Source organism: Paralichthys olivaceus, chromosome 11 (assembly GCF_024713975.1).
Source record: "Paralichthys olivaceus isolate ysfri-2021 chromosome 11, ASM2471397v2, whole genome shotgun sequence".
Classification (NCBI taxonomy): domain Eukaryota; kingdom Metazoa; phylum Chordata; class Actinopteri; order Pleuronectiformes; family Paralichthyidae; genus Paralichthys; species Paralichthys olivaceus.
This window is the reverse complement of record NC_091103.1, coordinates 18330098-18458608: the sequence shown is the minus strand read 5'-3', so window position 1 is coordinate 18458608 and position 128511 is coordinate 18330098. Positions and strand designations below refer to the sequence as shown.

Here is a 128511-nt window from a genome sequence, read left to right as displayed (position 1 = left end):
CTGCATTATTTTATAAGAGCTGCACACATTGTCACGACTTATTTATTCATGTCAATTATAAATACAAGGAATAGCGCATCATTTTTGGAAATGTATTGTTTCATCTAAAGGGACCCTTACGTTTCTTAATATTCAATATCCTTTCTATTACATTACATTATTACTCCCTCAGTCCACATGCCTGCACTTTATGTATATTTGTATTTATCTCTATCCTTTATTCCTCATACTATATTTTCTCTGCAAAATAGTAAATTCTTTTTTACCTTATCTTGTCCTTATGTCAAAGAGAGTTGTGGAAAAGCATTTCACTGAGCGTTGTACTATGTATGGTTGGTGAATGTGATAAATAAAATTGGAATTCGATTAGAATTTGAGTATAAGTGATAAATCCTGCCTCCTCCATGTTAGTGGATGGGAAATGGCTTGAAACTAAAGTCAAAGCTCACATCAAATACATTTTTCTCAAAGATGGTTTCTGCCATTTTGGATAATTGTTTGCCAATAATTAATTGTTTATCAGCAGGAACTTTGGCTTAATTTTTGGATAAAAGGAGGAAATGGAGACATGGTATCATCCATCTTTATTTATTGTCTATATGATCCTGACATACATGAAACACTTGACATCATAAGTGTCCACTGAAGCCTTTTTTTTCTTTCTTTTTTTTACCAAAGATAGTGTGCAACAAACCCATGGGATCTGTGGACAGTTGAGTTTAACATTTTTCAAATCAATACATGAAGTAACACAAATACGTTTCCTTCAATTTGTCTCCATGGTTTTCCACAGTTGGAAGTTTAACTGGCACCTTCCTCTGTGTGTTTAATGGTTTTATGGTTCCCAACTGAGAATTAGCACCACTCGCTGCTTATCTCAATGAACAGAATTGGCATAATGGTGGTGGATGTAAACGCACATTAATTCTTATTTTCTTTTTGGTTCAATTTGTGCTAAATTTGGATGGAAACGCTGCTAATGTCAAACCATTCCTTTTAATTTGTTAATCTAATCCCATTAAACCAAAGAGTAGGTCTCTCTCTACATAATTAGAGACGATACTAGACTCTGATTGACTGACAACATCTGCTCCGGGTAATTGAAATGTTGTGAACCTGCTGAGTTTTCCAGCAGGGACGATGTCTGTCCAAATGAGACAAAGCCTCATGGCTGGAAGGACTTGATTGAATGTTTAATGGCACCATGTCTGCACTGGAGAAAAAGCTGGAGAAAACATGCCATTTGATGAAAGATGAGTTTTATTAGAGGAGGAAAAACTAAATTGTATCCATCAACCGCAAGAGTAAAAAAATATATGTGTCCAAACAGGGACACATGGGGGCAACTGAGGCAAGACTCCACCTGGGTACTCAGGCTCCTCTGAGTTTTTTTTATTATCTTGAAATACAACCACCATCCCCATCTAACACCTCACTCTGCTGTTGAGATGCCTCTATTTTATGCCTGTTTAGCCTTTGTGGCCCACAATAATGTCCACACTTCCACTGGAGCTGAGATTGGAGCCATTGTGGACCCTCATTGTGTCACATCTTTGCTACAGACATCTGGACTCCTCTTCTGTTGCCCAATTTCCAGTCCCATTCAAGAAGGACAAAAGAGGGCAGGCGTCCAACCGTCCAAAAGTCGCCTTCCATCATGTAGGACTCTCACAGCCTGACATGGAGACAATGAAGCGGAGGGTATAGAAGCAACAGCACCTAGGAACCGGTCTGCTCTGTGTTGGAGGAGGGGAGGAATGAGTAAGTGAAACTGAGCTCGTACCCCCCAGGGAGCTATGTGTGTCCACAACTCCCCAAGAGGGAGACTCCGGCTGGGCTCCTGAGGCTCCAGCGGGGCCTCGGATTGTGGAGGAGTGGGAGTGAAACAACAGCTGCTAAATAAATCAGCAGAGAATCAGACAGCGGTTGATAGACAGCAGGACTGCAATGATCTTAAGTGGCGAGGACGCAGGGCGAGTCAAACGCCCTCCACCCTCATCGGCAGCAGCAGCAGCAGAGAGGATGCCGTCAATGAAGATGAAACTGAGGGAGCAAAAATTGTGTTAGTGCTGCTGTGCAGTGAGGTTATTAATAAACAACTGGAATCATCATCATCAGAATTAGAGCATCAAGTTTATTTGTGCTGCACAAAATCCCACGTTTGAGAAATCATTATGACCGTCAATATTAATTCACACTGAGAACATAAGAATCATGCTGCAGACTGTGTGGAGCCGTGTGTGGTGATATGTGAGCAGAGCTGAAGGTTATGTATAAGATATTTTATGCTTGTGTGAGTATCTAGTTTACTTCACTGAAACTATTTGCTGACAATCCAAGTTATAAAACTAACCTTAAATCCCCAGGACTAGTTCCAACATTCAACAATAGATCCAAAGCATCATCAAATAAAGGTGTTGTCATTTAAAAAATACAGCACAGACATAACAGTTTAGCAATGATAAAATAAAATAGACAATAGTGGAATCATTGAAGTTCTGTGTCCCAAAAGTAAAAAATAATGAAAGTAAAACTAAAAGTAAATAAATAGCTACTTAAAATGGAAAACAGGATTTCCAATTACTGAATGTTTATGTCTCTACCTTAAGAAATATGTGTGGTGGTTAAATGCTGCAAAGAGTTTGGTTCAAATAAAATATTTTGATTTAAATCACTACACATATATATACGGTGGTAGGAAGAGCTCAACACAGTGCAAATTACAGCATTTCATATTATATCATCATCGTTACGTATTATAACATTACAAAGCATTGTTGACAAATTGATCAAGTTACTTTCTTAATTTGCACGTGTTTTTTCTACTTGCATGTATTTTCATAATTTGCGCCGAGCTCTCTCTGCCACCTACATATGTAAAAGAAAGAGGAAGTTAAAAAAGAAGTTATGGAAAAGTTATTCCTATAAACTAGAGAACACTTTAGTTCATGCAACTTGCATGTTTTTTCTTCAAGAGGCTAATCTGCATAACATTTTATATTTACTTTAAAATAATGAACTTTGCCAAATTTAAAGTCATCCCTAAACTTTGAAATGAAAATTCCCATTAACCCAAAGGCAAGACCTTGACTCAAACATTGTATTTATATATGGAATGCATATAGACATGAAGACAATGAAGGTAAAGGCAGTTGTAGGAAATGAATTGGAATGAAGATATAAATAAAACCCAGTGAGATGTGAGAAGACCACCGAGCCTCATTTAGCCTCTGTAATAAACCTGTCTAATTTGAACCCTGCAGCAAAGTCAGAGATCAGCATGTCAAATGTGCTGCTTTAAGTTTTCTGGCCCCTCTCGGACGCTCAGGGCGCAGATGTCGTGCGTGTCTCTTTAAAACACTGACTCCTGGAGGCGACCGAGCATTTCCCTGCGGATCGCGGGGACGAGGAGTGTGCAGCTCGGCAGAGGCTCGATCAAACCGACGCTTCAACCTGAGACTGTCCGGAGCCGAGCGGAGGAGAGGGGTCGTTTTATTTAAGAACCGGATGAACATAGTTACACCTTGTTTTTTATCAAGCACTGAGGAAGAAGTGTGTGTGTGTGAGGAACCATGCGGGGATGGAGAAGTGATGCTGCCGAGTTTTGCTGAAGCTTCCTCCGGGGCGGTGCTGCCGCTCATCCCGCTGCTGGCTCGTCTTTTTCTGGGAGTGACATCAAAGTTTCCTCGGGGTGATTTTATTCTCCAGGTTCGGTTCACGTGCTTTCCAGTCAGATCTCAGCTGTGTTGAATGACTGGAGGTTTTAATATCTAATCCGACACTGAGCGGACACTGCAGACTCTCAGAGGAGCTGACACCAGGACACAGAGGAGATGAACTTTGGACATTTACTACTTGTGACTGTGTCATTCATCCACATCGCTTCAGGTAAAGAAAACATATGTATGACAGCAGAAATGTATTTTAAATCTCAATCTCAATCTATTCCTATCTCTCTTTCTGTGTGTCTCTCCCTCCCTCTCTCTCTGTCTCTCTCTCTCTCACACACACACACACACACACTCACAGTCATGTCTCCATGGCTTCATGGAACCTAATCCTAACCCTAAACCTGACCCTTAAACATGTCTTCAATTTAAAATCTAATACCCAACATGAGGACTTGCTTTTTGTCCCCATAAGGACGACAAGTCCCCATAATGTGACTGTGTAAACATATTTAGGTCCCCACAACAGGCATAATACCTGGACAACACAAACACGTACACACACACACACACACACACACACACTCATGGGCAGCCAACCTTGTTGGGGCATTGCATTGACTTCCATTCACCAAGCACAGTCTGATTATTATCATTATTATGACCTTATTTCTAACCATAACCATGACCAATTCATGACTAACACTAACCTTAATTAAACCACAATTCCCATCTTACATGCACACACACACACACACACACACACACACACACACACACACACACACTGCCCAAATGGCGTGACTGTCTCACTGTGTCTCACCTATGTGACTTGTCTTATCATGTGTTCTGTTACTCCAGGAGGACGTGAACGGTGGGTTTAGCTGAATTTCAAACACATTTTCTTGACAGCTGTGGCAACTGAACACATGAAATATATATATTTGTGTGTGTGTAAAAGGAAATGCCACACATGCATACATTTGTAATTTTAATATACCACTGGTGAATGTCAGAAGATGTACCTTTTCTCTGTGGTCTCCTCCCCCTCAGCTCAGAGGTGGTCTCACATGGAGGCCATTAGGCAGTAGAAGAGGTCAAAGGAGAAGCCACTCGAGCAAAAAGTGAAAACATTTTACTCTCACTTTCAGCTCATACATTCTCAGTGACAATGTTATAGTCCTGAAAAGCCACAGGCTCCTCCTAAAATGGGGGTTCACATGTGTGTGTTATTGAAAAATGCTTTCAAAGGCTCATTTTTTGATTACCTTTGAGAAAGGGATTATATATTTTAACCATTGCCTTAATAACAGTTTAAATTTCCAAGCCTTAATCCAAAGCCCACATAAAAGCAGGGCTCAGAAAAAAACAATTCATGAGAGTGCAGATGTGCTTTTTTATTGATGCAAATTCTAACACGAAAAACAGACAATATATTATTCCTCTGATGCACGCGTCATGATATCTGGTGTTTTTCAGTCTGGAATAATAAATTGAACAAAAATCAGTGGATATGAAATTGAATCAAACCAAGAAATGTACTGTGCACTATTCAAGATAAGAATACAGTCATAGTTACATCAGAGTTTGATACGTTTACATTTTATTGATACGAACATTTGAAAACAATATAATAGCTGATATGAGATTATTTACACAAATACACAGACAGGAACATACACCATATGTTTTTATGGTACCCTGAAGGGTCCATGTTTCTGTTTGTAGTATAAATGTTTACGATTATGTTGCAGTGTAATTTACTTAGTGGTTCTATTTATAATTTACCACTGATTGAGAGTTGGTGGTATCAACACGCCACCAGAGGCAGTAAAGAGGAGGACTGTTTGCAAGTAAATGTGTTACCATAAGTCACAAAATATTTCTTTAAAACGTTCTACAAGAAAGGAATGCAACCATTTTGTAAAATACACAATTTGATGTGACTACATTTTTTAGTATAATAGCCGAAATATAAACATATCTAGCAAATACATTATCAACACTCGAGGGGCACTTGTAGAACGGATACCTCCACCAAGGCTAACATCCTATCCATAAAATAAAATAATAATTCTGGATCTGCCTGTATATCTGGATTCATTTCAAAATGGCTTCCTCCTTGAGTCATGCTGCCACCCCAGCACAGAATTTCATGGAAAGCTGATTAGTAGTTTTGAGTCATTTTGCTGACAGACAAGCAATGAAAACATAACCTTGGTTAAATATTTGGCTGCAACTTAGGCTGGAAAGTTGCATACCTTGTATTTTTAGGGGACAATAAGAGTCAACAAAACACATTGAATCTGCGGGCAGGAAAACCAAAACAATGAGCTGAAAGATGTTACAAGGCCTGTTAAAGATGAGCGGTACTGTGTAAACATATTGATTATGTAGCGGCTTTAAAGACTTGTGATCAGATGCACTGAGCAGAATCTTTTGCAGTTCAAAAATAAAGCTCAAATCTCACGTTTGACTCTCCTGCACTGCAATTTCCTGTCAGTCTATTAACTCACACACTGACACCAGTATATCTGCAGTAAACTCATAGCAGCTGACACGTACGTCCAGCAGTTATTGGTCGAGCTCTATTTTACATCTTCAATGATAAACTACAATTTCACTATAAATCCTGATCTTTGTGGCAGCCGTGAAACCTCTCGCCACTCGTTCTGCTTCATTTTTATATAGTGGTGCCACCTCTTCACATTAAATACACTTTTCAACACCCACGGCATCTGCCTACTTCTCTTTATCTTGAGTGAGTATTTCCACTCATTCCCATGTTGATTATACTGCACATTTCCCACAGGATGATTTGCATTTTCATAAAAATGCTTGAGAGAAGAGGATTCAATAGGCTTCATGACCTCTGTGGGAGTTGTGATAAGACAGATGCCCCACTTGTAGATTTTATTCAGTTGTTTATATGTACAATATTTATATGAATAAGAAATGTTAGTGATATAGTGTGATGTGTTTTTTCCTGTTGTTGTGTCTTGCCAATAAGCTCCTGAAATCTGTGGTGGGAGTTTAAGTCTCTATTTTCTCAAACCCCTGTGTGATTGTAGAGGAAAACAACAAGTCACCTTCACACACACACACACACACACAAAGACACACACACACACACACACACACACACACACACACACACATACGCACACTGTTTCTTAATTAATATGCCATCAGTGTAGACGCTAATATTCAATGTCTCACTGAAATTTCAGGTATCTTGAGCTGCATTCATTTTCAGCTGTGGAACTAATTGATGCTAAGAAAACCTTTAGCTAGTAATTCGTGTCCATTCTGTTCTCCTGCTTATTATTTAGTGACAAATATGGCTGAGGGTTGACGTAAGCCTCTCATGATGAAACAACCAGGGATGATGAAGCCACTGCATGAACCTGGTTAGTCGTCTAAATGTTCCATGGGCTTGAGTCATGTCGCAGGATGTTGATGATGTCCCACTTCTGGCACAGTCGCTGATGACATCATTCAAGAGATTAGATGACGGCTGAGGAGAACAGTTGCCAAACAAAGGCTCTAAACGCCCAGACCGCTGCCAGAAGAAGAATCTAACCTGACGTCTCCTGAAATTCTGTTTGCTGTGGCACGTTATCGTCATCCCACAGAGATTACTTTGGAATGTCAGAGGGACTCCCCAAATGTTTTTGGCCTTTTTAAGTATGTAAATGAATTAAAAATCGAAAAAGACGGGAGCAAATCTCTGCAGATGAGCTGCCAGCCTTCTGCTGCTGACTCGAAGTAACGTGAGAGCATGTGAAAGTTAGTCTGAGTTTTCCGCCTGTCAGGTAGATAGCAGTTGTGTTTCACAGGAGGCATCAAGCTGTGAGCCCTGACAGGTCCAGGTTCCTGCATGAGTCTGAGAGGCACAGAGATCTGAAGCAAAACAAGACGTCCCTCTGTGGCATTGTTGTTTTCACACATTAGCGTGACAGCGGTACACTTCTGCCCCTGGGGAAATTGCAGGGCTAATATTTGTAAATACTAATTAATGAACGTGACCACTGTTACATAAGGCAACAGCTACAAGCCAAGAAATGCCCATTATAGCCTGAATCAACAGGGTTTTTCAAGACGTGATCCTGATCATCCCCTCAGCTCTTACCCTGCCCTCTCTGTGTGCTTGATGAGGCAGAAATGTCGGAGATGCCACGAGCAAACATGTGGGTGTGTGTCAGGGTTTGCAATTAGGACCAATGCGATAACTTGTCTATCAGAGCCGTGTGCAGCACTAATGGGCTTTCATTTGACTTTGGTCGCTTGAGTTTCTCTGGATGTTTTATTTTTTTGCTTTGTGAGCAAATGGAGAAATTCTCCCAGATCAGAAGAAACCATGACAAATATCACACTAAATCAACCATGCACACGATCAAATCATAACGAGTTCACTGCTCAAATGCTATTAATACCCCTGGAAAAGAAACTTTGAGTCAGTCCCACGCACTGATCACAGACTTTATTGATGGTGTTTCGGGATGAAGTTCTTATAGACAGCCAGTCACAAAGGCACAGGCTACACTTCTACGTTTGCATACAAATTACTGCTATAATCAATATTTTATAACAGAGATGCACCAAACAATATGAAAAAATGGAAGGAGATTTTGAAATGCAATCCCTGAACTGGGACACCGCTGTAGCGTCTCTGGCAGTACACTACGCGTTCAGCACGACACAGCTAACACACGCATGAAGAGGCTAGCTGGTGAACATAGTGGAGCATTTAGCAGCTTGAGAGTCGTATGCAGTGTTTCCCTTGGAAGATGGTGGAGACCAAAAACAGAGCTAAAAGAAAAGGAATTCTGGACTTACATTCATCAGGTGGACACATAAATGATGATCATACTTGCTCCTTAACTGGTGGATGTGCATATTATCAACTTAAAAACATTATGTTAGTGTTGTTTTTAAAGCTATTTTATGCCGCCCCTGAATATTTAAAGGATTAGTTATTGCAGATTTAAAGGGAAGTCAATTTTTACAATGTAAAAATAAGCATAATACCGAGCTTGTTCGATTCAGAACAGAGGTAGAAAAAGACACTAAGAGTATCTAAAGACAGAGAACAATTCAAATATGTACAATAATTCAAGATCACTTAAAAAAACTACAAGAAGACAAATGATAATAGCATTTGCACAAAGACTAATGAGGCAGGCTGCTGAGGCTCCATCAAAATTGGAAGGGACGGGATGAGAGAGTGAAAGCAATTAAATAAACAATTGAACACTTCTGACTTATAGAGGGAAAATAATAAAATATATGCCTCTATTCGAAGGGTCAACATGTATCAAATGAGTCAAGCTTTTAAACCAAATCTACTATACTTTCTGAAAAGCACAGCTGCCTCCCACCCTTTCACTCAGATGAGCCTTGAGAGGAAACTACAGAGCGATAACCTTGCATGAAGTGAGCATAACCATTCACAAAGTCGTCTCTAGATTGAATCATGCTGAAGGTCTGTGTGGTTGGTAGAAGTTCAGACATGTTTTAAATGGTTTGATTGATTCGTCTTCTCTGAAACGTCCTCAGCGCTAAGACGATGGGGGTTTAACAGGGATTGGTTTTGTGCTGTAACATTCAATATAACAAGGTAAATAAATACATGCGTTGAACTGAACAGTTTCTTCCTGTTTTAACACGTCTATGAAAGCTGTGAATTAGTAAATTATCCGTCAGTAGTTAGTGAAGCATCTCTTTCAATGACTGCTTTCAGACATGCACTGAACTCCAGACATTTTCCACAGGGGCTGTGTGTGAAAATGCATATGTCAGTTGCTCCTTAAATCCTCCAGAACCTTTCTTGCCAGCCCCTGAAAAAAATGTCTCGAAAAAATCCAGAGATTACAGTGAGAGAGGGGGCGTGTCGATGTTTTGACATGCAAGACATGAAACTGGAAGGAAACAAATATCTCAGGATGAAAAGAACACGACTTATGTTTCTGTAAACTCTCCTACACGAGGAGTCCTGGTCTACTTGTTCAAGCCTTGTAAATGTGAAACTCATTTCACACCAGAATGCCCCAGATTAATATTTTTCACACTCAACATGTCCACATGCACTCTGATATCTCTGAGGAGCCACCATGGACTCTAATAGGTTGCATTTATGATCCGACTAAAAAAACTGACCTTCACTGAGGCCTATGATGTTTACTTTTCCACTTCGCTAACGTTGAGAGTTTCGTTTTTTGCTGAAAGGTGCTTTCAGCCACTGCACAACAATCTTCCTGTCATGAAGCAAACATTACTGTGAAAATATTCCTTCTTACAAAGATAACGTGTCACTGTCCTGCTCAAGGTGATGTAGGAGCTTTTTTTTCTTTACTGATTGCACACTTGTCACAGGAGCAGATTGTTGCTTGTCACTTCGACCACCTGAAGCTGTTTGCTATTCCTTCTTTTTTCTCCCAAGAATATTTTCCCTGCAATGCATCAGCCCGGCACCGCATTGATTCTGCTGCATGATAGCTGTGGCTGTAATGAGCGCCCAATCAATCTCATTAATAATCCCCAGGGATAAAAAAAAAAATGCTTCTGTTACACTTTTAATCCTTCGCTGTGCCTGCATTGGAATCATTAGATATATTTTCACTCTTAGTATTTCCCAAGGGGTTGAATCAATCCACAAGTGTTTGTTTGTTGTATGGTGACGATTACGCTATTCAAACCAACTCAAAGCAATCGTGACAACACAATACATGATGACACACACAAGGACAGCTGGACAAGGACAGCTGGAAAGAAAATGTTATAAAACACACTCAAATTTATATAATATGTGGACTGACTCCTTGTTAATCATTCATTGGGCTGTTAATGGTTTTAACTGTTGATGGTTTTACTGGGTGAGAGGTAACCACTGATTTGTTGGTATCAAAAGGACTTTGGAGACTATAAAAAGGAGCTAATCAGTAGAATCAATGACTGTAAGAGACAAATAACTGTTTTCAACAACACAGGTAGTTAAAATGCAACTATTTGAGTGTATCATTGATTTTACAATAATTCGTGAAGAAAGAAATCTTACCACAGATCTACAAATGGTTGCATACCTCATTAGTAAGTCAAATTAAGTTATCAACGTAAGTGAAATATAAAAACAAAAATCATTCACTTTTAATCACACACAATTATAGATAGCTTTAGTCCATTCATTTTTATTTTTGCATATTGACAATTTGATCAGAGCTGCATAAAAGAGTATATCTTGATCAATTCTCCAAAGTATATCATTTCTTTGACATGTATCATCCGCCAACCATCAGAATTATGTTTTCATTTCAGTCAATTTTCAATGATTTCATCCTGATATTTTTCCTACAAGATGGTTGATAACAAAAACTGAGTGAGAGTAAAATAAAGCTTTACTGTAGAGTGATTCAAAGAACAGTTATTTTTCTTTGTTATATGATCCTTGTGTTGACCTGTCATAATGTCACCTGGCTTCCTCTTTTCCTCTCATCATAATCACTACTGCCATTTGAGGGCGATGTCACTTGAATTTTAACATTTGGGTAATTCGTTTTTAATCATTCATTGTTTCTTGGGCCTCATCACCTAGAAGTCAGGATATTTTGGCATCTGCAGAATCAATTTAGTTTTTTCGTGTATGTCTCTGAATTCTCCCATCACTGAACCACTGCAGTTCTGCTTTTAAGAGCTCGACTCTTTCTCTGTATTTGTTGTTGGGATAAAACTCTAGCTATGGCTGAAGCGGAAGGGAGCTCAGTGTGTGATGTAACTGTATTACATGGCTTGGGACTTTAAACTGCCAGAGGATCCTTTGCGTGCTTAAAAACCACAGTTCACCATCAGGACATGGACGTCTGCAGAGATACTTCTTCAAAATTAAAACGATTCAGATGAGTCAATATGTGCTCTCCACAGATGCCATACAGCTCTGATGAGATATAATCCAAAGGAAAAAGGAAAGCACATTATAATATCTGAGAGGATCAGCTTATGGGCACATAGCATGAAATGTTTTACCCTATACTTGTTCTTCTTCCTGTAAACAAAGTATATTTTTACATCAACTGGAAGTGCTACGATAAATTTTGACCGCCCGATTAGTATTCATCCAGATCCTGCATTAGCGTTTAGTGAGCTGTCCTGGTTCGTGACCCCGGGGTGTTAGCTGAGAGCGCTCGCATCGCTCTTTGGATGTTTACCTCAGGTCTGAGTCGTGATGGCAACTCCGGGCCTGGGGGGATCAAATCAGTTCATGAAAAGACATAAATCTGCTTACGGGGTAAAAGTGAGGGCTTACCCTGATGCCTCAGATTTAAGTATAATGTAACAGCAAGCGTGTGCAACCACATGTGTGTCATTGGGTTACTCCTGACTGCTCCTCTCCACTCATAATGGAGGACGTTCAAGCAGTCAAGATTATGTACTGAAAATAATGCCTCAGACAGAGCCGCATAGCAATCAGTGGCACAGTGACCATTTCATTTCCCTGTCTTTCTTTCTTTCTTTCTTTTTTTACTGTGAGGGAGAGACCATCTGTTCTTCCGAACCAAACTAAAAGCAGCAGCATTTTGAATTATTCATTTTTCCAACTGTAACACATTGTTAGAGACATTTGGTCTTGCTCTAAAAGCTTACCTTGGTTCTTGAAGCAGTGTGCCTTTCCCTCACAGCCAAGAGAAAATGGATCCCCAGAGAGAGGGATATGGGAGTTATCTATGTCTTGCTGCCTTATTCTCACATCCTAGGTCCCTCTCCCCTTTATATGCACAGGTCTGCCTGGTTTATTCCCACTTTTCCTCCGACTTTATCATCTCAGCCTCTGCAACACTCCTGATTGACACAGAGATTGGCCATTATCATATCACATGGGTGAATTCATCCTCGGTACATGTGGCGTCTATTTGAAAAAACTGTAGGCACACTTCAATAGAAAGAAAAGGAAACCACTGCTGTTTGAAGAATTATTGGAATATGTAGTCCCTAAATTCACAGTAACCTTAATAATAATAATAACTTTATTTATATAGCACTACCACGAAATACAGGGTAATGTATTGATATTGTAACGATTCACCGCTATCATCCAAAGGACAGTCCATGTCTTTGTCCTTCATCTCCACAGAAAGATATTCATGCCCTTTAAACGGTGTCATTGCTTTCTGCAAAAAAGAGATTCCATGTTTTCTATAATGGTGGGTGCTCAGCCTTGTAGGTGACATCTGTCCTCATCTCCACGTTACAGGGTCCCGGGCACGGTTTGAGGACAGCGCGCCTCGCATAGTGGAGGACCCCTCGGATTTGATTGTATCCAAGGGGGAGCCCGCCACCCTCAACTGCAAGGCAGAGGGCCGACCCACTCCCAGCATCGAGTGGTACAAAGATGGCGAGCGTGTGGAGACTGACAAAGATGACCCGCGATCCCACCGCATGCTTCTGCCCAGTGGCTCCCTCTTCTTCCTGCGCATCGTACACGGACGACGGAGCAAACCAGATGAGGGCGTCTACACCTGTGTGGCCCGCAACCACCTGGGAGATGTCATCAGTCGTAATGCTTCTCTGGAAGTTGCCAGTAAGGCTCTGTTTTATTTATTATTGTCCTTAAAGTGTGTGTGTGTTCCTTTGCACTCCATGTTGTATGTGTGTGTGTGTGCAGTATAAACATGCCGCACAGTTTGTCACAGATCTTGCTGCAGTCGCCTGGCAGCTTAATGGAGGTCCACTGGACAGTTGGCTGTGCTTGAAAATGATGACATGAAACAACTGCGCTGCAGGAGGCAACCCCAAAGGAGATGGAGATAAATTCAGTATCAAGTGCTGTTTGTTCCTAATTTTAGGTTTTTGTGGCAGGAAATATATTTTCTCCATAGTTGGTTGTTTTCTTGCTTTTAGCTCTTTAATTGCAGCTTTAGAAGAGTCAACGCTGTGACCATAAACAACATTTGTAGGTAAAAACAATGTGATAAAATAACATATTCTTTCTGTAAGAGTCATGTGAAATAGGGCACTACTGTGGCTTTGCTGTTTTACCTTTGTTCTCTCCCTAATTTTACATAAGGGCAAAAAGATCCCCAAATAGTTATACTAATAATAATACTAATGTAATTTGGCTATCAATGTAACATGGCTTTAAATCTCTCTTTAGAGGTTGCAAAGCAAAATGATTCTCAGAAATGAAACTGCTTAAGTCTTCTAGTTAAATTAAGGGTCATTCTACGTGTCTATTCTCGTATTGTGTCCATTATAAGTATTGGTAATGAAAACATGCAACGTTGGGTTTCTCACAGATTTTTTTAGTCATAGTCCTCATTAAAATGTATCTGACCAGTAATATTCGGTGTTTAGCACCACAACATGCCTGACTTTTGGCTTTTATAAAAAATAATTAGATTAATGTTAATTCAGTTGTAAGTTGTTTCTGTTTTGGGGGTGTGGCTTTGAGGGAAGGGCAGATGGAAGAGGGTGGGATGTCGTGGTTGCATGTTTTTAGTGTAGTCTGCTCTTGCTAGCTTTGCCAGGATTATCAACCCTAGCTTTAATACATAGATTTTTTAATTTGGGAAATTGACTTGTATTGAAATAGACTGTTATTGGATCAGTTTATGATGTTATGATATTCTGGTGTGACATGAAGGAATCAGGATCAGGAGAGATAAAGTTTGTTACATCTCTAAATTCCTTCACCACTTCTTATGCAGTGATTTAAAAAAAACTGACTTTGACAAGGTGCAACGGTAACAGTGCGTTATTACAACTTTCCAAAACACTTCAAATTGAAAAGAAAAATTAACATGTCTTTGAAATCTCTGCAGCACAACTGATCGACTGTGACACAAAGAGACTACTTTCTTTTGGTCAGACTCAATGACAAGTGCTTGAGATGATTTCTATTTAACTCAAGTGCTTTAAAAGGTGTAGGAGGGTTGCGTTTCTTCAGCCTCATCACTGTCTTTAATGTTGTTGCTGTTTCAAAAATGTGATTTGAAACAATGGAGAAATATATGAAAAATGCGTTTATGTCTTTAAGTACATTTGAACGATATAGTGATTCAAAGAGCATGCTATAATTCAATTACACAGTCTTAGTAAATTATATTAGGCCGGCAGCTGTCAATTATTTAATTTTGTTTTCTATAAAATGGTGAAAAATTAAAAAAAATAAAATTCACTTGTGGTAAATAACAACAGCAAATCATCTTTGTGAAATTTTGGCTTTTTCTCTCATAAATATTTGCTTGAATGGTGATACAGAAAACTAGATGGCCACATAATAGACCACATACATGTGTCAAGGCCCAACAGTCCCATTCAAGTCACAGTTTCAAGACCCATGAATTATTTCTGACAATGTTATGGGCTAAAAAATTCCTGGATCTGCCAATTTATCCAGTCCAGTTCTGCCATTTTAGGTTTTTCTTATTGCTAGTTATTTGATGGGGCCAAATGTCATGATTGACACCAGAGAGTCTGTGATTGGCTCCATCCCCTGGCTGCTACTGCCAAGACTCCAAACCCACAAGATTGCACTGTTCATCTCCAGGATACTTCAGCTTAATGTTTGGATAGTGGGAGGAATCACCCATCATCCATCTTCATCACCAAGTTTCAAGGAAATCATTTAACAATTTTTCGTAATCCTGCCAATAGACACACAGCAATGAAAATTTAACCTTGGTGAAGGTAAATATTGTTGTTTTTACTCCTTTATCTAACATCATCAGTTACTAGTAACTAAACAGACATAGCGTTACTGAGACCTCCACTATGACAGCCAGGTAATCATCACATCAACTGAGAGTCACTGCTTAGCTAAGCTGCGTTTTCTTTGAACAGACATGTGGCGGAGGAATACAGCAGGGGAACGTGAGCGTCCTCAAATCTTGGCGCGTGCACTGAAGGAAGGAGCCGTGTCTATTATTTTTCCTTCTCAGTCTAGGACACGTGCCATTGTCTTCCTCCTCTCTTAATTGTGCCAGTGTGTTTCGGCCCTGGGCTGAACTGCAGCTCTCTTTGACATGGGGAAATGGATTAGTCTGTGGGTTGATTAGGGGAAGGAGCATAACAGATTACCAAGGTCGAACCGTCCTCGTTAAAAAAAAAACACAAAACAGTAATTTGAGCTGGGTCTTATCTGCCACCATACTGAGGCTTCCTCGCTGACAGTGAGTGTAAGTGCTCACGGCTGGCTGACCTCATCTGCAGCTCGTGTTCAAAAATAGGGATGGTCTCCTCAGATATAGCGCTTACTGGGAACCATACGCAGCTGCAGCTCATGCAAATACACCGAGCTGGCAGAAGATACGATGCATCTGAAGTCACATTGCCACTTTTGCATTGTTGATAATCAAATTTAGCTTTTTTGGGGGGGTGCAGATTACAGTGAAGTCATATCTGCAAAGGGATGATTCACCTGCAGGCGCAGAGTGACTAACAGTATTAGTAAGTGGCTGTTTTGTTCTAATCTCACTGCCTCTGGCTAGTGAGGGCATATGCTGAAACAGTATGGTGGTGGTCTCAGACTCCCCCTCCCACTCTGTGTGAGGTTGTGCTGACTGTGGGGTAAATTGTGACCCAATTAGCTCTGGCAGGGAGGTGGGGGGGGGGGGGTGTGCCGTGTTAATGAGGGGGCCAGTTTTAAGCTGGTGGTCTGTGTGCATGTGTGTGTGTGAGGGACAACAGGTGGGGGGAGGAAGAGCTTTTAACTCCCACTGTGGAGTAATTAATACCAATGCATCTGTTGGATTGTTAATGCAGCTCTGTGTTATGGTGCAGACACTAACCTGGTTTTAAGCACATTAATTACACATTAATTGTCAGTGAATGATGCATAATGTATTGTGTTGTGCTGCATGACTAAAGCTTCTGTCTTCAGTGATCTGAACAGGCTGGCACCGCTCACTCTATCTATGCTAAACTGGAATTGCAGCTGCGGAGAACAGAGATACACATCTAACCTATGTTGGTTCCATGCCTCACATTGCTCTGCACAGTCGAGAGTCATATCAGAGCTGAAACAGGCTGAGTGAATGTCATGAATGTTTTCTTCGGTGATGAGTAATGTGAATTTGAGTTGACATGCAAGAAAAGGATATGTGTATGTTCTGGAAACATTAGTGATTTGCACATTAACATTAGAGATGCACAGCATAATATAAAGCCATTGTCTGACGCGACAATTGTGTCAAGATATTTGCTTGAGTTTAGCTTTAACATACGAGGAATGCAGAAGGAGATTATCGGATGTGTTCGCAACAATAGGAAAATGCCCAGAACATTCAGGTGCGGGGAGACAATGCAGAGAGTTCTGCTGCGGAAAGAACAGTGTTATTGTTTACAGCATACAGACACCAGCTTTGGCTCTTATCTGCCAAACACCTAAGTTGACGTCTTTGTCGGCGTCATCGATGTCTTTGGCATCTCTTTGTCCTCCTGAGATATTTGTATTCTTTTTTTTTTTTCAGTTTTGCATCCTTCCCGTGTTGGAAACATCATCAACGTGCCCACTCACTTTCCTCCTGTAATCTCACGTGGGTTCTCTTAAATATTTTTCACACATTTTACTGGGGGGGGGGTTCAAGAACGTGTCTGGAGAAACTGACTCAGACATTTGTGTTGTCTGGCTTGGGGCACAATTTTCTGTCTCAACCTGACTGAGCTAGGGAGAAAATTTGCTGAACCAGACTTGAACCCGACAGACGGTCTGTTCAAACCTATGGTTCAAACCCAACCTGAGCCTTAAGGTTCCCAGATTGCAGACAAAATGATAACCCGGGCTACGTGTCATGGGTTGGGTATCCAGAAGATTGATTATTGCAATGATTCAATTGTAAAAACAGTACATTAACTGTAACAGTAATGTTTTTAGTTAATACCTAACCAAACATTGTTGAATGTTTAAAAGCATTTTTTTGTGTATCTGCAGTTGCTCCCCTCTGCAGTTACTCATAGTCAGGAGCTCGGCAGCCAGCAACAGTTATTATTCTGTCTTTTCGCTCCTTTTTTTTCAATTTTAAGCTGCCAGTGATCAGCTGACCTGCCTGGCTATTGAAAAACCAGAATAATGAGACACTGGAAATATAATGAAATTCATTCCTAGCTCCTTCCAAACACAGATTTTTTTTGGCTTGAAAAGGAAACAAAAGACGGGGGAAAACAGTGGTAGTGTCTATTTCAAAATCGTGAATGTCTGCCCATCTCAGCGAGGAGACAGTCACATGGTGGCAGGATTAGAATAAAGTAGGACAAATAAAAAATAAAACTTGCTTAAAAGGCTTTAGAGCCAGATGTTCCTCTTACTCCTGATGAGGGATTATGAAGGAATCAAAGTTCTGGCTGCAGCTTGTTTCTTGGCTGCGATTGCGCTATACAACAGAGAATCGGCAGATATACATATCATCCCTTATAAGTACAGTTTATTCGTGTAGCTTAGAATATCTGCTGCTGGATGCATTAAAGTTGTCAGCCTGAATTTCACTCTGCAGTTCACCAGAGCTATGGTTTATATGAGCCCTGTCAGACGTACTAATAAACCAGAATGTGTTGTGCATGTCTTTGTGTAATTGAAACATCATTACATTTATGTAAAATGGAGGGATTCATGGGCGAGAGCTTCTGAAACAGACCGTTTTCCCCATTGTCCCTTCTCATCCTCCATCAACATAATCAGACAATGGATTAATGCTGGCTTCTCTGTTGGCAAAGCCTCCATTAGCCATGACAGGGCAGTATCATGGCAATGGGATTAGACCACCTCTAACGGGTTTAGTGCTCTCTGAAATAAAAGAACAATGGGAGTCAGGCACAGGGTCGTCTCAGGCTCTTAAAAAAACATGCACTGACGCCGTCCTTTCACCTCTGATCTGTCTGTCCCACAATCACTGTCAACACATGTTTAGTACTAAAACTTTTCCTTTTTCCCGTCCGTCACTCGCCCACCATGTGTCACTAAACTTTCTGGATTTGTAAATGGTCTGCAAACTGTTTAGTAGTTGAGTGTATACACTGTGCCAAGGAAAACACATTCAAATGAATCTTCCTAAATGGATTCTACATGTGAATAAACAGAATCTGTAGGCGAGGGTCAAGATTTTGGGGATTTCTAGTTTGACTAATCAGGTTTGAGCAGGCTTTGATTTCCTGCAGGTAAACAGTCTCATTGACCGAACTATCAATGATCAGCTTTTTGATTTACCTTCATCCATATGCAGATAACTGTTTATAGAGATAAGCCCAAATGTTTTCTGGACCTTAAACACCTACAAAAAGTATCGCTGTTTGTGTTTTGTGTGGAGTGATGCTCAACTTGTGTAATAAAAGAAACTACTTACACTGTAAATAGTTTACCGTGAACAATAAAAGCAGTCTTTGCTCCTAATTTCTGCTGTCTTCACCAGAAGCCAAATTACTGGCCGTTGCCCCCAGAAGCTAATTTGTCATTTATAGCCAATGGGCTACTAGGTTGTATATAAACTCACTGGATCCAGATTTTTGGATCTACACCAAATTTCAGTCTAAACATTCCAGATTTTTTTCATCATTTCTCTCGATTTGTTAAAGACAGTAACTGTTCCCTTATCCAGATCCGCACCAAAATGTAATTGGTTCTTCTGTGACCTGTACGCAGCCTTCCACTAAGTCTTGTAACAATCCGGTTAGTTGTATAGGTGCAATCCTGCTAACTAACAGATGTGGTTACACATCTGGTTGTCAATTACACAGACAAACAAACAGAAGAAAATATAAGCTCCATAGGTGGAGATGAATAATTGACAATAAGCGCTCCATCAGCAATATTCAAGAATCAGCCCTGCATGTGCCATACAAAGCCTGAATGCAGTACATACCATTTTTTGGTGATTAATCTTCATCCTGCCTCTGTTCATTTTTTACAAAAACATTAACAGATGGCCTCTCTGCTGCTTCTCATTGCTAAACTCTGTATCATAGAGATAAATGTCACTTAAAACTCAAGTGATGAATATTCTCAAAGAGATTAAATCTCCTAATCTGTATATCCCTGAAATATTAAAGTTATGAAAATGAATGTGCTCTCTCGGAATAGTGCCCAGAGAAGTAATGATGAAACCGCTGAAATCATTTAGCCCTGCTTTGCCACTATTTAAGCTCACATGAAGAAGTGCCTTGGGGAGTCTGAGGATTTGTCTCTTGCAGAGCCACAGTCCAACCTCAGCTGCCCCGTGGTCACCGTGCTCGCCGCCTGAGACCACTGTGGATGGATGAAAGCGAGAGCACAGGGCCTGGTTTAGGAGATTATTAAGATCTAGTCATGTAATGTCCGAGGAGCGAAGTTACAGACACTAGCCTCTCAGGAGCAGGTGGGGGTGGGGAATGTTGGTGGTTGTCCCTAATTCTGTGGCACGATCGTCATCAAATGCTTTAAAGTTGGCACAAGGAGAGATCACATTAACTTGAATTCAGCTTCAAAGAAAATTTTGGAGCTGGCGTTTGAGGGTAGTGATGTGTTTCAACCCTTATATGTCCCACTTTCCACGTCTGTGCCGGGGGACTATGGGTATAAAGAGCTAAAGGTTTGTGTGTGTGTGTGTGTGTGTGTGTGTGTGTGTGTGCATGTGTCTATGTGTGTTTGTATCTGCAGTGTCTGGGATCAGCTCTCTGCCCCTAACTTCTTCACTTCATGACAGTAAAACAAAGGTCTCTGTGTGGCCGTCCAACCTGGCCTTACAGACCGAGGTCTAAAAATAATGCCGTGCTTTCAATTAGCCCTTCAACTCTGCGAAACATTTGAAACATCAGCCAAGTGAACAGGGTCAGGGTTATTTGGTGGACAGACCTTTGGGAGCAGTGTGAGTGCCTTTACTGGTTTTAGCTCTGCCATGTTTTTGCTATAGCTCCTGCACACGCTCAGTCATTTTGTGAAGATACTCAGGGTGTTTTACTTTCCTGTGAGAGATGTCCGAGCTTCGTCCAAACCTCTGCCCTGCCCCTGCAATCGGACTTAATCACCTGCTCCGAGATGTATTCCAGTGTTTGAATGTAGATAACTGACATATTACTGTGGGGTAATGAGAAATTTAATAATGTCAAAGAGGTTAGAAGTTCTGAATGAGTCTTCATTCTGCAGAGATCTCTCACGTCTCCTCAGTGTAAATGTCACAGCGTTAAACGAAAGGAAAAGACAGTTTTCTCCCACGTGGTAAAAAGTGACTTTCACTTAATTTCAATAAAGTTCAGAGTTAAGACGGCAGGTAGCGTGTGACTGAGGAAGTCATACCACGGAGCGAGTTAAAGAAGAGGGCGAATGTACAGGTTGACTAATGTCCAATTCAGACCTGAGGGAAAACTGTCTGCCACCTCACTAAGTTTTAGAATATTCATTGCCCGTTTACCCAAGACAATTATGGCAGTCAAATTAGAAAGAGGAATGATTCCCTGTCTTTGAATAGCTGCGATAAAGTCACTTCAAAAGACATTTCATTCAAGCCCAGTGGCTGTGAATATTGATGTTGTACTGAAGACCAGGGCTGCCATGTTGACACAGTCTGCCTGTCAAACGAATGGGTGGATAATTAATGTGACAGTTATGTACTCAGATTAATTAGAGCTAAGTGCATATGGAGCTCAACGGCAAAAGTAAAAATCCAATTGATTTTCTGGATAGAGATTTTGATCAGCCATAATGTTGTAACCATCCAAGGTAGATTTACCAGGAAACAATATTATGTTCTGCAGTTGAAGCCACAGTCATGTGCTACGATTGGCTACCATCGGATCATTCAGTGTTGAGTGAGTACATTTAATTATGTAATGAGAGTAAATTTCATGACTTGTTCAGACTTGTCTGAAAGCAGCTTGCGCTAGTTAGCTGTGAATGCTAATGTCTGCACCTTGTATGGGAGTTTTTTCAGATAAATGCACATGTGAGTATTTCCATGAATTTTTTTTTTTTGGAAATAGGCAACACTACTCTTTGGACGTGACAGACCTGCCACAGATTTGTGTTTTAGTAATCGTTTAATTGATGATTGAGAGGGATGGATGTTTGCGATGGATTTTAGTTTAACAGACATCTCATCTTTGTTTCTGTTAAAGATTGATAAAATATTCATGAAAGTGTAAAAGTAGATTGCATTGATTGATTATGCTGCCATGTTTCACTTTGGTTGAGAAATAAAGAGCCTGCAGGCTGTAGCTACAGGATGTGGTCCAACATGACAACTGAAGTGGCCTGTGTGTGTGTGAGAGTGTGAGGCTGTCAGCATCTGACGATGAGTTTCTATTGTACACAAGGTCTCCCGAGAAGCCTCCGGTTCACAGTTCACTCTGAGACTTTGTCAATCACAGCAAAAAAGATTAGAAGATATCAAAGGCCGCCGTGTCAAACTCTTCATCCTGTCGTCATCCAAGGGGCTGATGGGAGAGCAAACCCCAGGGTTGATGTGAAGACAGGCTTTGGTCGTTCTATGTTGATTTCTTATTGTAAGTCAGAGCTGTGCTGATTTCCTTTTTCGTTTGGAAACCGAGAAACAATCCTTTTATTAACACGGGGGCCATTTTTTCTCCCTCCCATATGAGCTAAATTATGAATGCGCTGTTATTTGTTCACTCCATGTTGGACTGAGAGATGTGTATTATTCATCTGCTCTGATTGGAGAGACAGCAGAGTAGGACACAGGCCCAGGAAAACATTAAATCAAGAGCACAGTCTAACAAGGACGTTGCCAGGGATTTGAGCACTCATGCACATGCAAACACAACAATCGACGTTCCCTCAATAAGCTTGTTTTCAACTTTCAGCCAGAAGATGCTTCACTCAAGAAAACACATCTGAATGTTTTCATGACAAATCGTTGTTTCTTTTGATTATAGTGGTTGCACGTCTGTGCTGCTGCTGCTGCTGCTGCTCGTAGGTCCTGTGTGTCTGATTTCCACTCTTTGTTTTAAAGACATCAGACAGACGGGGCTTCTGAAGCTAATTAGATTTCTTTGTGTTTTCATCCTAGTCCTGAGAGATGATTTCCGGCAGGCGCCGAGTGATGTGGTGGTGGCTGCTGGCGAGCCTGCGGTGTTAGAGTGTGTGCCTCCACGTGGTCATCCCGAACCCACCGTGTCCTGGAAACGCAACAACGCCCGAGTCAGCGCCAAGGATGATCGCATCGCTGTGAGTTAAACAAAAACACTGGTCAAGGACTCTCCGGGTTCCATTTCAAAATACTAAGCAAATACAAAGCTATTAAACCGAAAGGGCTCTCAGTAGAATGCATATTCCCGCCAAGGCCCAACAGCCCCCCTATGAAACCACATTTAAATTCACTCCATCCAGATTTTTATTTGGATCTGCACCAATGAAATCAACTAAAATGTTGAAAAATGCCTCTCAGATGTTAAAGCAAGAGAAAATAATTCCTTCATCTGCCCACTGATCTGGATCCCTACCAAAATGTTATGGGTGCTTCCCTGATCCACACTTCAACCCACCACAAAGTTTGATGGTAATCTGTCCAGAAACCCTACACATGCACAGACAGGGGTGAAAACATAACCTCCTTGGCCAAGGTAATGATGCTGGACCCTCAAGTTGCCTCAGATTTACAACCTCATGTCGTTTCATTTAGTATAATCCTATGATGACCCACAGTATATTTGAACAGGTTAGATTTTGGGTCAATCTGTAAATCATTTTTGTAGCCATTGCAGCTTTTAGTCAGTGTAAGAATCATTTAGGGATGGAAAATTATTTTTTATAACTGTAAAAGTAGAATTAATGCAGCAGGTCTGGTTATATTTGTTATTCTTCAGAAATACATTGAAAAGACGAAAGCCTACAATGAACTGAAATCCTGAGTAGATATTGTCTGTGTGTAGCCAAAGCCTGACTTAGCTTATTTTTCTGTGCCGCAGACCTCCATTAAAAATACATTAGTGAGCTGCACTGTTAAAATGGGTGACATGTTCCTTTTTTAACCAACCACAGTGGTTTATTTTGAGCTGATCCCACATATCTAGGCTACGGTCCTACTGCTGTAAATACTCTATACCACTGATATACTATACTATAGCAGGAATCCACAGCTGGAAATAGTCTCATTTAAGTTGCCTGTTTCTCTGGTGCACAGCTGTTTTTGAAAATTATTTAGCCTGTTAAAAAATAAAATATCAGTTGCCAATTTTGTTTTTTATTGATTTTATATTTCTCTCAGTGAGCTCTTCAGACACGACAGAAAAGCTCTGTGAGACAGACTAAAGCACGCGTTGTTTTTCTTCTTTTCTTATCTTTTAATTGGGGAATCAGGAGTGTGAGAGGTTGGGTGTCCATACTTTATTGTTCTGTATTTCATTATGTGGGCCTACATGGCTAAACACTAACTAAAATTAATTGATTTAAAAAAAAATGGACAACAGTTAGTAATCTAAGTCATCAATAAAGAGAATATCCCTCCAGGATGTCTTTATAAAATAACAGCTTCTCTGCTGGAAAAAGGCAGAGATTCAGATTTACCTATCTTTCAACAGCACGTAATTAAATGTGGACTCCGGTATGTATTTCTATGGAATGGAAAATTGTTCTCTCCTCTCATGTGTAAAATCGAGACTCTAATGGTTTTTTCACAGGCATCTTTTGAAATGTAGGTTTTATCATTTTAGAATGAGCAGAAAATTATAATTTTCAAGTAAATTACAAGTACACTGATTTTACTTTAAATGTATGTTAAGTAGTTGCGTTCCAGCACTCTACAAAAGCAAACCACAATGACTCATATGGTGCTTTGAAGATGAAGGATTAATGATTCATAACAGTGCTAGGGGATCCAAATGTGGATATTTTTCTCCTGAAAGGGAACAGGATGATAACATTGAGTCGTATCTGGCATCTTCATCTGAAGTCTAATCTCTCGTGCTGTCACTTTGCTGTTTTTCAGATGCGCGGCGGCAAACTGATGATATCTCACACCAGGAAGAGCGATGCCGGCATGTACGTTTGTGTGGGCACGAATATGGTCGGAGAGAGGGACAGCGATCCTGCCGAGCTGGTGGTGTACGGTGAGTACCTGCTGGTCGTGAAGTAAATGTTTTGTGGAGTGTCTTTAAATGAGCATCACCTGGACAAACTTTCTCTCCTGCTGCAGAGAGGCCCGTGTTGGTACGGAGGCCGGTGAACCAGGTGGTGATGGAGGAAGAGACGGTGGACTTTCTGTGCGAGGTCCACGGAGATCCCCCTCCCACCGTGCGATGGCGCAGAGAGGAAGGAGAGCTGCCCCGCGGGAGGTGAGAGTGTTGGACAAGACAAACAGAGAGTAGGACTGATGATGCACAAACATCATCTCATGAGGCTGCATAATAAAATACTGTTTTACCAGAGACGAGTTGTGGGTTGGATATTCAAACATGTGACCCAGAAAACATATGTTCATTAATTCATGTTCTGCTAATATAGATTCATAAATGGAAGAGACTAAAGAGGATTCATTAGTCGGCACAATCCTCCTGTGACCACCTTCATCCTAATTTTCATCTAAATGCAATATAATGTATATTTAGCTCAGCCTATTAAATAATCACATTTTTGTTCTCCAACATTATACAACTATAAAACTTTACACTGTAAACTCACACAGAACACATCACTAAACATTACAGAGAAGAATTTATATCAGAAATGTGGTTTACATTTGAAGCAGTGGACAGAAGTTGATAGTAAATAGAAGTTCTCATACAATTTGTATATGCACATTTATTGACTTAATAATTATTTAATGAAGATGCTGAAAAGTCTTAAATTGAGTTTGCTGATAGCTGACGTAAACTGATTTTAATATTTTTATAAAGTTTACCAAGGGTCAAAAGTGCTTGTGTACTTACATATCAGAAAACACAATGTAGAAATGTAGTTACTTGGTCCACTTTATTAGCAGCCAACTGTCAATTGTGACATTTTTTTGCAATTTTCTTGTCTTGTTATCTTTTATTTCTTTTGTCTTGTTTTCTTCTGTAGTTTTTGAAAGAAAAAATAATTTGTACCATATACTATGTTCTGTTGTTGTACTTGGTCAGTCCAATATGAATTTTTTAACAGTAGTCTTTCCTAAATCCAGGGAGAAAGCCCCCAATAGACTAAAGTAATCACACTTTCTTTTCTAATTTCAACTGTTTTGAGTAACAGTGGCAATATCAGGCAGCGAGGACGCAGTGTTCCACTCGTTTCAAGATAATGTCACCTGATTGAAAAAAAAAAAATCCTTGCAACAGGCTGATGGACGCGGAGAGAAATGATATTATCTTGAAACACTGGCAGATTTTCCTGACTTTGTGTAGATTAGTGTGGCCATTTATTTTCTGCTATGCTTCTCTGTTAGATCTTTCATTATCTCCATTTTTCTCATTCCCCAGGTTTGAAATCCGCAACGGCAACAGCCTCCGTTTGATCCGCGTGAAGGAGCAGGACGAGGGGACCTACACCTGCACTTCTGAAAACAGCGTGGGCAAGACAGAAGCGTCGGCCATGCTGCAGGTCCACGGTAGGAAACAAATCATGCATATTGTATACAAGCGTGCACACACACATGGCAACAACGTCGCTCAAAAGGCCGGTGTTATTCCAGCGCTCTGTGTTTTTATATCAGTGCGCCTTTGTGAGTCTCTGTCCTGCGATGCTGCCAGGAGCTTATACTAACCCGTATGGATTATGCCATTTGACAGATGTTTGGTAGATGTGTGCTTTAACTCACTGCCAGAGAGCAGTCCCTGTATTAATAAGACATGACTCTCTCTCTCTCTGTCTGTCTCTTTATCTCCCTCCTCTCTCCACCTCGCTCTCTCCCTTTTTTCATTTTCACTACACAACGTGTGTGTGTGTCTTGGTTTAAATTGTCTCTGATGACTTCATCCACTAATGCTTTTATCAGTGCAAATGAAATCCAAACTGTGTCGTTATTCATTCACTCAGTTTCTCCTTCTTCCTCTTTTTCTCTTTTCCTTGCTATTGCCGGTTTTGTTTTGTAGCTCAACGTTTCATCCATCTCATTAATTTTCCATCTCTCTCCATCATGTTTCAAACCCTATCATCATTCCAGTTGGCCGGTTCCGTAAGTTCACTCTCCATCTAATTCTTTGTTGTTTTAATTTCATTTTTTTTCTTCTTCTTGTATGATATTCATAATGATTTTGAAACAACTACTACACAATAATGTAAATAAGTTCCTCCATTACTGTATATTAGTGTGTCTACATGCCTTTTGCTGCAGTCAGGCATCAAGTAAGCCTCAGACATTGTGACTTAATGCACACCGGATTAAAGACTCCTATCAAACACACATGACACATCTGTCGTGTCTGTAATGAGTGTGTGAGGATGGTGTGACAACATGTAAATCCCTCTCTTGTGTGCAGCTGCAGTTGTTTAAAGTGACTTTTAATCACAACTCAGTCTTCACTTCTGGATGAGGAGGTGATTCGACCCCAGGTTACATCAGTGACCATTTAAACATTAAACTAGTGTTGTATGGTTAAACTGGTATTTCTATTAGTACCACTGTAAACCACTCTGACGGATATATACACGAGATATTACATGTTGAACACTCATATGTGTTATTGTTAAAGGAGCACTCCATCGATTCAGTATTGCTCTCATTTCCCATCATGCAACTCCATACAGTTTTGTTTACACACACAACTTTCTTCCCTGCATCTCACAGCTCCAGAGCTACAGAAGACATAATGTTTAGAGGCAGATTGCTATAATTTATAGCTGTACTATCATTTATGTTTAAAATTGGTGGAGTGCCCCTTTAACTAACAGTACAACTACTCGTAATAGTAGTAGTAGTAGTAGTAGTAGTTGCTGCTGCATGTCTTGTATTAACTGTACTGTAATAATACCATTACAGTTTGTATTTTCTTTAAATTGGACTTTTATTCAAACAGGAACTTAGACTATTCAAGTTTGAATTTATTGTGTCTTTGCCAAATCAGGTGTTGACAGCAGTAAGTTACAGTTCCACCATTATGAGCAACATACGGTGACATTCTCTTCCTGCTCCTCAAATCAATCCTCGTAGGAGGAGAAAACTCATTTATTACCAAAGGTGACTTAAATTACTCGTCAGGAAGTTTTATGCTCAGAGTGAACTCAAGCAAATTAGTAATTGGCAATGCAGGAGCTGAACTAATCTAACCCACCGACAGAAAAGAGAGTGAAGAGAAAATGAGCATGGCAGGAGAAGTTAAGATAATCTTTTTGATATATTTCATATATAAATGAATTGTGCCTTTAGGATTCTGAAGTTTTATTAAGCTACTAGTGTTGTTAGAAACTAATTTGCCTTAATTCAGAAAATTAAAGAAGAGTAATCTGTTATCATGAAAAATGGTAATACAGTTAGCTGTGTAATGTTCTAAAATCTCAGTGAACTTGTAACTACAGTGAGTTAAGAAGAGAGGATGAAATATGCAGAGAATTCAGATGTGCACATTTCTTAATTGTGTCATAAAACCACTTAAACCACCACAGATTGATGGGATTCGTCACTGACTGACTCCTTTTTGGGGGTTCACTAAAGCTGCACATATACGGGGGCCCAGTTTTCATTCCTGCGCTGTTAAATATAGAACAAGTGATAACATCTACAATAACAGTGACTAAGACAAAGACTCGGACAAAGAGACTGCAGCTCCCTTCACATAAGAGTGTTGAACAATATGATCTGATAATAATCTGATTGAAAACAGCAGATAACCAGTAGCTCAGACACAAAGTCCACAGAGAATAATAATCCCTCTCACTTCAGACATATTTTTTATCATTTTGTCTCCAGTTGGGAGATAAATGTTTAAAAATGTAGCTGGCTATGTTGATATTAAATGATCACCTGTCAATACAGAAAACATCACATAATCTAAAATATAATACAAATGACAAAAGCACAATTAAAGTATCCAATAGGAGCTAAGTGCAAGACACAGTCTCAGCATAGTGCTAGAACATAAGTGTATGAGAATTACACATCACACGGCACAAACAGATTTGTTTAAAGAAATTGCAGCGATATGAAGTAAACAAAATACACAAAAACATCATCAGAACACTCTGATGTTGATGAAAGTGTGAGACATCTTCAGTGTTTGGGAACACGCAGTGAGAGCATTAAGATTGGACACAGATGACTCAGTTCTCTTGTGCATCGAGCCAAATATGTGTTTGCATGCTCGTGTGTGTGTGGTGTGAGTATGAATCCCGGCTGGGGTAGGTCCTCATCTGACGGGAAGCATGAGCTAATTATTGAGACGGGAGGTAGAAGGCAGTGGTCAATGTAAATCTGCCGATGATGAGACCTGACCTGAACTGGAAAGTGCCGGCTCTGCTCAGACCTTTTCCCGAAATAACAGAGTAAATGTCATTAGACCTTCTGCTGCCATGATTTGTTTTTGCAGAGGATACAGAGATGATTCTCCCTCATTAAAGATGAAAGGTGCGATGAGAGGGTAGTGATGGATCAAAACGCTCCGAAGGTTAAAGAGACGGCCCTTCAATCTCACTTGTTAGGAGCTGATGAATGCTTTATCTATTCAGTGCAAGGTCAAAACCAGTGGTGGACAGTAACTAAGGAAGGTTTTGTAATTTAAGATATAATATGTAAGAATTCTTCATTAAAATGTCTTAAAAGCACGAGACCCTATACTATATTTTGTTGACGTGTGTACTTACATTATCCAAAATATTTCCAACATGTTCAAAATGTTCTTGCAGAGCAATCTGCAATTTTATTCAAGGTAAACAGCCTTTTTATTTTGGTTGTCTTCTAATTCATCATATTGTCATTACCTTTGGCGTTGCTCATCTCTACTATAACTCCCAGCGTATGACGAAGGAAAAACACACTGCTAGCCAATTGGCTATATCAATACTGTTTGTATTTGTGACTCGTAATGGATCACCATTATTCATTGCCATTTGCTGCGTAACATGAATAAAACTTTTATCAAATATCCGTGAACATAATTTGCACCTGAGTTGCTTTTTTTTTTCCTCTATAAACATCTCTCATGGTTTAATGTAAGTTACTATTCAAGGCCTGAGAAAAGATAATATTTGATCTGTGAAAGTTATCATCTCAAGACCCCTTGAAGTTTACCTTGTGGTCTTTTGGAGAGACCCCTCCAAAACATCCCCTATTTTGGGAACCACTTGGCCATTACTAACACTAGTGCATCAATAATCTATGAGCAGTCTATGTGGCCTATATTTTTTACAGAGTCCTTTTACTATCAGAGTCCCTGATACTTTAAGGACATTTTGCTCATTGTACTTGAGTAGGACGTTAAATGCAGGACCTCTATAATAATATATAATAATGGAGTATTTTTCTGTTGTTGTACTGGTAATTTTACTTAAGTAAAGGAAATTCCTTCTTAAACCTAAAGGAGTTGATTACACATTCGACAGAGTTTTCATTCTTTGACTGGGTGGTGAGTAGTGACACTTCTTATCCTCTTCCAGTTCCACCTCAGATTGCCGCGAAGCCCCGAGACCAGATTACCACCCAGGGGATGAGCGTCACCTTTCAATGTGGCACCACAGGAAACCCTCCACCTGCCATCTTCTGGCAGAAAGAGGGCAGCCAGGTAAGCGACTGTTGCGGAGAACAATACATTCTCTAATGGTTGAATACTGCAGCAGCAGAGACTTCCAGCACAATACACTTGTCTTCAGGAATCACAGCCAGAGTCCATATAAATAAATGTGCTCCTAACAAGTCGTAAATGTTTTTTTATCTGAGCTTATAGGGATTTTTTAAAAATCGTAATAATGTATTTTTATCATATCAATAAGCAGAGTCTTCACAGCTTTATTTTAAAGGTGAGAATGATTCACGGCAACATTAGCAGTTTTCTCTGATTTAATCATACTGTTTTTTCGGATGCTGGGTTCGTGTGGCCCACACTCTTCAACACACATTTTTTTTACCAGTGAAACGAGACATGAACAAAAGAGTGCATCACATTTGCATTTGGCTCAAAGATTTGAGTAGATACAAAGTGTTGGAAGGCATTGCGATAATGCGTTGGCGAGAAATGTTTCTCCTGCTTGCGCCTGGAGTGTAAGAGAATGGCAGAAGTAGAGAGGAGGGAGGGAGGGAGGGGTGGCAGGAAGTACACCAGGTGTAGAAACTGCGTCTTTAGGGCAAATCCGCAGACAAATGCCGTCCTCTTCCATATTGTACCCAACTATAAATACTCTGTTGCGCAACAGCAGCTGGGATCACTGAGTCGGAGGAGCAGCTTCAGATGTTTTTAGGAGCTTGTCGACGAGAAAACAGGAAGTTCAACTGCAGATTTTGTGAATAAGCTTCGGTCTGCAGGATGGTGGAGGAGTTCCTTGGCTGTTTGCGGAGCTTTTTGCTGTATTTGTCGGATTATGTGCAGCCCTATAACCTTGGTCCCTCCACCGACGTCTAAGCCTCTTAGAGGAATGAAATGGATGGCTGAATGGATTGATGTGCATCCCTTCCCCCAAGTTCACATCCATCTCGCTTACAGAAAAACAGAATGGGAAAGCTTTGTGAGAGTGGGCATCATCCTAAAAAGACCAAAACAACCCGTCCCTCCCAGTTTTGACCTGAGTTGTTGCTATAAGAGCAGTGTTGGTCTGTCAGTCTACTCAGGTCCACACTGAAACCTCTCAACAACCACTGAGTGAATTGGCACATTTTGGGATAAACAGTAATAGTTCCCAGTTGATGATGATGGTGGGAAGGTTGATATTTTCAGGTTTTGAGTGAAATGTCTTGACAACTGCTGGATGGGTCATGAAACTTGGTTCACATTCACGTTTCAGTTTATAGTTTTTCTACCTTGATAACAGGCAAATTAGTCAAAACCAACTTTGATGAATGATTAAAGGTCAATCAAGTAAAAACATATGTTGCTTTCATCTTCTGCAATTTTATAGACTTATTATTGAATAAAAGATATACTTATTAATTATTAATTTTAGAATGAAATACTCCTATTATTTTAGAGATATTTTATGGACTAAATTGTTTAACTGAATAATTTAAGATAATTACCAGATTAATTGTGATCAAAACAAATATTGCAACAGGTACGTTGGTTGTTGATGTCATATGATATGTTGTGTTTGTGCGTTTAGATGTTGTTGTTCCCTGGTCAGCCGCCGTCACAGTCTGGTCGTTACTCTGTGTCCATGAGCGGAGAGCTGACCATCACTGACGTCCACCCCGAGGACTCTGGTTTCTACATCTGCCAGGCCATCAGTGTCGCAGGAAGTGTGCTGACCAAGGCCCTGCTGGAGGTGGAAGGAGGTGAGTCTACACAGTCATGTTTCAACCTGGGGAAGAATTAGTCTTTATTCTGTTCTATCAACTAATGAGGGGAAAACATGATTTTCTTAGTAGGTGTTCAGCAATAAGGCTCATGAAGTCTAAAAAAAGAACGCAATTAGAGACCCCATTTAGGATGAACAAGGATTTTTTGCAGCAGCAGCGTGTAAGCGTGTGATTTGAGCTTTTTGGTTTTGCTTTTCATGCAACCTACTTTATTCTGCCTACTGAACATCTAAATATTTTCACCTTTTGCACTCTCCACCATTCAAAACATATTTTTCTTCAATTTTCTTTGCCAGTCAGAAGAGAGATGACGCGCCTCACATATGCTTTCACTCCCCTCTAACCTCCAGGCCCTTCAGGTCGTGTACCACCGATCATTCGCCAAGGTCCGGCCAATCAGACCGTATCTCGGGGTGCGACAGCGCAGCTGCACTGCCGTGTAATCGGAGGACCTTCAGTCAAGATTTCATGGGAGAAAGATGGAGAGAGACTTCAGGGAAATAAACCAAGACTGACCTTGATGGAGAATGGCACTTTGCAAATCGCAGACATAAAGGTGTGTGTGTGTGTGTGTGTGTGTGTGTGTGGGTGTGTGTTCCTCTTATTGAAAGAGGAATATAAAGAAGATGCTTTCAAAAGTGTTTGCTTTGAAAAACAGATTGTGTGACTGATAGAGAAAAACAGTAGAGAACAGTGTAAACAATTACTCTGACCTCCTATTACTTTCTCCACAGCCCACATGGCAACATATTTTTTTCACATTTCCATTATATATTCAGTTTTGGTTTCAAAGACCGATCTTTCCAAGGCAGTGCACGTCTCTCCAGCAGAATTATGTGCTCATATGCTGTGTAATTGTAATGTTAATGAAGGTGCTTGTTTGTAAATGCTAATGTGTTCTGCTTTGATGGAAGAGCAGTCAGCAGCCCCTTTGTGCTGTAACCCCACCTGGAGGTCAACGAGTGCAAGCAGGGTGGCGTAAAAGTTGCATTGTTTTTCCGTTAATTGACGGGTGATAGATGATAATTAGTTTGTAGGAATTTAATCCAATAACCTTCCTGGACTTTGCTCCTCTCTCGTCCTCTTTCTCAGCAGTGGTTCACAGAAAACTTGGAAGCATTAGGATTTGGTCCAGTGCACCACTGAGGCAAGGGAAATCTGCCATGCCAATGTGCTCAATGGAACAGAAGACATGCATTAGTGTGGCATCAAGGGGATGACAAGGGGTGGGGGGGGGGCAGGGAAATGGAGATGACGAGTGAGGGACTAAAAATATTTACCCTGCTGACGCCCCTAAACCGCCATCAATATTTGAGCAGTCGTTGGAGTCATTTAAGGAAATTCACCTGTCCACGCGCGCTGCGCTGCTGTCTGTCAGCCAGAGGTCAACACTGCGGCGGATGATCTCATATGGTCTGATGATAGCTCTAGCAAACTGGCTCTTATCCAGGACAAGGCTGTGCACCACGAGTGTCAGTGAAGCATGCAGGCGTATACGCTTCATATTATAAGCAGGAGTGTGTGGTGCAGTTTCCTTTGGTTTGTTGAAGGGAAGCTTTTAGAGCTGCAGGGGCTGATATGATAAATTCTTTTATTTTAAGAATGATGGTAAAAAAAAAAAATTTGCTTAAAGCTGCTATACTGAATATTTTTGTATCAAGAATGGAAAAAATCACTGTGTATGTAAAGGTTGTCGGTCACAAGGTCAAACTCACAGAGAGTTATCACCTGACTCTCACCACTATTAAGCGTTTCTATAATATAGAGTAATTCATCCCAAGACGTCTTTGGGAAATATGTATTTACCCAGCAATTGTAGGGAAATTACAGTGATTCATTTGTTTATTAATATACTTGTGCAACAGGTCAGCTGTGTATGCAAAATGTGAAATTTGTCTTCAGGCACACAAACACGTCAACATAGGGAAATTAAATTTTCAGCAATAAATGGGAATAAATTAATTAATTTTGGCTTTGAATTTAGCTCTTTTCCCCCATTAATTTGAGCAAAAAGACAAATAGTGCATCTTCAGTACTTCCTGCATTTAGATATCATTTGAACATGTATTCTAAAAGTTTATTTAATATTCTTCCACATTTATCTCGTGATTATAGCTTTCAGATCATTTCTGAGGTGTAATAGACTACTTCAGAATTGTGTTTAGAGACACTACTTAGACTCGGCCACACAAATCGATAGTCAGTAAAAATTCTTGACCTTAAAATTCTTTTCAGTCATCTACACAAAACATCCCTGAATAATGTAAACTCCCAAATGTTGTCTGCAGGACACAGACTCCGGGTCGTACATGTGCGTAGTATCCAGCGTCACGGGGGAGACGAGCTGGAGTGGGATGTTGACTATCAGAGGTACGGAAACTAAAACGCTCCAAACTCTGTCTCTCTCTTACATTTCACACTCTAAGATCACATTCTGTAACCATCACAAAACAAAATCCATTCCCAGGTTCACGCTGGTCCATTGTTGAATTCTAACAGTTCTGTTTTCCTGTCTGTGGAGCAGAAGATGGATTTTCTTCAGTATCCAGAGTTTCTGAGTTCATCCAGCTTCCAGGACCTCCACAGAAGCCTGTCGTGACAGAGGTGACCAAAAACACTGTCACCCTCACCTGGCAGTCCAACCCTCATGAAGGCGGGGCCGCTGTCACCTCCTACGTGATCGAAGCTTTCAGGTATGACAGACATACACACAGTGGGCCATTTGTTACATTTTAGAGGGATGGTCTCACCTGCATGAGGTGCAGGAAACCTAGGGAACTTTAATCTTCATCATCGTCATGACTTCATTTAAACTGGGAGAATTCTTTGTTGGTTCTAAAGGGCTCTCATCTGTGCTTCATTGTCCTGCATGCACAGTAATGTTTTCCGCTGTGTGCATTTGTAAAATAACTAAACACGGACAGATTTCACCATACTTGAGAATATTACTTGGGAGTGTAGCTCCAGATGGTTAACTTTTGGAGCTGATCAGTCTGGGTCAGGGCTGTGGGGATGACACCCATGAAGTAGAGAAAAGTACAAGTGCTGGTTGCGTGAACATGCACAGTGAAAGAGAGTTTATGCTGAATCATACCTGCCTGCTGAAGACAGTAAAATCATGTTTTTTTTAATTCTTCTCACACTGCTGCTGATGGTCAATGTGACTGTGACAGATGGTCAGTGTGTTTGTGACGGAGAGAGCGAGGGAGAGAGTGCCGTCCTTCTGTTCTTTTCAATGCCGTTTACTTTCAACTCTTATAAATAAACTGCAGATCCCTCAATTTATTTATCAGCATTCACTAGAGAACCCTCACACAAATTCTTCATCTGCACACACAGCACTCTCTCTCATAGGGAAAGGGGCGTGGCCCCTCATCTTCCTACAAATTGCTAACAACATACACATCAATATCATGAATCTACTTTTTTGGTATTTCTAAAAAATGAAAATCAGCACAGACAGCCTCTACTTAACTCTCCACCCTCTCACTGTCTGTGTCCACACTCTGTTTCCATTTGTTAGTATTCAGGCTCTTCCCTGATAATGAAGTCTTCTTCATTTAGAGTCATTAGTTTGGAAATGACTCATCTGCGCCTGAGGGAGAAACAGCTCTGTTAAATGATGTCCTGAAGTGAAACAGCAACACCCGCTGCATCAGTATTTAGCTGTGGCATCCCGAGGAGAGCCACAGCAGCTCTAACAACCAACCAGAGGCCTCAGTGAGACTGACAGCGAGGGAAAGAGAAGACAATTACTGCAGTGGTCAGCTCTGTCCTGTCCTGGGGCAATGGAAGGAGGGGAGCAATCCAGTTGGAGAGTTCACTAATTACAGAAGCAGGAGAGAGGGTACAGAGCAAGTGTAGAGACACATATACACAAAAGTTCTGGCTCTGTGTGGAGAGAAAGCTCAGAGCTGGAGGCTTACACGCACAGCCGATGACTAAGATCCACTCGCAGTTGCACGCTCCACCACCAACAAATTGCTTGCAAATATCTGTTTTCAGGCATCAGCATCAACAAAGACAGAAAGTTCAAACCGATATTTGCCCTGTTATAGTATCCTCTCTTGTATACGGTACATAATAATACTTATGTCTGTTTTGATTTAAAATAAATCAATTTAATGCTAAAGGAATCACTGTGGCTTCCACTCCGAACCCATTTGAAGCTTTTAAAAAAGCAGGATGAATCTATTTAAATGGCAAAAGTGTTTCTCTGAAGAACATTTGGGGAGGGAGTTTGTGAGGGAGAAAACATTGATGATAGAAAAATGCTGTAATTACCTCGCCATTTTCTCCTCCACGGAGTTTAGGAAAATGTTTAATCGTGCTCTCGGTGTTTGATGGCCCTCGCTCCTGCTCGGCATCAGGCTGTTGTATCCTCGCTGGACTCGTTCGGAAGCAGTCGTTTGCAGTAAAAAGAAGGAATAAAATTTGTCATTGTTTATGTCCACAAACTAGGACGGGCCAGCCGTTTTAAGATGCACAACGAACAAGCAGCATATATTTATTCATTCGTTTAATCGTGACTGCTAAGAGACAGTGTTTGTTTCGTAATCTTGAATGTTGTTTGATATTTTTTGTTCAATCTCTTGCTGAAAATTAGATGAGAAAATCTATATCTGCTGTTAGATTTGAAGATGCACTCAGGAGATGCAGGGTAGAGACAGAGGGAAATGACAAATTAAATGTTTTACTCTTAAGATTTGAATCAAACAAGTTATAATGTGAGTTAGTGAAGTTGAAGGCAGATTAGGATGCAGAGCTAGGCTAGCTGTTTCTCATTGCTTTCTGTCTATGCTTAGCTAACCAGTAGCTGGCTAGTGTCTCATTTAGGATATAGAAATTACATCTGTTATCTCTGGCTCCACAAAACAAGACAATAGCATAGCTCAGTCAAGCAAAATCAAAGTAGGGCTGGGCGATATGACTTCAAATCAATGAGGTGTCTCCTCATCCCTATTGTGCTTCACACAAACTGGCAATCGCATGCATTTGGTTATTAATCAGTGATATCGGATATCAAATCCAGATCGCATGCATGCAAAATGTTAGACTTGTATTCAATCCGTTAAAATATGCGCAACAAACACAAAGTAAACTTCAGTAATGTTCAGATCCAAATAACTTCTAATTAGTGTTTATTGTTAACTTGGAAAGTGAGTGCAGATCAGCGGGGGAAGTGAGGAGGGAGGACATGCAGGGTGACACAGCTAACACAGCTGTTATTCCTTACTCGTGATTCAAGCACGGTGAAATGTCACCTTGTGCTGTGGGAAATTATGATGGGCATTTTCTCCCATTTCTTACAGACAACAATTAACTGAGAAAATAAACCTCAGTGCAGAAAGTTTCAGGGTAATTACACAAATGCTGTTGATGTGTGCTTATGACACATGCCTCGTATATCCTTTCAAACAATCGCTTTGTTTTTAGACTCTAATCCTCTCTCTCAACGCCAAGGACTTTTTCACAGATGTGTCCCAGGTTTTTCCAACATTCTTTTCATTTCTGTCGTCTGTAAAGTTCCGACATTGCTTGTTCCACTTTCATCCATCTGTGTTATCAGTTTATCAGCAGTGGGCAAAGAGTTGTGATCAAACCCATTACCTTGTTATCTCTAAGTTACACAATAATGAAGCTGTCAAGATAACAGGAGTGGGGAATGAATGTTCACACAGAGGGCAGCACATTTGACTATTGAGACAGCACTTATAGCCTGCCTGCCAACTGTAGGTCTGATGTACTTTCCAAGACAAGAAACACCATCTGGATAAATATCTTAACCTTCAAGTGTGACACCACCCTCATCATGATGAAATGAATGTATTAAAATCAAAAGGAAAGACTGATATCAATGGCACCAGTAAAGCACGTAGCTATGCCAAGCCCACGCAGATCCCTAATGAGACCACATTTAAATTCACAAGATTTGATTTGGATACGGACCAAATTGAACACATTCACCCCCTAAATATGGCGTCGATTTTTCCCTGGGAAATTTGTGAAACATCGATGACGTTATCTCTGTTGAAACTAAATATATTTGGCTTCTTTCTTGGCCCATGTCCCATACGTTCATCAATTTCCATGGAAATCCGTCCAGTAGTTTTTGCATTTAACCAACCAACAAATAAAGATACAAATGAACAGGAGTGAAAACATAACCTCCTTGGTGGAAGTAGTGAAATATTTTCATGTGTCCTTGGGTAAAATATCACTTTTTCCCTCTGCAGCCAATCAGTGGGCAGCACCTGGCAAACGGTAGCGGACCATGTGAGGCAGGAGAGGCACACAGTGGTCGGACTCTTCCCCAACACGGTTTATCTCTTCATTGTCCGAGCTGTCAACTCGTTTGGCCTAAGTGACCCCAGCCCGATATCTGAGCCTGTCAGGACACAAGGTGAGTTACAGAGTTTTTGGACAATATGAATCAGACCGTGCAGTCTTTTTAAAAAGGGAAATTAAACTTACTGCTTTCCCTGTGTAGTCTTAAAATGTATTGCTTTCTCGGAGTGATACTCCTCTACGCTGACCACCTCACCAGAATGCTTTCTTTCTTTTCTTTTACCTGAAAAGTTTAAATTCAGCTGTATTGTTTGCCTTGACTGCAGAGTGGATTTCTTTGTTGTTTCAGATGGGAGTCCCACAGAGCAGGGCGTGGACCACAGACAGGTGCAGAGAGATTTAGGAGAGGTGTCTGTCTACCTGCAGAAGCCTGTGGTTCTCTCTCCTTCCAGCACCAGGATTTCTTGGACTGTAAGTTGAATACTTGGCTGATGGAAAGTCTACTTTTCAAAGTTGGCCCGCAGTGTGTGGAGGGTACACTAATCTCCAAACATTAACGTCAATAAACTCCTCCAAACATGACTTGACACAAACAGATTAACTTGAGGTGCAAAGTACGGTGGGATTACTGACGTGAATGTGAAATGTGTATGTTCTTTGTTTCTTGCCAACATTTATCAGGTCGCCCGTCAGTCTCGGTATGTTCAGGGTTACCGAATATTTTACCGCACTATCGGCAACTCCTGGTTGGTCCAGGATGTGGAGGCCACCTCTGACAACAGCGCCATCTTAGTAGATCTACAGAGCAGCTCTGAGTATGAGGTCAAGATACGACCTTACTTCAATGAGCTACAGGGACATGACAGCCTCATGGTTCTGCTGCGTACACCCGAGGAGGGTAAGAAATATTTATTAGCTACTTTACAGATAGCTTACAAAAATAATCCTTTGGGAATTAAGAACTCGACCTAACATTTCATCATCTTTAAGATGTCAACAAAAATACATTTCCATAGACCACAAGGGAAAACATATAGGATTCACTATTCACTATTAACAAACACATTTTGCAAATTCTACTACTGCTAATCTTTTAACAAACTAAATTACATACATAAAAACTTTTAATTTAAGAGAAATATTAACAAACTATTTCTTTGGAGCATTTTTATCATTGCGACGGAATTAAAGCCTTTAAAATCACAATGAACTTCTTTCATTTTCCTTAAATTAAGTACCAAATCCCATAATTTATCCTGGAAATACATTTGGAAATTATGAACCTGTATAGAATCATCATAACACTTCATATCTAGTAATAATGCAAATAACTTCTTCTTCCTTCTCTGTCTGCAGTTTTAAGTGCTCCTCCACCGGGTGTATCAGTGGTGCAGCTCACTAACAGCTCCAGTATCAGTGTATCCTGGGAGCCTCCACCTCATAATATTCAGAGTGGTATCATTCGGGAGTACAAGGTGAGATTATAGCTATCGGCATGACTACACCCGAGACTACACCTGGCTGTCTGCTTTCTTATCTGGTGTTTATTTCTTCCTTTAAAACCAGTCATGCAGCTGGAAAAATTAAATGGAACAAATTGCCCTTTTAATCCACAATCTTTGTATTTTGGCACAGTCATTACCCAGCGCTGTTCAAATAAGTTGTTTTCATACTTGATGAACAATGTTTTTTTATTAACATTCTATAATTACTCATTAGCTCTCATCGGCTGCCAGTACATGTGCTGCCGCCACTAAAAGTAACTGAATGTTGTCATCAGAGTTTCAGCTGAACACTGACTGTCCCTGTCATCTGTGAAAAAAACACTCCGCTCTGATTATCTGTCTCTTAGCAAAAGCACAACACTGATTACTAATCATCAGGCTGCTATGCTCAGGAAGAAAACACACTGAAATGGAACATGCAGCTCTATTGTTTTGATTTATTCTTCCCATCTGTGTCTGCATGTTTAAGGTTACAACAAAACAGCACAAGTCTGATCACGAAAAATCCAGATCCTCTTGTACGTGGTGGCTTGTCAGCCGAAGGCGAGGATCACACTTAATCCACTTAAACATTCAATTTGCTGAGAAGTGCACACAGTATTTTGTGCAAGCATTCAGAGGCTTACATGTGAAAAGTTGAAGTATTACACGTATTACCGGATAAATGCAGCTCACTGTTTTTGATCAAATAAAAAACTTCACAAAAGATTAATTCCAAAAGTTTACTCACTGTAAATTGTACCACTGCTGAAAAGAAACTAATTTACTCAGGAATGGACTAAAATACTGAGATATTATACCATTTTCTTCTTCTCCCATACGCTGTATTTTAAAATGAAATGTTCAACTTTTTACATGCACCCTTATATTCACAACTAAAGTAGCTTTGTTGATACAAAATTCCAAAACAGAAGATTTATCCATTTTATTAAATTTGACAGATTCATTTTTTTGACTGACTCATCAAATATACAGATAAGTTAAATTTAACTCCACCTTGAATATATCTTATATATATATATATATATATATATATATATATATATATATATATCTGTTGCACTGCATGATCTACTCCATAATTGATGGCACTAAACAGATCTTTTAATATATTTATCAAGTAAACAAATAAATGAGCTGATTATTTCCAAGTTTAAATACATGACTTTCAGCTCTGTAAACAAATTATGAGCAATATTTTTGACATCATATGAATATTAATTACCAAGGATGTTTTGATGTGTGTAAAATGTTACAAATTAATTCACAGTATACTTTAGAAATCTGAATGTTTGTTCCTGTGCTGAGTTAAATCCAACATGCATGAACATTCATGGGAGAAACACAGAAGCTGTGATGCCTAAAGGCACGAAACTGTATATATGCAACATCAGGATTTTAAATCTGGCTTTAAGCTGTCATTGCATTGACATCCCTTTCTCCTTCATCTCTGTTGTTTGCTGCAGACGTGTTCTACCAGATGAAGCTTCAATGCCAAAGAATTGAAAAGCACCCAGTCTATAAGAACAGACCACATCTGATCAGAGGGTGTGCAGGATACATGAACGTCTTTATGGGTTTACCTCTCATTAAACCCTTTATATCTGGTCTCAATTAGGTCTGGTGTCTGGGCAGTGGAGTGGATGAGGAGAACCAGATCAACCGAACTGTGGATGGAGCTGTTCTGTCCATCCTGCTGACGGGGCTGCTGCCTGGCGTCCGCTACTCTGTCACGGTGGCTGCTGTCACCAGCCTGGGTGTGGGCGCTCAAAGCCCGCCTGTCAGCCTGCTTCTCAGTGAGTCACTGAAACTGTTGCAGCTACTACACAGATGTGATCTCACGGATAGAACCTGCTTGTGAATGTCGATTGCGTGAATGCGTTTACAACCGAGGTGTCGTCAGCATAATATTGTGAGTGTGGGGATGTGTTAACCGAGGATTCAGATTGATAACAAATAGCATTTGAAGGCAGGATGATCAGATCATATTTTTACATTTTGGGAAATACGCTTTTTTTACATGGAGAGCTTAATATCACTCCCATGTCTAGCTAAATCTAGCCACCAATTAGCTTAGCTTAGCATTAAGTCTGGAGACAAGGGGGGGCAGTTAGCCTGGCTCTGTCTAAAGGAAACAAAATAAAGCCCCTCTAATGCTCTTAAGCTATTATTTGTTGTCCGCACAGAAACCAAAATGTAAAACTATAATTTGTGGTTTTAAGGGGGGTTATCCACTGGTTTGTGGTGACAAGACTCCCAGCCGAGAAAAAGTATGTCTCCTTGTTCAGACAGAGCACTAAGGCAGAGCTCCAGGTAAAAGACAAAGGCATTTTCATTATATAAATAAAACATAGCTGTATAAAGGTACATAAAGTTGCTTTTCTACTTTCAAATACTCCCTGCAATTCTTATCTCATCTCATGGCATAGATGGCATAGAAACACTTGGTACCATTTGGCTGCAATCACTTGTCAATCTTTCTTCCAGCTGTCCCACTGGACAAGACTTCAACGTCTGTGAAGAAAGATGGTAGTCTCACCATATCAGAGCAGATCACAAGCGTAGTGCGCCAGCCGGCCTTCATCGCAGGACTGGGCGTGGCTGCGTGGTTGGCGCTGACGGGCTTCAGTGGTTGGCTGTACTGTCGCCACCGCAGGAGGAAGCAGCTGGGACACTACACCACATCCTTCGCATACACACCAGCAGGTGAGTGGGGGAAAAAGCTTTGACTTTGAATGGAAAGTTTTTCCAAAGTTGAATTTCTGAAATGTGACTTTTTAGATCTGTCGTATCAGGACTGCTCCTTTAAGAATGTTCTGTAAAAGAAAGTATTAAAGATTGAAATGATATGACCTTCAGAGACCTTCCTTCTTAAAAGAGAGAAGTTTGTCTTCAGCTGTTGTAGAGTGAGCCATCAGAATTTATTTTCAACTAGTGACAGGGACAAACATCCTCATAGACCACTGGGGATTTCTGCAGCAGTGAATGTATTATAATTTTAGTATTTTGCAAAGCAGTGGCTGCACTTTCATCACTTATTGGGTTAATTAAAATGAATTTATCCCCACAGGGCAGTTTTCATGGCAGGAAGGAAGGAAAACACTGATATCGCACTGAAGCATATGTAACCAGTAGCAACTGTATACAGTTTAATCTAAAATATGTTCTCTGGCACATAAACACATCACCTGTTTTCTGTCTTTAAGAGATGAATTATTCATGGTCAGAAATACTAAATGTGCCTTAAGAAACACATGCGAAATTAGATTTTCCCATGAATATTTCATATATTTGATGCCATACCATTGACTGTATTATTTCAAATTGTAGTATGGATTCTATTATCACCATAATATAAATGTTATTGATCTGTAGAAACAATAGTAGAAGCACAGAAACAACACATTTAATCATCTGCATTTTTATGTATTGCAGGCACATTGTGTAATATTGATTAGAATCTGCACTCTTCTGTGGGATAACCTGTTAATTTGGAAAGGAGCGTTATTCGATACAAGATGTATTTATCAGAGAATCCTGATAAAACAGCGTTGAGAAGAACTTTTTATTATTTCCTGCTGTAAGACATGATTTATGACTAAATTATATTTACTTCTTCCAGTTGGCTTTGCTCACAGTGAAGGATCCGGAATCATAAACGGAGGGTAAACCGAAGATTATGATTTGATAGAGACAAAATTTACGACTGTGTGTTAAATGTAAAAAATAAATATACATACATCTCATTTCTCATTCCAGGCCTGGCTTGCTGGGATCAAACATGGGTAACTACCCCTGGCTGGCCGACTCTTGGCCGACTCCGAACCTCACTCACAACAGCAAAGACTCTGTGAACTGCTGCTCTGGCAAACTGGACTCAGATAGATATTATAACAGTAAGAACTCCCCAGACTGTATTTTTTGGGTGTAGGAGCAGATTTAAGAACACTTAATAGATGATCATAACTAATGTAACACAGTCCTTTGTTGTTCAGCAGTTGGTATCACAAACTACCCGACCCAGTCAGAGAAACTCAGCACAGCGTCCAACGACAGTCCCATCTACAGCACCATCAACACAGCTGCTGAGGATGACCTGCTGGCCTATTATGACACCTACTCCAGCACATCCTACATCCAGGGTCCAGACCCATACAGCAGCAACCCGGTGCTGTCAAACAGTGGACTCGTGGGTCTGGGGCAGGACCTGGACCAGTGGACCATCCAGTCTGGACAGTCTGGGTCTGAATATGCTAAGCTCCAGTACACCAAGAAAAGCAACGGTGAGTGTTTTCTCCCTCTATGATATGTTTCAATTTCATAATACAGGGAAGATGCTTATGAAAATCACAGACTAAATAGAGATGGATGACATGTCAGCTTCCCAGTGTAGTAGTGAATCCCTATCGTGCATCGCCTGCAATACACAGTATGTCGAGGTTTAGACTAAAAATAAAGTACAGCAGGAGCAGCCTGTCTTTTTACGATAGCGTCTGGTAGACCCTGAAGAAATAGTGTCGCTCAGAGGTTGTGTTACAATCTTTTTTCTTATTAGGTCAACAATGGTTCCCTTGGCAAGCGACCACGTCTCACTCCTGTTAAGAAACCACTGCAGAGAGAACTTACATGCAGCACCTTTAAATTGAGCTTATTCATCATTTAAAATCCAGTGGTTTCAAGCTCAAGGTGGAGACACTAAAGACAAAGTGAGGACACTTGTACACAGACCCACTCTTCTTTGTCTTTGTAGACAAACTGGCAAAGCAGAAGTCGACTGGATCCTCATCCAAGCCAGCTCCTCTCACCTGGGTGGATGTTTTGTCGCTTCCTCACCCTCCCAACAAAGACATGGGTCGCAGAAAGACAGACAAAGGAGACGGGCAACACAGGTGAGGTTCCATGTGAAGTGCTTTTTGTTCTGGCTATATTCACTCAGTCATTATTAGCACCAAGGCTTCTGACTTCACCTACATGACAAAGAGAGTTAAGGAAGATGGATATCAAACCTGCCCTGTAACTCTGCCACAGCTGTCAAACAAAACTCGAGTGAAGTTTGGAGTCTGGTGAGTTTTCGAATTAACAACATTGTGTCTTGAGGCATTGAGGCGACTGTGCTCGGGGGCTATGGAGGGGAGCATCTACTCTAACTGGTTATGACAGATTAGATTGTGTTCATAACTGGGTGGGTTGGAGGGGCTGTTCTGACCGTGCCGTGTCTTTTGTAATGACATTAGCCATGATCTGACAGTCTGAATTAGTACTTTCCAGTTTTAATGACATGTCCATCATTAAATTAGACCTGACACCACTGAAGTGACAGGCAGAGATGGTTCTCTTCCTCTGTAACTCTGCAGTGGTTCTCTTTTTCATAGGTTATTTATTCTATTAAATAATATGGATGGCAGAGGGATTCATCTGTCCACCATGAAATGCTTTATTTTGTTCTGATGTTTAAATTCTCTTGAGAATTCATTAGTGACTGTGATCTTCTGACCTTTTCTTTAACATTCGTTGGTTAATTGGATGAATATCCATGGCATTTTCTTCTCATGCACATTCACATTCCCCTCAAACTCCTCAAACAAAACCATCATCAGGTCAGAAAGTTAATTTGCCCGATACGTTGTGATGTGATGTGATCAAGCTGTACTGTGTTAATCGCACATTAGCGATAGCATGTCCTGTGTGTGATCGTGTTAGCAGGTTGATGTTAGCAGTTAGAGATGTAAGCTGAAAGCACAGTGCTGTAATACAGCCTCACAGAGCTGTTCCCATGGCTTAAGACTCATATTATTCAAGATTTGAAATGTCTCTGGTGTAATAATTTAAACCCAGTTGGGGTATTGCAAATGTTATAGGTTGCAGTAAGTTTACTTGCTCAGCGTTTCCCTCAGAGACATGGCTCATGCCGCTGTCATTCATTGTCAATCCTTTAGCTCTGAGGAGGAGGACGAAGACTGGTGTCCTCCGTTGCCTGCCAGAACCTACCTGATGGACGCTTCCAGGGAGGAAATCTCCAGCCTGCCTTCAAAAACAGACGATCTGTCTTACGCAGCGACATTGATGGCCTTTCCTCAGCGAGACACACACAAGCCCAGCAACAGTCCGCGACTGCACAGCTTCGACCTCTTGACCCGCCAACACTTGGGTTCCCAGGTGTCCCAGTCCAACCCAGATCTATTTACCAACAAGGCCCGGGACGTCAGCGAGTTGTACCACACCAACCAATGGGCAGACAATTTCAAAGGAGAGAGCAACAGCAAAAGTAATTTTGAAAACAATTTTAAGCCTCACATCTTTGGAAATGACTTCCCATGACAACCACGTAGTGTCATGTTTAATTTAGTTTATGATGTTACCTAACAGAAAGTATTTGTACAGGAAAATCATGTCGCATTTCTTTTAAAGTGCAGCTCAGTGTTCCTCCTTTCCCCGAGGATGACATCAGTGTGCTTTCTTGTCAGGACCATCTCCTGCTGCAGCTGCCGAGTCGTGTCCTGGAGCCCAGACGCACAGATCCAGGAGTAAGAAGAAAACGCCCAAGGAAGGACAACTCAAGCGAGAGCTACACAGCCACACAGGTTTGACACAGTGTTTGTAACTCATCTAACTTGTTTTAAGGGTAAAGAAAAAAATAGTATGATAAGACAGCAGCTCAGTGCAGTAGTCCACCATTTTGGTAATGTCTAAAATATCACAGTAACTATTAGACTATGTTCACTTTGTACTGAGGTCTCCCCTTGCGATAATAGACTGGATATAGATGGACAACATGACAGCTCTCTAAAAGTGAAGCCAAAGTGTCTCAATTGCCCCCTTGTTGCCGCCTGCTGCCACCCTTTATGTTAGTGGATGGGACATGGACTAAACTTAAAAGTCAAAGTATTTGAAATAAAATTTTGTCAAAGACGGTTCCTGGTGCTACAAAAACGTTCACCCAATTGCTAGTGTGCAGACTCTGGCTCCAGATGCACAAGATGGCAGTATTTGTATGCTGGATATTTTGGCTTTATTTCTGGAGTGGAAAGGCATCTTCCATTGCGGTCCATTGTTTCTAGTGCTAATGTAAAGCCAATCTAACCAGCTGCTTGCTGTAGCTTCATAATCAATGTGCTGGCTGGAGACTGGTATTGATCTTCTCATCTAACTCACAGCAATATAGCGAATAAGCATGAAAACTATTATTTTAAAGTGATGTTTTTCTCTCAGTGAATTGTTAATCATCAATAATCAATCATATGCAGAACTCCCCCCTCCCCCGGCCCTGCCCCCTACAGATGACTCGCTGCAGCTCTTGGCGGAGGTTTTGAGCCGCGGACGAACGGACACGGAAAGAAAAGGGGCCAGCGACTCACCTACTCTTCAGAGGAGGGGAGAACAATTCTCACCGCAAAGAAGAGGACCGACAAATTGTTCATCGCAGGGTAAGTACAACATGCGAGTCTCTGTCACATCATTCAATAACTATCCACAGCCTAAAACAGAAAAAAGAGCAATTCCTCACAATTCACCAGCTTGATCTAAAAAAGACATGTATTAATATTATTGTGGTGCTTCACATTAATCCCCTTGAGCTTAGAAAGAACCAACTGCCATCAGTGTGCGACTCAAATGATCTCACAGTGGCTCTGCTTTTAGTAGCAGGGGGTCTATTTCCAGTCTGCTTTATCACTTAGGATTTAACCTATATAAATACAGCTGTAACTTCAAATGATTTGTTTGTCATCTGCAGATGAAAATGTAATCCCATATGGACAGTCCAGCTTCCTGCCCAAGGTCCAGATGTCAGGCGGTGAAGTGTTCCCTCGACCCTCCGCTGCCACCTTTAGGGGAGATGAGGTATGTCTAGACAAGACATACCGTAGGACCTGACGCACAGTTTTTTGCGTCAGAAATAGTTAAATAATAAACTGAGGGCAGTTTCCATGAGACAGTGAATGACAGAACTCGTGCTTTTGGACAAAAACTTTTTGAGGTAATATTTGTCACTGCTGGTATATTTTTGAGAAAATAACCACTAAAATTTGTGTGTAGCGACAACCAGTCCGCCCTTAAATGACGAAACCAACGTGGAAACCATAATGCAATAGATTTTTTTTCATGTATTCATTTAGGAGAGGTTTCAATTTCCTCATTGCTCCAAATATATGTGATGCTCATCTCTTCTGCAGAGCATAAAATTAATTAACGCATCAATGGGTAAAGCTCTTGGCAGTCATAGCAACAAACCACCTCCATGTTTCTGTGGGTAGCCTGTGTTTTAAATGACGCTGTTGTTATTGTTTGCATCAAGTCACATGACTGATCATCTCATTTTTTTTCTTTCCAGAACCTCATGTGAACAGAAGTGGGCCTTGTTTTCCTGTCTTTGATTTCCTGTCTTTGCAAACCTTCAATCTGTTGCCATGGTATCTAACAAAAAACTGAGGACAAAAGGGAAAGCGTCAAGGCTCTCCATCTGCCTTTTCACCAACTATTTTTTATTATTTTTTATCATTTGAATGATTTGATTGTTATTTTTTGTGATTCACTTCAACCCTTCTCCTTGTATATAGACATATTTGCAATTTTTAAAAGATGTGATGAGATATATTACTAAAATAAATCTGGGGGGGAAAGTATTGTATTTTTAGGCAATGAGAAGTAACTGTAACTTTGACATTATTGTACAGCTGATTATTGAATGTATCTTCTGTTTACTCCTTACCATTAAAACCATGATGGTGTGTGTGTTCGATTAAAGACTGGAAAAGAAGCAGAGGATTCGGTAATAACTCATCATGTTGGTGTGGGTGTGTTTGAGTGTGCGTGTCAGTGCATGTGCGTAGTGTTTGTGTGTGCTACTGTTTTTAATCTGTCATCTCTGTGTGACTGTGCTGTGGTTTTCCTGTAGATCACCAGTGTGTTATCAAGCTTTTTAAACTGACCAATAAAACATTTGTTACAAAATCGCTTCAGTTCATGTGTGAATATGACAGGACAGGTAAAGCCTTCTCAGACATGGAAGTGTCCGAACTGAAATATCCCAAAAATGATTAGTTGACAAACCATTTAATACAGATGTTTAATATCTTAATCAGTTATAAATGATATTCTAATGACTTTTCATCTACTGCCAACAAGAGTTTAAGAGGTGAAGATTTTATGTACAACTCTCATATACATATACTCTCCATAATACATATTTTGGCACATTATTTTCTAAATTGTTTGGATTATAGGCCATAGTATTAGGGTCATATTGGATTTCAAGAATAATGTTACAAGAATAAATTTGTAATTGAGATGCAAGTCACAATATTATAAGAATAAGATCATACTAATTTAGGATGTTTATGAGGAAAAAATAAATAATTCTTTTAGACTCAAACTTGACGAAAAAAAAGGAAAGCGATGAGAACTTGTGCTCACTGAAGTTCCAATCCTACTGTGTCCAAAATCTTGAATCAATCTCATAACATATTTTCTCATATAGGAAAACTATACAAAAGTATAGCTTAACAAGATGGTCCTTATTTCCCACTGAAATGCTGGCAGCAGGTTGATCTTCTCATATTGCCCCTCCTATATGATACAAAACCTAAAATGATGAATCATATCCTTGTTAAATTTTGACCTAATTCTCAAAATCAATTGTGATCCTAATACTGTATTGTAGAATTAAAGGAAATCCTCAGATGATAAAGTAACATCAGCAGAATTATCGAAGTTCTTTTAGCAAAACAGTAAATTATCTTAGAAAATAGGGCTCAATGTTTTCTGCAGCAATGTTGGGTTTAACAAACAGATTATAAAGAACATATCTCTGTTCATTTCCAAAATGAAACCAAGCAATAAAACACGAAATACATGAATCAAGGTGAAATAGGCTAAAATAAAATAAAAGTCACTGACACCTTTATGCCCAATGCCTCAGCTGTACTGAGTGCTAAATAGCAAACGTTAACATTCTAATATATACCAAAATGAGTCTACCCTTTGGTATCAGGAATACTTAATTTGTAAAATGTAAATGACATTTTAAAATAATAAGTTGTTTGTCTCAGAATTTACCAAAAAATACCTTGAAATAATGTTTGCACAAATTCGTGGTGAAAGCAACGAAGTGAGGAACAGCTGCGGCATGAAAGTGTGTGTAAGTGTGTTGCATAATTCACACGAGGAGAAGACTACGAGTAAGAGAAACAGGAGAGCATGAGATCAGATTTTTCTATCAGCATCCCTGAGGTCTACATGTACTTAGACATCATTTCATTGTAGCAGTAAGCAAACTTCTCTGATACAAGCTACTGAACATGATGAAGACGTTCTTAATGACTGCACCTTCACCTCCTCTGCCTCGTCTGTGCAGATGCGTTATTTAGAAGAATTGCCAGTGTTTGGTCTGTGCTGTTGTCGGCAAATACCCACTGGGTCTCTCCTGGCTCAGAGGATAATGTTAATCTGAGGTAATTGGGATGTTTTCTTCAACATTAGGCCTATAGGGTGGATTAGAGGGTCTCACAAGGCTCAGTTCAACAAGCCACAGTCTGTTATTGAGGCCACTTCAATTGATGCTGCCAAACTTTAAATCTGTTCTCCTCTTTCTCACTGTTGTCACCCCCCCCCCCCAGAAAAAAAAACCTGGTACACAGGGGCCTCTATTGGGGAAGTTAACAAAAACACTTAAAGGTCCAGTGTGTAAGATTTATTTGAAAGGGATCTATGGCAGAAAGTGAATATGAAATAATCCTAGTGATGTGAATACATTTCCCAAATGTCACCCACTAAATCTATCGAAAAGAACCACAGAGAAATAGAACCGAAACCAAAAGATAGTGGGAGTCACAGAGAACAAACTGGGCACGTGACAAATTCTTAGGATAAGCAAAACCAACAACACAAACTCAGAGAGACAATTGAAGGTTGTCGACCCTCTGACGGCAAACAACTGACTGAACAAGGAAACCAGACCTCCTTATGAACCCTCCCAGCTGATCGCCACCAGCTGAGCGAGCTCCCTGGTGCATCTCATTGCTCCTGATGAGCTGGGGAACATGAGAGCTGGGTTCTGATCTCCAGATGATCTCCAACACTGTCAGCTGACTGTCAGTGATTCTGCCACCCTCTTCTTCCACAATCACCTGCCATCTCCTTATCCACTGTCCTGGATATTGATTTACATCCTCAACAACAATCTCAATCTCTACATCGACCACCAGCAGTGTCCAGCCCTCAGGGGGTCCCTGTAAATTGTGTTAATTTCTCAATTGAAGTCTCTCCTGATTGAAATGTAATCCCTGGATCATACTTTTTTGTTGTTGTCATATATTACTTCATAAGCACATGTTTAAAACGTGTAAACATTCTTAGCTTTGGATAAGATTTCCTCTGATATTATTTTTCAATTACCTTTTAACAATAAAAAGGTCAATGTACACCTTTAAAAAATATTGTGTACAGGTGCTTAGGAGAAAAAGCACGTGCAGGTGAGAGAGGGGGATTTCTGAAAACTGTCCTTTACTTCAAAAAAACTTTATTAAGTGTACAATGTTTCGGGTTTTACCTGATGAGGGTGCATGGGTTCGGTTCCAACCCGGCCCTTAGCTGCACGTCTTTCCCACTCTGTCTCCCAATTCACACTTACTATCCTGTCAATAAAGGCCAATATGCCTGCACAAATAGACATCTTATTCATTATCAATATGCACAATTTGGAGAACTTCACTGTAACATCCCTTCTCAGTGTTTTGAAAACTAGAGATTTCAAATCAAGGACCTCAAGTGTCTTATCGTAATCATTTCATCCTACACACAGAAAAACTCTCCCCACTCAGCAGATAAATGTGAAGACTGTCTTCTGATATCAAACTCTGTACGTCCTCCTTCAGCACAGTGAGACTCAAACATCCAAGTCCAGTAACAATAAGCAAAACACAGATCTGAGTGGAGGGAGGCCTTGAAATCTGCATCACATGATGAAGAACATAAAATATGAAATTGTCTAGAACAATGAGTAGGTTCACATCAGGGGGTACAGCTTCTTGTGCAGAGGCAAAGGGATACATGGAAGGATGGCTGAGCAGCTAAACACATTTTTAAAAAGATGAAATTATGGAAGAGAATTTGTTTTATGGGTAAATTACAATTTATTTCCAAACTTTCCTGGAAAGAACCATATCATTGTGGGCAAATTACAAGCAAAATAGAGAGAGAGCTCAGTTGAAGCGCTTTCAGTTATTCCTAGAGAAATGTTTTAGACCCTTATTGAGAGGATTATAGCAGGAGAGCATAAAATGCAAAATAGGAAATATGAATAAATAAATAAAGAATAGATAAGAAATGAATTAGGTGTAGGAGTCGATGGGATAAAGAAGTCAGGAGATTTCTCATTTTGTACACCTCTCCATGTGCGTTTATTTACAAACCTTTCCGACTACACAGAACTTCCAGGAGTCAGCAAAACATTCGCTTTTATCCCCTCCCAGTGCCCTTGTAACCATGGTGAATATTAACTGGGACAAATTCATCTAAAAGGCAACAATAAACAACTAAACATCATTTAGGCTTCATGTGTGGATAGTATAAGAGGAAGTGGAAATGCGTCTATCTTTATTTAAAGATGGACAACGCAGTTTTTTTCACATGTCTTGTTATTCTAGAAGTTCCAGTCTTTGCTCCCTGTGGTTTCCTGGGTTGGTTCCTCTTGTGTTTTTGGAGTTTTGGATGTTTTATTGAGTCTCCCTGCCACCTGAACCACAGACCTGCTCTTTTTTAAAAATTAAATTCACTGTCTTCTCTACCTGACTTACAGTTGGTCTGTTTTCTTGGTTCTGCCAAAACCTCACAACATGACAGCAGTTCCCACAACGGAGGCCTCTCCCTCTGTTTCTGGCACAGCTTTAAAGCTGGTCAGTTTGACCTCACTGAGCGACAGGAGAGACCGGAGAGGAACAAAGAGTAGGGACACATAAAGCTGTTACACCTGATATAAAACACCATATAAACAACACAGGGGAAAAAGGAGAGAGACAATAAGACAATGAAATATTATAAAAAAATCTTTAAATCTTTGATAAAAAATACTACGTTCTGTATAAAGGATGGCTAATGGAATTATATTTGGGCTAACTATCACATAAATGACTGAGCAGATAAATCAAATTAATATAAAAGGAGTAACAAACCTTTTAATATGAGGGAAAATCCAATCCCAAAAATGTCTCTATTTGTTTCAAGACTAAATAAAAGGCACCACCTAGTGGTCAGAACGAGCGTGATCACTGTGATGCTCCGTGACCACAAGAACTCAACTGTGTGAAAATCAGTGTAAATCAGCAGGAGATGATGATAGTTATGATGGAAGAGTGGAGTTACTTCACAAAGGACACTTAGGCTGTTTGATGTATCTTCAAATAACTACATTCACACACATCAGTCATTTATTTCAACGTGATGTATAATTACAAGCTGCTGTGAGCCTTTTGCTCCCAGACTCAGTCCCAATGCAAACTATTTCAAATACATGTATTCTTAAATCTACTGAAATAAACAGAGAATACACATTTAAGAAACATAGGCTTCTAATACCATTATGTCTGCACCTGCTAATGAACCGGGTTGGGGGAAAAAATGGCCAATGGCTGCGTCTAATTGCTGCAGAAAACATTGACAGTGACATTGAGTCAACACGTACAACACCAGGACCATGAACCCGAAACATGTTGTTATGTAAAATCAACACAACACAACATGGAGAACATATTAAAAGTCTCTTATGAACTCTGGTGTAAAACTGCAGGGCATCTGAATTTATAATTTTACACACACATTCAGTCTGATTCTATAAAGACATGCTTTCAACATATATCAACCCTCCCCTGATCTCAGAGTTTACAGGTACTTCAGCCCTGTACAGTTCGAGGTGAACTGCAGAAAGTTGGTTCAGATGTTACGACAAAGATAAATGTCTTTTATTAAATTGTGCAAACAGAGAGTTCCAGCCCAGAATCCTCCGCTCTGCCAAGTTCCCCATCTGCATCATGTCCTGTGAATTTCTGCTGCGTTCAAGTTCACTTTTACATGTGTTATATTCTATAATTTAAATAATTCCTCTAGCTTTGCCAGTAAAATGAAGAGGACTTGAAATTATGAGATGCAACATGTGTCTTTCAAATAGTTATCATAAGGATCGAAAAACATAAACTTTGCAGATTCTTCATCATTTGTGCCACAGGCCTGTAGAAAAATGAATGTTGGATTTATTTAATGCAGATCAGCATCATTTGAATGACAGAAATATGTAAAGACTGGATCAGAGAACTGTGTTTAATATCAGATATGAGCCGATGTTGAAAAAACAATGTTTCTTCACTATCAGCATAACACACAGAGGGATTAACATGAAACACACAATCTTAAACACAATTCAAAATGACATATTTAACATTTAAAATAATCTCTAACAACCCTGTGGGCGAGTCCATTTCAGGCTGTGAGTTTGCTGTGTGTGGTTGTGCAGCATTTTGAATTAAAAGCCCTGTGTCATCAGTATTACCGAGATGTGCACAGCGCTTTAACGGTTTTGTATTTTCAGCAAATTCCCGAAAACACAAAACTCATCCCCTGTGATTGGTCGTGGCTCCACGCGGCCCATTGTCCCATCAACCCGTTTGTTCACTCGGATTCCTACGCACAAACAAAACTTTCCTGCCACCCCGGGCAATATTGGGCTCCTCTGTGCTTTGACAACCCGAGATATTGGAATCTCTGACGTTTTCTGAAGCAAAAAAAAAGATAAAGGTATGTAATCAACACAAAAACCCTAATGTGAAATGTCATAAGTATATCTGTGCATTCTTATGTATTTTAAACTAGAAAATGTAACTCTTCTCTGTTTGGTAGTTTCACTTTTGTCCCATTGTTTTCTACTAAAACAGCTTTAAAGTAAGGATGGAAAAGAACATTTTTTCCATAATATATTCCAGACATTTTTTTACCACTGGATCTAGTTGGAAAAATATTCCTAAATAATATTCCTATCATCTTTAACACATTCTTCAACCTCATACGAGTTGTATATTTAGAAAATTGATTTGTGTAATTGAACTTTATAAATACCGGCTGGTTTAAAAATAAATGTTTGAATGCCAACATGCATTTTTAGGACCCACCTGTCGACTGGCTGCTAATGAGAAATGTTTCTATAATCAGACCCTCCAGCAGGACATTTGTGGCCTCCTGCTGAACGATGTTTTATTCATATCCAGCACTGTGCTGTGAAACAGGAAGTACCTGCTGTATGTGCTTCAGGAGATAGATGAGGCAGCAGGGTCTTGACCCAGACTGTTTTCTCTCTCTTTGTGTCAGTCAGTGTTTTTTTTATTTTTTTTTGTCAGGATGTACAGCTTCATGGGAGGTGGGTTGTTCTGCGCCGGAGTTGGGAACATACTCCTCATCGTCTCCACAGCAACCGACTACTGGATGCAGTACCGTCACTCCAGCAATTACATGCACCAGGGCCTGTGGCGGTACTGTGTGCCGGGGAAATGCATGACACACACAGACAGCATTGGTAAGGCTCGTTTGTGTCTCTGCATGGGAACCGGCAGGCACATCCTCATTTATATTTATCAGCCCAATGACAATCAGTCTGTGACCTCGACACCAGCCCTGATCAGCTGGAGTTCCTCCCTCTGGGGATTTTTTTGTGGGGGTTCATATGTGCAAAGAAGTTGTAAATTTATGTCACTGTCAAGAAAATGTCACCCTGAAATCTTACGAAACCCCAGAAGCTGCTCTTTTTGTAGAAAGGCCGCATTAAAATTAACAATTTTTACTCAAAAACTGACTCCATCTGGGACTTTAAAGCCACAGCAAGTTTATCTATATAGCTGTATATAATCCTATATATGCATACAATTCAAATTGCTTTACATTTTATATAAAAGGCAACACTTAAAAAAATGTTTTAATAAGAAAAAAAAACATTTGAAAAGAAATTAACATGATTTAAAAAGAGAATTAAAAAAGTACCATAGGAAATTCAAAATAATTTGATTTAATAAAAAGCTGTGGCAAATAATATTGATTTAAATGAATTACTGACCTATTTCGACCAATCCTGAGTCAGTCTGAGCTGTCAATCATGTCATTTCATTCAGTTTTTATAGCATTAAATAACTTATTCAAATCAACCTTATGAGAAAAAAATGAGCACTTGAACATTAATCAGTGTGATTTGTATATTTATTAATTGGTGTACATTACAAGCAGTAATGTCACAGTTCAGCACAGCAGTTCTCTGGTAGCTTATTCTTATAGTCTATATACTTTATTCATATTATTCAAGTTTAATTCTCAGTCACCTTTGTTAAATGCAACAAAGAGGCACAAACCCACAGCCAAACACTAGATGGCAAACTATTGCTGCCTGCCACACAGGGACAAACAGGAAGACCTGTGAGAACAGGACATGAAGTGAATGTATGACAGAAAAAAAAAATCTAATATTCTGAACCCTCAAATGAGTCTTGGGCCTCTTGGGTGTCACGCTCTACTTGTCTCCTCTCCCTGCAGCGTACTGGGACGCCACCCGGGCTTTCATGATTCTCTCCCTACTGGCTTGTTTCATTGGCATCGTGATCGGAGTCATGGCCTTCATCCACTACTCCTCCTTTGACGGGTTTGACAAGACATTTGCAGCCGGCATCCTCTTCTTCATATCCTGTAAATCACTCCCCTGATGTTTCCCCTGCTTAGAAAATAATCACTTACAATCAATATTAAATTGTGGCCTCTATATGGCTCTCCAACATCTGATCAAACTTCATTGATTTGATTGAATTGTTGCAGGCTTCTTTGTGTTGCTGGCCATGGCAGTCTACACTGGAGTGACGGTGAACTACTATGGTAAACGCTATGGCAGCTGGCGGTTCTCCTGGTCCTATATAATGGGCTGGGTGGCAGTGGTGCTCACATTCTTCTCAGGTATTGTCATCGTTCCACGTCAACAACTGCAGACAAGAGGAAATCGCACTTCTGAAATTTTACTGGTCGTGTTCTGCTGTTGCGCTATTTTTCTTAATGATGTCATTACTTCATTGCAGGTATCTTCTACATGTGTGCCTACAGGATGCATGAATGCCCAAGAAACTCTAACTCACGCTGACCTGCCAAAGTCACACACACACACGGCTAAAAGGAACCAATATCCCAATGAACTTTGCAACCACTTCCTGTTGAACTAAATATTCATGATAAAGCAAAATAAATACGATCATTGCTTTTGTTGTCTACTTTGTTTCTCTGCATTAATGCAACCTAATATAAATAAATGATAGTATCATAATATCTGCAGCCCAAGTGCATTTGTCAGCTATAGCTTAGAGTGTTATGGTAAACAGAAAAGCATATTGACAGTGATTACAAACTATGCCTAATTTTTAAGCCTAGTGCATCTTAAAGAACATGTGCTTATATATATATATATCTATAAAATTCAGATGGCTACATTTTCAGACCTCATGGAAACCCTGTGAAACTACAAAACCAGAATAACAAGTCAGAACAAACTGCTGTGAGGTTATAAAGGGAAAATTGACAAATTCAATATCGCAATATCAATATCAAGCATTTCAGCCTAATAACCACCTCTTAAAATAACACTGTAGTGATGTGAACATAAAGTGATTTAACTAAACGCAAACCACAAGAGAAGTGCTGCCCTGAGCCTGGAAATAAAATCAGATCAAAGGGATCTCACCACAGTTAATGTTCCTGAGAATTAACACTTTATGTGACGGTTGAGGAAAGCAGGAGGACCCAAGTGCAGGAGCCAGGTCAAAAGAAAGTGTCCTTTGATTTCAGCAAAGGTTCTTAGAGTAAACAGGGTTCAAAAAACATGGCAGACAGTGAACCGGGAAAGAGACGGACAGAAAAAGAGAAGCACAGAGACTTTTATACACAAGGAGGCAGGATGATTGAACAGGTGAAACACATTAGAAACAGGTGCAGATGATCACAAGGGTGAGAAAATGGGACAGAGGCTGCAAACAAAGCTGGGGACACTAAAGGAGCGTCCTTTCAAAAATAAAACGGGAGGAAGTGGAGAACTCTGGGGACAACAACTGAACACAAACCCAAACACGAGGAAACACAGGCACAAGTCAATGAACCAAAGACTCCATAAAACAGAACCAAAATGGTCTTTCAGTCTTGAAAAGTTACAAAGCTAAAAACAGTAGCAGTCTGAGAGGGTAGTATTTGTACTACTAAAACTTTGTTTTGAATATAAATTCAATTAAGTAAGACAAAACTACTTAATGGGAGGGCCTATAATTTACACTGTAAATTAAGGATTAGAGAACTTTTGCAGTTGGCAATAGTGGAATAGTGGCAGATTAAACAGCAACTATAAGTGCCAGGTTAAAACCCAGTGAGTAATTTTAGAAGCATCAAGTACACCGATATGTAGGTTAATACCTCTAAAATACACAATATGTCAAGCACCACCAAATCTTAATGTGGGAATAGATACTGAGATCAGGGTGTTTTACTGAAATAACAATTGGGTCACAGATCATCAAGTTTTGTAACAAACAATGGGATTGATTTACCATTTACAGCAGCGTACACACAGGAGTGGTGTCCTGGTGTGACATTAAAAAGAGTGGGATCCTCCTATGATACCGTCACAACATGTTATGATACAGCTCAGGTGTTGCATTTGTCTGAGAGTGTGACTCAGTGTTCACTGTGGTCTAATTACAGTCAGTAGGTGTTGAAAAGGAAGCTATTGTAAAGTTTAACAAAAACAAAGCAACAGCTTCCAGTTTATTTTGATCATGTAAAGTTGCAACAGAGGAAAAGGAAGGAGACAATAGGATCTACAAAGTATTATAACATGTATGCATGAACATACTAATATATAACAAAACAAAAGCATAGAAGTATAAATATAGAAAGTGGGCAGCAAAAGCATGGTGTACATAATAGAAAACAAAAAACCCAAAATAGTTTTTTCACATTACACATTAGTTTTGAGCTTGTCTGCAAATAGATGCAAACGATAAAATGAAATGTATTATGTAGTGACAGCGCTTAGCATCATCCTTTTAAATAAATGATTAAGACTTACAAAATGCTTTATTGTCAACTTTTGGATTCTTGCGTTCTAAAATGTCTGCACAGGCAAAGCAGAAATCAAATGTTAACTGTTTATTCAGCCTGTTAGTTTACAATGGGAATAAAAACGTGACAGAAAATGTCCGACTTCTTAAAAACACTGGTTGTGACCATGTGTTATGTAATTTAGCCTTTTAACGAACTTTGTTTTTCCCTCTAATATTCCCTTGAGTCAATTTAGTGGATGCATCACTGAACTGTATAGTGTCAGATCCCTATACACAAGACACTTTATTTGTCCCTGGGACTTACGTGACCACCATTCTTGTTTCTTTGTGAACATCCATATGCTCACTGAGTGTGTGAAGCCTGTTATTCCTCACATTTCTGTGAAGGAGTCACATTCATGGACACATGAGGGGGACATGTAAGACAGGTCTGGCATTGTTACCAAGTCTGAGACGCCTGTCAAACTGAACATTACAAAGACAGATGGACACATAACGATCACTCTTTTCTTAATGATGGTGAATAACCAACATAAAGGAAAGCATGAGTCCAAATTTGATTCTTACTATGAGAAAATGTCATCGGGTGTGTGGTGTTTTATGTGTTTTCAAGTATTTTAGCTCCGTTGACAAACTTCCAGTCCAGTTTCAGACCAGATTTTGGATGTGGAGGTTGATCACTAGCCTTAAGGAATCCATCCATCCATCCATGCATCCATCCGTCAAAGCACAAGGACTGGAAACGAAGTGGATACAGATATCCAAACTCTTCATTTAACCTTAAAAGCTCACTAATTAATGGTTGGTAATTAAAGAAGCTAAAGTAATTTGGTTTATTGCAGAATTAACCAAGATATTTTACTTAAGGAAAAAACTATGACACAGTTTCTGAGTGACCAGACATACATTTTGGCGTTTCTGTTCTAAAATGTGTTGTTACTTAATCTGGAGACACTGATACTGATATATCTGTGATAAACCAGGACCGAAAATCTGTGCGTCACAGCAAAGCTCACAATACAGGCCACTGGTTTACTTGGCAACGCTTTCTTTCTGAGGTATGACAGGGACACCCATTCACGTCATATTATGCATCTAATGAAAATATTGAATCCTTTGTTCATCAGCCAGTTTTATCGGCCGAATAAGACCATGAGGTAGAAATTGAGATTCAGTTCATTCGTAAACTTCATCTCTGCCAAAATCATACATTTTTTACATTCAGCTGAGTCATCAGGATCCTCAGTAAACACCAATTTTATCCACTCCTTTAATGCAGGGGATTTGTGGTTCCTGACCTAGATGTGTTAGCACTTCCCCAGGGGGACCATATTTATTGCTTCTGGGTCCAAGTTTTGAAAAAAATGTGTTGTCAGTAACATTGATGGCATTGCTTGCAGACAAATGGTTATATAGTGAAGAAAGGAGAGATTAAAACTGGCATTTGACATCGGATACGTCAAAAGTAATCCAACAGGAACCTTTTTCAGTTTGTATCCTCTGTGTATTGTGGTGATGTTCTTCAGGGACCGGAGTCACTCTGGAGTTTCTTTCGTGTCAAAATGCTTCACAAAAGCCTTTGGATTTCTCTCAGATCTAGGTGTGTCTTTTATTTGCAGACTGTACTGAAAGGTTCTATTTGGAGTTTTCAGCCTGAGGCCAAAACAAAAACTGATCCATTACGAACCTCGCACTGAGGAAGAATAATGAGACTTTTATCACATCTAAAGATCTCAAAAGAACACACCACAACAGATCGCTGATCCTGTCCTTTCATAGGACAATGAAATATTGGTCTTTAATCATTGTTGTTTTGTACACATTTTCTATGCGATAGTCTCCTTGTCCATACCCAGGATGGCAATCAAGTGTTTTTCCATTGAATAACATTATTCTCAGCCATTAACATTGCATCAGCCCACAAATAAACTCATATCTAATGCCTGATCAAATGGGAGATGTCCACTAATGCAACTCCACTATTTAAATGTACACATTTAAATTGTCAGGTTGTGACACTTTAAAAAATGTTTGTGTCATTGCTAGCAGTGGATATATTCTACTCCTAAATATGTTAAATTATGCACTGAAACAACTTTTCTAGAATTTTGTGTTTTTCTTCATTTTTTCTCCCATTTATCACCTCACAGCCCCTGGGATCTTTTTTCTCACCCCTTGGCTGGGAACCACCGAACACAAATACCAAACTGTAGGTAGTAAAAAGCAGCCCCAGCTCACCCAGTGACAATAGTAAAATCCTACTTACACGTTGATTCACCAAAGCAATAATGTCATGTGATATAACATATTACTTTTGATACTTTAAATATATCCTGCTGGCAGTACTTGTTTTACTCAGGTCAAATATCACTTTGCATATATGCAAATAGATAAATGTGTGAGGGTACACTTACACCCTGTTACATATGAAACAGCAGGAAACAAAGTGCTTTTTGAAAAAGACTTCTGAAAAAAGCAGTTCTATCAATACAAGGTGAGGTGGAGCCACTTGACGTGTTGAACCGCGTAAAGTTTATTCTACATGAATTGTTATAAAAATGGACTTGAAATATTAAGATGGTGAAGGCTCAGCTTGTGTTACATGTTATGCTATTGTCTGAGATGCTCCCTTCCACGCCCCTTTGGGGCGAGGGTGTTGGGTGGCGATGGGGGGCCAACAGTATAAATGGAGGGATCTGAGGTCCAACACAGAAGAGCACACAATGAAGACCTACATGTGAGTCCCTAAAATTACTTGGTAAATTATTTTTCACTGCAGTTAAATTCATTTGCTGATTTTTCTTGATAATAGGTGATATAGATTATTGTGTCTTTTTTCAAACAGTGGAGACTAATTTCCTGTCATTTTAATGTAAGTCACATTACATCAAAAGACATTAAATATAATGTGAGGGTCTTTATCTTATTGAAAATTATTTCTAACTTTCTTCTTCACAAATAGAGAATGTTTTAATTCCTGTGCAAATCTGTGCCACTGAATTTAAGGATCAGTTATTCCATGTTATGCATTTTATTTGTAAATAACGAGGTTAAAATCCAGACACTGCCAAGACTGAAGCTGTAGCATGTCTTTTGCTTTTTCTCGAGTGCGTTTGTTGTGTGTTTAAAAATAAGGTTGAAGTTTGTTATGTCTGTTTAGTTTTCTATTAAGGACTTTCCCTTGAAAAGAGACAGTGAATGTGTCACGGCTCATTGTTTTGCTGTTTTTGCACAGGTCCACACTTGGAACAATGAGGCTGGTGTTTCTTCTGAGCTTGCTTGGTCTAATTCTGAGGACAGAGGCTCAGCTACCTAATGCTTGTATCCTCAGTAATACCAACAGGCCTCCAGGTTTGTGGCATTTGCAATAACACCTTCTTCTCTGTTATTTTCACACCTGTGCAATCTGCTTTATACCTCCCTTTTCTTTATCCCTCATAGAAAACTCGGACATAACTGTAGTGTGTGGCACCGAGTACATGGACCTGAGCATCTACATCTGTCCAGTTTACCAAGCATTTTACAACGAGTCTCTGATGGTCCTCAACAATGAGTTTGACAAACCTGAGTGCTTTGGGACTGCAAACTGGACCGCTGTCCCGCCGATCTTAAACTTCAAAATCCCCTTGAACGAAAGTGCCATCTCCGCCTGCAATAGTATCTTTAAGGTATTATTTACAATAGCTTTACTTATTATTTTCAAAGTGATTGTCAATTCAACATCTATCTATCTATTATATTGATGTGCAACTAGTGTGCATCAAAGTTTTCTGTCAACTTAATGAAAGATGTTATCATCTGCATATATTATAGAAACTTTTTGGTAATTCTGTTAGATTTACTGGGAGACTTGGGCTATGAAGATTATCCAGTAGATAATGAGATTATAATAATGCACAATCTGTAACGCAACAAGGTAAAAATCTGCTTTTGGTATTAAAATCAACCTTCAATTCTTAAATATAAATTTTTTGGGGGGAGAAATCAGTTTAAATGCCAAAACCCCCACCCTATCTTGCAATGATAAATTCCTGGATCCATCCCCTGATCTGGAGCCGCACCAAAATGAAATGGGTTCCTCCTTGGCCCGTACTGCATCCTTCCACCAAGGTGGAAATGTTTTCAGTAATTTTTGCATAATCTTACTTACTAACAGAAGTGTAAACATCTTGGCAAGACAGAAAACGGATTTGAACTGTTTTCACTAAAATATATGATGGTTTTTCATCAGGTGACCAATGAGGTTGGAACTGGACAGTTTGCTGACTTCTCAAATGTCCAGTTCATCAACATTTCAGGCGAGATTAATTCTCTAGACCTGTCCGTCAGCACGATCACCTACAGGCCGCAGATCACATACATGTTCTCCTGTCGTTACCCAATGCAGTATGTCCTGAACAACACTGAAGTGGCTGTGTGAGTATACTTCATGGTACCAAAGGCTACACCTGCACTGCATGTGAAGGAGGATTGAACTACATCCAAGTTTCTAATGCAGTTCATGACTTCTGCTTCTTTCAACACAGATCAGGAGTCAATCTGGCCATGAGAGAGAACAATGGCAGCTTCATCAGCACTCTGAATATATGGCTCTACAAAGTAAGACCTCCTTTGGCTTTTAGAAGGACAGACACCTTTTTAAAAAAACATTTCATCATATATATCATATGTATTTTGTTTGTTCTTTTCTGTGGAACAGACTGAGCAGCACCTGGAAGTTCTAGATATCCCACAAACAGGACTCAACCTGAAGACCAAGATCTACGTTGCAGTTACAGCCACCAATTTAACAGACAGGTATTTAGGTTTGTTGGCAGCTTGCAGTAAACCACACGTTATATTAATAAGAAAGAAACACCTTGAATCCACCTGTCTGTCCTTGAAGGTTCAACGTGCTGCTGGACAGATGCTATGCAACAACAAGCCCCTACCCCTCTGTAGATACCTATTATGATCTTTTTGTAGGGTGAGTCTCCTGTATTCAAGCACAGTTTATAATACCTTCCACTTACCTTTAAACTTCCCTGTGTAACACGACTCGCCTTTCTTTCACTCAAGGTGCACACGTGACGCACAAACTAAGGTGGAGCGCAACGGGGTGGATCAGAAGGCGTACTTCTCCTTTGAGGCTTTCAGATTTGTGGAGCACAAAAAACAGACTGTTTCCACTTTCTACCTGCACTGCATCACCAGACTCTGTGAGGTGTCCTCGTGCAGCTCCTTCCTGCCTGTGAGCGAACTTGTCTTTTCCCCCCAGAGCTCGGTTAAGATATCACAAATCAAATTGCACTGAGCCTCATACTGTCTTTGTTTCCAACAGAACTGCAATGGCACAAACAGGAGAAAGAGAGAGGCCCAGGAAGTGTCTGACGCCGCCACGGTCACCTCGCCTGCCATACTTGTGGGCCAACAGAGCAGTGGTATGTCTTTGGAGCAAATCACAACAAACATCCTTTACTATCAGTCTATCAAGTCTTTGATTTTATGAAGTCAGAATTAATTTAAAATATGCAAACTGATTGATCGATTCATTCAACTGAATTTATTTTTTAAAGCGTATGAAAATGAATGGTAAGTAATGGGGGTCAATCGCGGCTAATGTAAAATTTTAACAGATAAAATGAACCCAGGCTATAATCATGATCTTTATTTGGAATACAATATCTTTATACTTTTATACCAGTAGTTTGAGATTTTGGGAAATGTACTCTTCATTTTATTGCTCTGAGCCATGTTCAATACATCTCTAATATCTGTACAATAACTACACAGCGAGAGTGACCAGGTGATTATCTTAGCATAAAGTCTAGAAATCAGAAACCACCACAATAAAATTTGTCACATTTGCGATGATTTAAAAAGCTGTTGTTTACTCATGAGGTTTTTTTAACCTTTTGACAGAACTAGGCTAGCTGTATCCCTCTGTTTCCAGTCTTTATGCCAAGCTAAGCTAACCAGCTACGGGTTGTAGCTTTCATGAAACTAATAGATATTGAACTCAAGTTTTGATCCTTTGAGTTAATGTTTATAACAAATACAAGTTGAACCCTGTAAATTACTGATGATAGTTTGGATCAACTTTTCAGAGGAGGTTCGTCCAGCATCCTACTCTTCTCACAGTAAGAACATTTACTCAACTCTTTCACTGCAACTTTCATTAATCGCATCAAGCATGCAACTGACTGTTGAATTCTTCACTCGTGATGCTTTTTGCATTCTTTTTCTGCAGCCTCTTTAAATTGATGAACCTGTTGCACCACACAAGCCCAAACCATCACTTCACAGATGCTGTTGTGCTGCATGTTCTGATTCACATGCAGAACCTTTCTTTCTCAAACATTCGGCCTTTCCATCACTTGATAGAGGTTTATCTCATCTCTGCAAACTTCAACCTTACTCACTGATCACGAGTGGTTTGCATCTTGCGTCATAGTCTCTGTATTTTTGGTCTGTCTTCTTCAAACGGTGGATTGTGGTACCTGTTCAATGACTGATCTCGTTTTCTTCTTTCCATCGTAAAGCTTCAGAGTACAACAAAAACAAAGCAACTGGCGTTGCTGTGCCAATAGTTTTCATGGGGACTGTGCTGTGTTTCTCGCTGTTTGTGAGTTTCTTTCTGAATTCGCTGTGATGGCCTGGGTGACTCTGTCTCTGATGGACTACTTTCTTGGTACATGCTCATACTGTAACTAGCAACATTTACTACTGTGCTCCGGAAGCATATTAATGTTTGATATCTTAATGCTTTCCTTGCACCCTCCTCCAGCAGATTTGGCGTCTGAGAACTACAGCAGCCCTGTGGTGGCTGTGATCGTCTGCATCGTTATCCTAACCATCTTCCTCGTCGCCATAGCCGTCTACGTCATGTTGCACAACAGAAGAAAACCACTTATCCAGTAACATCCTCTGACTTATCTCCTAGCACTTCATCATCTGCAAGTAAAACAAGTCACAGAGACAATAGCCTCATGTTACACAACATATGACAATGTAGCTTTACCATTTTACACATATAGCAGCATCTTAACACGGGGGTCAGCAGTTAGAGGCATGCAACTTTATAATCGTTAAGAATTACATTGTTTATTAATGGTGGATGTGAGGACACACAATCTGTATTACAATAATTAAACATTAGTTTTAATCCTGTTTTCATGTGGAGGTATTTAATATATGACAGCATCTAATGTGCTCAGCTATATATAGTTTACTTATAAAATGTTTTCAATTGAGAAGGAAGACAGTTCTCACACTATGGCAGGCTGAAGTTAACAGTTTGGAATGTAAGTGAATGATCAGTCAATTTGGATAATTCCAGTTTGTAAAGTAGCTTGTGAGATATGTCACCAACTAACCTGACCAACTATTTCACTAACTGACCACGACTGACTGACATTAACACAGCTCGGCTGAAATGTTATTATATCTTAACAATGTTTGGGCTGTCATGAAATTAGTCTAAATTACAGACTATAAATCAGCAACTCTTTGTATCTCTCTCTTCTTCATTTACAGTCATGTCAACATTATCACTATTTAATAAAGGCATACAATGCCCCTGACAAAGCCTTATTTTTTTTTTCTAATTAAAAAGTGTTATCATGCTGACACACTAAACTAATACTGTTAACATGGCGACATACATGCCAAACATCCGAATATCAGAATGTTGGCATTAGCATTCAGTTTGAACATCACTGTATCTGAGTATGATCTCACAGAGGCGTGTTCACATTATTACAGAAAAACTGCTTTTATCTGCATGTGGTGTGCACGGATGTTGGCCATGCACACCCAGCAGGGGAACTCCAAAACTTAAAATGTGTTAAGCTTTGAATAAACTCTGTGGACAACTGAAGGATGGAAAAAACGATGATAAACTTAAGTTTCTGAATTAAAGAGGTGTTAGTAAAGTATTAGCCTGCAGAGTATCAGAAACATACTCATCTAATCGTGGGGAGCTTCAGCATTGTAGCTAAGGTGTCACCATTTAGCGGAGCATTGGACAGGGCATCATCAAAGTCAGGTTTCAAAATTATAAAGTAGGATTCACCAGTCTCTGTGTACAACTGTGTGTCAGTCCATCCAAATAAATGTTGATATGATTGATGATCTCAAAATATTTGAACTCATCAGAATTTGCAGATCGGTAAAAAAGACTTTGTGAAAGTCGTCCTGTATTGAATTTCTTTAATGGTTCATATATTTAAGTGCAATAATTCTTCATGTGTCAGATATGCTGTCAATTTCTAATTACATTTAGAACAATACTGTCAAAATTTGTGTAAGAAACAAGAACATAAAGACAGGAGAGATAAACTATATACTCTGAGGGTTGGTTTCTTAAAGGTCCAGTGCAACAGAAATACATGACCCAGTGTTTTAGTATTAATTAACAAAGGATATATGAAAATGAAGTTACTTAAAGGAGATCTATAGCTTAATAGACCAATGTTACGCAACTAGGATTACTACAAAAATAAGAAATATTAGAGAAAATAAATAATAGGTTCTGAAATGTAGAAACTGAAAGACTGATTTGATTTAAATGTATGAAAACTAAAGTGAAATGAGGTGAATATAATATATTCATTAATGTTGACTTTTGAGTGTCATCCCTTGAGACATTGCCATCACATTTCTTAACTTACTTTATATTTTTACCTTACAAAAAGCAATCAAAGTCTTAGTATTGGCATTAAAGATATTTATTTTTTGTAATTTGTCACCTTTGTTAGACATAAGTCAGTTTTTAAATGTTTTAATGGGTTATTATTGCAGCATGAACAATATGTTTTTTTAATTACATCACCCTCCAGGTTGTTTTTATGAACAGTGACGTTCATGCTCTAAAACATTTAAAAAGGTCATAACATGTACCATTTGGTGTTTTCCTGGAACAACTGAACTATGAACAAAGATAAGAAAGTATCTGGAACCATTTTGTCAGGTAGCACCACAGGTGACAGTATAACCACGTGGTTGATTCCCAAATTTTCACTCTTGTCATTATTTCATCAGCTTTTTCTGGCTGCATTTAAATCAGTGCACTGCATCTATATAGCAATTCATTTACTGTTTTGTTTATCTTTGTCAGATAAAGATTGTCTTTGTGCTGGAGCTTATTTGAAAGTCGCTTTTGCAGAGTTCACCATTCGTAGCGGGAGTATATCCTCCACCCATTCATCAGGGGACGCCATCATGCGCTCCCACAGGGCCACCTCATAGGGGGTTGAGTCCATCCAATCCACCGCTGCTCCATAACTTTTCCCTACAGAGACAAATTAAAAACACGTATGTTTATTGATAATGTGTTTATATTACATGGGCTTTCATATTGATTTTGGGCCTTAATTACTCTCATATTCTTTACTTAGTTGATGTTTATAACCATGTAATGCTTGAGAACTGGATGGACCTTTCCCACCGATACCTGATCCGACTCCGAGCCTCATCCCCCCCAGCAGGTTGCTTGCCAGCCTGTCTCTGTCCCAAACTGTTAGCTCCACACAGGCATCTGATAGGTCAGTCTCACTGATGCCATCGTACACCATGGTGTGGTTAAACACCGGATCCACGGTCCTCCGAAGCACCCGCGTCTTCTGCCGACTCTTCCTGCTCGTGTCCGGCAGCATGAAGCTTGAGATGATGGGGAAAAGGAAGCACGATGATTGACACAGCAGGAATCTAGAATTCCTATTCATACTTGTGAAGAATATGAGCTTACCACTTAACGTATGGGTCAATGGTCGCCCTGATCAGAGGCAGGTTCTTGCATTCTTTCACCCAAATGTGAACCTCTCCCGTGTTGGGACCGTCTTTAGTTACGCCTTGAAAGAAGAAATGACACCAGATGTTTATGAACTTGCAATCGTTCTGTCCTGAGAAGCTAAAACTATTTTTGCCTGATTAAGACTATCATCTGTTAATAAAAATGGATGACGTGTCTCCACTTCCTCCCACTGTCCAGGAATGAAGCCAAAATATATCAGATAGGAACACTGCCATCTTGCATATGTGGAGCCAGAGTCTGCACAGTAGTGATCAGGGATAGAGACATGGTATCGAGGTCCCATACACATGCTCGACCAATTGCGAGTCAGTTTCAGCTGTCGATCATGACCATTTCAGCCCATTTCTACAGCATCAAATAATGAATTCAAACCACATTTACAAACATCAGTGTGGTAATAACAACCTTAAAAGACAGAAACCATGTCTAAAATAAATTTTTGACTTATTAGTTTGATCAATGTCCCATCTGCTAACATGGGGGAGGTTGGGCTCGGGTCCCCCACTGCAGCCAGCCATCAGGTGGCGATCAAGATGTTTTGGCTTCACTTTTGGGGAACTGTCCTGTCGTCCATCTTTATATACAGTTCATGATTAAGATCTGATATATTCTGACTTTTTTACAGAATAAATAGTTATTATATAATATATCACAGACATATGTGATTCATGGGAAACCCCAGTCATAAATCAGTGACAATATTCTGGTCATTTAATATCATTCAATAAGAAAGAGACATAATGATATAGTTCACAGAACATCTGGCTGCACCTGTCCCTCACACTGCATGCATTATAACAACACAACCAAATCAATTTACCTATCACAATAATTATCACACAACAAATGACTTTTTTAAATTGTAGAGAAATGTTATTTTCAGACATGAACTTTGACTTTTACATATGAAGAAGAATGTGACATTTCTATTATTTGGGTTATTTTCACTGAATTTTCCAGACATTTTTATGAGGGGTGCTGACAGAAAAAACACAGAAGAGCGTCTGGTGCAACTGATTCTGACATTTGGGTTTGCACATACAGCCCCTCCGGATAATTTAACGAGAATGTCTGGAGGTCAGTGCACCTCTGAAAGTTGCATGAGACTGTGTACCTTCACTGTGGGTGATCTGTGGCAGGAACCGTATGGCTAGTCTCATCTCTCCTTTCCCATTCGGTGCTAAAGTGGGTGTAGTCTGCAACGTTAAATAAATAGCACTTTCAAAATTCCTCATTAGTCCTCTGTCCACAGGATATAAAACAAATAGAGTGCATGTGATACAGTAGAGACAGCTCAACAGACTGAGCAGAGAAACCACATCCGAAGATAAACTGCTGTTATTTGATCAGAAAACAAATACAGTGGAACACGGGACCTGTGAGGGTTTTTTCTTACCCTGGCTTTCAGGACTAAATCGGTCATCTGGGTGTGGTCAAAGTCCCACTTGGAGAGGTCCACCTCGACCTCGCCGAGGAAGCTGTTCCTGCCAAACGTGTCGTGATGCCAAACAGAGAGAATGAGTGTCTGAGTCCTGAGGTACTCCATGCGAACACGATACTGAGAGGACAGAGAAGAGGGAGAAGCTTTTTGTTTGCTGACTGTCGTCCATGCCAAGTATTCAAAATGACAGCGTGAGAAATTCTCAGCGTGTCTTTAATACAAGAGGCATCGAATCTGCTTTGATTCTTACTCTGAGGATCTCGTTGAATGTCGGATTTAATGTCTTCTTTTTCACAGATGTTTTCCTCTTTCCCAGATTTGATTTGTCAGGTACCAGATAGCTTTTGACGTATCTTAAAAAAAGAAAAAACAAACAGACAAAAAGTCAGGCTACATAACTCAAATACACCAGAGATATACAGTACAATAAAGAGTTAGAAGCCAAAATGCCACAAACTGGTTAACTAAAATTAATTACTTCTAACATCCTATTAAACAGGCTTTATATTTTTCCTGACAAAATTTCAGTTATATAGGAGATATCACCATCTAAATTTAAGAGTTAAGCCCATTTCTCTTTTGTAGTTAATCATCAAGTACATCATTATATAAACAAATAATGCAGTAATGATTGTGAGGTGTGGCTTGGTTATGATACAACTTCATTAAAGTATAATATGTATTGTATTGGATTGTAGCAGAGGCTCCTTTATTGATTTATCCCCCCCAAACATATTTCCCTGTGACTTCATCTTCATACACCACTTCGGTGAGTATTTCTCTGAGAAAATAGATACCAAGCTTTTTATGTGGTGTATAAAGGCAAAATCAAAAGATGTCCAAAATAGACCAGAGTTAAAATAAGACTACAATGGCACTCAGTAGAATTCATACTTCCACCAAGGCCCAACAGTCCCCTTTTGAAACCACATTTAAATTCACTGGATTTGGATTTAAGGATCTGCACCAAATTGCACATACAAATCATTGACATTGTTGAAAAACACCCTATTTCACAATGTTACAAGAAAATGCTACATGCAACAAAATGTAATGGGTTCTTTCCTGACCCATACTCCATCCTTCCACCAAGTTTTGTGATAATCCATCCTGTACATTTTGCATAATCTAACAGACAAAAAAAACAAATGATGTCTGTGGTGCAGTTATGAGTGTGCAGCTTTCCCGCCTGTGTTTGACTTCAGGTCGTCAGTTTAAAGAGAATGGACGCTACGTAAAATGTGAAAAACGTTTATCGGAGAAATTGCTCTCGATGAATTAGAGGTACATTACTCACGGATCTGAGCGCCCCCTCTTTGGGTCGACTGCAGCCAGGTCTTGGCACTTGGCCACGAAGATGTGAAACTCTCTGAGCCTCTGAACGTAGTTGATGGAAAACTGGATATTTCCCTGAACCTCCACATTTCCGAAGTCTGCGTTGTACATGGTCATAACGCTGCCACTCAGCTGGAGCAAACACAATCAAGCAATCGTGAATTTTACTATCAATGATAACTGGAATCAGTGCAGAAATATCTAATCCGCTTGGAGAGAGACAGTCTTCACAGAGAGTTCTACTACTGATGTAGAAGGTTCCTGGTAGGCCTCAGGTTTTTTTTTATCGATCATATAGTCGATTATTGTTCTATTAACTGACTGTGCTTTGTGTTTGTATGTGTGTTTTCTATGTGCTAGCTGTAAATTTGTTGTAACATCAACCTAAAACACAAGACAAGATTTGTTTTAGCTATAGACTGTATATAAAGATGGAGGACATGACAACCCCTAAAAAGTGAAGCCAAAGCATATACTTGCCCCCTGGTGGCTGGCTGCAGTGTCGATCATAAATCTGTTTCCCCAAAATTAGTGGATGGGACCCTATATAATATATATATATATATTTTTTTTTATTTTAGGTAGTTTTCTTCACACCAAAGTTTTTCCAAGTGTTTATGTTTCTGCTTAGATTGTTTTTAAATAGTTATGATGATGCTGTAAAGACGAGTTGAAACGTAATGACTGACAACTGAGACTGGTCGAGCACCTGTATGGGCGGGACCTTAATTCAGTGGCTCCACTCCTTGATTGCTACTGTGCAAACTCTAGTTCCAAATGTCGTAACCATCACAAGATGGTACATTTTTGTACAATGGGAGGAAGTGGAGACGTTGTCCATCTTTATTTACAGTCTATGGTTTTAACTGAGGTGTTTTCAAACAGTATTTTTCTGGTTTTAAGAGAGAGAAGAACAAACTGGCTGCTTTTACAAATGTACATCTTGGTTTCCTCCTGGACTGTTCTGATTAGAACTAGTGCCTATACAATAACATAAAAACGCATGTGTTCTGTTATCTGAAATGGAAAATTAGTAGCAGGTTGATGTCAGTCACAGTGTACGATGAAAAGACAACAAGCAGAGCAGGTTCAGAGAGGGGTGCCTTAATGTGAAGCTTGCTGATGGGTTAGTGAAGCATGCTGCCTCGCGTAAACATACAGAAGACATAGACGTCATGCCGGAGGAGCCAGAGAGGTTAGTCATCGAACTGCCCATCATTAGTCTTCCTCGTTGGTTGCTGTCTTCACAGGTGGAGTCAGCATCCCTGTCAGTGTCCTGCAACACACACAGCAGGCACAGAAAGCTGCGTGCATGGGGAGGCAGAGCGGACTTTGACTTCCAGGACAGAAAGGTGAACAGGTGGTTTTACCTCCTTCTGTAAGAACGAAGGAACCGATTTGCTCATCTTCTTCAGGTGGTCTGGATCTGCATTTAAGGATGAGGATGGTGACGGGATGGTTGAAACTGAAGAGAGAGAAAGATACAGTATCTTGACTAGACTGCCACAGGCAAATATATCCTTCATGAAATCATTTAGGGTAATTTTCACCATCACTGATGTGTCTGAGGTCAGCAGTTGAATCTTGCCCTGTGAGAAACACAGAAATCTATGTCACTCGGGAATCATCAATTTGGGAAATGATTGATTTGGAAGACAAGCTTACGTGGAGATATACATGACGTCATGTCCTCTATACTTTTAGCCAGATTCTTAGGCCGTGCCTCTGCTCGCCTCAATGCTTTTCTTACAGGGTTTTGGGTTTCATTGCCATTTTCACCTGCAGGAAGAAACAGGTTGGATTCACTGGGTTTTTGCTAAAATTAGCAAATGTAAAAACCAATGATAGACAGTGTTTGAGGGCAAGATTATGTTTTTTACTGATGTATCTACGTTTTCCAACATGAAATGAGTAGCGGCTGGTCCATGGAACATTGGGGGCACTAGACCCCCTCTGACCTGGATCAAAAGAATCTTTGCTCTCAGACTCTCATTATAATTTGTAAATTTACATCTGCTCAAATTTAATACAAGCAGTAGGAGGCTGTTCATTACCCACCACCACCCAACAGGTGGCAGCAGAGGGATGCATCCGATGAATTGAAACATGGTAGCAGAGCATGCAGCAGGGTTGTGATCATGGGCGTGATGATAGCCTGTATATAAAGATGGATGACATGACTCCCCAAAAGTGAAGCCAAAGAATCTCCAATGCCCCCGGGTAGCTGGCTGGAGTATAGGTAATTAACCCCGCCTCCTCTATGTTGGTGAATGGGACATAACCTGAACTAAAAAGTGATACAGTAAGTACATAAGTCGATACTTCTGCAGCTGGATAGATAAATCATATATAGATATATAATCATGCTGCAGTGAGTCATGAAGACGTCAGTTCAACGTTTGGACCTGATCAGCCAGATATCTCACAGGTACATTTTGTATTGTGATGTTGGCTCCCCTGTAGAAAAATGCACCACCCACAACTGCGTAAAATAAATACTCAGTAATATACCTGAACTACTTTAAAATTAAGCTGCTGAGAAACTGCTGAACTTGTAGTTTGGTGAAATGTTTCTTTTTTCTATGCGGTGTAGAAAAGTCAGTGCCCAGCCCACAAACCAAACACAGGCAGTTGACTGCAGGCACACACACTGTTTACAGAAATCTACTGCTGCCAACAGAGATAAATGAACACGGACGTGATATGAAGGATACAGCTAGATACAATCCAATATGATACAAATATTTCCATAACTATGCATTGAGAGGATTATGTTAATAAAAAAAATCCCTTAATGTTCTTTGACATTTACTCCTGATTTGCTTTTATTTAATTTTAGGGTAACTTGTAATCGAATTCATTATCGGTCTTCATTCAATTGACTTAAAAAAACAAAGTTCATCTGAAGGTTTCTCTTACAAAAACATTTTTTAATGTCTTGTATTTAAGGTCAAGAATTAACTTTATGATAAACACATTGAGCAGAGGTACTTCCCTACTTTGTGACTGAACTGATGATATTCAGATAAAAGCTGGTTAATGTAGCATGTTGACTTACATGTTGACTTGGAAGTTGCAAAAATTATTATTATTCATTTTACACTGTAAAAACAGAAGTTGGTGCTCACGGTTTGAACTGTTCCTCGAGGTTGACCAGGTGTCTGACGTGCTGCTCATAGACGACTCTGGGCCAGTATCTGAGCTGCTGTAGTTTGCCCACAGGGGGCGCTGACTTGTCTGGCTGCCCTTCCTGCTGTAACGCTCCTCTGAACTCACCGGGGTGCTTGCTCTCACTGGACTGCTCAGGTCAAAGTCATACCCGGATTTTCCCTCTGAGCCCTCGCTCTTCACGGCCGGGGCGAGTGAGGTGTGGACGCTGGTCTTGTCCGTCATGCCCAGGTAATGCCGGTAATCTCTGGGAACAAACGCCCGTGCACGTGGAGTCATAGTGTCGATTCCCTCTGAAAATCTCCTCGGCATGGCCCCTTTTTCAGCGTTCTGCCTTTGCTTCCTGCTGTGGGAGTGGACAGGGCTTACATCCATTTTCATCTGGACGTGATCTTTTTCATCAGGAACACTCAGCGTGAACATGCTTGTAGTGCGACGCAAAGGATTTCCTCGACTGCTGGATTTGCCAAAAGTGTCTTTCCTCTTCGGAGACCGAGGCTCTTTTCCTGAGCTGCTTTGTGGTTTTGTGGATTTTTCCTCTCGACCAGAGTCTTTGGCGCCTCTTTTGGACTCAATTGTCGCATAATTGGACAGGTTGTTTTTGCTGTCGATCAAAGCTCTTGCCCCTGACCCCATCTGTCTATCATGTGGTGACTTGGATCGGCTCTGCGGAGATGACCTCATGGCAGCCGGCCTTGTTTTGTCGATAGCTGAAGACAAACGGTAAATCTCAGCATCACCGCTCTTAAACTCCTGAGGTGGAAACTGGGCACCTACTGGCTCTTTCCTTTTGGGGCTTTTGGGTTTGTCGAACAAAACTGATCCTTTCGTGTCTGACTTGGAATCATCCCAGAAATCGCGCAGATTGTGGAACTGTGTTCGACTCGCGCTGAGGCTTGGGGACAACTTTTCTATCCGTTGATTCTGATCTCTATTGGAATCTTCGTCCTCGCTGCCTGAATTACTTCCAACTAACCTCAGATCATACTCCGACTTTGTAAATCTTTTATTTAGTTGATTTGCACCACGAGTGAGTTTACCTTCCCCAAGAGATTTAGACGTGCCGGTGTAGAAAATGGGCTTGTTCCTCTCCTGCTCCCAGAAAGATTTGAGCTGCTTGATCCTCTCTGCTGTACTTTCCTGATGTGCTGAACCTTGTCTGTGTGAATGAGGAATGCTAGCTTTGTCTTTATTGGACACATCTTCTATTCTTTTAGGAGACATGCTCGATTGCATGCTCTTATTGTCACTTTCCCTCCTTTTCACTTCTTCACTCGAGCCTCTGTGAAGTTGTGCTTTCGAGGTGACGTGCACATCATTGCCACCTTGCTTGTAGTCTGGTTTCAACAGCTCTTCCTGCAGAGGGGTCTCTCTTGATTGGAAAAAACTGTCGGGCTGTGAATTTAGTTTGAATGAAGAGATGCTCTCAGACTCTAGACTAGGCTGCAGACTCAGTCGAGTTAAAATCTCAGTGTCTGAGCCTCCTCTGTCAGCTGCTTGGGGGCTGGATAGTAACTTAAAATAATCTGAGTTACATGTTGGGTCATTATTATTCTTTTGAGATAAAGTATGGTCCTGCTGTTTATTATTCAAGAGAACATTGTCTGTGACATCTTTCTGTTCTCTCTCGTCCCCACGCTTCGAGGCATAAATCCCCCTCCCGTTGTATATCCCAGGAGCAGATGGCGTGTCGGACACCATGTGGGGTTTGTTCACGTTCTCCTCCTCTTTCTCCTCTGAGAGATAAATAAGTTCTTGTCCTTTGTCGCTGGGCGTGATTGAATTCCTGATAAGTATTTTTGGGCCCATGTTGCTTTTCTCCCAGAATGACTTCAGATGAGAGATTTTTAGTGGTTGGCTTTCATCGTCATTATGTTTCACTTCCTGTGACCGCATTCTTTCCCTGGTGTCCCTCTCTACCTCCTCTTGTGTTTCACTCAACTCCTTCTTGCCTGCTCGGTCTGGGGCTCTAAACACTTTGGCCTCATTAATCTGCCTTTGTAGGTGACCTCTCTTTGTTTCAAAAGCCTCCTTCTTTTTCTCTTTTGTATCTTCACTTCTTAATTTGTTTTTTTCTATATGTTTGTCTGAGCTCTTTGTGGCCTCTGTGCCCTCGTCTGTACTCAGCAAATCGCTGCTGTCGACGCTGCGGCTGAACCATTCCAGCACCTTTGCAATGGAGTCCTCATCGCTGGTGGGACTGGTTGCCTGAGTGGATAACCTGAACGTGTGTGTCTGATCGGATTTCTTTTGTGTTTGCTGATCAGATTTATCGATAAAGTTAAGATCATAAGATATAGGAGGCTCTGGATCTGAAAGAAAGGTGTGGAAAGAAAATTGAGTGTCTGATTATAATCAGAAAGCTATTACCGTCAGTCGTACACAATCATTTTGATGACTCATTTTATCAAAAAAACACAAGTAGCTGCTCAATGACAAACTGGCACACAAACTTAACTTGGCTGTATACACGCAATGAACATTTCCCTTGCAGCTCTGGATCTACTTGATGCAGTGAATACAGCAGTAACCTAATAAAATATGTATAATTGCTCCTATAGAATTTGAGCTAATTACCTTATGAGCACCTCAATACATTACTACTCTTTGGTAAAAGATTTTGAAGCTGGTGCCACAGTGTCATGGTTGCTCTTGTTTCCATCAGCCATCTTCTCTGTTCCAATACACAGGATTTACAAACTCAATTTTGTGTTTTATAATATTTTAGCACTTTTGGAGAACAAAACACTGTCAATCCCACTAAGGTATCTGTGCAAAATATGACAATACACACAAAAATAGGTATTTCACTTTGCATCCCAACAAAATCTTGGAGTGATTTTTCTTAGGGTGACTCTACTCCAGATAATTAAAGGCATAATGAAACAAAAATGCACTGTACAAAATATACATCTTTTTTCATTTCTATATCATTTTTTTCTTTCTTCCTTACAAAAGTAAATAAAATTGTGTCTTTTACTAAACTTACCCAAAACACTTCGGGTCAAACTCAGCTCCTCCAGCCTCGTTCCCTCGCTGCTGTTGATTTCTCTGTCCGAGCCCTGAGTGCGGCTGGTGTGCAGGACGACAGTATTTCCAAGTTCTCTACGGGTCAGATGGTCTCCGTCATCGCTCCTCTGTCGGGTTTCTCTCTCAGGAACAACATCACCTCTGATGAATGTGGCCAGTCTGAAATCATACAGGCACTTTTAATGAGTTTTGATTCAAGATTTGGGTAAAAGTTGTAAAAGGTGAAGAATTTATCCACGGACCTGTCTCTGGTTATTGAGGGTGGGCGTTTCTCTCTCTCTAGGCTGGAATTCGAGGAAACCTGACTCAGCGGCTGCTGGGAAGATTCATCTGCAGAGCTGGATGGCTGAGACACCTGGTTAAACACTGGAACTGCACTTATCTGAGGCATTTCCTCTTGGCTCTTCAGATACGACTGGTTCGAGCTCCCACTGGAGCCACGTTGGAGGCTTAGTCTTGGAGCAGGAACTATCCCAGAAGTCCCTCCCTGAGCATCTATGCCAGGGCCATTGCTCTCTGACTGGCCGCAGGAACGTCTCGAGAGAAACGTCCTCTTCTTTGGCACCGGTTTGAAACCTGCAGAGGAGCTCTCTGATATGATGGAGCCCCCTGAAGTCGGACTGGCCTCGTCCCCAGGGCGACTCTTCCGAGTAGATAAGAGCTCTGAGGGAAACACAGTAGAACGATAACAGAGGCATTGTGGCATAATAGATTCATTTTTAATATATTACAAATACCGCAGCCTCACAAATGTGTTCATCTTCATTATAAAATTCAATTCAAACCTGTCTCAGATAAGTCCTGGTCCCGACTGCTCGACATGTCATTATTATTTTCAGGTGGCTGAATAACGATAAGAGACGTACAGTTGAAAGGGTTGTGCCTTGGCTGGAAGGAAAATTTATACAATTATTGTTTTACATTACAATGGCTGAAATAACTGACTGTATCATAGAAAGGAAAAATGAACTGAGAAAATCTGCTTTGCAACACAAACACCTACCGTTCTCGGGGAGTGGACGGCCGAATTTAGATTCTCCTTTTCAGCATCACTGGAGGAAAAAAATGAAAAGTACATTTAAAAGAAAAACAGACTCTAGTGATCATCAGATGAGGTCACACAGATAAAGATCATTCTAATGGTATGTGTCTGCTGCTCTGATGTACACGCGTGTGCATGACTGAAGCCTGCTCGTCTGTAAATAACTGCATCAATCCAATCAACTCAAAGGGTAAGAGAGAAAACTAAAGTCACGATACCTTGTGTTTAGTGGCTGAACAACATGATTAAAAAGATGTGGTTACATTAAAAAATGCATTAATAAAACTGAGGAATGTCATGGTAAAATATTGCGTTATCAGACTGTAAACACAGTTTATGCAACGACATTCTTGGGTCTTTTGTGTGTTTAGGATTTACAGCCCGCCACACAAAGTACAGAAGCTCGGCCAAACCAAATATTGACCATACTGTTGAAGAATGGTATTAACTGTGTTTCAGCTATGGCACCAAGTTACTTAACACATATACATACATTTTTTGTTGTTTGCCATGTTTTAGTTTCAGTAGAGAGAACACCCTCCTCTGGGGAAATGAAGTTACTCTTGAAGTAGAATTACAGATAAACTACAATTGTATGCCTCCTCTAACCAGTACAGTTTCAGTCTACAAACATGTGTTGACTCATATCAGGTCACAATGACCTTGAACCTTGACCTTGACCTCTAACCACCAAATTCTAATCAGTTCATCCTACTATTGTACCTAATTTGAACACATTGCCTTTTTCCTTATTCCACATTCCCTCACAACAATGTGACAGATGGCCTCAATATAACATTATATATATATATATATATTAGAAAAATATTCAATTCAATCAAAAATATAATAACATCCTGATAGTTTTGTTCCAGAAATAACCTTAACACTGACATCAGTAGTCACTTCTCATTCAGAGTAATTAAAGTGAGAGCTCTGTTGAATGAAACTGTTTTCCCTTCATATGTCAGTGTGTATCCTGCACACACAACTGTAGATGCAGCTGCTGGGCTATAAAACAGACATATTCCCAGAGAGCACCACCTATGTTTACACAGGCTGAGTCACAAGACACTGCACACAAACACACAGTGGAAGACAGAGGAAGAGAGCGAGGGAGCCGCTCCTGTATCTTAAACTGAATTATTCAACGTGGTGTGAGTTGGTGCTTTGTAGTGGAAGTTTTAAGGTCGACAGACAGGAAATGGATAAAGTCTTGCTTGCGACTGTGGGATTATTGCTCGATCAAAGAACAACCTGTGATTCAAGTGTTCAATAACGCTGCTTTCTGAAGTCTGGACATTTTCCTGAAAATGTTCCAGAAGGGTTGTATATGAGAACGAACGAACGCTCTGGTAAACTTGGAAAGATGATGAGATTCAAGAGCTTTTGACGTCACAGGTCGATGTCAGTGTCAATGTGGGTTTTTTTGCAGCAGAATCTTCACATCATGTTGAATTTTTGTTTTTACATCTGACCCGGACAATCTCCTGCTATGCTCTGTTTCATGTCTGAAAAATTTTGTTTAGAGATTCAAAAGCGTAAAACCTGCATTTAAGAGTTCAGGTAACCGTAGTTAGATATTTGTCAGTCCAATGTGTCAGTCCAATGGAAGAAAATGTGACTCACCACCTGATGAAGTCTCCAACCTGGCATTTGTGTAAACAAAGCCTGCACTGTGGCTTAACATGAACATGCAAATAGGAAAATGAGGACAGCGAATCTATGAATGTACGAGACAAAGAGCATTGTGTACTTTATGGCCTGTGGCTGCAGCGCCTCCAAATGCCTGATGGGTTTAGGTGGAGCGACGACTGAACCTCGAATGCTGGGTGTTTTGGATTTTTCCGATCTGACAGACCCGTCTGCAACAGAAAGAACACAGGAATATGAAATGTTATTTTCACCTGTTGTCCAGTACTGGGTTGTTTTTATGATCCCACTGTTGAAAACATTCTGCTGTTAAAGGGTAAAATGTTTTGCCCTGGATGAAACCAGCATTCAAGTGGGTTGTTTTTCTCATATTTGTTTATTCTCTGCTGTAACATTCGCTAAGGCCACTGTCTGGGTATCAGTTTAATCTCAGAGAATTTCCGATTTAAGCTTAGTTTTTCTCACCAGGCAATATTTTATCCATCTGAGCACAAAGCCAACATCTGTGGGATCAAGAAAATATTACCTGCTGCAGGAGAACAGGCAGAAAACAAAGTTTGTTACTGAGCCGCCAGCGCTGGGGTCACAGAGGATCTAGATTATTTCCTTGATGAGAAAATAAACACACCTCTCTTCTGTTTCATGGAGGCCAGGATGATCTCTGAGCCATGGATCTTGTCCATATGTCTGCGGCTCTTGGCCTCGTAGAACCACTCTCCGGTCAGGTACTTCATCTTCCCGTCTGACTGCGACCCACTGGTCAGTATTTTCTCCAGCTTCCTGTTGGGAAAACACAAAGGAAACATGTACAGATATTTAAATGAAAAGGTTTTTTTATAGAGTCATTTATGGAAAGTTGTAAAAGAACACAAACGTTCATTGTTCCTCTGTCCCTGCAGACACAAGGACATGCTCTATTGTCAGGGAACAACTACAAGATAACGCTTTAAACTGCACTGAATGGAGAACCTGACACCGCTTTAAATCAGACTGAGTGGCACTAATATCCAAATATCAGGTGAAATAGAAATCCAGGGTTGAACAAAGAGGAGACAAGCACACAAGGTTTTGAAGTTCACACCACAAGGACAGAGTGGTGTCTCCTCAACTGGAGATACTTTAGGTTTGAAAGTAGAATTAACGCTTCATGGTTGTGTGCTTCAGTCAACATAAGCTTTTTTTCCAGACTCATATGAGGCCACAGTGACTTTTGACCTTTGAGCTCTGAAATATGATCAGTTCATTTTTGACTGCTTAAAATTGGAAGAATTCCCTAAAAGGTAGATCATGTTCAAGAGGCCAAGAATCATCAGGCCAGTGTGACCTTGACCTTTTATAATCAGTTAATCTGTGAGTCCTACTGAACATTTCTGCCAAATTTGAAAGGATTCTCTTGAGGCGTTCTCACAATAACACATTCACAGCTGGGAATGGGTTTTAAGAAATTCTCGTGTTCACAAGACAAGTCAGGTCCCCGTGACCTTGACCTTTGATCTCCTAATTCTAACTACTTCATCAGTGAGTCCAAATGAATATTTGTACTAAATTTTAATGAAATTCCCTCGAGGTCTTTTAGATTTCGTGTTCAAGAGAATGAGACATACAGGTGGACGATTCCCCTACGGCAGATTTGAGATACCATCTTTAAGAGCCCAAAAACATCATTTGTGAGGCCACTGTGACCTTCAACTTTCACCTTTGACCATAAAAATCGTATCAGTTCATCCATAAGTCAAGTAAAGTTTTTTTTTTTTTTTTTTACAATATTTGAAGAACATCCTTCAGGAATCAATGGAACAGATGGACACGCCAACACACTGTTAGATTATTGTTGTTGTTGTTGTCTTGATTCTCTGTTTTTCTCTTAAGCTTGTTGAAGAAACGTACAATGTTCATTACTGCATTTAAAAACTATGCAGTATATTTGTCTCCAGCTCCGCCACTTTATCAGCCTCATGAAACACTTGCACATGATCCATCTAAAGGAAGGAATTTGGAAAACATTTCCATCAAGTTGAAATTGAATCAAAGAGGGAAAAAAAACCATGTGCCTTGAGATGATCACTGCGGCTCATCTTCCCTCTCGACGTTGCTTCACAATGGTCATGTGAAAAAAGGGCAGCACATTATTACAGGCTGCTGGATTTAATCCTTTTACAGTAGAGCGCCCGGAACACAGCGAGCATTCAGCCTCCTGCTGATGAAAAATCTGGTCTGCCAATTCTATTATAGTCACAATAAAAAGCACATTGTTTCAGGACATACATGAGTCTTGAAATTGAACATCTTCAGAGAGGGTTTTGTTTTGTTTTGCTTTTTCGTTCGTTTAAATGCTTCGTGAAGGGTAATGAGGACGTGAAGCTTGTGGGAGAGAAGCTAGAAAAGATCTGTTGTTTGTCTTTGCGTGCACTGAACATACAGCGTGAGGAATGTCTGACTCCTCCCGAAGTTCAACAAAAAGCTCAGGAGCAGCTTCATTTTAACTGTAATCTGCAATTCTGTGTTTTTCATTGTCAACATTGTCTCTGACATTAAGATTTTTAATGTAAACTTAAAGCAAGGTTGTATTTTCGCTTTTTCAGTTAGCAGGATTGTGTAAAAACTACAGGATGGATTTCCACAAAACTTGGTGGATGGATGCTGCGCATGGCCGACGCCCCGCAGCCAGCACACATACCATGTGGTATATTGGCACTTTGGTGGTCCACACATCTTTGCCAGATCTGGACCACAAGTAAGCCATAGCAATAATCAGCCAGAGGTGCCAAAGGTGGCCCGAATTAGTTTCATGCTATTTGGGCTAAGATTTGCTATTTCACAAGTGGGCAACTTTACGCTTACATTCATTTTGTCCAGGCCAAAAAAGGCCATTTGTCCCAGATTATTGCCTGAAGTGGCCCATGTCCGTTTGCTATCTGGGTATAGGTCAGAACCCATTATATATTGGTGCACATCCACATCTTTAACATCGAGTTTTCCCACTTTTTCCTTGATTTCTCAGAGAATAATTCATGTTATCTCAATGAAAAAAACAGGCCTGGTATTTATGAGTGTTTGCAATTTAGATTCAAAAGATAAAAATCTGGATGTAGTGAAGGTAAGTGTGGTTTCATCAGAGGCCGTATGTCCTCTCTGTGTGTCTTTCTCTCCTCTCAGGTGAGGTGTCACACCATCACGCCTCTCAGCCTTTCTATTCCTGTCACAGCAGCATGATCCTCCTCTCAGTGTGTGGACTTCAACTTGGCTTAAATCTAATTGCACATCTCCCACTGAGGCTTCCCAGCCATTGGACACAAACTGTGTGTCCTGCAAAGCTGTTATTCCATTATTCCATTAGGGCCGAACAAGCGTAATTTTCAGCTGCATGTTTACGCTCCAACAAAGGCCTCCTCTCACAAGACGAGCAATGGAAAGACCTCAGAGCTCTTATTGAATCACTAAAATGACATTAACTGAATAACATAACATTAGCTTAAAAGTTGGCACATAACATTTCAGCTCATGCAAAGTACCGATTGATGAGGGTTTTCAGAATGTGATTGTGAACAGAGGGAGACACATATTTCTCCACCTGATTCTTTCCTCCTCGGCCTTCTTCAGCTCTGTGTCCCGCCTCAGCACCGTCATTATCTTCCCCTGCTCCTCCTCCGTTAGGTGGCTCAGGTCGATCATGGCCCCGCCTCCTGCTTCGCTCACCGGCCGGCTGTGGAAACACTCAGCAGCAGGAAACATCCACCGGATGTTTCTGTGACTACTGTCAAACGAAAACATCAGGCGACAAATTCACTAAACAACAAGAAACAAACAAAATAGATAAATGTGCATTGTGTATAACACAGGTGTGGTTTAGATACACGTATTCCTCTGTCAGGTATGGACTGGAGACCAGTCCCTCAATGGTTCCTCTTAACGTATGTTTTATTTTATCGTTTTCTTTTGCAATTACTTTTAAATGATGTTATACAAAAGGATGATTTTGTATTTGACCATTTGGTGTCTTTGATTTTAAATGAGATTTATGGAGTGTATGTTTTTGTTTGTTGTCTTTGACCTTTCTTTGTGAAGCACTATGTAATGGCTGTATTGAAAGGTGCTACACAAATACATTTACTTGAAAGATGGTGTCTCCAGTGGGACATATGTTTGTCATACCATGTTAAAATATCATTATCATATTTTATCTTTAAAAACTACACATTTTGCTCACAAGTTCCCAATTTTTACATCTCTTCTCTCTATAAAAGGACAGAGAGAAGTTAACTGGACTTCTTGAAAAACTCATGAAGAACTCACTCCTTTAAAAACATGCAGAGCATCTGAAAATAAACTGTTGATTAGTGGGTGGTTTCCTAAAATATGTGACCAACAAACACAACATGCAAATCTAACACAGCCACTGAACAACTGCCTCTATACAACATGCTTCTGATTATGGACAATGAACGCAGCAGCAGCCATCAGCTCCATTTAGACCAGAAACTCGTAAAAGCAGCTCCAATCTTTCCATTAATGGTTGTGAAGTGATAAGTGGATTATACAGTCATATCTGTGTCTGTGTGAGAGTGGATTCACTCACTAAATTGACCTAAACAAAACCTTTAAGCTACAAATTGAATACATCCATTCTGAGTTGACTTGTACTTCTACTGAATAATATTTCAGAGGAAGATGTATCTGATTAGTTTTAAAACCCAACATGACCATCAGCAGAGTTCAAGGTCCAACAGTCCACTTAGGAAACCATGTTTAAATTCACTAGATCCAGCTTTTTTACTTGGATCTGGTCTAAATCGCACCCTGCCTATATCTCACAATGTTAAAGAGAATGAAAGACACAATCCTGGACCCACACCAGAATTGAATGAGTCCTTCTCTGACCCACAACACATCCTCCCATCAAGTTACGTAATCCGTCCAGAAGCTTTTGCGTAAGTCTGCTAATGAACAAACCAACAAACAAATGCCAGTGAAATATAACCTCCCTAGTAGCAGTAATAAATATAATATCATTACTGGTAACAGTGCAGATATGGAAAAAAAAACATAAAAAGGTGTCACATGATTTCACTGAAATGACTAAATCTTATAAAAATATTATTCGACATTTCACATATTAGAAATTAACAGTTCCTTGTTTGTGTCCTGTGTCCAGGATCCAGTTGTCAATTATAAATATGAAAATGTGTCTTGTTTGCTCCATTTGCATGTTTATTCAGGAAACTGGTTATACTGACAACAGATGTGAGAGTAAAAGAACTCTGCCTGACAGAGGGCTGCACGGACCAACTGTCTGACTGAGCATTCATTATTATCAACATCAATATTGTTATTATTCAACCTACAGCACTTTGCTTTTAACAATACAATGAACACGTGTGAGGTCCCTGTGCAGCTGCAGATTCTGAAGTGAATAAAAGTGAGGACTGAAAATGTTCCCTAGACTCCGAGTTGTTTTTCTCTGTTCAGCAAACAATTAAAACAGATTCATTTGAATTTGGCTTTAGAGGAATCACACTGAACTGGTTCATGTTTCCAACTTAAATGATAAGAAGTTAGAAAATCCAACAGATTGTCAAAAATGCAGGTGAGTGAGTGATATATGGTAGAACACATTTCATATTAACAAATATTTTAACTTTGTTAGAAAACTCTGAAATAAAAACTCACTGGTTTTTACTCCTGACAATAATTCATCTGCAGCCTCAGAGAAAACTTTGTCTTCAGGTTTTGTTGACATTTTTCTTATTGCAGTGATAAATAAAGATTAAATAAAGGGTTTGTTTTTACCTTCTCTACAGATCCGCTGCTGCTGCTGCTGCTGGAGACTCCAGACAGGAGAGGAGGAAGGGGAGGAGGAGGAGGAGGAAGAGGAGGGCGGGCCTCAGGGAGGAACCAACATGTGCATCAAACACACGTCGCCAAAATGTACATTGTACATGTCCATTGTCTGTGATGTAATAACAGAAAGCATCCAGCAGGTGTCCTTAGTTTGCACATGTTCAGACGAGTGTTTGAACAAAGGGTGTGAACCTCAGGTTACTGTTTACAACCACCAGGGGCTGATCATGAGAAAATAGACCCTGGGGCAAAAAAAGGTTAATGCCCCCCTAACGAACATAACCTTGGTCTCCAAAATTGCAGGCATGGTTTTAAGTATCAGTCTGTGACGCCCAAGCAGTTTATTAACAAAAGCAATTAGAGATTATATTGCATCTTGCCTTTTCTGCAGGGAAGAACATTTTACTACGATGGATTCATGAACCAAGAACCTTTGAGGGCTGGTGGAAAGTGCTTCTAGACTTGGTGCCATGAGAGTACCTTACATATACAGTGAATATGAAAACAGAGCAATTCTACACAATCTGGGAACCCTATTAACTATAACTATGAAGGTCCTCAGGTCTCTGCCATCATGTTGCAGGGGTATTCTTGAATTATTTACTTATTTGTTCTTTTTTCTGCCCTCTTTATCTGGGTTTCCCAGATTATCATTCCGACTCTGTATGTATGAATCTGAGCCACTGTTTAGTGTGCTTGTTTAATTTTTGTTCCTTTTTATGTATTCTTTAAAGTATCCAGCTTTAATTTGTTATAAATGTAAAATAAAATGTATATTGTAAAAAAAAAAAAAATCCAATCTGTGATTAGTTTTTTAATTTGAATGTAAGTATTTTGTGGCCGTTAAAGGAACCAACCGAGGAAGGTTGTTTGGATTAAATTGTAACTGTAATTCATAAAGCGCCTTTCAAGAGACCCAAGGATGTTTTCCATGTGTCAGTATGTGATATAATACAGCAACACGTAAAGTTTTATATCAAATGACATAAGATCTGTAGACGTGATCCATCTTGACATTTCGCAGCCTAGATTATTCCATGTATTGTTTGAATATTCAAATAACTTGTTTAATTTGTATATAATCAAAAATTCTATTGAACCATGTTCTATTTGACGAGGTTCACTGTTCAAGATCCATTAGCGAGAGCTGAGACACACCTGCACTTGATACAATGGCGAAATAACTTGTGTTGACATGAGCTTAATCAAGTATCAGCAAAACCTTCATGAGCTTCAATACCTTTTAACTCACAATTTAACTACACGTCGTGACTTTCACCTCGATGAAGAACAAAAAATACAACAGTTTGTGGAAGCTGCTCTTTATTTGTAAAAGAAAGAAAAGACTTCAGTCATTGTCTGCTACACGTTCTAATTACATAAAGAAAATATCTGCGGAGACAAACGCAGAGAATATCCTGAATCAAACTTAGGTAGAGTCAAATTTGATTGAATTGCTTTCATATTTCATACATCTTTCACTTTAGCACTCAAAGAACAGTCAGGTTTTTTTTTTATATACATAGAGCGCCGATCAACAGCGCTCCTCCACTCCACAACCGCACCTCTGGATCTTTTTTTATACAATTAATTTACATCAAATCCGTGACTCCCTTTTCCCCGTTAGCGTGGCGACTAGCTATCCAGCAAGCAGACACACTCTGTCCATCGTACCCTGCCCTCTCCCCATCTCCTGCTGAGGAACTGTAGTGTGGAAAGATGTGTGCAACATGAAGACAACTCGTTCACATTCAGAGTAAAGGCAGCCTTGAATACGGTCAGTGAGTCAACGGCATGCCAAGCTTAAAGCAAATGGAGCCCACCACCCAGTGCGACGCTTCAGATTCATGGATGAAGTGTTTCAGGAAACTGATCCATTGCAAAAAACCCTAGGCACAGAACCGACTATATCACATTTACTGACTCATACTCTAACCCCTGCACTTTAAGTACAATGGAAATTGTGAAATCTTTCATCTAGTAAATAAAAAAAAAAAAACTTAAACACAAAACTCAGAATATTTAGTGCTCTATGATTCTGCTTAATAGGTGTAATTTATATAATAGTTATTTTTTAACTCTACCTCTCCATGATGGTCAGAGATCCTTGTTTAATGCTGAAGCACTCCCACAGGTGTTCAATGTACTCTAGATTTTACATTATCATCATTATTTTCCCCAATCTTAAACCAATAATCATAAATAAATACAAACAACACACAAGGAATGTCTACTGTAAACACGGTAAAAAAGACAAGAACTGAACAGGTGTAAACGTCATTAGCATCACTACTTAGTGACAGTTAAATAACTGTAGGGAATGGATGACTGATGATCGGATCAAGAAAGGGAAGGAGCGCTCTCCTTTCACTTCCACCGCCTCCCCCGCTGAACATCGAGCCTTTACATCCAACCACAGTGTTTCCAAATACATAACATCAAAGTTTCTCAGCACCCATTCACTATCTTTACAGATTACACTGTAAAATTGATAAAGAATCCTCTTAAGGGGGGTTAGACAGCAGCATCACTCGACGTCTCGGACATGTTAAAGATTAATGGGTGTGAGCTATCGCCAAACGTCATTTGGACATGGTTACCATGGTTTCTGACAAGTCGTTGCACCATTATGTTCTTGACATGTCTGTATTTGGGTGTGTGTGAATTTTTCTTTGAAGAGTTAGACTGCAACGAGGACAAAGCTTTGCTGCTAATTGCTTCATCTTCCGAGAGACACTTTTCTTCAAAATTACATGAACTGCATCTGCAAAGAGCAACAGACAAATGTTAGCAAAAATGTACATTAAATAATATATTAAAATACATCAGTTGACCGTGCACGCAACTCCTCCTCTGAACAACTTTGTACATTTTAACTTTTGGTTGATTCAGCATCTGATGTCCATAATTACGCTTAAAAAAATCTGAAATGTTTTTTTCTTGTAGAAACAAATTAGCTGAGAATCATGATGTTTTAAATTTTTCTTCTGTCTCAAATTATTTTACTTATAGCTGTAAGAACATGCAGTGATGCACAAACAGAAACCTGGTCTATGCTGGGCTCTGGCAACAAGATTTTTTAAAACTGTTTTGCGTCACAAATTTAAGGATAATCTTCACAGATATTCTTCACTATAATCTTAAACACACCCAGACTACAAGATTAGGAAATAGTGGCACACACTGAATCACACACTACAGGACATTTATAGGATTTTTGGTCCAGAGCCAGCAATGCACCACCTTGCACCTCTCACGTGACCTCATGAGGAAGCAGATGTAAACAAATGGAGAGTGTCGTGGAGTGACAGATGTTAATAAACAAAAGCAGAAGGTTTATTAAGTCTGGATGAGAAAATAGTCTGTCAGCTGTTAGCTTAGAAAGTACCAACGTAATCATCCCGATTTTGGATGTTTGGATGGGCCCGACAATTCTGAGAGCAGTTTGGTTCTTTACAAAGTTTGGCTCTGTAAAACCTCACACTAATCAGATAATCTGGAGCGAACAATGGTACCGACCAAGGTTCGAGAACAGATTTCTCCTCTGAGTCTCTGGGACAGAATCAGGGTTAAATCCACCCAAAACTCCTGTAGTCTGAGCCCAGCTTTACTGTATCACTGTTACTAAAGCTACTACAGCTCTCACCTCAGCAGGTAAAATGAGGTCAGAAATTAAATATTACTTTTGTCTACAGTTGTTTTCCCATTAGAAAATTAGTATGAATATCAATGGCAAATCTGCTGCCAACACCCTTCTAAAAACAGTAACTTTGTAACAGAGCTTTGTGAACGGCCAATTTAGTTAAACTAAACAATGGCCACAAGCTGTAGACGTGGTTAAGTAACATGTGATGACAGTGGAAGAACATGATGAAGATGATAAATCTGTCAAAACGAACATCCAAGCATCACAGGCCAAGATTACGCATAATAGATAATACACACAGCATCTAATCATAACACTAAGACATCAGCATGTGAACAACAAAGGGGCAGTAGCACTGGGCATGCAATGCATGCTGGTGCATCCGCAAGCAACGAGCATGCTGTACCTAAAGAGATGCTCTACAAGAAATCCTTGAGAGAGAGGTGTGCAAACGGGTCCTGTCCAGGGGCTCGGAGAGGACTCTGGCTGGAAGGACTAGAGGCTGCGGAGGGCTATTTCAGGAAGAAATACAGGAAGTAGGAGGACCACAGGAGAAGTCAGAGAGTTAGTACAGAGACTGTAGGGGGATGAGTTTAGTTTGGAAAAGCTGTGATGTATGAAAGATACGGGTTAATAAAAAGTAGTTAGGGGAAAAACAGGGACTCAGAGAACGAGGAAGATGATTCACAGTTTTGTTCCTTTCAGCTCCAGAGAGTGAAGGGTCCATAGTTCAAACTGTAATCATCTGCAGCAGTATTCACACTGACTAACTATGGTACACGTCACAGCACGATGGATACACCTACAGTATTTACTCAACCTGATAATTGCGCAAATAGATACTGACTTCACTGGGCATTGGCTCTGTGCAGTAGTCAGTCTGTCGTGCACCCACCTGGGCACTGGACACAGAGCCAAAGGGGTTGGGTGGCCTCATCACAGGCTGGCTGTACATCATGGTGGGTGGATTCATCATGCCCATAGAGCCCATTTGTGGAGGCTGCAGTTACACAGAGATCAGAGTAGAGTTCAGTTATTAAATGTGTAGGTTCAAAAACACTTGACCAAGTAAAATTCAGGTTAATGTAATAATTTAAGTATATTTCAAAATGCCGAGGTCTGAAAAGAAAATTCAGGTTCATTTCTACTTGTTACTTTTAATAATTTAAGTATATTTCAAATAAATTATTACTTAAGTCTTACTCATGTTTATTTAGTAAATTTTGTCAATTTTTTGGGAATACTTCCTCCACCAGTTTTTCAGGACATCTCATTCATGTTGACATTGTATGACGACATGATAAACTTGATCTACTGATGAGGCTCATGTGTTCATGTTTGATCACAAGCTCCAGAACTGCTGCTGAATGAACTATGAGGTCTCTAAAAATAAAGCAGCATATGTAATTATAGGACATGAAATCATGGATGGAGCAACAAGACAACAGTGCTAAATGAAAATCAATGGAAAACTTCTTATTTAAAAATCAGAAATAAAAACATTTTACAGCAGTGTGCTTAAGATGAAAACGATTTAGAACTCTCCAGTGTTCATTGAATTTACAAAACTTAAGAGTATCCATAATTGAAAAAGTGCATTTAAATAACTATCTTATTCATAAGAGGCAGGTCAGAACGTAAAGCCCGGCTGCATATGTTAAATATCAAGAGGTCCCAAGGCAACAATTTGCGGTTTGCCACCTACAGACCTGAAACCCCAGATACATGGAATTTGAGCACAATATAAACTTAAGATGAAAGATCATTTTGACATTGAAAATATTGTTTGGGAAAACAATCCCATTATGCTTTCAACTGTATTGCAAGGTCTTCATCAGTGAAATGATTCAAAATAATAACTTCTCCATAACAACTGCACAGACAGTCAGTCCCCTGATGAGGACAGGAAAAAAGAACTTAGACCTTGAGTTTGGATTGTTCTGCCAAAACTCAAGCGATTCACAGTAAACGTGGGCTTTTAGGGCTCATGTGGGGTCCAGAGCCCCTGAGCGGCTGCCACACATGACCTGTGTCAACATCAAGTGTTAAATAAAATCGGTTCCTTTTTGTTACATCTCAATAGAAGAGGAGTGAACAGAAGCCAAGATGCTACTAAATCTACACATACTGTACTTCTGCTGAAATACTGACCATGCCATATCCCATCATGCCTGTGGGTGTGGTGGCAGGGAAGGCCATGATTGACTGTGGCTAAGAAGAGACGCAAATAGACAAGTTAGAATCAATAACACAAATGAACACAAATTAGTAACACCAAATGCGTGCAAAACAGCAAGAAATGACAACAAGAAACAAGTACAGCTCTACAGTGAAAGATCTGTGTGCATCACCATGGAGACGGGGTTCCAGGTCGTGGACGGTGCCGCCTTTGGCTGCCAGTTGGTGCCGCCGGTCATCCTCTTCTCCCCTGGCTGGCTCCAGTGAATGTCACTGCAGATTAACACAGATGATGTTAGCACCAGCGTGTGAGTGGCCTGAAACACGGAGATGCTGCTTCTGTTTCTGAACACTGAGCGTCGATCCACCACTTACTTCTTCATCGTGCCGTTTCCAATGCCGAGGTCTGAAAAGAAAATTCAAACAAGAGTTGTTGAATGTCGGTTTTTTTCCCGTTAATGAACTCATGTTAATTAGTGCAGCTTAAAGCAAAGCAGCAAACTCACTGCCGACAAGGTTAGCCAGGGAGGAGTCAAGGTCATCTGACACCAGCTTCTCTGGCTGCTGACAGCATGGCTGGTTGGAACCGGCGAGGGTTGGTTTCAGGATGCCCCCGGTAATATCTGACCAGACAATTACAGCTACGATGATTCATCGACTGACAGAAAATTAATTGTGGAATGTTTTCATAACGGAGCAATAGTGTTGGTCATTTTTTCAAACATGACGAATGTTTGCTGATTCTTGGATTTGCAGCTTTTATTTTTCCTACTACAGGATAGTAAACCAAGTATATTTGGCCTTTCGATGGAAAAGAAAAAAAATTTAGCTTCATCAATGTACATGATCAGCTGTCTTAACAATAAAATGTGTATTAGTGCTCAGTAAAAAACTCTGCCAAGAAGATTATGTTCTTTTTCCAATCAAAACTTACTGGTTTTGGTCTAATTTTGCTTACAAACCAACCAACAAACATATGTACAGAGGTGACTTAACGTCCTTGGCAGAGGTATAAAAAACAGAAACCTTTGGTGCAGGTATTCCATGTTTACTTATTTTATAAATCCTCACCATCAGAATTGATACTGTTGCTGCCTGAGGCTTTGGCTCCAAAAACGGACTCAAAGTCCACTTGGAGTCCCCCTGTTGGCTGTTGCGGAGGCGCCTGTGGCGTTGAATATTCTTCATAAGAGAAGAGGGAAAAGGACAGATGCAGTTCAAGAATCACAAAATGTGAAATTACTGGAAACCACTGCGAAGACGTTAGGTTTCTGCAGATGTTAGGTTCCTGCACTGTAAGTACAGAGTCCATATAGCAAGCACTGGATGCTTCTGCCGAATACCACAAGCGTCTCTCCACAGGAGTATTAATCTGCAGCTGAATGTGCTTCAGTACCTCTGAATAGACCTGCTACAGTAGAGGGCTCAGAGGGGAAGGGAGCCTGGTGTGGGAGGTGCTGGGCAATGGGCACTGGACCACAGAAGGAGTCTGACACACCACAGGAAGCAGGAAGACAATGAAGAGAAAGAGAGGAAGACAGAGAGCAAAGGGAGAAGGTATTTCAAGGCCACGCCAGAGAGACAGGTTGGAAATGACAGGTAGGAAGAAGTCAGCGGAAATATTACACTTTTGTAGCTGTTGAATAGTAAGTGTTTAACAGAGTTTAAGAGTTGTCAAAGGATAAAGTAGTGCTTATAGTTATCCTGAGGCAGGGATTGAAGGAATACTTCAGGAACATTTGGAAACACAACATTTTGGGAAATACGGTTATTCGCTTACTGTCCAAAAAAGAATATTGATACCACTGTCCTGTCAGTGCAATAAACATGAGGCTAGGTGAAGTGGAAATAATGTGAAAACAGTCCTGTGTTAACTGCACTGGTGAAGGAATGAGATCCGTTAGATCCATAAATTTGAAGGCTTGTCGTCAGAAACACAGTAACTCTGCATTGAGGTAAACAGCCATTTGTGGACTTGGAAGCAATTAATTGGCCAGTGCACTTTGCTGTCAGACAGGATAGCGTCACATTGAGGTCTGGCAATGGTTGAGCCACGAACAACATTTTTTTGGACGAGACTGCCTAAGGAAACAAAAATACACCTGCCAGCACTTCTAAATGACCCAAAACAATCTCAGAAGGGGCTTTTCCTCCAAGAGGTTTGATGAACGCTCCCTGGGGAGAAAGTTCCTCTAACTGACATTTGCTTTTCTTCAGAGGATGAGGTCAAGGGGAAATTAGATTAATTATTTAATGGTTGCCTTGACTTTGTTGCTGTACAAAGCATCTCAATCACCACCTCGGGTCTGGCTGCAATAAAGTTCATAAACCTCTCCTTCTCCATGTTAGTGGATGGGAAAGGACTACAAAGTCAAAATACATATAACATATTTTTCCTCAAAGATGTTTACAATTCAATTGGTTTTAATTAGTTATCTGGTGCTATAAAATCGGGGTAAAATGTCATGATGAACAGCTGAGACTAAAAGTCAAGAGGACCTCGCTACTGCTACTGACTCCCACAATCACAACTGCACGAACTCTGGCTACAAATGTTTGCAGTAATTATATATGTACTCTGATCCTGGCTAAGATATATTGCTGTCCTGTGCATAACCCACTGTTCTACTGCAGCATGTTATTTTTACAGTTCTTCAAACAAATAAGCTATAATTACCAAGCTTTAGAGGTGCAGGTAGGAAAATATTTATTTTACCTTTGGACAGAGCCAGACAAACCATTTCCCCATGTTTCCAGTTTTTATGCTATTATCATATTTAAAAAACATAAGAGTGGTATCAATAAATCAAAGCATACAGTATTTCCCAAAAATGTCAAACTCTTCCATTAATCTTAGTTTATTTCAACATTTCTATCATCAAAAACAATGGCCCTGGGGTTGTTTTCACTGGACCCTATGTTTGCCAGGGTTCGGGAAACATAGGCTGCGATGGTGAGCCATCATAGTACCTGAGACGGAGGGTTCTATCCGCACTGTGCGTTTGTAATTGGTTGAAACAGTTGAGTTTGTGTCAGTAAAGGGATTGTAACGATCTGGAGAATCAAACATAGTGTTGGTAAAAGAAAAACAGGTTTCACGTTAAAAGTTCTATTTGTCTTTACAATACAACACCAAACTATTCATTAAAAGAGAGGATGAAGAATGGCTGTAAAGCAACATGGGCTTATAGTCACTACAGTGGAGGAGAGGAGATAAAGTTTGGTTTATGAGCAAAGACAGATAATCACATTCAAACTACTGCAGCACAGTAACATGCAAACTAAACATGAGCATACGCAACTACAGAGAAATGAAGTAGAGCAACGAGACATTAGGAGGAGAAACAAAAATGAGTCGTTACCACCAAACATTTCATGACCAGATGTCATAGAGGAAAAGCTAACACCGTCTGAAGACACGACAGGTAAGTGAGTGGCATCGACAACGAGTTTTGAGAGGAAAGGGTTGAGGTTTGGCATGGAATCATCTCCAGCTTCAGCAGAGGTGAAAGGATCTAGGCAGGTGGAGTCAAGAGAAAAAGAAAAGAAGAAGACAGAAGAGTGGAAAGGAACAGGTGGGTGTCAGAGTCAGACAACAACAAGAGTAGGAGAGCATGCAGAGCTGCCAGAAAACACATAAGCTGCTCACCTGCCCATGCTGTGGCCACTGGAAGCCCTGTTGAACCGGACTGCATGGACGGCTGGAAGGTCGACTGCAGGTCAAACAGGTCACTCTCCATCTTCACGGCACTGGGAGCAGAAAGAATGTGAAATGGTTCTATAATTTTAAAAATACTCCTGTTTGTGCAAAGGCTTTAAAAGAGGTAACCGTTTAGAGTTATGGTAAAAAAAACGCAAAGGTGCTAAATGTTTTTGTTATCAGTAGCCATGTCGTTTTTAAATCACACTTTTGCAGGAACTCATTAGAAAATGTACTCTTTTTCAATTTCTTTCTTCTATCTACATAAACAGAGCGTCAGAGGAGTTTGTGTGTTTAAAGTACAGTTGATCAAAGTTGTGTGAGGATTCAACAACTAACCCATTAAGCCTGTAAAATATCAGGAAATAGTGAGAAATGTCTGTCATGATTTCCCTGAGCTCAAGCTGAAATCCTTAAAATGCTTGTTCTGAATGATCGTCAGTCCAAAACCCAGTTCAGTATCATGCTAGACAAACAAACAATCTGTTCTCACATTTGAGAAGGTCCAACAAGTTATTTAAGTTATTTCATATTAATTTTAAAGCGACTAACTGATTAATCAACTAGGTCCTACCAACATAGAGAAAACAGTGAGGAAAAACATGATTCTTCTAATCTTAAAGCTGATGAAATGGAAATAGATCAAAAGAAGTAGGGAGAGATAAACTCCCAAATCCTCTTTCCTGCCTTTTAAAATTATACAGAGGATATTTTGTAGAACTAAGAGGTACCCATTTGAGCAGCTGGGTGTAGAGAAGAGGTCGATGGCTGGTGCTGTGCTGATTGTGCCCCCAGTGGTGGAGATAGGCGACGTATCAGTGGTGGCAAAGGACGGCCTCTTGGAGAGCTCTTTCAGCCTTTGTTCCTATGTAAGAGATTCAATATTAAATATACATGCCACAAGATTCTTTATTCTATATAAACGTTTAAATGTTTTTCTTTCTTAAATAGCACGCTAACCTTCAGTGCTTTGAGTCGAGCCTGTTCCTCTTCGAGAGCTGCCTGCTTCTCCCGCTCATCCACTTTAGTGAACGACATCCCCGTGCTGGCCAGCGATGACACTGCATTTGACAGAGTGCTGGCCCTGCAGGGCAAAAACAAATTCACACTCAATGCAGCACAGGCAAAGCTTTTACTGAACTCATAACACTTATCGCCCAGCAATATAGATGGAAACAAAAGACAGACCCTGAGACTCAGGGAAGAAGATGAAAGGGATTCAGAAATAGTGATTAACGAACCTGCTGGCTGCAGTGGAGTCTTTGACTTTTTTGCCCTCTAAAGAGGCCAAGTGCTGCTCCAGAGCTTCAAGGAGACTACTTGGAGCCTGTCGTGACAGAAAACAAAATCAGCGAGTTCCTGAGACTCAGAAAACGTAGTCTGCATGAACATCAAGACCAAAATGGACAGTGGTGGGCAACCAAGATAGAGCAGAAAACACTGCTGCCAAAATCCCTGATGTCAATTCATGTCTTTCCCCCTTTACTATTGCTCTTGGTGAAGGTGAACTATCAGCTTTGTGCTTTAGTTTCCCACCACTGATCAATGACTGCATTCCAGCCGAGAAGCTACTTTGGATGAGAGCGACATCTGTGTGGGATGATGTACTGCACCACATCACGTTCAACAACCTGTCTGTTGTTGAATTGGTCATGTCTAAGCACAACAGGGCAGCCATTTCACAGTAGATGAGCTACACTGGATCTTACACATAGACTGAGTATAAAAGTGGATGCCATGACGCATGCCAAAACATCTGGATCACCCCTGGTGGCTCCTCCCCCTCCCCAAAACTGGTTTAGGTAATTCTCATCATGGCTCAAACCTGGTATTAACACCTGCAAATCCGTCCTGGGCCACATATGAAGGACTTGCTACAGCTTCACAATGAATTCAACATATTTTAAAGTTTCTCAGAGTCCAGACATCACTGATCATCAGATCAATGTTTTTTTTTTTTTTTTTGGTTTAAAAGTCTTTCTTCAAAGCACAGCTGCACAAGATTCATTCATTTAGGCCCTCCTGACTCCACTCGCTCTCCTTCTTTCACCAACACATAGATTGTCATCGGACATATCTGTAAACTCGGGGTTAAACCAACATTATCTGGTCTTCATGAACACAAGTGAAGTACATGATTATTTGCATATAGAGCGAGGAAGTGTGATCAAATCACAGGGGACGCATTAAGCATTTTAATACCAGGTCTGAAGAGGACCTCTGGCTCCAAACAAACTCAAAAGATGTCAGCACCCATGTTTGAGATATTTTGGCTTCATTTTTGTACAAAGGGAGGAAGTAGGCCCATCTTTATAAACAGTCTACTTTTTCACACCTCGATAAAATGACCATGACAATATGAACAGGATTTTACCACAGCAAGTGTTTTTTCCTTCAACTGTTTTTTCACCACGATGTTAGGAGACAGATTCAGAGCAGAGGCATGCAAAAAGACAACACTGAGGCAAGTCACGGATATAGAAGAAGAGTGAAATGATAGTACTTACACAAACTGTGAACTAAAGTGGAAAGATAAAGGAAAAATACAGAATATAAAGGTGGTGACAGTTAGAGGGGGGGATGCATTTTAGCTGCAGCTCTCTGGGGTTAAACACTAATATAAAATTGGTCCCTACAGACCAGCACAATAATATGTGCATCTTATTTTTAAGCAGTAAACATCTAACTGTCACTGTGCAGATTTATTGCAAAACACTAAATGTGGACTTTACACCTTTATTTACTGTAGAAAGAAGGAGGAGAAGAAGAAGGTAAGGCTCAGAAGAAAAGGAGGAGAGGCAGAAGAAGAAGAAACAGCAGAAGACGACCACCTCCTCTGGCAAACATGCACTCGAGAAGGAAATCATGCAACATGTCTAGATTTAAAAAACATATCTGTGCTGGATGTAATATAAACTAGCTGGACAAAGACAACGCAGATGAAAAGAAGAGGAGTTATAACTGGAAGTAAGAAAAAGAGAGAAAGGAAATACTTCCTATTGAGAGCAAAATTCCTGTGTCTGCAGATGTCTTTGCTTACCTGTGAAAGGTCTGGAATGTCACCTCGATCAATGCCCACTTGCTGTTAGAAAGAAAAACAAAGAAAGTTACATTTTAACTCTGCTGCTTTCAGGCAGACAAATATCTCATTCACAACAGCATCTGTAAAACTAGAATTATTGCACAGCAGTTGTACTCCTCTGCCAATCAGTGCAGTTTCAGTCTATACTTGTATGAAGTCACAGTTAATCTTTGAGAACTTGAAATATATTCACAAGAATATGAGGCCACCCTGACCTTAACCTTTAACCACTGAAATCTACTCTGTTCATCTTTAAGTTCATATAAACATTTGTACCAAATTTGAAGAAATTCCTTTAAAGCACTTGTGAGATATGTTCAAAAGAATGGAACAGATGGACGGACAACCCCAAAACATAATAATTAAAACTAAGGTAGAGAAACATAAAACTAGAAATATTCAGTGGAAATTACCTCTGCTACTTTGAGGAACTCTGATATCCGGGTCATTCGGGTGAGAAACTTCTTGTAAATGTCCAAACCTTCTTTACACTGAGTCTTCTTCATGTCAAAGTATTTCTCTGTTTTGGGACAAACAAAGATTTTATTAAAATTCAAATGGATAGAGAAACATATTGGAACAAAATTAACCAAAGGAGACAAAGAGAGTTAAAACACAGTGATCACTGAAGGTCTTACCAAGCAGGTTGATAATGCCTTCATTATAAGCAGCAAAGAGCCTGATGGAGTCTTTGAAGAGGAGCATGAAGGCTGCATTGATGACTCCATTAGTCAGCTCGTTGGCGTTAACCTGAGGGAAAGCAATCAGTCTAGATATTTATCTAAATGCTGACAGATAATGAGGTTGTTTGCAGCAGCCTCAGTAAAATCCACACTCGTGCTGAAGAGATACAGAGGCTTCCCCTTAAACTCACATTGAAATCAAGGAGGGCGTCCATCTGGTTCTGAATTATGGGGATTGTCTTGAGCAGCTTCTCTGTATTCATGGTCCTCATTACACCATCCACTCTGTGTGGACACATGGAGATTTTAGAGAAGAGAGAGGCAAACAGTGCGGCTCTTAATGACTGATAAACAGACTCACACTAATGTAGCACTGCAACTAAACACGTTTATTACAGAATAATCTAACACTTTTTTCTACACTATTTTCTCAATCGACTGGTTTGTTTTTAAAATGGGAAAAATATGCTTTTTCCCACGTCTCGTTTTGTGTGACCCATCATCCAAAAACAAAGATTACACTTACTCACAAATTTACATTAGATAAGTTAAAAGCAGGTCACACCCTGTACAGGTCACCAGCAAATTGTTCGATAAATTGCAGAATCTATAAACTTTTGTGTTCTTACCCGCGTTTTACTTTCGTGAAGTCAAAGGCAACCTGTCTGTATGAAACAGCTTTCTCGTTCAGGTATCGACTATACCTCCTGATAAACGTGGACATGTCATAGCCTAGGAAGAAAAATGCAGATGGGGCTTTAATGATTTGAAAGAATAATCTCTTTTGAAAATGGTAAAATGAGAAATAACAACAGACAGAATCAAATTGTTACCTTGTAACCCACTTTTGTCCAAAAAATTACTGAGGTTGAAAAGTGTATTCCTTGAAGCCAAGTATTGGACGAAACGCTGCATGTGGGAGAAATGTGTTACTTAAAATAGGACCAAAGAATTAATTATTAATATTTTAAAGTCACATACTCCGCTGTTACATTATTCAACTTTCTTGTCATTTCTGATTGTTTGTAATACGTCTAGCTGCTTTGTTAATGGTGTGTCAGTGTCTGAAGCGTCACCTCGTTGCCATAGACCATGAGGTGGTGTGTGGTGATAAGTGACTTGAATACGACCACCCAGCTGGTGTTGGTGGTCCGCTCAAACAGCGAGTCGGCCAGTTGTGGAATGTTCACGTTCATCTCGTTGGTGCAGTGGATCAAGTCTGAAACAAAAAAGACCAATTCACAAGATCATGTGGTTGAAATCATATCAAGAAAATCAATAAAGACAGTAGATTAATGATAATCAAAGTAAAATTGTGCTGCCAGGATCAAATATATAATGGACATTGGTGTGTTTTATGATATCTGATGATATTTATGTCACATATTTGTCTGTATGCTTTGTGTTGGACTGTGCTGGAATCTGATTAACGGACAGTGCTTGCTGATATGTCTGATGAATCTACTATTCCCAAACATTTAAAATTTTCCAAGAATACTTTTCATCCTTAGACATGGATAATGTGACATACTGTGAATCACTCATGAAGGCTTCATGTTGAGCTTGTTATTCACCGACTGCTTCTCATTACTGTGTTCAAGTTGATGTTTTTCAAAGCAATGTTCCATCAAAACAGCACTGGAGATGCTGAATGGAAAAACATTTTCAACTACTTTTAAAAATGTATTCCCCAAATGATCCTTGTACCTCCAAGAAAAGCTGGGAACCTTCAGTGTAATGCAACACATGATAAAATCAGTTAAGTGGAAAACTACTTATACACAACTGCACTAATTTGGAGCTGAAACAATCGTTCTGTGACTGTTCTGATAACATTGTAATTGCTTAAGTTATTTACCAAGCACAGAGGCCAAAAACTAAAATATTCTGTAATTATTTAAAGAAACAGACATTTAGTCATTTGCCAGTTTTGACTCCCTAAAATATTAGACTGTATACATAGAAACAATTTTCTATAAGTGAAGCCAAAACATCAGCCCCTAACGACCCTGCCATTCACCGCAACGATCAGACAGACGGGGTGATTGGGCCTCCCTTTCTGTCCTATATTTGACTTTTCAAGAGGTGGGGGGGCTTTAAGTAGGACAGGATAACCTTCCAGAGCAGCAGCAGCACGAGTGGCTGAACTTCCCAGAGAAGATGAAGATGGAGAGGACAAAAGAAGGGGGAGGAGGAATTCATGTAACAGCCACAATGGACATGAGACATAGTGTTGACGTTGAACTGAGAGTTAACACCAGAGCATTATAACTCTTGTGTGTGTATATGACCCATGTGTGCACTTCTGTTTAAAAACTATTTCCTCAAGTGACTTAATGCAGGAAATCATTATATATATTTCTCAGTTAAGAATTAGCTCTGAAAATGTTATTCTTTTCTTTCCTAAGGTTGTTTTTCACTGTGATTAATTACAATATACAAAAATCAATGTAGAGACAACAGTGTAACATGCTGTAGTACGATCATATTGTCATTCACGTTTCTGCTTGACCAATACATTACAGTATTTTCTATGTTTGTTTTCTATGAGTTTGTTTTACTTCCCCGTAACTCTATGTAGATTTTTTGTAACTGTGTTTGTTTTAGTCTCAATTGTTTGAGAGACACTTAAGCTAACAGCTTTGCCCATTTTGAAGTATTTTAAGGCCAAATTCTTGGGTGACTGTAGAACTCAAACAGACAAGACATTGGTTTCTTCTGTTAAATGTAATAAAAAGGTTTTGTAGAAAAATGTACATACATATTACATCAAGAAAAATCTTTGCAGCTCTGATTCTTTTTATGAAATTGAGCCACCTACTCGTCTCCTCTGGCTTCCCAGAATCGTCATCTCTCTTATAAAATACAGCAAGATTTTACCACGGAATAATATAAAAATACCCACTTCTGTTATGTCAGAATGGGACATGGAGAAAACACTTAAAGATTCCATTTAAACTTAGAAAGCAAACTTGCTGCTGTGTTTGCCTCCTCCTGCCTGTCACTCCAACCAGGAAGCCTCCCTGATGCTGCAACATGAAACATGAGGACGCAGTGTGTGTCACTCTCTATGAGCTGGGAGGCCGAGACACTTCATTCTCGTGGATGAGCCAACGGGGGTGTCACTCTGCCGTGGTGGCTTTCACTCATCTCACCTCAGGGGAGTCACCGGAGTAGCACTACAACAGGTGTGAAGCCTGCAACTTCAACATCGCTGCAAGCAGCCACAAAAATCAGTGTCCGTTACAATCCATCTCAGAGATCATTAAAATGAGCCTGAGGGCAGAGTAAACACCTTTTTTCCTGGAACTGTTACTCAAGTCGTCTGAAGATGCAGAACCTTCATAAAACTCGCTTTCATTACTGCCATCATGCATTTCCAAGTACGGATCGATATGAAGAAAACCTACCACTGCATCTCTAAGTAGAGCCAGACACTGACTTTCTCTGAGTATGAGTGCATCAGATGAGGATTTAAGCACTCATGCTTACGTCAGGGTGTGGATGTAGCTGTTTCATTCCCTCATACCCATAATCCTCCTTCTTTGTGGCCCTCACAGTGTTCTCTGAAGCATCATGACCCCTCCAGGAGCAACAGCAGCAGGTATCACATTACTATCCCCACAGTGAGGTGCAGGGAACTGGGCTGAGACAGACACTTGCCCCGGCTGCAGGTGCACCATCAAGATGGGAACTGGATTGAAAGCATCCCAGTGAATGTTGCTGGATCAGGGCCTAGTGGTGTAAATACCCTGTTACTCATACTTATAAAGGGTTTTCATTGCATGTGTATGATGATTTTCTAACATGTATGTAGTCGAGATGGAAGTCAGAGGGTGACTATGAGGGAAAAGAAAGACAAGAGGGGGGACAAAACCAGATAGCTAGACAAGCTAGTTTTGCACCAACTGAGGACAAAACGCTAAAAAATAATAACTATAACCATGAATTGAGAATGTATGGTGTGTAAAACCTTCTTTAGTATGTGTAGCTGTGCCAACAAGGCCTGTCCTCGATGTTAAAAACAATATAATCTCCCAGACATGAGCAGCCACTAGCATGTAGCCTGTCCCGAGGCTTTGCGGCCTGGTAGCCGCCACCATCGCCATATATCAGCCTGTTGTGTGTTTCAATGAAGGAGAAGGAGGAACCTGCCGTGATTTCACCTCCAGCAACCACCGTGTGCTCGTGTGGAGGATACTCACAGTCCAAATGCTTCTTTTTCGGCCCCATTATCTCGTGTGTGGTGGCCTTGCAGACCGTTTTCGAAACGGCGGATCCCGTTACACTGTGCTGGGCTGCGGTGATCCGGTCCGTAATGCTCTGCCCCGACATCTTCTCTCGTCTCTCGCTCGGTGCCAACAAGACTTTTTAAAATAAAAATGTAAAGCTAGGCCCCCCCCCGCTTTATCTTTAAATGTGACCCTCAGAAAGAAAACGGAAAACGGGAGAAACCTCCACCTCCTCCACCTCCACCTCCGCAGCAGCAGCAGCAGCAGCAGTAGCCTGGCCGGACCACCACCTTCTCCCCCCCGTTAGGATCAGAACTAGCCTGCGTGTCTGTCAGCGGAGGAATAAAAGAACCGAAAACTAACAACAGTCACAGAAAAAGTGAAGGTTTCTTTCTTGCGCCGCTGGTTCCGATGTGGTTCATTCAGATTTCGGGGCTGCAGCGGCCGCTCGGTCCACTCGCTGACTCATCCGACCCGGCCCCGCGTCTCGCTCTCATCCCGATGTGGCAACACCGGATCCCTGCGTCTCCCCTCCCCGCCCGCCGTCCTCCGCCGCTCCGCCAGTCGCCGCCAGCCGCTGCCGCCGCTGCACCTCCTCCGCCTCCAGCCGCCGCTAAAGCGCTATGGAAGATCGAAAGCGCCACCGAGCAGGGGAAATGGCGGGTCTGTGTTTTATTCTACACACCACAAACCCAGCAGACCCCGAGGCAGACGCTTCCTGTAGCCGCTGTAGTGTAGGTGCACACGGGCTGACCGCAGCTGGAGGGATTCTAACATGCACCAATGGATCCGCTGCAGGATGAAGCCTGAGGACACAGAGACAGACAAGAGGACAAGTCTCTGTGTCACACTGTGACACAACCAGAGGTGGTTCAGGTACACACATTCTTTACTCCAGTAGAGGTACAGATACTTGTGTTAAAAACTACTCAAGTCAAAGTACAAGTACTGATTCCAAGTCTTCAATCAAGTAAAAGTACATGTTGTGAAATGTACCCAAAGTATACAAGTAAAAAGTTTTCTTCTGTATCTGTGCAAAGCAAACCCACACTCAGGTCACATTCATGTAGTTCAATGACTGTTTAACTTAATGGTCCACTGTGTGAGAAAGAGATCCATTGACAGACATTGCACATAAAATAATTCTAGTGATGTTTTCACTAGTGTGTTTCATCTAAATTGTATGAATTGTAGTTTTCTTTACCCTAGAATGGGTCCTTTCTATTTAAATACTTTATATTTACACCTGGAGCTGGTCCTCTCTACACAGGCCACCATGTTTTTCACAGTCCTACAAACTGGACAAACTTTTAGTATTATTTCATTATTATGAGCATTATTATGTAACTAGTTATGTTGGTCACTGAGTGAGTCAGAACTAAAATGAATCATGTCAAATAGTGTTTAATCTTTACAAAGTCATCTTTTTTAAATGTGAATCTTAATTTGTGTGTGACTGTTACTTATAGTTTAAATTTAAGAAGTAGAAAGTATAAAATACTTGTGGATTACTACATTAAATGTGTAATTAAAACTTAAAATGGAAAGATTGATACAAATGAAATTACAATACAAATGAAAATGAAAGTTTAGCTGAGTTTGTAATTGCTGAAGTTTACAGACCTAAAAAGCAATATAATGTAATGCATTGTTTTTTCCAATAGACAATATGAATATTAAATATAAACAAAAACAAAATTTAAATATTTAATCAAACTTATATACTTATACTTATATATATAAAACATAACATTTATGTACCGGAAACAAATCTCAGTCATGGACACAGACCACAGGGGGGCAGCACAGTGCCACGATTATCTCCAAACCTGAAGTCGACCACTACCCTCGACTCAGGAGAATATACCATCAGACCTCATTATGATAATCTGTGTTTTAAAGAAGCTGTATTTAAGTTTGTATTTACTTCTCTGAACATCTAAGAATCAGAAGTGGAATCTGAACAATGATCCCCGATTGTTCCCTCACAGTTTTTACCAACATAGGCTGTTATCTCACTGCTGATTCACACCAAACCATTTTTTCCCCCTCAGTTTCTTATTTGTCCCAATCTGTTGTTTTCAATCAGTGACACTCCAGGTGTGATTCTTGAGGCTTTTAGCAAAAAAGAAAAAAGTTTGGATTCTTCAGTCCAGTAATAGGACTGAAAATAACTGTGAGTCCCTCTGAGTCACATCCTTGACAAGGTCATGCGATGGGAACATAGTGCTCCTCACATGCAGTTCTCTTAATGCAGGGTTGGGTTTCATACATAAACAATATGCAGGCCTGTTGTTTTCTCTTCCCACCTGGGAATTTTCACAGGTTTTAAAACCCAACAGTAGGCACAGGCACAGGTCTCTGCAAATATATAACACAAAAAAACACAACTAGTTATTTTATTTTCAATTTCAGAATAAATCACCTTGAGATATCTTTATAACCTGCATCACTTGTGCATTATAATGAGATTCTCATATAATCCACTTTCTTTATTTTAAGGTATATGTTTATCCTTTTTAGTCTTTATCAACATTAACATTATATGTGGCAAAAAAAATGAACATAATTACTACATCATCCGATAATTTTTTTCCCCACGTACATTATCAATTTGCTCCTCTTCTGTCATATATAAAAAGAGGTTTCTTACTTTTGACAAATTCACTCAGTGAGGATCAGATCGCAGCAGGGGCCTTTGATGAGAGCTTCACTTTCCCGCCTGTGTTAAAACTGGAGCGTCAGATTACAGCCGCACTCTCACGGGTTTTGTGATGCAGCCCAGATTGCGTGATTGAGTTGTGTGTTTGTTGAGTCCGGATGCTTCAAGTCAATCAGATAGAGTCGGCTGTATCAGGTCAGATCTGAGTGCGGCGGTTGGTCCTGTGCTGTTATAAGTCTCTGAGCACAACGACCAGTGGAAAACCTTTACAAAGCTCCGGAGAGATGAACAAAGGGTTACTCATGGTGTGATGGGTGAAGAATAACGACAATTTTTGTGCAACATAAAAAACCTTAAAGTGCATTTTCTATTATTCTAATGCCATATCACCATAAAATAAGGATTATTATAAAGAAAATCATCAACAGTGTGCTTGTGAGATTTCCAGTCTTATCTTAAATAAAGTCACGTGACTGAAAAACAAGCACATGAGTAAAGCACAAGTTTAAATAGGTCATTTGCCGGGTGGGATTTGTAAAATAAGAAGGATGGTAATGGGTTGAGCATATGTATTAATTTCATGTGTATACGGCCATCTGATCCTGTTTGTGCTGAACGGTAGTTGTCTGCCTGTGAGAGCTTCATATTTGATTTCAGCTCTACCTCATCGGCGGGGGCAGGTGAGTGGTGAGTGGATAGCAAACACCTGCAGCCGGGGCCAGCCGGGGCCAGCGGGTGCCTCCATGTCCCCGAGCCAGGATCTGAGACTGACACGTGAGGCCAACAGTCAGGATGAGTGTGAACGGTGTGAAGCACAGGAGATGAGTTAGAGGAGGGCAACTGTGTGATGGGTGGGAGGGGAACAACAATCCAGCATATAATGTTCCTATGTGCTCATACACAGATGAGTCTGGATGTTTAAAATGTGTTGGATGGTTTTTCTGAAAGACAGAATCCAGCTAAAAACATATGTTGATATTATTGGTATAAATGTGTTTAATAAAGTTTTAAGTTAAGCTCCAAATTTCACCACTGTAATGATGATGATCACAAACTATTCTGTTCCTTCAAGTGTTTTTTCAGATGATTCTCTTCATTGCCACAAACTAGATCTGCACATTTGATGAAGGCAACAATACAGAGATGACAATAAAGCCTTGTCATTACATCACATGAGATAATGACTTATGTTTTATATGGGAGTATGTATTCATTTTATTTGCCAAAAAGTTATTTTCAAACAATGAAATGTACGATATATTTTCACTCATGCCTTGGGTCAGTTAACACGGAGTTACTTTTAATCCATATTAGAGCTCTGAGGGACAAACCTGTATTAAAAATCCAAAAACAGAAATCTTGAAAAAATGTTGCCAACAATCGCAGACATGAAGCACGATGTTAGAAATGATCATGTCAGCTTATGGCCTCGGTCTTATTGAAGCGCTCTATTGTCATGAGAGTTATTTAAATTTACATTAATTTGTTGTAAAGTTGGGTTTTATAAAATTGCTCAAAATGAAATCAGGTAATTAACACTGAGAAAACATCGGGCGAGGAAGTATAAATCCATCACAAGAGTAATGTTGAAACCAATAACGATTTTCACTATCAATACATCTGACAGTTATTTTCTTTAATTATGTATAAATGCTATTAATTCTTTCCAGAGGTCCAAGTTGACATTGCTTCTGTCCTGTTGAATAAAAAACTTTAAAGTATTTGCATTTGAGAGGCTGAAAAGAAAACAATGTTAATTGTGTAAAAAGAACCTCCAACTGAAGGTGACAGTTAAACTGAGATGCACAGGGCCGGACTGACCATCTAGGTGGCCCCTGTGCCGCCTCCCCAACAACTCACACACTATTGATTCCGAATCTACACCAAAGTACACTGTATGAAAACAGTCGAGCAATGAAGTATTTTAAACCTTGCAAACAACTTCTGAGCCTCAATAACTATTGACCATAGGTATTCTGTATTTCTGTTAAAGGAAGGACTACAAGAGAAAGATGAAATCATTCCCAAAAAACAGAAACACAGACTTTTATTGATCGAAACCACCAGAAAAATTAGAAATTGGATTAGTTCACAGTTATTTCTTCAGGGTGTGTTGCTCATAATCATCTCATTATTTTCTAACAGCAGGTTTTACTAGAAAAACCCGCCGTGCCTTCAACGATCATTTGTATTAACATTATCAAATTCCATGAAAACATCAACAACAAACAGCGAATTGATTTTACAGTGAAGCTGAAGCCTGATCACTGTTGGAGTGATTCTCTGTTGACACGCGGATCAATCAGCCGCATGTCGTTGCACTGAATGATATGTTCCCTCATTGTGATGAAATGACAATTCCATATACAGAAAATATTGTTGCTTTAATGAATCAGAGGAAATAGTCTATATACACCTGTATTTACACAAAAAAACACAGTGCTCTAGGAATTTGTTTGCCCCTTTAAGAAATTAAACTGATGGTGAGAGCTATTTCTTGAGATGATGGACGAAGGTTGAATTCAGACACGAGAGACGGATGGTGTGCTGCTGAGACACTTTCAATGACAGTGCTGGATCTTTAAATGACAGAAAGAGCCAAACAGTATTTATTCCATGCCGTTGATGTGGCACAAATATAACATATACGGTTTGAATGGTTTCTTATAAGGACATATACAGCCGCATGGAGGCAATTAAGTTGTAGTACAGCTATGCTACCAGTGACCTTGACCCTTTAAATCATCTTACATAATGCAAAGGTATGTCAGCAATGACGTATGTGGACCTATACATGCCCAAAGTAAGATCATGCTATAAATAGTTCAATCAATCTCTGTAACTGAATCTTTAGATTTGTCTCCTATTTCTTAGATGTATTATAAAGATTTATATGGTAACTTTCCTTTAAACCAGTTTTACACCTCTGGTAATATTTCATACTTTTCATACTCTGAAAAGACCAAAACCATCAGTGAACTGAATGTTCCTCCATTAAAATGAATATTTTCAGTCCCACACATGAAACCCTGCTGTTGTAAATACACAAAAGGGAAAATAAAATAATTTACCCTCTTTTAAAAAGGAAACTTAATCTACCTGTTTTTCAGTCGTCATATCGATCATATTCAGTCAGAAGTAATGGGCTGGGATTGATGGCTCAGTGAAGGAGATTGACTTTGGTTTTCAAAATATCAGGTAGACCTGCACCTAGCTAGAACTACTGTATTCGTTTTAGCAAGGTGTACCTAATAAACTGACACCTGAGTGTATTGACAGTAAAATAATTATCCATTAAAGCTCCAGCATCAATCTTAAATGTTGCAGATCAGTTGAAGGTCAAAGAACTTAAAAGAAAAAAAAGTTGTTTCTACTGATACGAGCTGAACATGTTTATTTCGTTTTTATTCAGTCAGAAGAAAAACAGACCCAAGTCTCCACGTTTAGTTTCTGAAACAGTGCACACTGTCGCTGTATACACCACTGAATACCTTTACTCTAAGTGTTGCCTTGTGCATCACAATTACCCACACACAGCCCCGCATCAGACCGTGAGTTGACTTTTATGTTCATGTGAATGGGGGCTGCAGCGGCAGCCGATGACAGCTTAATTCCCGGGCTGGGTGCCCCCCTGCTGGGGCCCACCGTTTGTGCGAGCTGACAGACAGAGATCAGACTGAGGAAAGACGAGTGGGAACCCTCCGAGTGCGCTCAGGTTTCTGGGCAATATGAAAAGATTTGTCCGAGCCATTCAGATCTGACAGAGTTTCCCATGTTCTGCAGTGCAGCGGGTTTGGATTGTAAGTGTTTGGATAAAGAGACGCTCTATCTTTTTCATCTGTGCAAACACAACAGATTCACAACATTGCCATTGTGTTTGGTTTTGGGCCTTTAATGCCACCAACTACAACGACATGCCACATGTTGAACCTTTCTCTCGACACAATCCGGGGGGTATGAGGGGTTCCAAACAATTACCTTGGAAAAGGCAGGAAGCAGGTGAGCAGGTGTGTGTGTGTGGGGTGGGGGGGGATGAAATGAGCTGGAAAGAGAGGTGACCTGAGTTTAAAAGGAGTTGGGTAATAGAGGTTTTCGGCCAACATGAGCAACAGAGGGCAGGGGGAGCAGGATAAAAAGGATTAGGGGACCTGGTGAAAGAAGGTTGTACTACTTTGATAGAGGTCAGAGTGTGAAGGAGTCAAGGAAACAGGGAGTGCTGTTTTTCAACATCTAATTTTAAGTGTCGGTTTTTTTTAAACACATACCTGAGCCCGGGGAATGTGGTTAATGCAATGCTGACCTTTTGAAGATGATGGTGGACGAACCTCTCAAAGGTGCTGCAATGACACGAATGTGCTTTATTTTCCTGCTGTTGAGTAACGCTGCGCCAGTCTCCACGCAGTTTAATGGATACAACTGTGACGCCAGCCACCACAGCAGGTTTCCTGGTGAGAATAATGCAGACAGACTCTTTTCATTCGCTCTGTGCTTCTTTGATTCTGACTGCAGGTATTGAACACAACGTAATGATTCTGTCGGGTGGAATTTGCTCTGGTTTTTTAATTTGACAATTGTACTTTGAATTAATTGAGTATTTCTCCACACACTCCACACAAATTGTGACACTGGCTGTAGGACTAATAATGTGAAAAATATTATTATGAATTAATATTGATATAATATGTATTTATTTATTTACCCTATCAAAGTTATTCATATATATCAATATATGGTGTGGCTTTCGTGCCTTTTAAATATCTTTTCATATGTTTGCACATGTTATTATGTAAATATATGTTTGAATTATATGTATTACATATTTACAAATAATACATACATTTAAATTTACATATAAGTAAATATTCTTAGTGCTTCTTCGTTCTCCTGTCTCAGAATCTACATCCTTCAAAACTAAAGTGCAAACACCTCTCAGTTTTACACAATACAAGACAAAAGCAGATTAAATTAAAACCTCTTTTTTAACACTACAACTTTTATAAAGTCAGGGTTAATTACAGCTTTGTTTTACTAAACTGTATTATTTTTAGCTAGATGTCCCTGACTAAAAATAAACGGAGGTGAGTGCAGATACAGTATAATATCAATTTTTTCCACAGCTACTACAAAGATAATGTTTGAAAATGACCTTTTTTGTCTAATGCATCTTCTTTTTGAATGTGCCTGATTCTGCCTCTTTGAACTATGATGATTGATTTCTTTCTTCTTAAGCGTTGATTGTCTTATCACATTTGCAATATCTTAATACTACAGATGTCCTGTTTTAAATGTGTCAGCCTGGGTCTGTATTTATCAAAAAACAGCTGAAAGTTAAAAAATAGAATCAAAATACTTTTCACTCATAGTCACAAACTTCAGAATAAATGTTTCTTGATTAAACTCTTAAGTATTTAACAATCGTCTTAGATTAAAGAGAGATAGGCAGGTCTATTAAGTTGGTTTGGATCAGATCCCAGATGGCGGCAGCACAAATAGATAAAACTGATATTAGTTGTTTTAATCACTCTTCGCTGTTTTTATAATGATGAAAACCAGCTGGCAAATTGACTTGACTGCTCCAGTGTGAATTTCCTCTGTTTCTATTCTATCTATTTTATAAGAATATTAAAGGTCAAGTATGCAAGATTTTGATTTATCTATTGGCAGATTTTAAACATAATTTTCATAAATATGTATTAATTGTTCTAAAAATAATTAAGAATAAAAATAAAACTAAGAATTTTGCAAGCTTGCACCCACAAATGTCTGCACTGGACCCGACCCGTTACCAACAAATATCTCCAAGTCAAATCGGGAACAGCCCGGACCTTTTAACACATGTCGGGCAACCGGATTATTGACCTCCTGCTTTGGTTGTTGAGTTTTGTTCTTGGAAAAGGCTGAGTAAGCTTTTGATCTAGAGGTATAAGATGTCAAAGTACAGTTCCTAATTGCACCAAAAAAGAACTCAAGTTCTCACATGCATTCATATTTTATCTTTGCCTTTGCCCAAACATTGAATAGATTTATATAAAAGCATTTATCACCTTGGTGCTTAGAAGGATTATTTAGATAGATATATTTAGATGCCACTGAATCCTTCCTTCACCCTGAACCTTGAATAATTTTAAACTGAAATATTTTACTTTCATATATATCAGTATATCAGTAAAATTATTTTGCATCGAGCATATAAACATGTTATCATTTGAAAGTTGCTCTTTAACACTTTGCTCTGAGTCAGTTGCTCCATTAACATTGTTCACACTTAGTGAACAGCTGAGTTTGATCAATATGGACCTTTCAATATGGGGATTTGTATCAGTGTGAACAGACCATTGAAAACTTCTTCTCCTTTTCTTCCTGAACTCTCTTCCTCTGTGGTCCTGCAGGAGAGCGGGACATCAGCGTGTACTGCGGGGTCCAGACCATCACCTTAAAGATCAACTTCTGCCCGGTGCTGTTCTCAGGCTACACTGACGCAGACTTGGCCCTGAACGGTCACCATGGTGACATGCAATGCCGTGGCTTCGTCAACAACAACACCTTCCCCACAGCGGTCCTGTTCAGCATCAGCCTCAGCACTCTGGAAGCCTGCGGCAACAGCCTGGTGGTAAAGAATACACAAACATTAAGATGCATAGGCAACTTCATTATGCTGTTTATTGACCTGAGAAAACAAAGTGAGTGGGGTGTTTCTTCCTGCAGGTCAGCACAGCCTACGGGCCCAATGCCTATGGGAACATGTCTTTGGTACAAATTGGTAACATCTCAGGCTATATCGACACCCCTGACCCACCAGCTATAATCAGCTACCTGCCCGGTTTGTTGTATAAATTCAGCTGCAGCTATCCACTGGAGTACCTGGTCAACAACTCACAGCTGGCATCGTAAGTTGCGAACAAAAAACTCCTTCAGTACCAAAAGAAAGCTTGGCCCTCATGAAGTCGGTGAAATAGATTTTTTTTTTTAATTATTTTTTTTATGAAGAACAGTTTTTTCCTCAACGGTGGTAATGATACGCCTTTTAGTTTAAAAGCCTGAAGGGTTTGTGTCTTATAATATTTTAAGAAGTATTCCTTCTAATGTTTGAGATGCTAATTTACTTCCTCTACACTGTCGTCTTTCAGTCATGTAAATAAATAAATATACTCTAACTTTGTGATTGCATCACATCCCACCATCGGCTTTCAAAATGTTATTTTTTAAGTACACCATCTCCAAAAAGAAGAAAAATAGCATTGAAGTAACTGTGTTGAACTCTTCACAGCTCCTCTGCTGCTGTTTCTGTCAAGGACGGCAATGGTACCTTTGTGAGCACGTTGAATATGATCCTGTATAATGTGAGTTTGCAGCCACAGGAACCTTTTTTTGTATACATTCATTTTTATTTACTGCAATTCATGAAGCTTTTAATTATGAGTTTCAGAAATACATTTGATGAAGATTGAGTTCATGATCTCTGAATCATCACCAGCCCATGATGTCTCATTCTTATTGTAAATAACAAATCAAATAATTAATGATGATTGAGTTCATGAACTTTGAATCACGCTTGTGCTTTCTTTTAATTAATTTGTCAACTAAACATGATTTATGCTTAAAAGGATAATTGTAGGTATATTTCTGTTGTTGTTAACAAATTCCATGAAATGCTCAAAACCGACAATTAACAAGGCTCTAACTCGAACACACACAAAATGTAGTATATACACCTGTTTGATTAAAGTTTGCCAAAAAAAATACTGTTTCCTGGTAGATATACAATTCTTAGATCTGTTTTAGAAAACAAACATTTATATTCATATTTTTATATCATCTAATTCTATGAATCATTAAGTGATTGAGATGCATATAAATTACATCATTATAATCTAATACTCACAAAAAAGTACTTTAGACTCATCTTTTTCTTACATTACCGGTAAATGAAAAGTATTTTTTTATTAAAAACAGAAACCTAACTTCTTTATAGTTTTTTATAGAGTTTTAATATAGGCTCGCAGATCAACTTGTCATCAAATCGAGGTAACACTCTCCTCAGTAGGTGATGAGCGAGAATGTGTGAAAATCATACATTGTGTTGAGTTGAGTTGAATATCATTTTTAAATTCAACCAGTGACATTTGTAATATGTTATCTGCATAAATGTGCATGTTTGCTGTTTGTAATCCTAAAACCATTTATTTAGAAAGCAAATTTTGTCCCAAGATAGATCCTAGAGGAACGCCTGTCTTTACTATCAAAGATAAAGAGAGGTAACTGGCTATGGACACACATTGAGTTCTTCCAGTCAAAATCATCACAGACTCTTAAAAGCCTCTACATTTGATCCACTGACTCAAATGGTTTTACCTGATTTTAAATGTTGTGTCCAGACTATGAACAAATGAGTTTAGGGCCGAGTGCCAGTGACAGGGCAGCGACATGACCTGACTTCCTCCTTTGCTCCTGTCATAATGTCACAGCCACTAGAGGTCACCTAACAATAAAATGTGACTATTAAACTATGTAACCTTCTGTCACTTCTTACAAGAGGAAAGTTTTGGACCAATGCATTGTTGGTTTATGTCCTTTCAATGGATTTGTAGACAATATCACAAACAGAGTACTAAAAGCCTTATACTATACTCACTATGTGACTGTTTTTCTTATTTGTTCCTTATCTCATGTTTTTCTTGTTCTCCACAGGATTCAACATACAATCAACCTCTTTCTATTCCAATGGCTGGACTGGCTCTGAAAACCAGAGTATTTGCTGCTGTGAAAGCCACAAACTTAGACAAAAGGTTCCAGATAATATCCAATCTTCTACTATTGGATATTGATTTTCTCATAATTTCAACATGTCAGACATCTCCACAGCTATACTGCTCATGTAGCAGCAGATATCATATCATTAACAACAACAACTTCAGTGAAGCACACATGATATTTCTGTCAATCACAGCATCTTTCCCACCATCATTTTTTGAATGACACGGGGAATTAGTCTTTTTTCTTTGCTTTGCCTACATTCACTCTGCCATTATGTTATTATTCTAAGGGAAGGCGCCAGCCTGCAGCAGAGAAAGCCCGAGTTGTATTTTCCCATGTGCAGTTAGATCTCTATCCCTCATCCCAGCTCACAGTTTTGTCCTTGTGCAGGTGGAACATCTTGATGGACTACTGTTACACAACCCCCTCAGGGAATCCTAATGATGAACTCCGCTATGACCTTTTCTTTGGGTAATCTTGTTTTTTTCCTACTCAAGATGATGACTTAATGAACCGCAAAAAGAGAGTCATTACCTATTCAGGTCCTCCAAATGGGTCATGCTCATGAATGCTACTTTTTTCTTCTAAGTGCTTAAGCATACATCAAATCTGTCATTTTCATAGTGTGCATGTAGCAGTCCATATCATCCTGTATGTGCATATCTATGTCCTCTTTGACACAGCTGCTCTAAAGACCCACAGACGACAGTTTTCGAGAATGGGAAGAGTCAGATGGGGCGTTTTTCCTTCGAGGTTTTCCGTTTTGTTAAACACAGACACCAGAAGATGTCGACTGTGTTTTTGCACTGCGTCACCAAGCTTTGCCGGGCCGATGACTGCATCATGCTCATGCCAGTAAGTGCAAAAACCTGTACCTCAGTTTGTGTGTCTCCTTACCTCACTGTGGACTGGACTCTGATGATGTGATTGACAGATTTGTGGGCGACGGCGGAGGCGGGATGCAGAGGAGAGTCTTGATTCCCAACCATCAGCGTCTGGGAACGCAGTCATCACTGCAGGACCGATCATCACCAGGAGTGGTATAAAGAATAAAGTGTCTCTTAAAAGAATAGACCTGGGTTAGGAATGTAGTGGCACACAATCTGACACATAGTCATAGATTTGAATGTTGTTTGTTTCATTTTTAAGGAAGAGAAAAAAAAAATTGTGGTTTTACCAAGGTTTCAGTAAACAGCCTCTCACTCAGGTACAGCAATGTTGAAATTGTTAAATCTGGTCTACAGATTAAACCAATTAGCTTGAATATGTTAATGAGCAACAGAATTTGATTAATCTTAAGATACAGCCACACTAACTCTTAATAACTGTAGCTTCAAATTTAACAGACAAAGAAGAGAGTGACATCAAACTCTCAGCACTAGAGCAAATATGTATTAGTATTTAGAAAGATCAGTAAATACACAGTGAAGATTCAAGTATCAGTAAGAATGACTCTGATAAACACTTTGAAATCATTTTTCAGATGAGACTCCTGTCAACAACTCCCAGCTCGGTAAGCTTCCTCATGCCATGTTACACAACGTTAAAAAGGTTTTGAATGTGACCTGTGATTACAGATAGAAGATACTGATGGAAATCGATGATTTACGGCAATGACACAAAGGTTCCACCTCTTTCTGATAACAAGCAAAAGAAAAACAGAAAGACACGTGTCAAAAACACATCACCTTCATCCTTCTGTTCCTTTTGTTCATCTTTCCACCCACCAGCATCTGGAGGCTCCTCGCAGCCGATGAACCCGGTGACCAGTGCTCTGATCTCAGGCGTGGTCATCCTGGGCGGGGTCAGCATAAGCTTCTTCCTGCTGTCACTTCGCCTCATGCAGAAGTCCCGCCTCCCAACGACCTCAGCCTCAGGTGTTTGGAACCCCAGCTTCAAATGAATAAACTGTATATTACATATTGAGTATAACTTTCTAATACAGCCACTGATTTACAGGGTGATCTTGCGTTATCAGCTTAAACGTCAGGTTCTTATTAGTTCCCACCAGTACTTATTTTTAAGTCAAGTGTAAGAAACATGACAAATGTACAATATGGCCCAAAGTCGCATTGAAAATGTGGCCACAGACATTAGGACCCTACTGTGAATCAGCTGAATATATACAAAGTATAAGTACCTTGAGTACATGACAGAGCACACATGCCCATAGTAAACTCAATATTCCTAAATGATAAAACACAAGGAGCAGAACATAGTTCAAATAATTAAATCGTTATTAATTAATCGTTGTTTCTCCAATTTCAGTCTTACTGCAGGTACCCCAAATTTACAGTAACACTTTATATCTTATTTCTGTATAATGCCTGATTGTTTGTTCCCTTTCTTTTCTTCTACTGCTCTTCTGCTCTATTTTTAGGAACTAGGTAGAATTATTATACAACAAAATGACACTGGAAATCATTGACTGTATTATAAACTCTCACCCTTCTTTGTACTGACAGCACACTGATTTAAACAAAGCAATACTGATGTGTTTGCATGTGTGTGTTACTCAGAACACATTATAAAAAATTGTACTGTATTGTTTTAGGTCTTGTGTATTTATTGCCTTTGATACCTCATTGTTTTGGTCATTTGTTGTTTCATAAATAATGTAACTGTTTAGAAAAGCCTTACGAACAAACAACAGTTATATTTAGTGTGTATTTGAGGACATGCTATCTTATTTTATATTCAGAGTTGTTTTTTGTGGCATAGCGCTGTAAACATTTAAAATGTGTAGCACGTAGAACCCTGTATACTAATAAAAGTTACAAATTAACATTCAGTGCTTTAAAATGTGACTGTATTGTTGCTTGTTTCAATTCAGCTTCTGCTGCAATATCAGTAGGTTTAAAATGTAAATGATGTACATTTATTTTTGGCTCTGAGCTGCTTTGTAAAAGTTGTACTTCTTGTAATTCAGTAACTTCATCTTTTTTAGTCCATGCTAAGCTAAACTATTATCCTGGCTGTAGCCACATACTTACCACACGTTTCCCAAATTGTCCCTTTAAACTTTCACTTTAAACAGGTATTTTAAAAGGAATCAGTCGAAGAATCATCTAAGTGTCTTGATCGCCCCCTGGTGGTTGGCTGCTGTAAAGGTAATATTTGTATTGTGGGTAAAAACTTTCAAGGCATTTCTTAGGTGATTTATCCTACTACGATCAGTAAAGTTCTTTAACAACAGCCTCAGCAGTCACAGCCTTGTGGTTTCTCCAATTTCCAGGGAAATGAAAAAAACACCGGGGCTCATTTGATGACCGCCAGAATTAATCTTTCAATTTTTCCTTTATTGATTTTCTTTTACGATGACCTATATAAACGTCTACTGGGCGGCTGCTGCGTCTCACATGTCTGACTCTGCGGGTGTTTTTGTGACCCGCATGGCTCTGCTGCATCCAATGCTCTTTATCACCTTAATCCTTCATTTCAACAGCCATTTTGTGATGTATTCAGAGTCCACAATGACCACAGATAACTGAAATGAGAGGAATAAATGCTATCATATCTCCTTCTTTCTCAGTTTATGATCTGCTGTAATTGATTAAACTCTCCTCCCACGATGGAAATGACGCTTTGGACGTTGACACTGAAGAAAACGTATACACGCTGTAAGTAATATACATGAGGGAGAGTGTGTGTGTGGGCGAGATGACAGAAAGACATAACATGTTCAAGTGCACACGTCATGACAATGACAATTTGTCCTGCATTCGGCCGTGTAGTTTACAAAAGATTGACAGTGACACCCATCTTCCAACTTGTCCCCGATCAGAGTTTTGTCTTCCCAGGTGGCTCATCTGACAAGATCAGGTTTCTAAGGGTCACTCGATTCTTTACTTTAAGTTAAACTTCAACATTAACTAAATTTAAAACAATACTCCATTTCAAATAAATTTGCATTTGTACTTTCTTCAACCTCTGACGCAGCAATGACAAATATTCTAACTTTAATCTTGTCCAGGTTACATAAAAACATGATAAATGTCTGTCATGCTGTCAGTCTGATTAATATGTATTTTCATAATAACATGACACTAATATAACAATGTCAAAAAACAACATATATAATACTTTTGGTGATATGTTAATTAAAGGTGACATTAACATAGACACCTCACAAGACAACAGCTCCTTCTCTGTCTATTATGAGTGAGGTCCCAGTTGACAACAAACCATACATACCCTAACTTTATTAAGTTTCATATTAAGGAAAAGGGGGGCTGGGTTTCACACACAAAGTCACAAAGGCCTCATGGACTTGTTTAAAAATGTGACTTTGAAGGCCACTGTGTTGGGTTTCATCATTTGCCTCCAGGAGAGGACCACAGCACCTCAGCCACAAAAACTGAATTGTTCGTGCGCAAACTGAGGCAGCCACACCAAAGTGGCATTGACCCTGTTTCCATCCAATCCTAAAACAGGGCTGTGACTACACAACAGTCAAGTTCACCATATATAAAACAGCCCACTGCTCTCTTATCCTAAACCAGCAAAGAGACTGTGGAGGTAAGGTCCCGGCTGAGATAACATCTGGCTAAGATTCCTTGATTGACAGCTCTGGATTAAGCATCTAAAAAAAGTTTTTTCTTTTCGTAGAAATCACCTCAGTGGATTTACAAATGATTTCTTCTGGATTTTCTTTCTGGATTTTCTATGTCTGACATCTGTTGTGTTTGCCCCAGTTTTGTCACAGAAGGCAGAGTGGGGACATGGCTTTATTCAGCTTGCTCATCCTGACCTCCCTGTGTATTGTGGGCCGAGAGGCCCTCAGCTTATCCGACTGTGGAGTTTATGCCAGAAGACCAGGTAAAGACCCTTGTTCTCACAATCTGGTTTCAGACAAGACGGGTTGTATTGATTTTTCACATGAAGACCTTTTGGGAAGCAATATTGACTTTAGTTGAGATATTTAATAAGCACACTTCGAGGAGTAATATTTCCAATGGTACAAATGTGTCCTCACTATAAAATCGTGGATGGGACAAAAAATTTTATATGAATTTCTTTCTGCTCGATTTTCAGATTGTATTAACGGTGCTGGTGGTGGAGTGTTTTATTCTTATAATTTAATATAATTGTTTTGAATATATTTTAGTTTTTTAGCATACGCCTATGTATGCATCGTATTTTTCAAAATTGTTTTGACGCTTTTCCTCCGTTGTAATTTGCAAAGTCGTTCTCATTGGTACGTTTCTACTAAAACAAGTGAAATTCATTTCAATTCAGTCTTTCAGTGACTTATTTATCGTCTTCAGAATATACTGATATCGCGGTGATGTGTGGCACGTCTGCCATCGAGCTGGCTATTCAAATCTGCCCAGTGGTGTACACCGGATACAACGAGAGTTTACTGATCCTGAACCGCATCCGGGACAATGTGGCCTGCAAGGGGATGCTGGACACCTCTGTGGCACCACCTGTGATGAGATTCAGCTTCCCTATCAGAGAGGGAAACGCCTGTGGTAGTAATTTCTTGGTGAGTGTTGCATCAATAAAGTATCCTGAATTTAACTCTCGGTGGTGGAGGTGATCATGGGGCTTGTTCATTTTCAGCTAAAGAGAGTTAGAGCAGATTTAAGAAACTGAAAGGGAAGCTGTGTTTTGGGCCGAGCACGAGGAGGCGAAGAGAAGAGAGGAGGGAAATAAGAGGATTTTCAGATGAGACGAATCAGGCTGCTCTTGACTTAATGTAACACAGATGGATGCAATCCTCTCTGTGGAGAGGGAGAAAGTTTAGAGAGCTGTTCCACTTTATGATGTGATTTCATCACTGCTTCATGCTGTGCTGAAAGACGATGGCCACCATTTATTTTTAATCATTTCTTAAATAATCATGTTCCTCCTGAATAATTCCTCAGACCACGAGTGTGCCAGGGACGGGAATCTTCTCCGACTTCTCCAACATCCAGACCGTCAATGTCAGCGGGTTGGTGCGATCCTTCGACCCAACCATCGGGACCATCACCTACAACGCAGAGCTCAAGTATTACTACTCGTGTGCTTATCCTCTGGAGTATCTCATTAACAACACCCAGGTGGATGTGTGAGTGTACAATTATCCTATGTGGGTTAAAAACATACATTAGCACCACCCACGTTTCGCTGGCGTGACAAGTGTGGTCTCATTCGTCTTTTGCCTCGCAGGTCATCCTCCACCACTGCTGTGAAGGACAACAATGGGAGCTTCATCAGTACTCTGAGCATGGCCTTGTACAAGGTGCCACCTTACACCACATCTCACTCACTATACATTCCCTCACCTCAACACGTTTGTTTAATGTGTAACTGTTGATGATTAATCTTATGAAACAGCTTTTATCGTTTTTTTCAATCTTAATCATCAACCCTCTGTTCCTTTGCCAGGATGATAAGTACGCCGAGCCCCTTCTTATGCCACCTCTGGGTGTGGAACTGAGGACAAACATCTTTGTGGAGGTTGTTGCATCCAACCTGACATCACAGTAAGAACTGTAAACATTATATAACACGCCTTTTCTGTGTCGTGTTCAGACCCGGACCTGTATTTATCAAACTTAATAGAATAGTGCATTTAAGATTCTAAGACACTAAGTAATCCCATTTTATGAAGTTTTGTACATTTTACTCCACATATTAAAATTAGTTAGGACTAGAGCATTTCATGTGCATCGTATGATTTTACATATTAAACATATAAACATTTTTCAATTATGCATATGTACAGTTGTATACACTTACTATTACACTATTAACTATTGAAATCCATTAAAATTGGATTAAATAAATAAAATGCATCAGTTTAATGACCTGTTAATATATTTAATGATACATCAATATTAAGATTGCAAAACTTGATACCTCAAGCACATGGTCTTTTATTTGGTTTTACAGATTTTTCGCAGGATTGTTGAACTTGTAATGGATTATTCTTAGATAAGTAAAGGTTCAAAGTCACTTCTGCCACCACAGCTATAAAGAAAGAACTCAGGAGTTAAAAAGTTCTTTGTGGTCTCACTCGTACACAGCAAAGTGTAGAGGAATCTTGAAAAGCTTACAGGTGATCATATGTTTCACAGTTTAGACCAGACACCGTCAACCAGAGAAGCGATAAACCCTCCGTTAAGATCTTAGTCTTAACAGTTCACTCACTGATGTTTATTCTACAAAATGTGTTAATAGTGTTTTAATAGTGTGAAATCCTGAATGTCTCCAGTTGTAATTAACATCAAAATAACATCAATTCATTTCTTTATATAAATGACTAAAATGTAAATAAATGGCAACAAATTGAAGCAAGAAATAAAAATATAAATAAAATAAACTAAAACTAAAAGGGAACTGACAGCTGATTGATTGCTTAATAAAAACACGTTTTCCATCTCCTCTAGTCTTCAACCACTCGACTGTGCCTCAATTGACTGTAAATGTGAGGATTCCACCTGTGACCTGGAGTCTCTGACTCAAGGCTGTGGCCCTCATTGTTTCTTCACAGGTACTTTGTGCTCCTGGACCGGTGCTACGCCTCAGTGTCTCCGCTGCCCTCCAACGACACCTCCTTTAATCTGTTTGTCTCGTAAGTCACAAAACACCTTAAAACATTTTGGAAAAGAAAGTGTGAGCTGTCCACCTTTTGTAACTCTTAAGTTTCTTCCAGTCCATCAAGGCCTGATAATGAGCTCTGTCTCTCGTTCCAGCAGTCCAGCTTTAAATTTAAACCATATATACCTGCAGCTTTTCCTGTCGTCCGTGTAATGAGTAAACCACAGCTACCTCTAGATTCAAAGAGAGCCCTAGTCTTGATTTCAACTCCCTGCCTTTCTATCATTAATACACTGCTTGTATGTATCCGTGTGCAAATTGGGCATTTGTGAGGTACGCCTTTTATTGAAAGGTGCTCCGTAGATCAGCTGACCACCATGCTGGAGAACGGCGATAGCCAAAAGGCCCGCTTCTACTTCCCAGTGTTCCGCTTCATCGAGCAGCAGAACGCGACCATCTCCACCTACTATCTGCACTGCATTACCCGGCTCTGTGAGCGCAGCACCTGCAGCACCTTCAAGGTACAGGAGGGTGCAACATTCATTTCAAGCAGCAATGTCCAGTTCCAGCCAGATCCTTCTTTACTCAAAGTCTGCTCTGATCCACAGAGATGCAGCAGGAAGAGGAGGAGTGTGGAGACCACGGTCATCCAGGACGGCATCACTGAGCCATCTGTGCTCACAGTGGCTATAAGGGCCAAGACAGACAGCTGTAAGTCCTCTATGTTTCCTTATCTGACGGCATTCTGAAATGAAGAACATGTAAATGGCCAAAACACGAGCCCTTTAACACTCAGATGGGGAAGTTATCATAGAAACTATTTCAAGTTAAAATTAGTCAATAGAAAAATAATTGGATTCCTGCTTTTAATCTGTTATTAATCATCTTAATCAACAAACTTTCAGGAAAGTACAGTTTGTCTGCTCTTCTTTACATTCACTCTATTCCTCAATATAATTAGTTTATTTCTCAAATATCTTTTGGAAATTTAATATCTTTGGAAACATAAAAATATGTAATGAAATGGCTCCTCATAACGAGATTCTGACCTTTTCTGCCTTTCTTGCAGCCATTCTCCCCAAAGACGAGGGTAAGTATGTTATTTATGGAACTGATTGCCATGAGAACAGCCATTCATACATTTTCTATTAATTAGATTCCTCCAGAAATGAAATCATTTCTTATCTGTAGTCATAACATTTTATTTTTGCCTGCTGGAATTAAGCATCCCATAATAGCATCACTCTCATTTGTGCACAGCGCTGTCCGGTGCCCAGACCGATGGCAAGGGCGCGTCTGTGGGCCTGGGAATTGCCGTGGCCGTCCTCATTGTGATAGGGGTGACGGCCATTTTGATGGCAGCATCTTTTTATCAAAAACTAAAGCGGCTTAGCTAGCAGCCGCCCTTAATGCTGATGAGAGGCTAAATTACATAATGAGTTTGACAGGGTGACATTCACATGCTGGTGGAGGTGCATTAATGTATGTATGTAGGACTCTGATGTACTGAATCCAACTATTGATTGGAACACTTAATGTTTCTGTCCGACCTTTCACAGACTGCCACAAGCAATAGAAGGTGATGTCTGTATAATGCACCCATTACGATGATGAAAGAAAAGAAAAGACAGACAGAGAAGAAAGAAAAGAAAACTCCTCACTGAACAGCAAACTGTCAATCTGCATATTTGTTTTTAGTATAAAGTTGAAAAAACAAGATATTACTTGAAGAGCCAGGATCTGTCTGAACCTATATATGTATATATATATATATGAATATATATATATATATATATATATATATATATAGTTTGTCTAAACCAGTTTATATATCTTTATATACAGTCTATGGTCTAAACACACAGTGATAAGAAACAGACACGAGAGCGGCATCAATCTTCTTGTCAAGAACATTTTACCATAGTGAACTTTTCCTCTAGCAGCTGGAGTGAAAGTTAAAGAAAAAGTATGCATGGCGACAAATGTGAGATTTTACATTTCTGTTAAATTAGATTTATTGTCAGTATGTAAATATTCTTGGATTCATGTACTCAGACTTCTTGTTTTTTTTGACACGCCCGTCTATAAATCTGTGTATGAATCCTGAACCTGAATGACACAGACAGTGGATTGCACATTCCTACTTCTGATGCAGGCTAGATTATTTTTTGTGCGAGCCAGAGTGGACATGTTGTATGTAGAAATTCATGCATAATTACTGAATTTTAGAGACATCACTCTGCATTCTGCTGCACATACAGACTGCACACCTAATTTAAAAAGGTATCATATGAACTGCATCGATACCAACAGTATGAGCAGGTTCATTTAGTTATTTATTTGCAGAATTGGCTTGTTTGGATGATATATTGAAACCTGCATAATATCAGGGGGATTTACCCAGTTGTAATGCTTGTAATAATGTACCAACTGTTCTGAGAAACTATGTACATGATGTCTTGTGTGTATATTTGCGCCATATATTTTGTCACGCATGCATTATTACTATTAAAGCTTGCAGGATATGAAACAAGAGGTCGTGTCTTCTAACAGCAGACACTCACCTGCAGTTAAAATGTGCGTGCTGTGAGTGCCGAAGTCACAGAGAGGATTTTATACTCCACATGAAATGAATCCACAGACAAAAGAAGATTTTCCTCATCTCTGAACCTAGTAACATAAGGAAATAAAACGGATTCATTCATAAGAGTTGGTATATCTGGCACACAAACTTCTGTGTTGTTTTATGACTGGAGGAATGTAGATCATACAAAAAGTGGAGCTGTTCAATATGAATAGAAGTATTTCAAATTCATATTTTCAGGAGGCTCCTTCACTTTGAGCCTTGGAAGCAAAGGATGAAAGAAACATTGTACTGGGGTTTGTGGAGGGATGTTTTTGTAATGATCCTCCACTAGAGGGTGTCTAATCACCATTTCTTTAATTTCATATTTTCACTAATAACCACCTGCAGAGTGTGAGTACTTAATGATTTTAATTATTTCTGTAGATTGTTAAGTATCGAGGAAATCTCCATAAATACTGCCTCAGAATCAAGATAATCATTCCTAAATGTTTTGATTCAATCAGGATTAGATTAATGTTTTGCCCTGACATCACCACAAGCATATTTCTCTTCAAAGGTAAGTTATATCATCATCTGTGAAGAAATGGAAAGTTCACAAGTCGCTGCTACTTCCCATATTTATGTGGTCATTCGACGGTGAGACTGATTTTATGAGTGACCCAGTGAAAAGTCAGATGTCATCTCATGTACACCATAAAAACAATGAGCAAAGCAATCAGCTGGCTTGACAAATGGTCTAATCGTGAGTTCCTGTTTTGTTAAGTAGGCCATGACAAACTCCGTGACAAGACGACCCACTTTGAAACATAAGGGGGATAAATCAGCTGAGCTGGGAGCTAGCGCTCCATTAGGACTGCAGTGACTGTATGTTCAGGATAAATCACCCTTTGTGAGTTGTCTGTAATTTAATTAAAAAACAGGGATAAACGCACGCTCTGTCGCTCTCTAATGGTGTGGACATTAACCTTTGGAACCAGCTGTGTTGCCCTCTAAAATGTTAATAGCTGTGGGGAAAACAGAGTGAAAATCTGTATCGCACTTGCTGCTCCTGACGATGCATATTTTATTGTATCTTATCACTTTTAAATCAAGTCATGTTGTGATACATCTTTACAAGCGGCATTTGTATTACTGCCATCAGAGCTGTGTTTATTTAAGACTATTTTCTGCAAAAGACATGAATTCTGTCAGTGAGGATGAAATTGCACTTTTTTTTATCAGCCCAACGTTTTGTTTTGTCCTCAGCTGAAAGAATAATTGTCCTGTCATTTCCATTCTAATTAATATGCATATGAGTCTGTCTTAAGGCTATACATAAAGTTTCGTAGACAGCAAAATCATGAAAAATTGATGGACCAGCTGTGATTTAGGGCGGGCATATGAATAAGAAGACTCCTGGAATATGATGGCTTTGAATAAACAGTGACAGCCGTGCTAACGAGCTGATGTGATGTTCTAATGTGATACAAAGGGAAGAAAGCGGGATGGGTTCAAGGCAGGTGAATGAGAAAAACTTTACAAAGGTAAGACTTGATCTACTGGACTGCTGAACAGGCAAAGTCATGCAGGAGGGTCCAGCCGTTCCATTAACCTTTTGTAATGAATGAAGCTGGGAAACTGGGCAAAGTGTAATGTCATAATCACGTCACATCACAGCCAGCAGAAGAATGAGAGGCCTATAGGGCAGCTTTTCTTTGTTACCTCCTGCACATGTTTTATACATCCCAAGATTTGTGAATATTGGTTTCTTGTGGATGAAAAGATTGACAACACTGTCTTATCTGATATTTGCCAAACTGACAACCATGCAAGCTGGACACTAGAGCTTAGGCTTGGTAACTAGTCTGGCTTGTCTCAAAGTACCAATAAGCCTATACCTATCAATACATTCAAAGCTCACAAATATGTCTTGTGTGACTATTTCTTGAAACAGGCCAGCACACACAATCCCCCCTCCTGACTTGTTGGGCTTCAGAGAGAGTACATTTTCTTACCTTGGACAGATTTAGGCCAGTTTTCTCCCAGTCTCCATTTCCATTGTGCTTTTAGCTAATTGTTTCCTAGCCTCAGCTATAATGGACACATGTGAGCACTGTGTTGATCATTTCATCTAAGCACAAAGTGTCTTCATTCAAGCTGTGATCGGTCAGACTCAGACTCTGAGTTTGAGCTCAGCAATATGAAACTGCAAGCTAAACCGAATGTTTAATATCAGCAACTGTTTGTCGTTAAACCAACATTTTAAGGAAAACTGCATCAATAGAACACAGGTTGACAGATTTGCACTGCCTGTGGAAGCTAGCTGTCGGATAAATTCCCCTTTAAAAATGAATAAATCTGTTATGAAGAAGTGATCTTAGAAGACCACTGCTCGTCATCTCTGCTTGAGGCTAATTGCTCCAGGCTACATTAGTTACCACTGACACACCCAAATCTCCACTGTTGGCGGTTGAGGTGCAGAAGGGTTCATATGGCATCAGGTTTGGACGAGGAGGAATAATCTCAGTTTAAATAATCTATTTCCATCCATGCCAACATTTCTTCATGGCACCAACAAAGCAAAAACCAGGATATAATTTCCCTGTTTAAAGTTACTAGTACAGTGGAGTATACTGGCCACATAAAGGGAAACAATATTTTAAGGATAAAGTCACAATATTACGAGACTAAAGTTGTAATATTACAAGAAATAAAGACGGGGGAATTCAAATGCTGGTGGATAATAATGTCATAATTTTATATTTCATTTTAAAGGAGGAATATTAGAAGATCGGCCTGTTGCCTGGTTTAAAATACAAAATGTGGAGCATCTTGTTAAGTTATACTTGAGTGCAGGTTTCACAAATAATGAAATCCTAAATCTTTTGGCACATCAGCACCACATTCCGTAAGTATCAAGAATATACTGTGCAAGAAACTTTCTGTTTCAAAGAAAGAACAACACAGACTTGGAGGAACTTGCCTGGAGGAAATGTTTGGTAGAGGTGAACTGCAACAAAATCATAAAATTAATATTATGAGTTTTTTCTTATCAAATCAAAACCTCATTCTCGTCCTCAATCTCAACATTCTGGCAATTTCATCAAGGCCTTGACAAGGTTTTTTAGTCGGCAGCTGGTATTTATGTTGCGTATAGATGCAGCATATGAATGAATGCAGCATATGTCCAAGTGCAGTCTCAGTGCTGTGTATGTGAAGGGGCTGTAGTGTTGGTCCAATTAGTGTGGAGAGTGGGAGTGGACAAGGGTGAATGTAGGACACC

At 39.8% G+C, this 128511-nt stretch overlaps 7 protein-coding genes across 39 annotated transcripts; 5 read left to right on the top strand and 2 right to left on the bottom strand.

Moving 5' to 3' along the window:
• Positions 1–3310: 3310 nt before the first annotated feature.
• On the top strand, positions 3311–48732 carry LOC109630396 (roundabout homolog 2). 4 transcript variants are annotated; one of them, XM_069534584.1, is made up of 26 exons: positions 3311–3888; positions 12913–13239; positions 22649–22806; positions 24566–24686; positions 24773–24911; positions 26034–26161; positions 30142–30266; positions 31795–31966; positions 32341–32546; positions 34279–34360; positions 34515–34683; positions 38227–38393; positions 38628–38749; positions 38960–39176; positions 39635–39753; positions 41402–41579; positions 42271–42489; positions 43406–43448; positions 43543–43679; positions 43764–44066; positions 44534–44672; positions 45720–46048; positions 46248–46364; positions 47061–47207; positions 47516–47622; positions 48113–48732. In XM_069534584.1, exons 1-26 carry the CDS (start codon positions 3834–3836, stop codon positions 48122–48124), a joined length of 4038 nt encoding a protein of 1345 aa, XP_069390685.1. In that variant the 5' UTR covers positions 3311–3833; the 3' UTR covers positions 48125–48732. The 4 variants fall into 4 exon arrangements, with proteins under 4 accessions (XP_069390685.1, XP_019944140.2, XP_019944145.2 ...); XM_020088581.2 differs by having other exon boundaries at positions 47028–47207; XM_020088586.2 differs by having other exon boundaries at positions 3313–3888; positions 43782–44066; positions 47028–47207.
• A 5673-nt stretch (positions 48733–54405) lies between these two features.
• LOC109630162 (lens fiber membrane intrinsic protein-like) lies at positions 54406–57040 on the top strand. 2 transcript variants are annotated; one of them, XM_020088183.2, is made up of 5 exons: positions 54406–54564; positions 55161–55336; positions 56341–56490; positions 56617–56751; positions 56871–57040. In XM_020088183.2, exons 2-5 carry the CDS (start codon positions 55162–55164, stop codon positions 56930–56932), a joined length of 522 nt encoding a protein of 173 aa, XP_019943742.1. In that variant the 5' UTR covers positions 54406–54564; position 55161; the 3' UTR covers positions 56933–57040. The 2 variants fall into 2 exon arrangements, with proteins under 2 accessions (XP_019943742.1, XP_019943743.1); XM_020088184.2 differs by having other exon boundaries at positions 54416–54564; positions 55132–55336.
• Positions 57041–61546: 4506 nt separating this feature from the next.
• On the top strand, positions 61547–66462 carry LOC109630056 (zona pellucida-like domain-containing protein 1). 6 transcript variants are annotated; one of them, XM_069534600.1, is made up of 12 exons: positions 61547–61632; positions 62131–62246; positions 62337–62563; positions 63127–63311; positions 63422–63494; positions 63595–63692; positions 63781–63861; positions 63954–64125; positions 64216–64315; positions 64982–65014; positions 65417–65565; positions 65665–65804. In XM_069534600.1, the coding sequence occupies exons 1-11, from the start codon at positions 61562–61564 to the stop codon at positions 65524–65526; spliced, it is 1266 nt and encodes a 421-aa protein (XP_069390701.1). In that variant the 5' UTR covers positions 61547–61561; the 3' UTR covers positions 65527–65565; positions 65665–65804. The 6 variants fall into 6 exon arrangements, with proteins under 6 accessions (XP_069390701.1, XP_069390702.1, XP_069390700.1 ...); XM_069534601.1 differs by having other exon boundaries at positions 65662–65797; XM_069534599.1 differs by lacking the exon at positions 65417–65565 and having other exon boundaries at positions 65665–66462.
• On the bottom strand, positions 65661–86267 carry LOC109629999 (uncharacterized). 7 transcript variants are annotated; one of them, XM_020087993.2, is made up of 20 exons: positions 86145–86267; positions 83929–84111; positions 80986–81137; positions 80461–80569; positions 78666–78714; positions 78448–78550; positions 77905–78325; positions 77622–77821; positions 74593–76944; positions 73130–73243; positions 73015–73053; positions 72835–72929; positions 72624–72740; positions 71427–71596; positions 70380–70482; positions 70085–70246; positions 69803–69884; positions 68623–68725; positions 68314–68534; positions 65661–68166 (listed from the first exon to the last, which is right to left on the bottom strand). In XM_020087993.2, exons 2-20 carry the CDS (start codon positions 84087–84089, stop codon positions 68018–68020), a joined length of 4902 nt encoding a protein of 1633 aa, XP_019943552.2. In that variant the 5' UTR covers positions 84090–84111; positions 86145–86267; the 3' UTR covers positions 65661–68017. The 7 variants fall into 7 exon arrangements, with proteins under 7 accessions (XP_019943552.2, XP_069390693.1, XP_069390694.1 ...); XM_069534592.1 differs by having other exon boundaries at positions 68329–68534; XM_069534593.1 differs by having other exon boundaries at positions 78448–78505.
• Positions 86268–87501: 1234 nt separating this feature from the next.
• On the bottom strand, positions 87502–105109 carry picalmb (phosphatidylinositol binding clathrin assembly protein b). Of its 18 annotated transcripts, none has more exons than XM_020088420.2 (23): positions 103690–105109; positions 100561–100703; positions 100318–100393; positions 100114–100216; positions 99676–99769; positions 99440–99551; positions 99215–99321; positions 98760–98801; positions 96961–97046; positions 96680–96803; positions 96451–96584; positions 95669–95769; positions 95382–95534; positions 94990–95073; positions 93416–93508; positions 93091–93201; positions 92526–92642; positions 92395–92425; positions 92193–92292; positions 91993–92052; positions 90689–90841; positions 90248–90353; positions 87502–88959 (listed from the first exon to the last, which is right to left on the bottom strand). In XM_020088420.2, exons 1-22 carry the CDS (start codon positions 103817–103819, stop codon positions 90261–90263), a joined length of 2247 nt encoding a protein of 748 aa, XP_019943979.2. In that variant the 5' UTR covers positions 103820–105109; the 3' UTR covers positions 87502–88959; positions 90248–90260. The 18 variants fall into 18 exon arrangements, with proteins under 18 accessions (XP_019943979.2, XP_019943980.2, XP_019943981.2 ...); XM_020088421.2 differs by having other exon boundaries at positions 90737–90841; XM_020088422.2 differs by lacking the exon at positions 90248–90353.
• A 5335-nt stretch (positions 105110–110444) lies between these two features.
• Positions 110445–117912, top strand: LOC109630184 (zona pellucida-like domain-containing protein 1). Its single transcript, XM_020088204.2, has 10 exons — positions 110445–110826; positions 112768–112988; positions 113084–113265; positions 113646–113718; positions 115067–115164; positions 115523–115603; positions 115816–115987; positions 116067–116172; positions 116616–116645; positions 116863–117912. Exons 1-10 carry the CDS (start codon positions 110688–110690, stop codon positions 117033–117035), a joined length of 1275 nt encoding a protein of 424 aa, XP_019943763.1. The 5' UTR covers positions 110445–110687; the 3' UTR covers positions 117036–117912.
• Positions 117913–119751: 1839 nt separating this feature from the next.
• LOC109630058 (zona pellucida-like domain-containing protein 1) lies at positions 119752–125651 on the top strand. The gene is made up of 10 exons (XM_069534239.1): positions 119752–119950; positions 120400–120620; positions 121003–121187; positions 121289–121361; positions 121508–121605; positions 122616–122696; positions 123015–123183; positions 123271–123373; positions 123732–123752; positions 123923–125651. Exons 1-10 carry the CDS (start codon positions 119854–119856, stop codon positions 124057–124059), a joined length of 1185 nt encoding a protein of 394 aa, XP_069390340.1. The 5' UTR covers positions 119752–119853; the 3' UTR covers positions 124060–125651.
• Positions 125652–128511: the final 2860 nt, after the last annotated feature.

What these genes read in the sequence shown, in the direction of transcription:
- LOC109630396 (XM_020088581.2), top strand. Translation starts at nt 3,834, where the DNA reads ATGAACTTTGGACATTTACTACTTGTGACTGTGTCATTCATCCACATC. An exon ending in GGCCATGCTGCAGGTCCACG is followed by an intron (nt 26,162 to 30,141) that starts GTAGGAAACAAA and finishes ATCCTCTTCCAG; the next exon opens with TTCCACCTCAGATTGCCGCG. An exon ending in GCTGCGTACACCCGAGGAGG is followed by an intron (nt 39,177 to 39,634) that starts GTAAGAAATATT and finishes CTCTGTCTGCAG; the next exon opens with TTTTAAGTGCTCCTCCACCG.
- LOC109630162 (XM_020088183.2), top strand. Translation starts at nt 55,162, where the DNA reads ATGTACAGCTTCATGGGAGGTGGGTTGTTCTGCGCCGGAGTTGGGAAC. An exon ending in GACACACACAGACAGCATTG is followed by an intron (nt 55,337 to 56,340) that starts GTAAGGCTCGTT and finishes CTCTCCCTGCAG; the next exon opens with CGTACTGGGACGCCACCCGG. An exon ending in CATCCTCTTCTTCATATCCT is followed by an intron (nt 56,491 to 56,616) that starts GTAAATCACTCC and finishes GAATTGTTGCAG; the next exon opens with GCTTCTTTGTGTTGCTGGCC.
- LOC109630056 (XM_069534597.1), top strand. Translation starts at nt 61,562, where the DNA reads ATGGGGGGCCAACAGTATAAATGGAGGGATCTGAGGTCCAACACAGAA. An exon ending in AACAACACTGAAGTGGCTGT is followed by an intron (nt 63,312 to 63,421) that starts GTGAGTATACTT and finishes CTTTCAACACAG; the next exon opens with ATCAGGAGTCAATCTGGCCA. An exon ending in TGTGGGCCAACAGAGCAGTG is followed by an intron (nt 64,316 to 64,981) that starts GTATGTCTTTGG and finishes TCAACTTTTCAG; the next exon opens with AGGAGGTTCGTCCAGCATCC.
- LOC109629999 (XM_020087993.2), bottom strand. Translation starts at nt 84,089, where the DNA reads ATGTTTCCTGCTGCTGAGTGTTTCCACAGCCGGCCGGTGAGCGAAGCA. An exon ending in GCATGACGTCTATGTCTTCT is followed by an intron (nt 71,597 to 72,623) that starts GTATGTTTACGC and finishes TGTTTGCTCCAG; the next exon opens with CTGAGTGGCAGCGTTATGAC. An exon ending in ATTGACCCATACGTTAAGTG is followed by an intron (nt 68,535 to 68,622) that starts GTAAGCTCATAT and finishes CATCATCTCAAG; the next exon opens with CTTCATGCTGCCGGACACGA.
- picalmb (XM_020088420.2), bottom strand. Translation starts at nt 103,819, where the DNA reads ATGTCGGGGCAGAGCATTACGGACCGGATCACCGCAGCCCAGCACAGT. An exon ending in TCATGGTCTATGGCAACGAG is followed by an intron (nt 100,394 to 100,560) that starts GTGACGCTTCAG and finishes TCCCACATGCAG; the next exon opens with CGTTTCGTCCAATACTTGGC. An exon ending in AGGCATTATCAACCTGCTTG is followed by an intron (nt 99,322 to 99,439) that starts GTAAGACCTTCA and finishes GTCCCAAAACAG; the next exon opens with AGAAATACTTTGACATGAAG.
- LOC109630184 (XM_020088204.2), top strand. Translation starts at nt 110,688, where the DNA reads ATGATGGTGGACGAACCTCTCAAAGGTGCTGCAATGACACGAATGTGC. An exon ending in CCTGCGGCAACAGCCTGGTG is followed by an intron (nt 112,989 to 113,083) that starts GTAAAGAATACA and finishes TTCTTCCTGCAG; the next exon opens with GTCAGCACAGCCTACGGGCC. An exon ending in AACAACTCACAGCTGGCATC is followed by an intron (nt 113,266 to 113,645) that starts GTAAGTTGCGAA and finishes AACTCTTCACAG; the next exon opens with CTCCTCTGCTGCTGTTTCTG.
- LOC109630058 (XM_069534239.1), top strand. Translation starts at nt 119,854, where the DNA reads ATGGCTTTATTCAGCTTGCTCATCCTGACCTCCCTGTGTATTGTGGGC. An exon ending in CCTGTGGTAGTAATTTCTTG is followed by an intron (nt 120,621 to 121,002) that starts GTGAGTGTTGCA and finishes ATAATTCCTCAG; the next exon opens with ACCACGAGTGTGCCAGGGAC. An exon ending in CATTCTCCCCAAAGACGAGG is followed by an intron (nt 123,753 to 123,922) that starts GTAAGTATGTTA and finishes ATTTGTGCACAG; the next exon opens with CGCTGTCCGGTGCCCAGACC.